Source organism: Phaseolus vulgaris, chromosome 5 (assembly GCF_000499845.2).
Source record: "Phaseolus vulgaris cultivar G19833 chromosome 5, P. vulgaris v2.0, whole genome shotgun sequence".
Lineage (NCBI taxonomy): Eukaryota > Viridiplantae > Streptophyta > Magnoliopsida > Fabales > Fabaceae > Phaseolus > Phaseolus vulgaris.
Genome location: NC_023755.2, coordinates 939,979 through 1,059,760, shown reverse-complemented (window position 1 = coordinate 1,059,760; position 119,782 = coordinate 939,979). Strand labels below are relative to the sequence as shown.

At 30.9% G+C, this 119,782-nt stretch overlaps 15 protein-coding genes across 27 annotated transcripts; 9 read left to right on the top strand and 6 right to left on the bottom strand.

Moving 5' to 3' along the window:
* The first annotated feature begins 5,654 nt into the window (after positions 1-5,654).
* On the top strand, positions 5,655-7,597 carry LOC137834673 (uncharacterized). Its single transcript, XM_068642796.1, has one exon. The coding sequence runs from the start codon at positions 6,403-6,405 to the stop codon at positions 7,333-7,335; it is 933 nt and encodes a 310-aa protein (XP_068498897.1). The 5' UTR covers positions 5,655-6,402; the 3' UTR covers positions 7,336-7,597.
* Positions 7,598-10,862: 3,265 nt separating this feature from the next.
* Positions 10,863-14,303, bottom strand: LOC137836117 (protein ETHYLENE-INSENSITIVE 3-like 1a). The gene is made up of 2 exons (XM_068644976.1): positions 13,918-14,303; positions 10,863-12,156 (listed from the first exon to the last, which is right to left on the bottom strand). The coding sequence occupies exons 1-2, from the start codon at positions 14,301-14,303 to the stop codon at positions 10,863-10,865; spliced, it is 1,680 nt and encodes a 559-aa protein (XP_068501077.1).
* A 6,025-nt stretch (positions 14,304-20,328) lies between these two features.
* LOC137834672 (large ribosomal subunit protein uL3m) lies at positions 20,329-22,882 on the top strand. The gene is made up of 6 exons (XM_068642795.1): positions 20,329-20,484; positions 20,557-20,857; positions 21,364-21,573; positions 21,809-21,907; positions 22,140-22,253; positions 22,493-22,882. The coding sequence occupies exons 2-6, from the start codon at positions 20,564-20,566 to the stop codon at positions 22,664-22,666; spliced, it is 891 nt and encodes a 296-aa protein (XP_068498896.1). The 5' UTR covers positions 20,329-20,484; positions 20,557-20,563; the 3' UTR covers positions 22,667-22,882.
* A 1,585-nt stretch (positions 22,883-24,467) lies between these two features.
* LOC137834671 (probable pectinesterase/pectinesterase inhibitor 46) lies at positions 24,468-27,005 on the top strand. Its single transcript, XM_068642794.1, has 3 exons — positions 24,468-25,126; positions 25,314-25,814; positions 26,200-27,005. The coding sequence occupies exons 1-3, from the start codon at positions 24,592-24,594 to the stop codon at positions 26,874-26,876; spliced, it is 1,713 nt and encodes a 570-aa protein (XP_068498895.1). The 5' UTR covers positions 24,468-24,591; the 3' UTR covers positions 26,877-27,005.
* A 288-nt stretch (positions 27,006-27,293) lies between these two features.
* LOC137834670 (probable pectinesterase/pectinesterase inhibitor 47) lies at positions 27,294-31,801 on the bottom strand. Its single transcript, XM_068642793.1, has 3 exons — positions 31,026-31,801; positions 28,744-29,098; positions 27,294-28,210 (listed from the first exon to the last, which is right to left on the bottom strand). The coding sequence occupies exons 1-3, from the start codon at positions 31,758-31,760 to the stop codon at positions 27,516-27,518; spliced, it is 1,785 nt and encodes a 594-aa protein (XP_068498894.1). The 5' UTR covers positions 31,761-31,801; the 3' UTR covers positions 27,294-27,515.
* A 10,342-nt stretch (positions 31,802-42,143) lies between these two features.
* Positions 42,144-50,279, top strand: LOC137834669 (protein FAR-RED ELONGATED HYPOCOTYL 3). Of its 2 annotated transcripts, none has more exons than XM_068642791.1 (9): positions 42,144-42,384; positions 46,564-48,766; positions 48,875-48,931; positions 49,166-49,237; positions 49,328-49,390; positions 49,476-49,544; positions 49,632-49,676; positions 49,756-49,838; positions 49,942-50,279. In XM_068642791.1, the coding sequence occupies exons 2-8, from the start codon at positions 46,598-46,600 to the stop codon at positions 49,810-49,812; spliced, it is 2,532 nt and encodes an 843-aa protein (XP_068498892.1). In that variant the 5' UTR covers positions 42,144-42,384; positions 46,564-46,597; the 3' UTR covers positions 49,813-49,838; positions 49,942-50,279. The 2 variants fall into 2 exon arrangements, with proteins under 2 accessions (XP_068498892.1, XP_068498893.1); XM_068642792.1 differs by lacking the exon at positions 42,144-42,384 and adding an exon at positions 43,095-43,220.
* Positions 50,280-54,296: 4,017 nt separating this feature from the next.
* On the bottom strand, positions 54,297-56,113 carry LOC137836190 (ABSCISIC ACID-INSENSITIVE 5-like protein 3). The gene is made up of 3 exons (XM_068645042.1): positions 55,383-56,113; positions 55,231-55,302; positions 54,297-54,521 (listed from the first exon to the last, which is right to left on the bottom strand). The coding sequence occupies exons 1-3, from the start codon at positions 56,097-56,099 to the stop codon at positions 54,441-54,443; spliced, it is 870 nt and encodes a 289-aa protein (XP_068501143.1). The 5' UTR covers positions 56,100-56,113; the 3' UTR covers positions 54,297-54,440.
* Positions 56,114-62,914: 6,801 nt separating this feature from the next.
* On the top strand, positions 62,915-69,120 carry LOC137834668 (histone acetyltransferase of the MYST family 1-like). Its single transcript, XM_068642790.1, has 9 exons — positions 62,915-63,217; positions 64,271-64,359; positions 64,859-64,921; positions 65,926-66,135; positions 66,744-66,812; positions 67,326-67,487; positions 68,152-68,245; positions 68,355-68,497; positions 68,575-69,120. Exons 1-9 carry the CDS (start codon positions 62,959-62,961, stop codon positions 68,776-68,778), a joined length of 1,293 nt encoding a protein of 430 aa, XP_068498891.1. The 5' UTR covers positions 62,915-62,958; the 3' UTR covers positions 68,779-69,120.
* Positions 69,121-70,307: 1,187 nt separating this feature from the next.
* On the top strand, positions 70,308-72,188 carry LOC137834667 (large ribosomal subunit protein uL5-like). Its single transcript, XM_068642788.1, has 5 exons — positions 70,308-70,442; positions 70,543-70,650; positions 70,743-70,785; positions 70,869-71,064; positions 71,847-72,188. Exons 1-5 carry the CDS (start codon positions 70,440-70,442, stop codon positions 72,040-72,042), a joined length of 546 nt encoding a protein of 181 aa, XP_068498889.1. The 5' UTR covers positions 70,308-70,439; the 3' UTR covers positions 72,043-72,188.
* Positions 72,189-73,521: 1,333 nt separating this feature from the next.
* LOC137834666 (inactive protein RESTRICTED TEV MOVEMENT 2-like) lies at positions 73,522-75,642 on the top strand. The gene is made up of 2 exons (XM_068642787.1): positions 73,522-73,705; positions 74,522-75,642. The coding sequence occupies exons 1-2, from the start codon at positions 73,570-73,572 to the stop codon at positions 75,517-75,519; spliced, it is 1,134 nt and encodes a 377-aa protein (XP_068498888.1). The 5' UTR covers positions 73,522-73,569; the 3' UTR covers positions 75,520-75,642.
* A 953-nt stretch (positions 75,643-76,595) lies between these two features.
* Positions 76,596-80,440, bottom strand: LOC137834665 (G-type lectin S-receptor-like serine/threonine-protein kinase At4g27290). Of its 2 annotated transcripts, none has more exons than XM_068642785.1 (7): positions 78,997-80,440; positions 78,792-78,923; positions 78,091-78,257; positions 77,775-77,985; positions 77,432-77,669; positions 77,040-77,190; positions 76,596-76,966 (listed from the first exon to the last, which is right to left on the bottom strand). In XM_068642785.1, the coding sequence occupies exons 1-7, from the start codon at positions 80,390-80,392 to the stop codon at positions 76,658-76,660; spliced, it is 2,604 nt and encodes an 867-aa protein (XP_068498886.1). In that variant the 5' UTR covers positions 80,393-80,440; the 3' UTR covers positions 76,596-76,657. The 2 variants fall into 2 exon arrangements, with proteins under 2 accessions (XP_068498886.1, XP_068498887.1); XM_068642786.1 differs by having other exon boundaries at positions 78,792-78,917; positions 78,997-80,439.
* Positions 80,441-84,348: 3,908 nt separating this feature from the next.
* LOC137834664 (phospholipid-transporting ATPase 1-like) lies at positions 84,349-90,510 on the bottom strand. The gene is made up of 7 exons (XM_068642784.1): positions 88,546-90,510; positions 88,110-88,416; positions 86,990-87,692; positions 86,783-86,906; positions 86,430-86,649; positions 85,658-86,116; positions 84,349-84,838 (listed from the first exon to the last, which is right to left on the bottom strand). The coding sequence occupies exons 1-7, from the start codon at positions 90,158-90,160 to the stop codon at positions 84,616-84,618; spliced, it is 3,651 nt and encodes a 1,216-aa protein (XP_068498885.1). The 5' UTR covers positions 90,161-90,510; the 3' UTR covers positions 84,349-84,615.
* A 3,951-nt stretch (positions 90,511-94,461) lies between these two features.
* On the top strand, positions 94,462-99,373 carry LOC137834663 (putative pentatricopeptide repeat-containing protein At3g23330). 11 transcript variants are annotated; one of them, XM_068642778.1, is made up of 6 exons: positions 94,462-94,558; positions 95,861-96,072; positions 96,488-98,029; positions 98,421-98,553; positions 98,939-99,033; positions 99,149-99,373. In XM_068642778.1, coding segments are annotated over exons 2-3 (1,488 nt in total). In that variant the 5' UTR covers positions 94,462-94,558; positions 95,861-96,070; the 3' UTR covers positions 97,974-98,029; positions 98,421-98,553; positions 98,939-99,033; positions 99,149-99,373. The 11 variants fall into 11 exon arrangements, with proteins under 11 accessions (XP_068498879.1, XP_068498878.1, XP_068498877.1 ...); XM_068642777.1 differs by having other exon boundaries at positions 96,488-98,123; XM_068642776.1 differs by having other exon boundaries at positions 96,488-98,123; positions 99,144-99,373.
* A 1,714-nt stretch (positions 99,374-101,087) lies between these two features.
* Positions 101,088-110,306, top strand: LOC137834660 (serrate RNA effector molecule-like). The gene is made up of 12 exons (XM_068642770.1): positions 101,088-101,577; positions 103,321-103,445; positions 104,604-104,655; positions 107,796-107,870; positions 107,957-108,031; positions 108,145-108,192; positions 108,325-108,393; positions 108,479-109,279; positions 109,378-109,423; positions 109,505-109,734; positions 109,822-110,010; positions 110,098-110,306. Exons 1-12 carry the CDS (start codon positions 101,246-101,248, stop codon positions 110,156-110,158), a joined length of 2,103 nt encoding a protein of 700 aa, XP_068498871.1. The 5' UTR covers positions 101,088-101,245; the 3' UTR covers positions 110,159-110,306.
* A 279-nt stretch (positions 110,307-110,585) lies between these two features.
* On the bottom strand, positions 110,586-116,238 carry LOC137834662 (histone acetyltransferase of the MYST family 1). The gene is made up of 9 exons (XM_068642771.1): positions 115,938-116,238; positions 115,167-115,255; positions 114,616-114,678; positions 113,424-113,633; positions 112,732-112,800; positions 112,074-112,235; positions 111,315-111,408; positions 111,063-111,205; positions 110,586-110,985 (listed from the first exon to the last, which is right to left on the bottom strand). Exons 1-9 carry the CDS (start codon positions 116,167-116,169, stop codon positions 110,782-110,784), a joined length of 1,266 nt encoding a protein of 421 aa, XP_068498872.1. The 5' UTR covers positions 116,170-116,238; the 3' UTR covers positions 110,586-110,781.
* Between the last annotated feature and the right edge of the window lie 3,544 nt (positions 116,239-119,782).

Here is a 119,782-nt window from a genome sequence, read left to right as displayed (position 1 = left end):
TAATAGAAATTTAAATCTGCAAATTTCACACAAGTGTCTTTTATTTGTAAAGTTAGGTTAACCTATTGAAAGAATAGAAAAAAAAAATAAACAATTTAAGAATCTAAACCTTAACATATAAATAAATATTGGACCATAATTAGTATTTAGGAACTTAATTAAAATTTCTCATGCTTATACTAATAAAATAATTTAATTAAAATAGATAAATTACTTAATCAAGGAATTAAAAGATTAACTAAAAAGTCAAATATATGTATTTTTCTATAAAACTAAGAGGTTAAACAAATAAGTCAATAAAGAGTCACAATAGATAATCCAAGACTTGATGAGGTAACAATTTTCAAGTGAAAAATATTTTCAAGCATAAATGAAATAATAAGGTCAAATTAGTTAAAAAAAGTTTTCAGTTAACTTATCACTACTAGAAAATATTAAATAAAAACACCAATTTTAGAGGGTAAAAATAGTTGATTGTTATATTGACTAAATTAGATATTATTTTGAAAACTAAAAAAATTATTGATATTTAAGTTAGTTATTATTATTCATAAGTAGTTTTTAAATTGACATCCACCTAGCTATATAGTTTTACCTACTAATTGTTTTGATTCTAAAATTGGTATCTAAAACTTTGGTAGCTATTAGATACAAATTTAAAAATAGAAAGTATTTTAGATACCATTAATTTTTTTAGTCTATAAATTAATATCTAATTTAGTTAATATAACAATTAATTATTTTTACTCTACAAATTTTGTTTTTATTTAATAATTTTCTTGTAGTGTATTAACCTTACCAATCTTACTAAAAGAGAAGAAATTTCTCACTCTCTCCTTAAAACTAAGGATCCTCTCATCTTTTCTCCGTCGTGTTACCACTTAAGATATTATTGTCTCCTCTCATCCTTTACTTTGTGGTTCTTGGGATTTTGAGTTATGTACACGTGTTTATGATTTCTCATAGTAAAGGGAAGTGTTTCAATGTGAGCAATATAGTCTTCCATTGTTTAGGAGTTAAGGTCAATGACAGTTTAAATACACATTCCTCCCTTAATCCATTGAGGTACATTTTAAAGATAAAACTGTGACAGTTCTGGTATGGTCAGAATATAGTCTCATGTCGCTTAAAATTATATGTAAAAGACAGTTTAAATACACATTCCTCCCTTTTATCTATGAAAGTTGAGGAACTGAAACTAATTTTAAGTTTATTTTTTTACATTAAATAATTTTTTTTCATTTAAAAAAGTTTAAAATATTTGAAAAATATCTTATAATTAATATTTTTATTTTTATTATATTAAAACTAGATTTATAATTATAATATATATTATAGTAAATTTAAAATGTTATAGATCCATCTCGGGATTAGTAGTGCAACAACGGGACAACTTCAAGAACATCATACAATTAATTCAATTCCATATAGATCTTGCAATCACAATATAGATTTTGCGTTCTTTCTTATTTATGAGTTTTCATTAGTTTCGGTACTTATTTTTGTTTTTTAATAATATTTTTGTACGTAATGGTAGTAATATTTAACATGAAGTTTATAAAAATTAATAAAAGAAAAGTGTGTAAATGAGACGTGGATAATTCAACTAGATGCTTCGTGTAACTATCTATGTAGCATAGATACGGATACGGACACTGGTACGACACGAATACGGACACGGAAATACGTATAATTTCTAAAATGTAGGATACGGGGACACGGGTCTATATATTATATAATTTTGAATTATATAAATTGAAAATAAATATTTATGTGCAAAAGTATGTTTCAGATTCTTTTGGGAGCATGGAGATATTTTTTATGACTGGTTCAAAAGAATGTTTTTATTTTTATAATCATAATAAAAATTTATACAATAAATTTGAGTTTTTAGAAAGTTATTGTATTTATATCTTTTAAAATTGTGTTAGAACCGTGCTAGAATTTTGAAAAATCCAACAAATATTTTTTTGAATTGAACACTTCACCTATAAATATCTTACGAGTGTCGACACAGAAACGTGTGTCCGACACGAATATGTCATTTAAGAAGAAGTGTCCGAACCTCATAAGTAACTATTAAAGTAAGGGTGAAAAATAATTGAACAAACAAAAGAATCCTTGTATTAGATCACAACCATACAAGAGACTGAAAGGTTGCGTTAGATAATGTAATATCTCTTATATGTATTACTAAGTAATTCTATGATTTTATCTTCAGAAGTGCATTGAAAAAGTCCCACATCGATAGATAGTGATAGTCTATACAACTTTATATACCATCAGACTTCAGTAATAGTTACCACTGGATTATGAGGCGATGTGATTGGGCCCATGCTAATTGCTGGGCTCAGGAAAGTCCCCGGGCCTCCTCTGCAGAAATGCAGGCCCTGTAATGGGTATCTTTGAGTTGGGATTTGCGGCTGAGACACGTGTGGAGCCTATGCAATTCCAACCTGAGAATTTGGCCGATCTTACAGTCATTCACATGGTCAGCTTTGACTAACTGAACGGGGCTTACGTCCTCGTAATCCTCCTTTTTTTATAAAATATATATGTCTTGAGAATTTATAATTTCATGGAAAAACTTATTTTATACTATTCTTTATAAATAAATTAGATTGGTAATTTTTTTTTATAGAAATTTAAATTCTATTTAATGTAAATTTTACACAAGTGGGTTTTATTTGTATATTTAGGTTAACTTGTTGAAAGAATAGAAATAAACAATTTAAGAATCTAAACCTTCACATATAAATAAATATTAAACCATAATTAGTATTTAGGAACTTATTAAACCTTCTCATGCTTATATTAATAAAATAATTTAATTAAAATATATAAATTACTTAATCAAGGAATTAAAAGATTAATTAAAATGTCAAAATATATGTCTTTTTCTATAGATAATCCAAGACTTGACGAGGTCACATTTTTCAAGTGAAAAATATTTTCAAGCATAAATGAAATAATCAAGGTCAAATTAGTTAGAAAAGTTATTAGTTAATTTATCATTACTTCATACTTTTGTATTTTCTTTTTTGTAATAATAATATATTTTTTTTTCATGTGATGGCAGATGATTGTTATTACTTGAGGTGAGTTTAACTAAGATGTCAAATTGCATAATGATGTCTAACAAGCTTTTATATAAAAGAAAAACTTATCATTACTAAAAAATTATTAATAAAAACATTAATTTTAAATGATAAAAATAATTAGTTGTTATATTGACTAAGTTAGATATTATTTTAAAGACTAAAAAAATTATTGGTATCTAAATTAATTTTTATTATTGATAAATAATTTTTAAATTAATATCCAATTAGCTATATAGGTTTTAGCTACCAGTTATTTTGATTCAAAAGTTGATATCTAAAACTTTGGTAGCTAATTAGATACAAATTTAAAAACTATTTATCAATAATAAAAAATAATTTAGATACCAATAATTTGTTCTAGTCTTTAAAATAACATTTAATTTAGTGAATATAGTAATTAGTTATTTTTGTTCTTTAAAATTTGTTTCTATTTAAACTTACCAAACCTACTAAAAGAGAAGAAATTTCTCACTCTCTCCTTATAACTAAGGATCCTCCCCTCTCTTCTACATTGTGTTACCTCTTAAGATATTAATGTCTTCTCTCTTCATGGTAATTGGTTTTCCACTTTATTACTTCTGCTGAAAAATATATTTGTGGTTTTTGGGATTTTGAGTTATCTACATGTGTTTATGATTTCTCATATTAAAGGAGTCTTTCGGTATAATCAATATAGTCCCACATTGTTTAGCTGTTGATATTAATGACATTTTAAATACACCTTTCTTTCTTAATCTTTGAATTATTCTGGTATGTCTAAAATATAATTCCACCCATAATAGTTGAGGGTTAAATTATGCATATGTGTTTTAAACTTCAAAAACTAAAATCAATTTTAAGTTTATTTTTTTATATTAAATAATTTTTTTTCATTTGAAAAATATCTTATAATTAATATTTTTATTTATATTAAAACTAGATTTATAATTATAGTATATATTATAGTAAATTTAAAATGTTATAGATCTATCTCCGTAGTGCAACAACCGGACAACTTCAAGAACATCATGCAATTAATTAAATTCCATATAGATCTTGCAATTACAATATAGATTTTGCAATCGCACTTCAGCACCTTCAAATTCTAAAGTTCTTTCGTATTATAAGTTTTCTTTAGTCCTCTTACTTTTTCTTTTTTCTTTAAATATTTTTTGTTTATCTAATAGTAGTGATGTTTAACATGAAGTATATAAAAAAAACTAAAAGAAAAGTGTGTAAATGAGACGTGGACAATTCAACTAGATACTTCGTGTAGATATTAGAATAAAGGTTAAAAAGAAGAAGAAAAAATTTGACACATGTTTCACCCAACATCTTATTAAATATTAATATTTTAATATTTATAATTTTTTAATTTTAAAAATTATTTTAATATTTTTTATTTTTTTTATATTTTTATTGAAAAGATTTTTATATTTTTAAATTTTTGTTATTATAAATATTAATATTTTGTTGTGAACGTAAAGTGGAGTTGGTGTCAAAATATCATCACTCGAAAGATTGCTTAAATTATTTAATCTCTCTTTAGAAGTGCATTGAAAATGTCCCACATCGATAGAAAGTGTGACTTTAAACATCTTTATATACCATCTGACTACGCTAAGTGTTACCACTGGATTATGAGGCGATGTGATTGGGCCCATGCTAATTGCTGGGCTCAGGAAAGTCCCCGGGCCTTCTCTGCAGCAATGCAGGCCCTGTAATGGGTATCTTAGAGTTGGGATTTGGGGCTGAGACACGTGTGGAGCCTATGCAATTCCCACCTGAGAATTTGGCCGATTCACAGTCATTCACATGGTCAACTTGACTAACCGAACGGGGCTTACGCCCTCGTAATCCTCCTTTTTTTATTAATTAACAATTTTAAAAACTTTACAACAAAACTGAAGCCATCTTAATCATATGATAAATTGTATATTAAATCAAAATTATATTAAAAAGAAAATATTCATTAATGATATTAATTATTTTTTATACAAGATAAATTTTAATGAGCTCAATTCAGATCAAATCATTCGGACATTATTCAATTTAAATCTTTCTTAAAAACAGCTATTGACCAGACGTATTTACCAAGATAAATTAGTATTAAAAACCTCATTTTCTTAAATGTGATCTTGTTGATACTAATCAAGTGTTCTGAGTCTGTAATGATGGGACGAGAAAAGTAATGGTCTGTATCAGTAATGCAGGAATCAGTGATGGCTGAATTGCTCCTCCAAATCATGGTTTGATTAAATTAACTTGTTAATCATCCAATCATATAATATTTTGTATTGAAAATCTCACGTGAATTACGAATAAAAAATACTTTATATATAATTAGATACAAATCTTAGTTTTATAACTATTAATACTAGTTTTGAAAAGATTGAGCCTTTTTAATATGGTTTCGAAATTTAAAGATAAAAATGGAAAAGGGGTTTGGATTTTTGAGTTTGGAAAGGTGATGTTCATGTGTGTGCTAAGCCTAACATTAGAGGCATTGAGTGCAACAAGTGGGGAACATGGCATGTTACAGCCAACACAATCAGTGTTATTGGACCCCATGCACAACAACGATGCTTTAGTTTCATTTCTCAGCACGCTTAAACCCCTCTCCCCAACCCCTTCATTTCTTTTCCCATTTTTCTTATTTCACCATGAACTGTCATCATCATTCCACGCCCAAGAATCATTTCTTCTTACCCTTTTCTTTCTTCTCAATGCCACATTCATACATGGATCTCCAACACCACTTTTCTCCCATTCTTCTTTGCCTTCAATAAATCTCTACATTTTTATTCTCATTCAATTTCACTGTGCCACTTACATCACTTCAACAACACCATGTCTGAGTTCTGTTGAGGGAACATCTCCAAGAACAAGTACTTTTCTGCTTTACCCTTTTCCATTTCCTTCATCTGGTGTCTACTACTGCTACTACCCTTATTATCCTTCTCATCTATTACCACTCCACAATCTTTATTCTTTGGAACTCATTCCACAGGAAAAAAAAAACATGGTCTTTCCTTAGGAGAAAAACAAATATCAGTGCTTTTTACTTTTGGTGTTGTAGCTAGAGAATACCAGCCAAAAGGGGTTCACCTAGACACATTGTTAGTGCTATAATAATCGAGTTTTTCAAAATAATTTCAAGGTTTTAGGATCTGGTCACGACAATTGTGATAGCAGCACCACATTTGTCTGCAATTTCATTGCAATAGCAAAGATTGTGACCAAACTGACCACAATTTCAAGGATTGCAACAGAACAAGGACTGTTGTTACCTTGGGAACAATATTCTAGGATTTTTTCTCTCATGGACTCTGCTTTTGGTCTGTTTTTGATGACATTTTCCTGGGTGTCTTTTACATTTTCGGGATCTGAGGGTCAGAGTGTGAAGTCAGCTCATGTTCTTGACCTCATCATAAGAGATCACACGTTCAAGGTACTATTGGACAAGAACTTGAGGACAGCAATACCACAGTCAGTGGACTTACCTGCAAATCTTTCAGGCATTGGAGTTGATGCTGTGAGGTTTAGGTGTGGAAGTTTGAGAAGGTATGGTGCAGAGTTGAAGGAATTCCATCTTGGTACTGGTGTAACTGTTCATCCATGTATTGAGAGGGTGATGTTGATCAGACAAAACATGGGCCACAATTGGTCTTCTATCTATTATGCTAACTATGATCTATCAGGGTACCAGCTTGTGTCTCCAATTGTGGGGCTTCTGGCCTACAATGCTGATGATGATGCAAACTCAAGCAACCCTTTCCAACTTGGGATTGTGGCTGGAGAAAGAGCAATGACAATTGACTTCACAAACACCACAAAGTTGAGCAAGGAAGATGGGATGAAGCCCTTGTGTGCTAGCTTTGAAGGTGATGGAAGAATGACACTAGCAAAGGGCAACCCTTCAACACCACTTGTTTGTGTTGCAAAGAGGCATGGCCATTTTGGTTTGGTTGTGGAGTCCCCACCAGATGAGTTCAGGAACAGGCCTATAAGTAGGTGGAAAGTGGCTGTTGGGAGTACCATTGGTGCTGCTTTGGGAGCTTTTCTCTTAGGCCTTCTTCTTGTGGCCATGCTAGTTAGGGTGAAGAAGAGATCAAGGATGGTGGAGATGGAGAGAAGGGCCTATGAAGAAGAAGCCCTTCAGGTGTCAATGGTTGGACATGTGAGAGCTCCTACTGCACATGGCACTCGAACCACACCCATAATTGAGCATGACTACAGACCTCACCCTTGTTGAATGGTTTCATATAAATTTTGTAACATCAAGATCACTTTCAATCAATTTCATTCTGTTCACTTTGGTAGCATTGAAATGACATCTAGTACAATTTTACCATTAGCCAACACTATAATTGAATCTCTAGTTCCTACAAGAACCCTTCTGGTATCTATCTTTTCAATTCATAGGAATTTAGCAGAGATATCAGAAGATTCACACAAATTTACATGCACTTATCCTCCCTTCAGTCCATAACTTTGTAAACAGAGAACTTTTTTTATTCCTTCATTCTTCTGATTCACTTTGTATTAGCAGACAAAATTTGGTATATGCCTCCATATGGTGTTGTTATTGAATATCTCACACTACCATTCACATTTTTTTATGTATTTAACAGTTCTATACTAATTCTATCAGAAAACAAGTTGATTTTTTTTATCAACAAAAAATAAATAAAATAAAATGAGACACTTCAGGGTGTCTCAACCCTTATACAGATACTTTAGAGATGTTTCAATTCTTATTCAGAAAATAACCAAGGTCAACTTGCCCACTTGACACACAAACATACTTTAGACCATGCAAACTACCAAACCAATCCTCAATTGAAAGTCAAATCAACAAAAATCATCATCTACCCTATCAGAATCCTTATAACCGGTCTTTAGTCAAAACAATACACACAAACCATCTCCTAACACAACCAAAATTCCACAAACACATTACAAAACACTCAACAATTACATGATAATTAGTTTCTATTCCATTGAGAATTATCCATAACAGTCTGACAGTTTGACTAGAGGAATTAGACTATATGATGCATTGAATTGGAAAATAGCAGTCATAGAAGAAGAAAAACAGTGCTACAGGAGAAATGTTGAAAAGAAGTAAGAGTAAAAAGCTAGTAAAACTTTTTGTCCCTTGCAGTGTGAGAAGTAGTTGTGCATGAGAGTTGGTTGAAGGCAGAGACATGAAGTATTATTATGTTGTTGGAAAAGAAACCAATCTATGAGGCTAGCTTCTCTGGCAGAACAGCATGAAGATTTCTTATACGCGAAGTCTGCGGTGCAGTTTTGACCATTCAACAACAATGACTTTTGGCTACAGTTGATCAAAATATATACTATTTATGAGCTTGTTTGGTGAAGAAAATTTCTTCAACAAGTATGAACCAAACAGTAAAAGAAAAAGTAGATTGATCTAGTGTATCTTTGAAAAGACACAATTTTCAACATCCATAATCAACACTTTATAAAAAACTGTTGTTTTTCTTTTTTATTCACCATTTTTTAAATCTTAAGACTTCATTGTCCTCTTGCAAATTGCTTTGAATCTTATGAGTTAAGAAAAAACTGTGATTGTAGTAAGTTTTGCCTTATATGAGCTTGTGCAATGGATCTTCAAGCTTATTACAAAGAGTGTCAGATGTAATTACTTTGTTGTTACGTGACAACAAACAACGTTTCAAGAAAATTGTTATTCTTTTAATGAAAAACAAGGTTCATTATGGAAGAAATAACATATTTATTTTTGGTATTACAAAGTGGATTTTAAATTTAACTCAACCCCATAAAACCAGCTTATAAGGTTGAGATTTGCACTCATTTATATACAATGAAATGCTCTAATTTTAGTCGATGTGGAGTCTCCAACATTTGGTTTTCGTCCTTATTGAGATGAAAATGGTGAAAAATTAGTGTCACATTATTGAAATTACTCTTTTTTCCAACTTTGACAGCTTCCACTACACATATCTTTGTTTCAAATCTATTTTAATATCATATGTGCACTTCAATTTTTCTCTTCAATTCTTGTTTCTCGTGTTTTAGGTTTTGATATATTAACCATTTTTACACTTTTTTTTTACCCATATAGTAAAACTAATGTAAAAGTGACACATTCTACATAAATTGTGTTCTACATGTAAAAACTCAATTTCTATATACTTATCAACCAATATCCTCACCTTATATATGGATAATATCTACACCAATTTATTAATTATTATAAAATATACAATAACTTATGTAAAATGTTTATATTAAAACAATATATATAAACTAGTTCACTTAAAATGAGATAAAACTTTTTAAAAAATGTAAAAAGCATATCTAGTTTTAAAAAGTCAAATATGTATTATTTTTAATAGTTATACATTTATTATCTTTCTTAATGATTAAGGAGGTTAACTCAAATATAAAATTAAAATAATAGTTTTTATTTATTTATTTTATTACAAAATAGGCTTTTAGTAAGTAATTCAGTATGTTATACATAATTATAATGTATACAATACATATATATTACATAAGCTGTTATAAAAAATAATATATAGTAAATAATCATAAAAAAAATAATATATAAGGCAGACATAAAAATCATCGCAAATACTTTAAAACATCACTGTTTATAATAATTAGAATCATATCAAATTATGTGAGGTCCAAGCATTCATAACTTAAAAAATAAATTAAATGATAAATATTGTCATAGTTCTTGTCGTCAATATTTTAAATTATATCTAATAGATAAAAATAAAAAATATAAGTTATATGAACAAAATAAATTTTAATTTTAAATATATTTATTTGATGTAAAAATTATAATGTGTATATTTTTAATAAAATATATATATTTTTTAAATTTATAAACCTACACACTTTTTTAGTGGAGAAAATATGATATTAAGAATTTACATCCCTTCAAATAAATTTCCTCCTACCCTTGGAAATAGGCAAAAGAGTAATTAAATAACACCCATGCATGCATGCTGATAAAAGAACACACACAAAAATAAGAGTTCATCACATTCATACTTTGAATTAAGCATAATTACATGTTTTTTTTACACTGACCAAGAAAACTCCACTAATAGACACATTAACCTTTGTTCTTCATCCTTAAAACAACCCTATTTCTCTAAAATCCACAAATTCAAAACCTACCATCTCCACACATACTTCTAAATAACAAACCATTTTCAACGGTTCTTCTTTTAACCTCAAACTTTTGTGAAATAGACTCTTAGAGTTTTAGTTTTGACAACTATATTATTAAAAATGCAAAATAATCAACCAGTAAGTAACTGTTTCAGTGATTTGGAGGCATAAGAATAATTATATTTTTAAAGATGGAGTAATTGATCATTCTTAAATTTTCTCTTAACACAATTAAAAGTTTAGTCTTTAATCACATAAAAGTTGTCTTCTATAAGCTTTTCCTTCTCGAATTGGTGTCTATAACTTCTAATGTATATGCATTCGATTAAAAATTTATGAAGAGTTTAGGTTGATTGGATTTTTTTAATTTTTTTTTTATCAGAAGAGCTAGCTCTTGTGGTAGCCCTTGTATGTTAAGTTGGACCACTAGATGACAAGATATTTAAAGCAATTTGCCACACCTTTAATTGCCAAAACTAAGACCATGGGAACCATTTAGCACACATAATTGAAGTTTAACAAGGCCAAAGGAGATATTTACACAAGAGTGAAAGTTAAGAGAAGTAATTAATTTACTATTCTTTTGACCTATTTTCCCTTAAGTTATGGCCAAAGAATATCCTTATCCGGTGTTGTCAACAAAGGAGAGTCCAAAAATTCAGCTTGGGAATTGTTTGCATCCCATGCAATGGGAGGATCTACTATTATCGATGTTGACAAATTCCCATTCAAACTGTGAACATTTTGCACCTGCTGCTCTGTTTTGCTTGCTAAAGAAGGCACATACATGTTGCTGCCAAACATATCCTTCTCCAAACAAAACCTTCCATCAAACAAACCATTCTCCTCAGTCTGAACTCTTTGCACATTCTGGTTTTGGCCTGCAAGAGGAGCAACATTCATGCTACTTCCAACACCTGTGGATTGCTTCTGCTCAACATTCATGTTGTTCATCACACCACACCCCATGTCAGTGAAACTCTGATTTTGATTAGTAACTGATGCACCAATGTTCCTGTCACTTCCAACCACTTGCAGAGGATTTCTGCTTCTGTATTGGCATGTCAGCTGATGATTGTTCCTCGTGTTCCTGTCACTGAACCCAAAGCCACACTCGATGTTATGGCAAGAATAAGCCTGATGAGGAAATGTAATACCTTGAACATCTCCACCCTTTCTCTTTTCAACAGCATGGTCTAGTGGCATGACAGTGCCTCTGTTCATCATTGTAAGCATGTTATTGTTATTGTTATTGCCATTAGCAATTGCAACATTGCTTGTTGGTGGTGGTGGATTGAACTGGCCCACAAAGAAATTTCTTGCTCCAACATTAGCAACATTGTTGGGTTGTGGTTTGTTGTTGAGTCCTCCAAGAAAATTTGTAAATTTTTTATCATAGGCAATTGGTGGTGGTCTTGGTGGGAGGGTATGGTGGAAGAAATGAGGGTATGATCTCCTAGCGAAGGACTCTTCACGCTTCACAATGGCATTCCAAATGGCAGTTTCTTTGGCAGTGAGCTTGTCCTGAAGGGTCCTAGAGTGAAGCACAATGTTTCTGATCTTTGCTATGTCTGGGGATATGTGTTTGATGACTGCAATGAGCACACAGATCTTCCACACCTTCTTGAGGTCATGGGGCTTCTTGTAGGGAGGTGGGCCTGGGTCCATGGAAAAGCCCATCTGGGCCCACCACCATTCCTGCCCAGTGGGCCACCAGGGAGGGGCAGTGCCCTTGTCCAAAGGGTACCTCCTCTGGGGAGGGTCACAGTTCTGCATTAGAGATGACAAGAGTGAGCCAAGAGTTGTGTCTGGGAGATCACTCAGAGTGTATGTTGTTGGTGACTCTCCATCGAATGCATCACCAACCATGTCATCAAACCCACTTTCTTCCTCATACCTGGTACACAGGTTCATCAAACATCAAACATCAATATTATAAACAAATACTAAATATTCCAATGTAATGTTTTTTCTTTCTTTCTTATCAGTACAAAAAAATGAAAACCACTTTAAAAATAATTCAACCCTTATACAAATTATAAAAACCCTCCAAAATATTCTTAAAAAAATACAATCAAAGTCTTACTAATAGTAAGGGACAAATTAAATAATTCATACAAATTATAAAAACCCTCCAAAATATTCTTAAAAAATTACAATCAAAGTCTTACTAATAATAAGGGACAAACTAAAGGTATTGACACCAACAATAAAAATATACTTTTCATATTTTAATAAATTAATATTTTTTTAATTTAAAATATTATTATAAGTGTTTGTCAATGTTTTTTCACTATTCATAGTTTAATGAAACATTTTTCCAAACTAAACATTCCAATGTAGGGTTTTGCATCAACCATTTTTAACCAATGAGAAAAAATAAGTCTAAAAGAGTGTGTTAATACTGGTAGCATTTCAAGAAAAAGATTTATTTGACACCACACACTAAAAACATATACTTCACACCATATTATAATAATATTTAAAATAAAAAATAAATTAAATATGATTAAAATATGATTTTATTGGTTTATAAAATGAATTTATTCTCCTATTTGTGGTGTTAACATATCACCATTCATTCCTAAATTTCTTTAAAGCTATTTTTCCTCAATTATTAATAATTTTAAATCATGAAAAGAGTATGTATTTTTATATGTAAGTTTTGCAGTAATGCAAGGAGTATAAAGACATTTTTAACCATTTTATTTATTATACTGACAATAATATTATGTTAATATTGTAATTTTATATTTGGTTTTATGATGATTTCAGTTCTTATAGTTCATTAAGAACATTGTGGTCACTACCTATTTCACTATATTGTCTTTTCAGAACAAAAAAAAAATTACTTTGCATTTTCAAATTCGCTTTTTTTAATAAGAAAACTTCTGCAAAATAACTTGAATTCGCAATTTTTTTCCTAAGGGTTTTCTTGGAATATTTTAATTAATTTTTAATCCTCCCGTAAATTTTCGTACAAAAAAGTTCTGCAAAATTTACTGTAATTTAAAAAAAAATTATTAATTTCTCAAATTTGATGTGAAATCAATAATTTTTTACACAGGTTTTAACAAAATATGTTTTGTATAATATTTAATATTTCTAACATTTTTTTTTTCACAAACATGTTTACAAAGAAATTTTCTAATTTTTTACTAATAGTAAACACATACAAAAAAATCTTTAAAGTAAAAGTAATAACCTAAAGATAACATGCACAAATAAAAGACATAAAACAATATATTAAAAATGTAGTTAATATTTTTTTTTATAAAATAAAAATAAATATGAACCACTTAAAGGATAATCCAACTCATATACATACCAATTACACTACTCAAAAGAAAAACTCAATCAATCAACAAACAAAAATGCCTAAACATAACACTGCCACCAAACATTCAAACAAAAATTAACAGAAACTTTAAATTGACATCAAACATCAAATACGTAGATGAAGACAACAATCAGAAAAGAAAAATAAACTAAAGTAAATAAGAAGTAATCCAAGACGAAATTTTTAATACTTTTAATTGAGATAAAGAAAAGATTTTAGAATCACTGTTAAACAATTCCAAATTAATTAGATTTTTTTTTTCACTATATAATCATATATTAATGAATAAGATATATGAAAGTGTAAGAAAAGTTTGACCTTTGTATAGCAGCAGGACCATTATGATCAAACTTGACCCTTTCTTTCCACCAAGCTCTGAGGTTATCAGAAGCTCCACTTACTGGTTTTCCCTTCTCAGGAATGATGCCATAGACGAAGCCACGAGCACCACAAATCTCCATCATCTTCACCATGTTCTTCAGCACTGTGTCTTGTGCACGAATCAATGCCTTCTTCTTCATCATCTCCATTGTTTCTCCTTTCTCCTTTTCCCTCTTCTCCTCCTTAAGCTTCCTCAACATCATGCGATCCCTCCACATCCTTCTCTCCAGTTCCTCCACTGTCACCACTTCTTCTTCACTCTCTTCTTCAACGTTTCTCTTTGAAGGGTCATCACAGAAAATAACAGCATCCATAGAATCCATTGCTTGTGGTTCTTCTTGTTTCACTCTTCTGTCAAACAAAATCTCTACAAAATAAAAGCTTATTATGTAGAGGAGATTTGTGTTATGAAAAAGATTAGATCATCTCTAAAGTGGTTCTTATTTTTTTACTTTTTTTACGGATCGATGTATTATGTAACCTATACTAAACATTGGTTGACAAACACCACAACCCAGTTTTCTTAGTTCATTCTATCATTGTAAAATATAATTTAGAAGTTGTAACTGTTTTTTTATCAACAAAAAATAAATAAAATAAAATTAGACATTTAAGAAGTATCTTAACTTTATACAGACACTTTGCTTAATACCTGACTTACAAACATTCTTCAGACTCTATAGACTACTAAACTAGTCCTCAAATAAAAAAAATATAAATCACTTCAAAAGAGCATTACATAAAAACATCCTCTAATACAACAAAAAAAAAAACAATTAAACAATTGACTCTAATGTAATAGTACTTGGTTTGATGAGGTGTGAACATGTATATGATTATGATTGTACTATGTTAGAGTTTGGATAAAGATTTAAGGTAAGAGGGTTTAGGGTTTAGTTAATAGCATTGATCTTTTAATTTTGAAAAATTTGGATAATAAAATTAAAAAAAAAGAGTGAAACTATATATATATATATATATATAGTGTATGATTTAATTATTTGATTTTCGAATTACGAAACTGAAAATTAAAAAAAGTTGGAAGTGGTGCTATATGTAATTTTCAACCACGGATAAATTAGACAACAAAAACTACATTAAAAGTTTAATATTTATGAGCTGTCACTGAAAAAATTTTAATTAACTAATTAAAAATGGTAACAAATCTGATTATGTAGGTAATTGTTGTAAAAATTGATAACATTTATTATATACCAAAATGTTGTTAAAGTTGTTATATAATTTTATTATATGAATCTAGAGTTTGTGTAAACAATGTATTTGTACATAATTAGACACTAAATTCCTTTTATTTCTTTACACATAAAACATATCTGACTTGTTTATATTTTTTTTTAAATGAAGGGAGTAAGAAAATTAAACCTAGACAGAAAGCTCTAAAATATAAATAAATAAAACGATCAATTTTTTGAAAAATCTGAGTATTTTTTTATGGATATTTCAGTTTTAAAGAGTGTTTGTATATATATTTTTTCTTTGAAAAAATAGTATAATTTTCACATATCAAACACAATGCTTTACTTTTCAACAGATTTTTAAACAGTGATTTTAGAGTATATATGCAAAACTTGTAAAATTGGATGTTACAATAAAATAACTGTGTTTTGTGATTAAATACTTCGAAAAAAATGAAAAATAAACAAAAAAGAAACGAAAAATCCAGGGAAAAAAATATAGTAAAATCTCTATATAATTTTGTAGTAAATCAAAGTAAAAATATATAAATGAAAAATGAGTGAAATGAAGCAGAAAATTTATGAATAATTGGCAATAGGAAAACAATTTTGTGATTCTTCTTCCTATTGAATTTGAAATTAATCAAGCAAGGAAAAAAAACACTAAAATATGAAACATGGAATAGATATGCAATAAATTAAGAAAAGTAATGAAAAACATATATAGATTGAATCATACCAAAAGTTCTTGTAGGACAAAGGTTGAAGGTTGAGTTGAAATGGAATCAAGAAAGTGTCACAAAGGAAAGTGACATAAGAGAGAAAGAAAATAAAATACAAAATAGATAAATTTTCACAATAACACTTAATCTTATATAGACAAAGAAAAACAATATATATGGAAACTTAATTTATTTATTTTTAATAAAAAAAATTATGTTAAGTATTATTATACAATTTGACATGGCTAACACCTCAAGTAACGATCATCATCGATAAAAAAATCAGATTATAAAATTAGATTATTTGATATATCAGAGATTATGGAAACTTAAGCTTTAACCATGATTAAAATAAATTGTGTTAATGGTATTGTGCAATTTTCATTATTATAAAAAATTGATGAAAACTTGAGTTTTGATGATGAAAGGCTTCCACAAAACAAATTAAATATGTTTTCTAGCAAATTACTAAGGATATATGAGTAATATTTTGACCATATATAACCAAATTGAAACAAAATATTAACTCTATTAGTTTAAAAAATCAAAAATTAAATAAAGGATTATGTTATTAAAGTCTGAGTCTAGTTGTTTGTTTAAGTTATTTCCGAGAGATTCTTTGTTTTTTTTATGAGTTTAGTTTAATCTTATATTTATTTATTTATTTATTTTATGAGTTTAGTTTAGTCTCATTTATTTATTTATTTTATGTTTTTTTTTTCATGAAATATACTACATGAATTTTATAAAAAAAAATGTTAGAAAAAAAACTTATAACTTTCTTCTTTTCATGTTATCGTTTCATTTACAATAACACAATTCAACTTAATTATTTACATTTTTACAACTAAAGAAATATTGAATATACCTTTTATATTTGTTCAATCAGTAACCATTTTTAAACAACTAACAATCGTTATTTCCTTTTTTTAGTGCCTGCATTCTTAGCATTAATTATTTTATGATGTCAATCTATTTATTAAAATACACAATAAATTAAAACATACTTTAGTTTGCAAATTGAATTAATACATAAGATTGAGAAGATTTGAGTTTCTCAACTTTTTTCAAGTAGATCTGCTGATCAATTTGTTTCTCCTTTTGGGAACTTGTATTTCACACATACCTCTGCAACTAGTAAAATAAAATTAAGAAAAAAATATTCTTTATAAAATAAAATATTCTTAACAACTTTTTCATATTAAGTAATACAATTAAAATATTCTTAAAGTGTTTCATATTTATTTATTTATTTATTAATAAAAAAAATATAACTAATACAATGTTGTATTAGTTATGAATGATGTGTTATGTTTTGGAGATGTTTTAATAGTGTAGGTTTTACTATCTCTATAAGGTTGTGTTTGGATTGAAAAGTGAATGTGTAAGAATTTAAGAACAAAGTGTAAAGAAACTGGGGATGTTTGGATTGAGGTATAATAGAGTGGATTTGTGAGAAAAATTACTGAAGTTGGTAAGCAATGTGATAGTTGTGATGATTTTTTTAATTTTTTTTAAAAGATGTAAAATGTTAGTTTACAAATTTATCTTTTTCAGAAACATATTTGAATAATAACATATGAGGTATTTGTGTGTAGATTTGAGATAAAAACATAAAATTTAATTAAGTTTATTTTTTTAATATTTACAAAAGTTAATGTAACATATAAGGGCATGTGTATTAATTAAAAATATATAAGTGTAAGAAACAAGAAAAAGTATAAAATGAAATTTGATAAAATTGAAAACAAATAATTCTAATTTAGTGAGAACAATAGAAGCGGTGAGATTTGATGTACATTTGGACCTACAAACATTGTGCCCACGTTCATGCATTTACAAAAACTAGGGTAAAATGGGAATAACACCAATGTTGATGTGTCTTTTCGCACCGTTCTCGGTATGGGAGGGGGTGGTTTTCACTATTCACGTTGATCTTCTCCCCTCCCTCACACTTTTGCATACATCCATGGATCCAAATGAGGGATATCAATGTTTATCCGTATCCATAAACAGTATTCCCATTGAAGCAAACAGACTCTAAGGGATGAATGCTCTTTAACAATTGTAACAAATTTTTGTTTTCATCAGATGTAGTTGTCACATGTTTTTTTGTTAATTGTTATAGGAAAATTTGTTAGCTGGAGTTGATTTGTTACTAAGAGAGACACATGTCCATGTTGCTTCTTCTTTTTTTGTATACAGGTTGGAGTATTCCTTAAATGTTTCAATTAATTTATTCACTTTTTATCGATATAAAAACACATCAATGAGACATTTCCTTTTGTTTCATCTCTTTCATTTAAGTAAAAAACATAATCACATAATCTTGTGTGGAAAGGTTTGTGAATTGAAATTGTATGGATCATTTGTGATTATAGGAATAAAGTAGTCCCTAAATAAGGGATGATGAATGTTGATGAGATATTTCATATGACCTAGGTCAAAGCATTGACTTGGATGAAACATAAATTGCCTAGCTTTAGTTATTCTATTTCATATTGGTCCTTGTGTCTTATTCAATGTTTGAGACGTATTATGTAATATCACTTGTGAGGTAGTTGACGATGATTATTCGAATGTGCTTACTTATGTGTGTTTATATATAAAAATGATAAATGGTAATCAATTTTGTCGATTTATATGTTCTGAAAAAGGTAATTGGTATTGTTAGTAAAAAAATAATATTATTATCATAAAACTTTATATAATAAATATTTGTAAATCACAAATATTGTATTCAAACTAATCTTCATAGTATTTAGTTAATTTTTTATCAACAATAAAAAAAATTAATAAATAAAAGTATATTTTCACCTTTATAAAAAAACCTACATAAAAATTTGAACTAATTTAATTGATTTGGTTTGGATTTTTAAGTTGGTTGAATTAATCAAACTGATTAACACTTTTAAAATTTTTTGTCAATTAAAATTAATGAATTAATATTTAAAATTTTAAGAATATATAAATTTAGTTTCTCCTCAATTTTGTGGTGGACGAAGGTTGTCGTAAATGTTAAATTTATGCTCAATGAAAGATTAACTTTAAATATTTCATAAAATTAAAAAATATAGAGACTAAAATAAAATTTATCATGAATATAAGAACTAAAAATATATTTTTGTCAAAATCTCAAAATCAATCCACTGTGTGATAAGATTTGATAAGATTGACTCATATTTGTTTTAAGAATGTGGTGTAGAAAATTCAGCTTTTTCCTTTTATTTTCTTCATTTTTTTTATTACTGATATAATTATTAATTTATTACTATATATACCATTCTTATCATCATAATATGTATTATTAATTAAATACTATTATATAACAATCATTTCCTATCTGCAAGAAGAACCCCACACCCAGTGAATTAGATCATTTTTGGAGGGAAATTAAAAGTGTTGTTTAAAATTAAATAATTTTATAATATAAAAAGTACAAAGATAATATTGATAAATATTTTTTAAGATAATAAAGAAATATAAATTAAAAAAATTATTAAATATTTTTTATAATTTTTTTTTTATTTTCATTTCTTAAAATTCCCACATGTTTTTTTTTACGTTTTATCATTCAAATTTTGTACACATTTTGGAACCATTTTTTAAATTTCTTACATTTTATATATATATATATATATATATATATATATAAACCATTAAACATGTAGTAAAAAGGTTGGGAATTTTATAATATTATTCGCTTGAAAATATAACATGAAATTCAACTGTGACTATTTTCAAAAGCTTATAATTTTCACCCTTTGAAATACTATTTATATAACATATAATAATTAATAACATAAAGTATAATTTTGCATTTGAAATTTCCGAATAAAAACAATAGGAATTTTAAGAAATGTTTTTATGAGTATTAGATGCGAGAGTTTTAAAGTGGATAAAAATTGATAATTATAATTTCAAGTTAAATTATTATTTTTTTAAAGTTATAAATAAAAATTTAAATCCTTTCATTTGTTTTTTTAAATATTATCTTTAAAATTTTAATTTCGCTTTAGTTTTTGACAATTTTTTTTTTCTTTTTTATCGTTCAAGAAAATAATTGGGATGAGGTCCAATTTAGTTAAAGAAAACTTTATTTGGAATATTCTCTTATAATTTTAAGCTCTTAAATCTTAACAGTATAAAAAAATTATTAAATAATAACTAAATTTAGAAACAAAATAATTAATCAATATATTAATTAAATTAAATAATATTTAGAGACTAAATAATTATTCATATTTGAAATGATTTCTATTATTAATAAAATTCAACCTTATTACTGAAATAGTATCTGATATGTTACTTACTGATTCAATACTAACGAGAAGAAAATTGCATAGCGAAAAGGGAAAGGGGTGCAGAAAGTAAATAACTAGGATCTGATAGCAAGGAAAATAGGGGGCCCAATATGGCCCAGTTCTCCTGAACAAATGCACTTCACCAAAACCCTAAACCCCCGAATCTTCTTCTTCTTCTTCTTCTTCTTCCCGTTGCACGTGCGAGCGACCCTTCTTCTTCTTCTTCTTCCCGTTGCACGTGTGAGCGACCCTTCTTCATCTTCGCCATCTTCACCTCACTGGGTAAGCGCAACGCAATTCTTCGCATGCTCATGTTTTCGATTCACTTTGTTTTACGCGGATCCGTTTGTGTAGCTCGGCCATGCTCGCATTTTCGAGAGGCTTCGTTTCTCGTCTGCAACGTTTCGCCGTCGATTCACCCTCGCCGCTCCGATTTCTTTGCTCCGATGCAGCCATTCAGAATCGGATTATCGATCTAAAACCCGGTTTGATGAGCCCTAATTCCAAGCGAACTGGGCTTATAGCGGTAAAGTGTGGAATGAGCGCGCTTTGGGATAAATGGGGTGCTAGAATTCCAATCACCGTGCTGTGGGTGGATGATAACATTGTCTCTCAGGTTAAAACGCCAGAGAAAGAAGGTTTTTGTTCTCTCCAGGTACACCTCTCTTCTCTTCTAGTTACCCTATCTAAAACCTCTATTTTTCTTCTACTGTACTTGTTGGTCGCATAATCTCAAAGAAATAAGAGGAAAATTAATAGCATGTCTAAGTCTGAATTGTTTAGATAGTGTGCATTCTTGGTGGAGTTCAATGAAACGATGTACATGAACAACTGCATTTGAATGCATTTGGAAGGAAAGAAATGAGAATTGAAATAAGCCAATATTCAAGTTGGTGCAGTCATTACTAACAGTTGCACTAGTTTTCATTAACGATCTTTAGATTCTTTTGGGTTTGATTGCAAATAAACAAATTCGATTGAAAATTGGCTCAATTTACTAACTGGTTTAAGAAAATAGGTTTGGGTTGTTAAACTGAACAGTTTGGATATTTTGTGGTGTGGTTCAATTTGGCTGTGCCTTGGTTTTTACAGTGGTGTTACGCTTTTGAGCGTTTGTGTGTATCTAATTATAGACTTTTTCAATGTTTTGTTTCTAGTTAGATTGGTTGTGGACAGAAGAAGGATAAACATTTGACCAAGCCTGAAGTGGGTCATTTCAGAGCGCAAGGAGTTCCACTGAAGCGGAAGCTTAAGGAGTTTCCAGTAACAGAGGATGCACTACTTCCTGTTGGAACATCACTTAATGTTCGCCACTTTGTTCCCGGCCAGTATGTTGATATTGCGGGAATAACCAAAGGAAAAGGTTTTCAGGTGTTTTTCTCCTTCCTTCATGTTAAATATTGCATTTACCTTTTTTAGAAAAAAAACTCAATTACTTTATGTATGTATGGAAGTTTATACATGTATATACTGTATTTCTATACATTATCATGCTGTTTTCCTTTTATTTATATTTTCTGTACGCCTGTGGGGAATCCTTCAGTTTTGTGGATTTAAGTCTCTTCAAATCATGGGTGCCAATTTCAAATATCTTTTTTGTTTCCAGGGTGCGATGAAGCGGCATGGATTTAAGGGAATGCCAGCATCCCATGGTGCTTCATTGTCCCATAGAAGCATTGGTGGTACAGGAAATAGAACTGGAAGGGTAAGTTGTGCTCTTTTAGATTGGTATGTCTGTTTAGTTCCATGCAAGGTTATCAAACTCGAGACGTAGACTTGTGATGTCAGAGCTCCATAAACTCAACTTGTAGACTCAACTCGTAGACTAGGAACCTAAACTCGCGAGCTTGACCATGGTTTCCTTGAATAAGTTCTAATTTGCTTACAATAATATTTGCTCGCTTATTGTTTTAAACATGTTTTCTATTACCCTTCAGGTTTTTAAAGGTAAAAAGATGCCTGGGCGAATGGGTGGAGATCAAAGAACAGTTAAAAATGTATGGGTCTACAAAATTGATCCAGCAAGGAATTTGATGTGGGTGAAAGGCCAGGTAAATCCTTTTTCTATTTCAGATTGGAGCCAAAGGGTAAGAAATATCTGCTCATAACATCAGACTAGGCGTGGATGCTTTAATTTTATTTTTTTTAAGTTCAAATCTGAATCATTTCACATTGCAATACTGCTACAGAAATTTCAATTTGATGTTTTGCCCAAATTACTTAAGCAAATTTTCTGGTTGATTTGCAACTTAGAGATGGCTAATTTTCCTTTGTATGATTTGCACAACAGGTCCCAGGAGCTACAGGGAACTTTGTTTTTATAAAAGATGCTGTGTACGAAAAACCTGACATATCTCTACTTCCTTTCCCAACTTACATTGCCCCAGAAGACGAAGATACTGATAATTTGAAGCCATTGGTTGCTGAGCTTGGGGATGTGGATCCATTTATGGTTACTGATTAAAGATCACTTCTGCATTCATGTTTTCTTTGTAGATGGCAAAATGAGATTTTTAAGGAACCGTCCGAGGATGATTTTTTACTTGTCTTTTACGGCAGCTTTAGGGTCATTTACGACATTGGCCAAATCTAAATTAAGATTGGGTAAATCATGGTTGTCTTGCAATGCTACAAATAAGTGTGGAGATTTGGAATTAATGAGTCATATGATTTATTCTAATTGAATCGTTTCCATTTTTAGGCAATATAATGGACATTGTTCATGCAGCGAACACAACTTTTAACCAATTTTTCTGCTTGTGATAACTTTGAAGGGACTGTCTTTTATTTCATTAATATACAAATAGCTATATTGACTATACACATAGGTTATATGCCAAAATAGCTACTGAAGTCCAAGCAGTCTTATGAGCAAGAAAATGAGTACATTTCTGGATATTGGCAACATTGAAAGAAAGGGGAAGAGTAAGCTATGCAACTGGTCTGGTTATAGCTAATAAAAAAATTCAGAGACATTCAATGTATGCATAATGTTTGCAATGTTCATAAGTGTATTGTAGGCAATCAGCAATTTACAGTTAATTGACAGATGAGATATTACAGAAGTCAGAGATTACCAACCTGATCATGTTAACTAGTTTTGAACGTGAAATCTTACATCTTCTATAGTTTTGAATGATTTTGTTCTGCACACTACACAAAATCAGTAAAGTCTAACTGGAAAATCTTATGTGAAGTTGAGCCCAGTTCAATACTGCACATCAATGGCACTCAAATATTTACTATTACAATCACAACTCTTGTTCTGATAATTAGATATTTATCTTGAAAAGTAAATTGCAGAGAGCATTATGTGTAATAATATTACCTTAACCAAGGTTGGCATGAGAAATTCAACCCAACAATTGTCTGTGCACCCTGTTTTCCGAATATGTTCCGGACTTTTTTCCAGAATAAATTTTTTGTATTACGAACTTTTTTATCTGAAATGAAATTTTGATTTTTGTTTTTGGATTTTTATTTCTAGAATGAAGCAAATTTTTGAAAATTTAAAATTGTGTAGGGTGGAGGTTGAAAATGATTGGGGTGTAGGAAGAATTTGCCAATGGTAAAATAAAACTAAGAACTAATGCAAATAAGAAATAATACTCCAGGTCATGTTTATAAACTTAACTTGCAATCTAGTAGCCACTAAAATTAAATACAACTACAGAGGTCACATTTGTTAATATTGTTTTCTTTACAGATTTGACTATTTTTTCTTTTTGACACTTTGATTCATTGTAAGAATAATCTCCTCTTGTACATGTCTTTTAATTAAGGTTATTGTGTAAGAATAACATAAATATAATAATTTTTTAATTCTGATAAAATAATAGTACAGTTTCTATCTACTCATTTTTCTCTTATTTAATATAATAAATGTACGTGCGAATTATTTTAAATTATTGTAAGAGCTCAGGTATATGTATAATTCTTCAAGGATTGTGTAGGTTTGACTTTGTGTTTTTCTTAGTTGAAGTTTTTCACCAAAATTATTTCAATATTCTATTTTTAAAGTCAATTGTTTCAACATTGGAAAATAAAACCAAAATAATAATAATAATAACAACAACAAAACTAATTAATTAGTTAATCAATAATGTAACACTCTCTAACATGTCATGCACTCCATTTAAAGATGCAGATACAAAATATAAGGTTTTTAGTGCCTTGCACGTATTAATAGTGTGGCGTGCTACTACACTGCTCCTCACACTAATATACTTCACAGATTATGTTAAACAACTCTTGAAAATTCAAACAATTTTGTTTCAACAATAGAGTATATAAGATAGAAGTAGTGTTGGAGAATGTGATTATACTTTTTAAAGATTTCACATAATCTACCTCAACAATATTCTTGAGAGTACAACACAAGTTTTCAGCATGTCATCCTTCAAATCCTATGGGAAAGTTGATGAGCATGAGCAAAGGGTGTTGGAGACAAGGAGGAAAACCAGGAAGAGAATCACAATCATAGGGTTGTCCTCAATAGTTCTAGCAGGTGTTGTTTTTGCTGCTGTATTTTGCATTCTTGGCAGCACCAACTCCTCAGAAGGTGCCAATGATGCTCACACTGTGACAAATTCAGTGAAGGCTGTTTGTGATGTGACATTGTACAAGGACTCGTGCTATAGCAGCCTTGGTTCTGCTGTGGACTCAAGGCAGCTTCAGCCTCAGGAGCTGTTCATGTTGTCAATGAAGGTGGCCTTATCTGAAGTGTCCAAAGCTGCTGATTATCTCAGTGATCATGGAGTTTTCAATGGGGTGGCGAAGGACAACAGGACTAAGGAGGCTTTCAAAAATTGCAGGGAGCTTTTGGATCTTGCGGTTGACCATCTGAATAGCTCTTTGACATCAGGGGAAAAGTTTTCTCTTCTTGAAGTTTTTGATGATCTTGAAACATGGTTAAGTGCTGCAGGTACTATATATTAATTATAAGTATATATATATATATATGCTAGCATAGTCAGATGTTATAGACATGCATCCAAGGATGTTTCTTGGCAAGTAACTACGATGTTTTCACTTGACCAACTTTCTTATTTTGTGTCCCTTTTGCTTGATAACAACAACTGTAGAATTTGTTTTGTTGTGTGTTGAAATAGGTACATACCAGCAGACTTGTATTGAAGGATTTGAAGATGGAAAAGAAGCAATTAAGAAAAGTGTAGTAAGCTATCTTAAAAATTCTACGCAGTTCACCAGTAACAGTCTTGCCATCATTACATGGATCAACAAGGCTGCAACCACACTGAACCTTAGGCGCTTACTGAGTTTACATCATCAGAATGAAGCACCAGAGTGGCTTCCTTCAAACGATAGGAGGCTCCTTCTGACAGAGGATTTGAGGAAGAAAGCTGACATTGTTGTGGCCAAAGATGGCAGTGGGAAATATAAGAAAATTTCTGATGCACTTAAACATGTTCCTAATGAGAGTAACAAGAGGACTGTGATCTATGTGAAGAGAGGGGTTTACTATGAAAATGTGAGGGTTGAGAAGACCAAATGGAATGTAATGATCATTGGTGATGGAATGACTTCTACTATTGTATCTGCTAGCCTTAACTTTGTGGATGGCACACCAACATTTTCAACAGCAACATTTGGTCAGTGAAAATTATACTCATTCCTTTTAGGCTTAAAATCTATTTTCTAAAGTCTATCTTCTAAGACCTTTATAGAAAAGAAAACTAAAATTGACAAAAAAGAACAGAAAAAGGTATTATTCAACTAAGAATTTCATTATAATACACTAACCTTGCAAAGATTTCACACTGTCAATAAGTCCAGATTGCATGCAGAATACTTACTTTTTCATGACTATTTTTGAAGTCCTACCTAAGATGATTTTTCATTGGTTAGTTGTGTAAAGACCTTTACATTATTTGTGCATGAAATTGAATTAGGCTTCAAATTTAATGTGTATCAATTCATAAACACAGTTGGGATAACTAGGAAAAATTTTGTTTGTGATTTGTTGGGTGCAATCAGCTGTATTTGGAAGGAATTTCATAGCTAGGGATATTGGTTTTCGGAACACTGCTGGTCCACAGAAGCATCAAGCAGTAGCACTAATGACAAGTGCTGATCAAGCAGTTTACTATAGGTGCCACATTGATGCATTTCAGGATACTCTCTATGCTCATTCCAACCGCCAATTCTACAGAGAATGCAACATCTATGGCACTGTTGATTTCATTTTTGGAAATTCTGCTGTTGTGATCCAAAACTGCAATATTAGGCCAAAGTTGCCAATGCATGGCCAGCAAATTACAATCACAGCTCAGGGAAAAACTGACCCTAACATGAACACTGGGATCTCCATTCAGAATTGCAGCATTTCACCCTTTGGTAACTTGAGTTCTGTCCAGACATATCTTGGAAGACCCTGGAAGAATTACTCAACCACCGTGTACATGAAATCCAGAATGGAAGGTTTTGTGAACCCCAAAGGCTGGTTACCATGGACAGGGAACTCTGCTCCAAACACTATTTTCTATGCAGAATTTCAGAATGTTGGACCTGGTTCTTCAACAAAGAATAGGGTGAAGTGGAAGGGTTTGAGAACCATTACCAGTGAACAAGCCAGAAAGTTTACCATCAAGGGTTTTCTACATGGAGATAAATGGATTTCTGCAGCAGGTGCCCCATTTAAGTCTGATCTATGACAACAGCCATATTATGCAATTTGCAAAACTCCCTTTGTCAAAATTGTTTGCCCTTTTGGAATATTTTCCCTTTCCCTTGATCTTCATGATTTGTTTTATTAATTTGAAAGTGTATAATGATTCTTTTCATTTGACTTTTTTTTTGTTCATACATAGTTTGCACCAATCTCTGTCCCTTTCTCTCAATTTTGTTTCACTTGGAGACAAGCATGGATTGTAAAAGTGATCTTATGGTGAACAATATTATGAGATTTTTCTTTTCTTTTTAACTAAGTCCAATGATGTGATAGCCTTCCAATCCATGTAGCCAACTTCATGTAGTGGAATAGGACTATCACTGTTGCTGTTGTTGGTGGTGAGTGGAGACAAGCATGCAACTCTACTCACATCTAGAAGTAAAAGAAAGGCACATGGGGATATAAAGAATCATTGTGGACCAACTTTCCTAGTTTCTTTCAAGTACATTATTTCTACAAACTTGTATATATTCTTATTAATACTTGAGAATTTCATAAGAACATCAATGACTCTCTCATCATCCCTTTTGGATGCTCTTCCTTTACAAGGAAGTCATAGAGCTACATTGCATCTAACAAATAATGAAGCAAAATTATCTTTTCAATATAAACATTCAGCTGCCTATATTAACAGTCCTTCAATGTAAGGTATATCTGTGTCAGGAAGCCATGTATTTCCCAAAGTAAAGTTCAGGACTGTGAAGTTCCAAGCTTGAGTAGCATTCAACAGAAAGTAACCAGGCCATTGTACTCTACTGCTAGTGTTAGAACCAGGTCCATAGTTGTTAAACTCACCATAAAAGAGGGTGTCTAACCCAACTGTGCCATTCCACTCTAACCACCCCGCAGGTTGAATAACATTTCCAATATATGACTGCAGGTAGACGGTCCTTGAATACACCTTCCATGGCCGGCCTAAGTAACTTGCTGTAGAATTCAAGTCCATAGCTAAGTCTGGTGCAGCATCAATGGTGCAGTTTTGGATTGAAATGCCAGTGTTCTGATTAGGATCATTTCTTCCTTGTGCTGTCACAGCATTCTTCTGGTTTGGCAATGGTTTTCTGGCATAGATCTTACTGTTTTGGAAGACCACGGCTGCATTGCCGAAAATGAAGTCCACAGTGCCATAGATTTCACATTCCCTGTAGAATTGCCTCAAAGAGTGAACATAGAGAGTGTCTTGATATCCTTCAAAACTGCAACGGTAGAATGTAGAGAGGTCAGCATTGTTCCTCACTGCCACTGCTTGGTGTTTTTCAGGTCCAGCTGTGTTTCTGAATGTAACATCCACTGCTATAAACCTTTCTCCAGAAACAGCTGCATTCAACACAAGCAAATATTCTATTTATTAGTATTAAGTAGTGGACTTTAAGCCTAACTCAAACTCATAAAACCGGCTTTATAACGTGAGATTATATATTACGGCTAATCCGATAACGATGGCCTGATAAACTGAACAAACAATCGCTAGGATAGGTTTGAAATGGTTTTGATACCATATTAAGAAGTGGACTTTAAGTCTAACTCAACCTTATAAAACCGGCTTATAAGGTGAGATTTGCATCCACTTATATACTATGAAATGTCCTAATTTCTAGTCGATATCAACCATTAGGCTAAATTTTAACAAAAGGGCAGTGATTAACGTTAATGGATTTTTCAGCAGAAGATTCCACCGTATAATTGATGCTAAAGCATTCATGATACTAATTCAAAAGCTGATGGTGTTAACTGTCAAGTGAATCTCAGTAAAAGAAAAATTCCTGATGACACTTGACTTGCTATTATATTATGACAAGTAAAAACTGGTCTTTGCAAATGAGAAGAGCTAGAAAGAATAAAGGAGTTACCAAATGTGGAAGAATTGAAAGTTGTCCAACCATCTATGACACTATGGTTCCCTGTGATGATAGTCTTGTTAATACCATCTCCAACAAGCAATATATTCTTCTTTTCTTTGGGAATTACTACATATTCTTCATAGATTCCCTCCCTAACATACACAAGGAAATATCCATCTTCAGGCTTTGTGTTATTGGGTGCAGCAGCAATAGCCTCTCCAATGGAAGTGTAATTGTCTATTCCATGAGAACTCACAAACACAAAATCATGTAATAAAATTCCTTGGCTTCCGCTTTCTTTAAGATTCCTTCCAGCTCTGCTGCAATTGGATAACTTGGTGCAACTATACTTTGTGCGAAGAAGCTGCAACAATATAACATTCACTATTTAGCCTTTCACTTGACACTTTATGCTTTCAATATATATGGTGGAATAACTAATTTTAACCATGCTTGATTAAGTAATGTTGAAGATCCAATAAGTAAGTTTCATAGTATATTATTAGTAGTGCAACATTGCAAATTGATTTTTTAAGATTGAGTTAAAGTTCACTTCTTAATATGATATCTGCATCTGATTTGGTTGCAAGTGATACACAATAATTCAAAATAATCTTATATGTTTATGGTTGTAAAAAGGGCCAGTAAGTATGAAGAAATTTTCTCTTATGAACTGTGGTAACAACTAAGAATCTTTGTTGATGAATTGATCTGCAAAATCTAAACAACTTTGACACTAATATAAGGTATACACAATGAGATGTAGCAAAAAATGCAGATTTCACGTGCATGGAGTGGTGCAAATGGTGGAAACAAGAAAGACTTCACGTGAACGATCATGAAATTGTTAAATTATGTCAAAGCATTCATGTCAAAAACAGAGGAAAACAGAGCCTACTTCTTTGACCTATAGTCAACACATTAAAGCATCATGCATGTGGTTGACTTGACCCATCATTGCTTTTTATCATCAAGCTGTTCATCTTAGAAGTTGAAATTAGCCAAGTCAGGAAATATATATATATATATATATATATATATATGCATGTATCTAATATAATAAAGGATGATTAGATTTGAGAAACCCAAAAATAATAAATAAAATAATTTTTAACATTATGTTAAGATTTGAGTTTAATTCAATAAAAAATGAAGAAATATAAGTTGAGTTTAATTCAATGAGTTAAAAATTACTATATTTTTTAACTAGACAAAAAATAATGTTAAACATAGTTTGAATGTTTGAATAAAGATTAAAAACATTCATAATTGTTTAACTTTCAAGTAATACCAAAAAGTAAAAAAGTAGTAAAGATTTGATTCTGCTAGAAGCAAGCTTTACTGTGTTTGGTTCAGATGATGCAATGAACCAAAAGTTGGCACCAGCCATAGATCATAAATGCTTCTCCTTGCAGATAAAAATAAACCTAACTTGGACAAAACTAATATACACTTACCTATCATGAAAAAAGACAAAAAAACATAGTTTGAAGTTTAGATGTGTCGGTGATACAAATGGTACACAAACAAACCACTTTAAAGTACTTCTGTCTCAAAAATTTACACTCACCTCTATATTGTAATCATCTCCAACAAAATCAGAAAAATCAGTTAAGTGCACTATGATTTACTTGGAAGTGTAACTTTTTTCTCCAACCCAAACTAAGTGGTAACATAAAGTAGAACAAGTTAAGATAAATTTTAATATCACATTAAAAAATGAGTTTAAATTAACTTTATCAAATCCTAGTAAGTTGAGATTTGTCTCACTTCCATAATATACCATGTATTAAAATTTGTATTAAAATTGGACTTGCCTGATTTATAAGTTTATAAGAGTGGTTTATAAAATGAGGTTTACACTCACTTATATACTATTAAATATTATTTTTAGTTATTTTTTTATTTATTGTGTCTATAAATTATACATAATTTAGAGTAATAATTTGAAAATTTTCTCTAAAAATTAAAAAATGGTAACAGTGACGAGTTCAACAAATTCTTATTAAGATAGGTTATAAATGACTCTAACACTTATTAAGAAGTAATATACTATGAAATGTCTTTTATCTCTAGTCAAGATAGGATTTTCAACACCATGAGATCACAAAATTAAAGTTGAGTGTGCAGAAGTATCCATTGGAAGACACAACAACACAGAAATACTTCAAAACTCATATTTTACATTATACTTATTATATTTTATGTTGTTACTGACTTGAGTGTCGGAGTATCTTTTGCGGTGGAACCAAAAAAGAAGAAGAAATATAGTGAAGAGAAAGAAGGATTACCTTGATGAGCTTCTCGAGTGGTTGCCTAACCTTGAAGGTGGGGGTGGGGAGTCCATGTTTGCGGGTCTTGCTTCTTCTGAGATTCTTGTCGAGAGCCTGAGTGACCAACCCAAGTGAGACACTGTACAACTGGGTGGCACCCTTGAGTGGCAGGGCAAGGGCATTGGCAATGCTGCTTTTGGTCACCACCAACCCATCATAGCAGGTGTACTGGTTGGTGGCCACAGCACTCAGATAGCTCTCCATCTTCTGAACCAGCTCAGAGTCTGACTCTGAGGACCCTGCAGATTTCAGCTCCTCTGATATGGAGGCCAAGTACTCCACGTTCAGGTTGTTCAGGTCTCTGCAGTCAGCAAGGGATGCAACTTCTGCATGGTTCAGGGAAGAAGATGCTTGGTGGCGTTGCAGAAAGTCCTCAAACACCTTGGCCAGTTTCTGTGCTTGTTTGAGGCTTTGCTTGATGGAGAACTTGCCATAGCCATAAGGGTCAGAAGGGGATGCACGAATGGCTGTGAGAATGGAACGGCATAGTTTTGGATATAGTGTGGCTTTGCAAGCAGAAGAAGAAGAAGAAGAAGAAGAAGAAGAAGAAGAAGAAGAAGAAGAAGAAGAAGAAGAAGAAGAAGAAGAAGAAGAAGAAGAAGAAGAAGAAGAAGAAGAAGGTGAAGATTGAGCTAAGAGTGATGGAGCTGAGAGAAAGAAGAGAAAGAGAAGGAAAAAAGATGGTGAAGACATTGTAATCTCCAAGGTTTTAATGTTGTTGCTTGTGTCTGCGAATATATGTTTTGGCATGTGATGATGAGCATTTATATAGGCAATGGGGTGAAGGAGAAATGAGAAATTATTGACTGCTTTCAATTGTTATGGGAAATGATAGTTTGAAAATATTGTGAGTTGTATGATTTTATTAATTTAAAAATAAATGGCATTAATAAAAAGTAAATTTGTAATTAAATTATATGAAAAATATTAAAATAATAATTTAAGAGTCATGATGTAGTTGAAGTAGAAATTGAAGTTGTCAATGTATTTTTATTAATTTTTGGACTGATATTTTTAAGATGAGATTTCTTATCTTACTAAATTTAATCTTATTATTATAAAATGGACTTATATATCATACAATTATTATAAAATTTTGTAACTTTAATATAAGTTAGGTATGTTGGTGAAAGAAAACTTATAATTTCACAGCTTAGGGAGTTGTAAGAACGCTCATGTGACACTTTTAACAAAAAAAATATACATATAATGAAAAGTAAATTAATGATTAAAAGAACACTATTGGAAGTTATAGAGTGACTGTAGAAAAAAATTGGATTATTGGTTCAATGTAAAAATAGGAATTGAAATTATAAACTTAATTAATAAATTGTTAAAATTGTTGGATTTTTCATATGAATTGAGAATGTCTCTTTTTTTTTTTCAATTTCTCTATTAGTTGGGTTTAATATATATTCACTATCGTTTATTTTATAAGAGTGAAAGAATCACTACAAGAAAATCATGAAATAAAAACCAATATTTAGAAACTAAAATAATTAGTTGCAATAGTAACTAAATTAGATACCATTTTAGAAACTAAACAAAAAATTGGTTTCTAAATTAGTTTCTATTATTTTCTATTATGGTTAAATAGTTTCTAAATTGGTATCTAATTAGCAACCAAGGTTTTAACTACCAAGTATTTAGTTTCTAAATTTGGTCTCTAAAACCTTGGTTGCTAATTAGATACCAATTTAGAAACTATTTAACAATAATAAAAACTAATTTAGAAACCAATTTTTTGTTTAGTTTCTAAAATGGTCTATAATTTAGTTACTATTGCAACTAATTATTTTGGTCTCTAAAAATTGATTTCTATTTCATGATTTTCTTGTAGTGAATATATGCAAAACATTTTCCAAATGATTAAATTAGTGTTCAAAATTCATTAATTGTGTATTGGTAGGATCAATCCGAGTTTTGCTTTGTGGATCAGGTTTAACACAAATTACCTAATTAATCTTAGTATTAAGTTCAGTAAGCAAATTATACAAATTAGACAACTTTAGACAACGGTTCAACTTGATATTTTAAAATGTACTCTTGCGAGAGTCTCAATCATATATCGGATTTAGGATTTAGAGTTTAGATTTTTTCAGAGATAAAAGATATATTGTTATGGGTTTGAGAAAGGAAACGTAAATGCTCGTGAGGAATTATTAAAGTTAGGAAGAAAGAGTGTCGGTGATGAGAGAAGAAAGGAACGTGCAAGGAAAGTCTTTAAGCTTAATTGCAGACACAGACATTGCATAGGTTGCTACTTCTAACCACATATGAAGGTACTTACATCTTTCTTCCATTTCTTCTGCACTTCCAATTATTACCATTTGGTACAACAACAAATACATTAACCAATTTCTTTACAATCACTTCATACAAAGCACATTGAACTTCATTTTTTATACCTTTTTTTCTTATCAACAAACATCCTTATCAATTTACCAAACAAAGGTATTAAGTAGGTTTAAAAATAATTTACAAGCACTTTTTAAATAAAACTTTTTTTCATAAATTAAAATTAGGTTATTTATTGTCAGAGGATCGAACGTTTCATGTACGAGTCGGTATCTGATAGTGAACGAACAATGCAAGTTTAGGCATATTTATGGTAATTAAATCGTACGAAAATTAGGTTGTGACGTAAGCTTTAATCAAGATCCAATAGTGAAAAGGTTCATCAGATACTGTAAATAGACATTACAATCAAAACAAAAGTACGTTATTATATTTATTGCACCCGAATGTCAAGTATTCACTTGAACGTTAAAGAACCTTTTGTAGAAGTCTTCTTAACTGAAAGTCGAGCTCGAATGACCGAAGAAAAGAGGATGAGAGAGACCAATGAAAGAGATATATTTGTTCAACTGATAGATATTAGTATCTTAACCCTTTTTACCATAACAATTTATAGTATAGTTTGTAAAAAAAAAATCAAATTTTTTTTTTAATTATGCATGAGTTAAGTTAATTTTAATATATGAGGAAATTTGTTAATAATTTCTACTTCAATTTTGTACTTTTTATTATCAAATATTTCTTCATATATTTTCAAAATGTTTATTTTAATAACATTTATGTATAAAACAACATTTGAAAAGATTAGAGAAAGTTTATTTTTAAAGTCAAAGAAACTAAAAAATAAAATTTAAATTTAAGAATTAAAAAAGAAAGCTAGTGAAACTTTGAAGATTTAAAATTTTTGTTTTACTCCCTGTTGTTTTGTTTTTGTTCCAAGCTTCGATGATGAATATAATAATAATAATAATACTATTATTACAACATTAACTTGAAAAACGTGTAGTGAAATATAGAATATTTGAGTTTGATATCTCTCACAAAGATAGAGATTAATTTACTTGCTCCCTTTAATTTAAATTGAGTGATATTCGAGGGTTTTAATATAGTTTAAAAAAAATAACAACTTCAAGACAATATTAATTCTATTTTAAATTGCTTAGTGTTTTAGTATTCATAAAAAATCGTGCTAACTTAGATTTTTTATTTTTAATAAAGCTGTAAAAAAGTTATTTTAACTTTGACATCTAATACATCATGTTATATAAATAGAAACTAAAAAAAAAGAAAGATATTTTAGTAAGACATTTATTTATTTTAATCTATTTGTTGCTAAATAAAATCAATTTCCTCAAAACATTTTTACTTCAATTTATATACAAACATTAGTTGTTGTCCTAAGATGATAATTGTATGTATTAAAGAAAACTTGAATGAAAAATTTAATATTTTATTAAAAATAAAAAGTCTCATTAATGTGATTTTTTTTAATGCTCCTAACTCAAGTAAATTAAATAATATCTCTTATATTTTGTTCAAATTATTTTTACATGATTGGAGATCTCACATCGATTATGATAAATAAGAACATTTTATATTATATGAGTAGGTGCAAATCTCACTTTATAAATCAATTGTATAAGATTAAATTAGGTTTAAAGATCACTTCTTAATATGATATCAGAGTCATTAGAATCTATCTCAACAAGAATTTATTAGACTAATCAGGTCAATAGCTATCTAACCATTATCAAACATGATTTCTTAATATGATATCAGAGTCATTAGAATCTATCTCAACGAGAATTTATTGGACTGATCAGGTCAATAGCTATCTAACCATTATCAAACATGACTTCTTAATATGATATCAGAGTCATTAGAATCTATCTCAACGAGAATTTATTAGACTGATCAGGTCAATCGCTATCTAACCATTATCAAACATGTACGAGTTGACCGTCTCGATCGCTAGGCGTTCACTTCCTAATATACATGTTTTAATTATTTTTGCAATTTTAATATAAAAAGTATGTCAATATAATGTTTTTGAAATGAATAAAAAGTTAGTGTAAAATTTAAAACATATAGGTCAACTTTGCAAATCTCAATTGAACAAGAGATAAGATGGGATTAAATTAAAGGTGATTAATGATTATGTGGATATATACATATATAGGTCCTAGAGAGCAAACAAAATAGAAAGTTGTTATACCATGCGCACTAAAAAGCACTTTTAGAAGTAAAAAAGTGCTTATTAGACAGATAAAAAACTTTATCTATCAATCATTTATAAAGGTTTGAATCAATATGACGTCAGAGATAGTTCAGCTTCTTCCTCAACTTTTCTATTGCAAACTTAAGTGCTTTTTTACTTCATTACTTTTTTATTTCTTCTATTTTAAGGAAGAACTTCTACCTTAACTACATTTATGCATTACCCTAAAGAAAGTATAAAACAAAGATAGAAAATTTCAAAGGCATGTAAAAGAGAATATAAAAAATATTAATATTCAACCATCATTAAATAATAACTAACTTTTTTAAAAAAAAATTATTGTTATATTAACTAAATTAAAAAATTATTGATATGTAAAGAAATTTTTATTATTAATAAAAAATTATAAAAAATTTAAATTGATATTTAATTATTAAAGATATAATCAAACTCTTCTTCTACAGTACAATAATCAACAAAAATATTACAATTCCACCTAGTTAAATACTTATTTTCAAATAGTTCTTATTGTACTAATTAGAATTCAGACAAGTAGCAAGAGTTACAACACTTTCTGGTTCTGTAAAATAAAATAAAAACATAAATTGAAAAAAAAAAAACTTATTTAGTGGTTAAAACCTCTAGAGAATGCAAACCAAACAAAAAAAATTGATTTTAGAAAGATTGAAACTCACAATTATTCTATTCATACTTATATCAGTCTTATCAGGTATATATTACTCTGGTTGATATTGTGTAGAATATGTTTGAACCTCAGTTAGTTAGATATTAACAAATTTATTTTATTTTATTTTTAATAAGAATTAAGACATTCCTAAAATATCTCATTTTATATTATTTATTTTTTTTATAAAAAAAAAAGTCACTCTTATATACATACTTGGTAACACTAATTTTGTTTAACTATTTGTATAAATTTAGAAAGCATTAATTGTAGATTTATTGGCACATGTGTTTGTGTAAAAATGGTTGAATAGTAAGGTAGTGGCATTCCCCATATGCCAGCCCAATTTCCACAAACTCCTAATATGGTCAATGAGACAATCATAAAAACTTTGAAAAAGTCAAAATGTGTGTGTGCTAGTGTCTCTAGGCATAGTACTTCTCTTTTTCCATATGAAAGCAATGTTGCAATATCATACACTAAGAATCTTCTTATGTTCACATTACTACACATATTCACATCATTGCATGCTTAACATCATTTTTATTCACTAAATTTGAAATGCATGCTTTCTTTGTTATGTAAATAGATCATGTTCTTGTTACATGAAATGTCATTTTGAAAATTTTAACTAATATTAACTTAGGGTTAAATATATTTTTCGTCATATAATTTCATATGAAATTAGTTTTCGTCTTTTGTCTAAATTTAATATCTTTGAGTACTTGCAGTAAATGAACTATTGGAATGAGTTTTTGTCAGTTTTTTCTTTACGTGAAACATTCAAATATTTCATGTTGACTCATTGCTGACGTAGATGCTATAATATACATAATACAGTACATGTTGAAAATTCGTTTGTTATGTCAGAAAAACATTAGTAAGGACTCATTTAAATAGTTTTCTTACTGTACGTATTTAAGATATTTAAAGTTTGGACTAGAAAAAAAATCAATTTTGTGTTAAAATATAACGAAAAATATATTTAACTTTTATTTTTTTTTAGTATTTAGAATTTAGAGAGTAAAGTTTAAAAAGAAAGAGACATATTTTTTTTTGTTAAAGTTGCATGGTGCAGTTTGAAAATGAATTGGATTCAGCAAGAAACTAGCTGTAATCCATCTCCCAAAGTCAACGTTCTAATGTTTTTTTGTGATTTGAGTTTTCTGTAAACGACAAATAAATAAACATATATTTGAATTAAACCCATTAAGAATAAGAAAAAAATAGATTATTGAAGTTACTATTGGATTAAGAAATTAAGTTTTAAGTTTAAGTTGTTGTCAACATCGAAGGAATAAAGACATTGGTGTTTGGCATTATACAGAAAAGCACGTTTTGTTGGACGCAAACGACAAAATAAACACTCTTCAAAAACTTTTTCAAATTATTTTATTTTTTCTAAATTTCCAAACGCGCTTTCGCTCTAAGTCATAACTATTTTAGATTATAAGTTAGTTATAATATTATATATAAAAAAAAAAGTTAGTTTATGTATATTTTAAAGTTTTTAGGGTTTTTTTAAATATATATATGAGTATATTTTTTTTATTTTTTATTATCAAAAAATTTGACACACTAAACTGTATAATAATCATCGATCATTCCATAAAAAAAATATTAAAAAAATATATAATGTATATGTTAATAAACTTGTTAATTTAAGTTTTCATTATATAATAAATTTTTATCTAATATTTTTTAAAATTAGTTATTAATAAGTATATATTACCAATGCATATTTTTATTAATATGTGATATAGGTAAAATTTGAATAATATTTATATTATACAATAAATAAATAACTCCCATTAAACATTTTCAAAATCCATTTTTTTAAAGTAAAATAACTCAGAATTAATTTAAGAAAGACAATACGAGATTTGGAACTAATAAGCTATGTAACGCAGACACGGATATGGATACTGACACGACACGGATACGGATACGGAGATACGTATAATCTCTAAAATATAGGATACGAGGACACAGATCTATATAGTGTAAAATTATGAATTATATAAGTTGACAATAAATATTTATGTGCACAAGTATGTTTCAGATTTTTTTGGGACACAGGAAGATGTTTTTCATTACTGATTCAAAAGAATTTGTTCCTTATTTTTATAATCATAATAAAAATTTATAGAATAAATTTGAATTTTTAAAAAATTATTGTATTTATCATTTTTAAAATTGTGTTAGAACCGTGTTAGAATTGTCAGAAATCTAACAAATATATTTTGAATTGAACACTTCGTCGATAAGATAAGTGTTCTACGAGTGTCACTGATACGTGTGTTTGACACGAATACGTCATTTAAGAGAAGTGTCCAAGTCTCATAGCTAATAAGTAATGAACAAAGTTATATAAATAGTTATGACATTCCTTTTTATCTTCAATTTTAAAACAATGAATTTATAAATCTTCTTCTTTATATTTTATTTAATTTTTTATTTTTAGTTAATATAAAACTTAAAGTTTCTAACCAATAATTGATATGTGGAAAGAGAAAAAAAAAAAAGTCTTGAAACATGTCTTTTACATTAGTGGGAGAAATTTAATTGTTTTTTTTAAATAGTTATGTTATTTATTGGTACGAAAAAATCAAGTATGACTTGATGTACTAACCTAAATCACGACATATAACAATTTAAATTAAAAAATAAAGTAAAAAATAGAAAATACTTTCATATTTTTTTTTTTTAATTTACTTCCACCAACATTTTTCATATGTTTTTCTACTAAAAAAAAATATAGGATCCTCAACTTATTTATCTTGATAACTATTTATTAATAATACTTAATTAATATCTATTGCGGCACGTAACTATAAATTGATTTTCGAAAACAGTTATTTAATAAACTGTTATCAATACATTAATCCTTAAAGAATTTAAACCGTGAACGTATTAGATTTAAACAAAAAAATTCTGTAGGATATATGAATATTTTTTTCCATAAAAAAAATAGAAAAAAATAATTCCATTATAAATCAAAGTTAATTTATTTCTCATATAAATTTTCTATTTTTTTAACAAATATATAAATTAACGTTCACTTATTAAAAACTTTAATTTATTTATTTTTAATGAATTTGTTGAAATACACCATATTTGATTTGCATTGACGTGAAAAAACAAGTTAATCGTTATTGTCATAAAGATAATTAGTAACATAACTCAGTGTAATTTGATATATTATATAATATATTTTAAATTTTATAATCTGAAAATATTATGAATTATATCATACACAATATATTCTTTTATTGATTTTAAATTATATAATAATGAAATACATCTCTAGATTACTTAATTTAAATATGAATTATAAATTATGTAATATAAAAATTTGAAATATATTTTCATATCCATAAATGTCTTATAGATTATGTGATGTGGAATACATTTTTGAATTATAAAACTAATATATTTTCAAATTAAATAATTAAAATTTATTTTTTAATCTAAAAATATATTTTAAATTATATAATTTAAAATATATTTATGCATTCTGGAATCTATAAATATAAAGTATGGACATTTAAACTTTTTATCCAACACCCCTCACGAAGGTGCATGAAGAAATCGTGAGGGTTCAAAAAGTAATTAGCTTATAAGGAACTTTGAGAGCTAAACACAGGCCCAATTTAGCATATTGTTTTCGGGTGAAAAAAGGTTGATGAAAAATCTAAGACAATTATTATTTACACACCCTCATTTATTAATAAACCCTTTTTCTTTCTTTCTTTTTTATCAATTATTCTCACTCCCTTTTTTTTATCTATTTTTTTTTTTGTATTTTATTCCATAACGTTAAACATCAATAATAATCTTAAAGGTACTTATAAGTAAATCATGGTTTCGAATAAAAGGTACTAAAATAAAATGGGTATAAAAAATATTAATGTTTCATAGTAATATATTTTGAAATATATTTTTAACTGTATAATCTAAAATATTTATAATACATAATCTATAACATTCAAATTATTATTTAATTTCAAAACATAGTTACCTCTGAATATAGTTATAATTAAGTAATCTGAAATATATTTATTTTTGAATTATGTAATTCAAAATATTTTTAAATTTAAATTGTATAATCTAAAAATATGTACGAGTTATGTATTCTGGAATTACGCCAAGATGTTATATTTTATAATGAAAATTTTCTCCTGATAATATTTTTACAATTTATCAATATATGAAACTCAAAAACATATTACATTTAATGAAATAATAATATTATGAAAATTTAATAAATACAGCAATTAATAAATATTAAATTCATAATACTAAAATTACATTAATGGTTGTTTTTATTATATATAACATAGCACAAACTTGAACAATTTTATCAAATAGATGTTATATTTTATAATGATAATTTTCTTCTAATAATATTTTTACAATTTATCAATATATGAAACTCAAAAACATATTCTATTTAATGAAATAATAATATTATGAAAACTTAATAAATACAGCAATTAATAATTCCTAAATTCATAATACTAAAATTACATTAATGGTTGTTTTTATTATATACAACTTAGGACAAACTTTAACAATTTTATCAAATATTACATTTGTTAAGTTTAACTATACATTAAACATGCATATTATTAAAGCATATGCTTCTTTTACAGCACATTATTCTCAAGAGTTTCTATATATTAAAAATGAGTTCAATGACTAAACATTTAACTAATTAACAGCAAATGCCAGTATAAATTTTGAGATAATTATTATAAAAATTACCAAACTCGGTATAACTTCAAAATTATTTCACAATAATCAATTTATGCTCTAACATAAAAAAAAAATTATACTAACACCTCTCAAAATATTTGTTTGTTTTATACAAAGTTTTTTTTTTATTTATTTCTTACCATTTATAACATACATAATTATAAGAATACACATTGTAATTAAATAAATAACTATTATAAGGAGCGTAATGTTTTTACATATTCTTATATGTTTTTAAAAAAATATAAAATTTGAGATAAAATACCTTCAAGACATAAGTGGATTGGGTCCATCGGACTAACCCATTAACCTATCAGTTCGTATTGGTTCGCTTCGCCTAATGTGTCAATTTGGTGGATTGAAGTGGACTAACTCGTCAATTCGTCATTTTTTTAAAGAGAAATATCGTGCTTTTAGAATTAAAAATGGTGGTGATTAATGTTTTATATATAACTTATTTACATTAATTTATTTATACATCATTTCATTAATTGAAGTATTGTTGATATCTACTTTATTTTGTTACACATTAAACCTTCTTTGATCATAATATTAAAGTTTGATTCAATTTGACTGGTCTTCCCTACATTTTACATTTTTATTACCCAAAAGTGATATCAATAAGTATAATCAAATAAATAGATCAAAAACAAAAATATTACAAAAATAAATAAATTTGAAAAGTGACCGACAGTCACTAACTCACCTATGACAGATCAAATTATCAATTTTAGTCCATATAACCTTAACTGTGTCAGCTTGTCCCACTTCTACCAAACAAGTGACAGATCGGGTCAACATGAACCACTGACCCACCCCTGACAAGACAGTGTAATTTATTTATAAAAAAAATAATAAAATTCTATTTTGTCCTTTCATCCTTATGAACAACTTTTTTTATTTTTAAATAATGCATATTATTTTTTTTAAATTGTTTAATTTATTGGTGTGAGGTGAGCTTAATTTGCACGCGCCTTGTTATTGTGATTGGTGTTTTGAAAGGAACAAAGCTTGAGCGGGAAATAATAGTATATTAATTTTGATAATTATTATTATTAGTAGTAATTATGTATTTTTATTATGGTATGATTAATTAATAATATTAATTAATAGGGTGTGGTAAGTAGAAGGTACGCGACACGTGCTCGGGTCTGGGAGAGTCGGATTGGGAAACGAAGAGAACAGAGTGGCTTCGGAAACCCTAAGCTTCACGCATTTGGGGAACCTCCTTCCTCCACTCGCTCATGCTCCTCGCGTGACCTTCTTCTTCTTCTCTCTCTCTCTTCTCCTCTCTCTCTCCTCTTCACTCTCAACACACATCGATCATCATCAAAACCGTCGTCAATCTCTCCTTTCAGGTACTCTCTCGCCGTGATTTTCTCTCTTTTAATCTTTTCTTCATTCATTCGTTCGTGATCATTAATCAAATACTACGTGCTTATGTATTTGGTGTGTGTGTGCGTGCGCGAGAGAGATAGTATTGTTTGGATTGGAATTGGAAGTTTTGTGTGTTTTGTTGCTAGTTGGTTAGGTGCTTTTATTGTCACGCGAGGTGCCAGTGTTTGTCTCTGTGACTTAGACTTACTGTGTTTGATTTATTGAACTGTGAAATTGAGGAACAGAAATGGCGTTACCTACATGAATGGAGGAGTGAGTTGCAGTGTTAAAATTTCTGGTTTGGCATTTCCAGTTTGTTGACTTGTGTTTTTTCTGTGTTTTTTTTACTTTTGCGGTTTGAGAGATAAATGATACTGTGGTTTTGGAGGTTAGAGTTAAACCCTGCTTGGCTGAATTGTGTTGATGCTGTTGTTCTTTTATTTTCTTGAATGAAGTTGAATTTGAAATGATTTCAGAGTTTTTAGTTATTGCAAGTGGTTTTGGAGCTTTTTGATGTTTTTCTAAAGTATGGTCAGCCATTGGAAAGGATATTCATTATTTGAATTGAATTGTGTGAGCAATGCTTCAATTTTTTGTTGGACGTATACCATTATATTTTATCTTGATGTTTCTTGAGGTTTAGATTAAACCCTCGTGATGTTTCTGAAGTGATTGTTTGCCACTGGACAAGGTTATCAGTTGCTGAATGCGGAAGCCCAAAATTCCGTTGTGGCCTTTGGTGCTGCCATAGCAGTGCTCCCTCCACAAATTGCCTATGGTGTATTTGTCGAAAAACACCATGTTATAGCATTATGGTGTAATGGTTATTTCATAACATTACATTGGAAAGAATAATTTGCAATTTGAATTAAATTTGATACCCTAATCTTTTGGTTGATACCATTATATTAATGTTGATGGTTCTCTAGGTTGTTTTATGAGCCCGATTAACTTCCACCCTGAAATTCAATGGATTGGAGTGGAAAGATTGGAGAGATATGAAGAAAAGCAAAAGGGTAGGAAGAGGATGTGATAGATGTGATGCAAGTGATGTAATGCTAAAGAAAGAGAGAGATAGGAAGAAAATTGGGTGGAAATGAGATGGAAGAGAAAGTAGCTGGTGGATGATTATAGTTTTTCTTGTATTATTGGAGTCACAATTGTGTTTGGAATGATTTTGTATTCGGAGCAAATTATTTGCTTGGATTGAACAGTTGGATTTATATGCTTCTTTCCTTGAGTTTTTTTGCATTTTATTGAAATACTTGGCTGTGGAACTTAAGGGGCATTTTGTCTATCTGTAATACCTTCCTGTTGTCTGTCACTGCTTGTTGTTTTACTTGAATCTGTTCCACTAGGTTTAATCACGATGATAATTGATAACCATGTCTGCTGCAACTTCTATCTACTTGGGAGGTATGCATTATTTTCTCTAGAAATCTTAGAATGAGGAACTTAGGCTATCATTAGTCAATAACTCAAACCCATATTTAATTTTTTGCCCTTATGTTCTTTGATTATCCGTTTCTCACAGGGAGGGGTTCAGAAACTGTGATGATCAAATTCTTTTTTTTAAAGGAAATGATTGCATAGTTACTGTAAGAGAAGATCAGTCAGAAGGGAGGGGGTCATTGATGTGAAGGGTCCAAAAATTCTGGTCAATTTCATGTCAATTTCCTGTACCAAATCCTATAATGTAGATATTAGTTGTTTTCTTCCTTTCTTTTATATGGTAGCCTTCTTGTTTTACTGCTAGTAATATTATAGGAAAATAAAGTGGAGTTATGTTCTACTTTGGGGTTGAGTGTCACTTTGATATACTCCATGGGGGAGTTAAGTGTAAATACAAATTTTCCATTCTATTTTAGCTGGTGTTTTGGTTGTTGTAGGATCCTGATTATGGTTGCTTCATTCTTTTCTGAATGGTCATTTACTATTATGGGAAAAATAATGTGGTTTGTATGGATCATAGTTGTATATGGTCCTTTAATATGAGAAATTTTGTACTTTGAAAATATTATTTTTTAATGGGTTTTAAGCCTAACTCAACATTACCAAACCAACTTGTAAGGTGGGGTTTGCATCCATCTATATACTATAATTTGGCTATATCTCTAGTCGATATGAGATTTCTCATATACTCCCTCACGTCAAGGATTGGACATCTCAAGTGTGGAAAAAGAGGGGATCCCATAGTCGGTGACACGATAGGACTAACAACCCTTGTTAGGATAAGCTCTAGTACCATCTTAGACAGTGGACTTCAAGCTTAATTCAACCTCACAAAATCAGGTTGTAAGGTGAAGTTTGCAATCACTTAATTACTATAATTTGACCATATCTCATGTGAGATTTCCAACAATTTAGAACTTTACGCTTTTGGTGAATGTGACATTGTCCTCCTGCTAGCTTAGAACATTTTATATATTAATCCAACATTTTAAGCTTTGGTACGAGTAAGTAGGGCTAAGCTTCAAGTATCAGCTTGTGAGAGAAACCCCAACGTTTTCAATAATAAATCCTTTGTGTGGTATAAAACTGTCTTCTTTGCCTCTTTGTGGCATTCAGCTTATGAGGTTTTAAAAGGTCTTTTTGGTAAATGAAAACAGTTTGACAAATTTACTCTTCTAAGATGAGCTTTTTATAGTTCATTCTTTCATCCTCTTAAGGATTTCTTGGTCTTCTAAATTGTCTTTTTTCTTCTTCTAATATAGTCATTTTTATCATTAGAAAAGCATAAAACAATGCCCTCCCCCAAAAATTAAATTTGGCTGTTGTGAAACTTAGCCATTGTGAGTTCTAAAAGAGGTTGAAAAATTGTAATGCTAGACTTTGATGACAAAAAATTGTAAGATAACACACTCCATTGAGCGTCTCGTATTATTCGATGTGGGCTTGGGCATCCCATAATAGACAAGTATCTGTCAATAGCAGTAGTGTTATTGGGGATTGATGTGTTGATAACTTTCACTCTACGGCACTTTACCCATTGACTCTTCACTCAACTTAATCATGGTCAACACCCTTTGTAGGTAGCCATTTTCAAAAACATTGACAACCAATTCTGATACAGATTTGATAAGCACCCTAGCACTGGAGGAACCACCCTCAAAATATAGCTATTAAGGGGGGAGAACAAACACTTATCGGACATCTCATTACTTTGATGTGGGACTTAGGTACTCCATAATAATACCCAAGTTCTCATAATATGATCACTGCACACCCACTATAACCCTTTAGTGGCATTCAAACCACTTGTACACACATCTAGGTGACATGGCACTACCCTCTGATCTTCCTAGCCTCACCTCTACTTACACCGTAGAGCAATTGGTGTAATTTGGTTTATCAATTTGGGTGGGATTTAAGAACACTGTATGTCCTTCCTCCATTTTTTTTTCTCCAGGCAAAGGGTTCTATATCAACTAAATGTTGTTTCCAGGTACAATGTACAATGATTTAAGGATTTCCAAAATTGTTTACAGGGAGTGGGTAGCTCTTCTCCTTTCACTTTCCCCCTCCCCATTTTCTTTATTTGGAGAACCTCATATCATCAAATAAGAGTGCTAGAAACACACTCTTTTCAATACATACTCCCCATTGGTTGAAATTGATGTTGGTGCCCTTGGGTTGAGAATGGAACCCACCAAATGAGGGTTGTGGTTGACATAATTAGTGTGATCCACATAAATTTCACACAATGAAAGTGAGTGTGCTCCTAGCATTTCTCATCCTCAATTCAGGTCGCTATTTATTTAGTCTTTGCTTTGTGCCATATAAAATTGTTCAGAGAAAATGTCTTAATTTCTGTGGCAGCCTTCATGTGCTCTTCTCAAGATCCTATGGAGAATTTAGGCCCTCTATAAATTGTTATGCAACTCTCTCCTAAATTGGAGCATTGATTGGTTACTGATTGATGTTTCAAAATCTGTACATATGCTTACTATCTATGACTGTTTTCTGGCTATGATAAGGTTACTGATTTAACTGTCTTGTTCCTTTAACTAGCAGAATTTATTTTCCTTTTAAGTTAAAATTCCTTGTCATGATCTATATTGCTTTCTTTTGTTCCTAGAAAATGCATAATCACATAGGGAGGCATTTAATGGGGTGAACTACTTGATCACTTGACATGCCTTTTCTTTTATAATTTTCAGTACCCTTGAAACCACTGAGCCGAAAGCTCTCATCATGGATATAGATCTCCGGTTACCTTCTGGTGAACATGATAAGGAGGATGAAGAAACAACTACAATTGATAACATGTTGGACAGTGAAGAAAAATTGCATAATGGAGGTATAGATGGCAGAAATATAGTTGAAGCTGGTATTGAGGTACATGCTCTAAATGGTGGAGATTTGAATTCACCCACAGTTGATATTGTAATGTTTAAGGAAGATACAAATCTTGAGCCACTTTCTGGCATGGAATTTGAGTCTCACGGGGAAGCTTATTCTTTTTACCAAGAATATGCTCGGTCAATGGGATTCAACACTGCTATACAAAATAGTCGTCGTTCAAAAACATCAAGAGAATTTATAGATGCGAAATTTGCTTGCTCCAGATATGGAACAAAACGAGAGTATGATAAATCATTTAATCGACCACGTGCTCGACAGAACAAACAAGATTCTGAAAATTCAACTGGTCGAAGATCTTGCTCTAAGACTGATTGTAAAGCAAGCATGCATGTAAAAAGAAGGGCAGATGGAAAATGGGTTATACATAGCTTCGTGAAAGAGCATAATCATGAGCTTTTACCCGCTCAAGCAGTCAGTGAACAAACAAGAAGAATGTATGCTGCAATGGCTAGGCAGTTTGCTGAATACAAAACTGTGGTTGGTCTCAAGAATGAGAAGAATCCATTTGATAAAGGCCGGAATTTGGGCCTGGAGTCAGGGGAGGCTAAAATCATGCTTGATTTTTTCATACAGATGCAAAATATGAATTCTAACTTCTTTTATGCAGTAGATCTTGGTGAAGATCAACGTCTGAGAAATCTTTTATGGATTGATGCTAAAAGTAGGAATGACTATATCAACTTTTGTGATGTAGTGTCATTTGATACCACATATGTTAGAAACAAATATAAAATGCCTCTTGCACTTTTTGTTGGAGTGAACCAGCACTACCAATTTACACTACTTGGATGTGCCTTGATATCAGATGAAAGTGCTGCCACTTTTTCTTGGCTATTTCGGACATGGCTGAAAGGAGTTGGTGGTCAAGTTCCGAAAGTGATCATTACTGACCATGACAAGACATTGAAGTCAGTTATTTCAGACATCTTTCCTAATTCTAGTCATTGTGTTTGCTTATGGCATGTATTAGGGAAGGTATCTGAAAATTTAGCTCCTGTAATTAAAAAGCATGAGAATTTTATGGCAAAATTTGAAAAATGCATTTATAGGTCCCTGACCAGTGATGATTTTGAGAAGAGATGGTGGAAAATTGTTGATAAGTGTGAACTTCGAGAGGATGAATGCATGCAGTCATTGTATGAAGATCGAAAGTTATGGGCACCAACATTCATGAAAGATGTTTTCTTAGGTGGTATGTCTACTGTCCAGCGATCTGAAAGTGTAAATTCCTTCTTTGACAAATATGTGCATAAGAAGACCTCTGTCCAAGATTTTGTCAAACAGTATGAATCAATCTTGCAAGACAGGTATGAAGAGGAAGCAAAAGCAGATTCTGATACTTGGAATAAATTGGCTACCTTAAAAACTCCTTCACCTTTGGAGAAGAGTGTTGCAGGGATTTTCACGCATGCTGTATTCAAGAAAATTCAAGCTGAGGTTGTAGGTGCAGTTGCCTGTCATCCTAAAGCTGACAGGCAGGATGAAACAACCACTGTTCACAGGGTTCATGACATGGAAACAAATAAAGACTTCTTTGTTGTGGTGAATCAAGTGAAGTTCGAGTTGTCTTGTATATGTAGGTTATTTGAATACAGAGGTTATCTTTGTAGACATGCATTGATTGTTCTTCAATATTCTGGACAGTCAGTGTTCCCGTCTCAATATATTTTGAAGCGGTGGACAAAAGATGCAAAGCTTAGGAATATAATTGGAGAGGAATCTGAACACATGCTGAGTAGGGTGCAACGGTACAATGATTTATGTCAGCGATCACTAAAGCTCAGTGAAGAGGGATCATTGTCTCAAGAGAGTTATAGTATTGCATTCCATGCGCTACATGAAGCACACAAAAGTTGTGTGAGTGTTAACAATTCTAGTAAAAGTCCTACAGAAGCTGGTACATCAGGGGCTCATGGTCAGCTTTCCACTGAAGAAGATACACAAAGTAGAAATATGAGTAAGTCAAACAAAAAGAAGAATCCAACTAAAAAGAAAAAGGTTTGTTGTTTATAAGAACTTGAATTCTACACTTTCATGTTTCTGCTTTTTTTTTATCAGCAAAGACTTTCATGTTTCTGCTATCATGACCTCCTATTTGACTTGCAGGTGAACTCTGAAGCGGAAGTGATGACAGTTGGGGCACTAGACAACTTACAACAAATGGTTTGTCCTCCTACAATTAGTTAATCCTTAAATGTGTGTTTGGTCTTATATTCTTGGGGATAGAAAACTTGTAGATGAAATTCAGGATTGATGTCAGGATGTGGGTATTTATGTGAACCAAGAGGGAAAAAGTTATGAAACATTACATGTGAATTTCAACTTATTTATATGAATACATGTGTCTGCTTGCTTGAATTACGCTGCAGTTCAGTTTAAAGGAACCTTCTTTTGTAGGAAAAATTCAGCACAAGAGCTGCAGTAACCCTTGAAGGTTATTATGGCACACAGCAGAGCGTGCAAGGAATGGTATGAATAAGACATACTGAAATTCTAATATTTTATAATATATATTTAATGAGTAAACTTTATACATTTTTTTATTTGATGATGGTGTAGTTGAACTTAATGGGACCAACCCGTGATGATTACTATGGGAATCAACAGACTCTTCAGGGGCTGGTAAGAAATTGGGATAATTGGGATAATCTCTTTGTTAAATATATTTTACAGTAGAATAATATGAAAACTGTGTTTACATGTGTAGGGGCCAATAAGTTCGATACCAACCAGTCACGATGGTTATTATGGTGCACATCAGGGTATTCCTGGTCTGGTATGGTTCTCACTAAAGCCAAGGATAATTTTCTTTCCCTCATAATGTTTGATGAATTCTTATTTCTTATGCGTTCCAAACGTGCAGGCACAACTAGATTTTTTGCGAACTGGTTTCACATATAGCATTCGGGTTAGTATGGTTCTTCAAACCTTTTTAGTTAGTATTTTCTTTCTGAAGAGCACTTCTATAAATTGCTTCATTGTGGCAGGATGATCCTAACGTGAGAGCAACACAGTTGCATGAGGATCCATCAAGACATGCATGATTGTCATCATTATCCTTTGGAACAAGGTAGTTTATATTTTGAGTCACCCCAATATTTTGTTGTGATTAGATGAGTAATTTCATTGAAGACAAATGTTTGAAGTTGTGCTTCAAATTGTTCCTATTATAGGCTGATGAAGCAAGAGCTACTAGATGATTTTCTGGCGTTGAGCATGGGAATACCTCTTGGCCATTTGAGGTTATAGTGGAAAAAACCTCCAAATCCAGTATTTGTAATATAATACTGTTATATTAATAATATAATATAGGATAACTGCAGTTAACATCTATTATAAATATTAATAGATATTGTAAGGCTTTAGCGATCAACCTCATTTGGAGATTGTTGTATTATATACTTATTCTTTAGGCTACTTGAGAAATTGTAATTATCAAATATTTGTTAGGAATGAAGTATTTCGCATGCTTATTTCCTTTAATGCAAATGGTACAATCTTACACTTCTAATTTTTTTTTCTCCTTTTGTCCATATCTTCTGTATGTACAAGTGTCAAATTACAACTTTTTCCCATTGAAACATCTTTGTGCGGATGAATATTGGAAAATAGTATTGGAAAAGATGATATAATAGACTTTTCTCATTCTAATGCATAAAAAGTAAAAGGAACAGTAATATTAGACAGTTTTGGATATGTAAATCTGCAACAGAGATCATATCCTGCAACAAGGAATGTCTTATTTATGATAAAATCTGAAAGTTTTTTTTTTTCTCATTTCGGAGGTGAAAATCCAGAAAAGTTGACAAGGACAATTTAGGTTTTTTTTAAAAAAAAAAGGTGCACGTCACAATTGATTTGGTGCAGGGAGAATTAGTCTTCACTAGGAAACATGCACAAACATGAAAGTGAAGCAAAGAAAATAAGGCCACAATGCACATAAACTAAATGACGCCTTAGATTTTGAGGTTTTTTAGAAAATACTGTAATTTTTGTCTAATTTATAGATTTGGCTATGCTTTTAAAAAATATTATAGTTTCTTAGATAGGTTGTCATTAACAACTTTATTATAAAAATAGTCATGAAAATTTTGATTTTTTTTTTCTTAAAATTGAACGGATTTCAGCTTTTAGAAAATAATTAAAGGAATCACTTTTTTTAATTTTTTACTTTTGTATTTTTTTATTATTTATGTATTTAGAAACTATTTTTTTTATGTAATTGACTCAAAATTTATTATTTTTTTAATTATAATACTGTTATTTTATATTTTTTAAAATTCTATTTAGTTTTTTTATCTCAATATACGGTTATTCTAGAGTTTGTGATTATTCTAGGAGTTTGTGCAATTCAAAAGATTAAATAAAAATTGAAATAAATTGTCATAAATATTTAAAATTATATATTTGTTTAAATAACGTTAAAGCGTAGATGGTAGTTTAAAATATTTAATTGAAAATATTGGATAAATTAATTACTAATATTTATAAATTAAAATTATTTAAATTATTAATTAAATTATGGACTTAACTTAGTACATTTGATTGATTTAATTATTGATATAAAATTATTTGAACTATATATTTATTATTCTGTCATGTAAATTAAATGTGGAAAAAAATTAAAATAAATTATGGTAGAATGTTATTTGTTAAATAAATTCAAATATTACAATATATACATAATCTATTATTTATATGAATAATTACTATAATTATAACTTTTATTTTTATATAGTAAATACTTGTTCGGTTTGTTTAGAATAAATTTATTCATTTTATTGTGAAGGAAAGTTGTACTTAACTCTCCTTTGTTGTTATATTTGGATATTAAGATTGATAATGAAATTTGAAATTGTATATGAAGATTAATAATTCTAATTTAGAAGTGCATAAATTAAATTTCATAAGCTTTAAAAATGGTTTTGAGCTTTAGATAAGGTCAACAAATGTGACAATTTGTAAATGGCAAGAGAAAGAAACAAATGTAAATGTAATACGAGAGTAAAGAAGTTAAAGTGCTTGAGATTTCTTACAAACCAATCCTTTTACTTTAGTGTATAATTCAATGTTCGTCAATCTTGTTGGAGATTTGATAGCTCTTGAGCATTAAACTTAAAATTTTCTCTATCATAACTTTTGGATGTGACATGCTCATTCATTGTTGGTTTTGTTTGAGTAAGATGCTTATTTATTTAGCATACTCATTACATGCTCTTAACATACACTTTGTTTTGATGCATCTCTGAACAAATTATATAGTTTGGTTCTTTCAAATGTTGTTTTGACAATGGTAGCAATGAGTAATACTCTTAGTCCCTTCAAAAAATAATTCATGCACTCTGTAAGATTGATTGTCATTTATTCATATCTTCTACCTTTGCCATAAGCTTGATTTCACTTTTTCAATGACATTTGATCTAACCAAACAACTTGTCTAAACTCTGACTATATAACACTTAATTTAGCTTGAACCATGGGTTGCTTTTTTTTTTAGTATATGTAATAAAAAAGTAAATTATTTTATAAAATGTGGTGAAATTATGTTAAAAAGTTTATGGAGGTGGAAATTTATAAATACCTATGTTAATTACTTGTCTCTTCTACTCTACATTTTTAATGTTTTGTTGAAGTTTAAGTCAATTTGTCTAATGTAAGATACACTTCTAAGTGTCATAAAAGCCACGAGTCATCTAAGGGAACATGTTAACAACAACCACAACCTAACATATGAACAACCTTAGGTTTATATGCCAACAAGACATAAGCGTATTCAACTTCAATACTCCACAACTATTCCAATTCAACATGTCCAACAAGAAGACAAAGCCATTCAACACCTAGTCATGAAGAGGAAACATCACCCATCAAGTGTCCAGTTGAGACAACAACTTCTAGCTAGAGCACCTTTGTAATTCCAAATTTCAACCAAACACATAGATACCCGCCAACCTCAAAATAATTTGATACCTTTACCCATACCTATAATCACAAATCAAGATGAAGTACAAAGTCATCTCACTATACCCATCTATAACTTCATCATATTCCTTCCACTCCACTTGAAACAATCACCTAAAATATGAAATAGAATATCAATCCCAAATCTGTGAGGAAGAGAAAGGGTATAAGAAGACACAACACACTCACACTAGGAGGGGGCTCGAGACCTAGCGTTGTCGTCTTTCTTTTTATGTTTCTACTCTTCTTCTTTGTATTTTTTTTTCATGCCATTCATATGGAACACTGAAATTTTTTGGGTTAATTAATTTGTGATTTCACATTGAATTCTAAGGTTTTTTTGTAATTTAGTTTTGTTCTTCAATTTCTGTAACAGATTGTGCTAGATGATCTAGTCTTTTGAATTCTATTGGAATTATTTTTGAACGTTTATTGATAATTCAATTATGTTATCTAGTTTGAATTCTTATTTAGCTTGCTTTATTTTGAACAATCTCTTGTTTGCTTAATTCAAGAGGTGTGGAGACAAGTGAGGAACTAATGGACGCTTGTTTTGTTAATTAGACTTTGTTGAATATTATTAATGCTTGTTTGGTTAAATTAAACCTTTTTTGAAAATTGGATGGATGATAATCATATGACAACTGATGAAGAATTCAATGATGAATGAACTCGAGAATCTATCAGCTTTCTAATTTATTTTATTCTTATTCCTTTTAACTGCTCAACATCAACAACCCATTTTTATTCACTACTTTTTCTAATTAACATTTTCTATAGACGATATATGAATTATGTTTAATTGAGATTATAATTGAATTCGTTGGAAGATGACTTGGGTTGACTAATTCTATTTATACTTAATTATGTTGACTTTTCATGTAGTAGATGATATACATTGTGTACTAGACAATCCAAAAATATTGCTAAATGGTGTACTTCCACACTTTTTTATTTGATTGAAAATAACATTGATCAGATGCCAAAGCAAAAATAGAAATGCAAATGAAGGAAGGTCACTTGAGATACAACAAACTCAAGATAATAAGTCAAACTAGAAAAAGTTTCACACTCTTAACAAAAACTTATTAGGTTTTCATTTATTCTAAATGTCTTGTTTATATGGCATTTGGTTGAGAGTTATCTAAGTACTTCATTATTCTTCTACACTACAAACAAGGTTGGTTATCCTAAACTTAACCTAATCGAGAGCCAAACAAAGAATTTCAGCTCGAAGTTAAACTAAAACACTTTTAAACTAGGATTTTGTTACATGTTAGGTTATGATTATAAGTCATAATCAACTGTCTAGCCTTGTTGAGTTCTTCCTCCAAATCTTTAGCTTGAGTTCGAGCCATGGCTTCTACTGAAAGTCCCCCTTAAAACTTAGATTATTTCTTTTCTAGCCTTAGACTTCTCTTGGCCCTATTGAGTAAGGTCATTTTATTGATTATTTTTATGATTTATATATGATATAAACTCAACTACTTTGGAAAGGCTATATAATGAAGGACATAAAACTATAATGTTTCTCAAAAGTTTTTACTACTGAGATTTCACTGAGGTATTATAATTAGGAAGCCTAATGACAAGAAAAATGGTTCCTTGTATGAAAATGTATCAAAATAGCTAACATTACTAAAATAGAGTAACTAAAAGAAGCATCCATTAATGCTCATATCTACAAATTTGTCCTTACAGGTACAAAATGTCAAAATGAAGCTGATGCACTTCGATGAATACGATATCTTGGTTTTTGAGGTGGCACACTTGATAATATGTTCTCTACCTCCTGAAAATCAAAGAGAAAAAAATACTAAATCAATCCAACAAAGAATGACAAAATGATAGATGACTAAAATATAAATGACAAGATTGTGATAATTCTTCTAAGTTCATTGATTAATGTAATAATACTTGTCTTTGATCTTTACTAAAAAAACAAACTTAATAACCTTCTTCCTTGTTGCCAAAGGAATATTTTTTTTTATAGTTTTATCAAGATACAAATACTCATTGAAACAATATATACTATTTAGAAAGTTATTAAAATTGGAAAAAAAGTGGAAAGAAAACAACTTGATGAATAGAGAAAGAAACTTACCAAAGTCATAAAATCACAATATAATTTCTTTCTAAACATGATCAAGACTAAGAATAACAAACTAAAGGAAAAAAAACCTCATCCATTATCTGATTTCTTCATCTTCACCATTAACAACATCAACATAACAATTTTGAAAATAATAATGACATCCAACATCAAATAAGAGTTTTATTCAATATTTAAAATATTGACCATTGTAGTTTAATCAGAAGAGGTGACTGTAAAAATTGTTTCGAAAGGATTTTTTGTTCCAACTAAGATTATCCAAATTTATTTGGTAAATGTTTTAACTCAATAAAAAAGAGACAATACACTCAATATACTACAAGTTATATTCATCACTTTGGATTAATATAAGTAAAAAAAAAAATGAACTTTGAAGCAGAAATCAAACCTTTTGCCTCCTCAGCTTTTCATTTTCTTCTTCTAGACGCAATACTTTATGCTCTAATTCAATTGTGTAAGCCTGCTTATTATTATTATGACTTAGGTTAGAAAATTTCACTAAAATACTATAACATAGCATTAGAAAAAGAGAACACTCACTTGTTTCCTTGCTCTAGAACGTGCAGCAGATTCTCGATTCTTGATCATCCTTTTTTGTCTCCTATCAAAGGTCTTGTCTACAATATCTTCTGATGTGCCTCGTTTTCGACCATGTCTCCTAGTATTTGTCAAGCTTCCCATAACATGTGAAGACAATGCCACCTCACCATCTGATGTAACATTACCTTGTGTGTGTAATGATTGTGTTATGTTCTGACTAGTCATATAAATTCCCATTAAACCTTGTTGTGAAAGTTGGTATTGTGCTTGTGGATACTGCATCCAAGGACCATGTTGAGGAAATTGTGGTGTCACCACATTTGGATCAACAACTGCAGTAGAAGATGGTTCAACAACAACTCCTGCTTTCACCAAGAAATCCTCCAATGTCATCTCTCCCAATGTAGGTTGTGTTTCTTGACACTTATTCTGCTTACTGTCTTTGCTTCCTTGTATGTCTCTCCAAACCTCATCAACAGTTTTCTTACTTAGAGAACTAGTTAAGGAAAAACTAGCCACAATAGTAGATTGGTTTGCTTCAGCAGTGTTCACAATTTTTAGAAGCTCATCAATGTTCATGCTACTCAGTGGTTTTCCTGTGTCACCTAATTGATTCTGAACTTCATTGAGTGTGAGACCATACAAGGAATTTTTTCGCACCAAAGAGTGGTGTAGTGAATGTTTTTCATTATTATCACCACCACCTTGAGACCCCATAATTTGGATCTCAAAAACCAATTGTCAAAGTTAATATTTCACTCCTAATTTAACAACTTTCACCATTAGAAGGGTAAGGGCAACAAATACAAATCTTCAATCATGAGCACCATATAAACTTAACCTGACAAACACAAAATATAAAATCACCATCTTTATGTTGATCAACTTAAAAGTTCATATTTTATCATACAAATATCAAAATTCCCTAAAGAATAAAAAATCTTGATCTAAATGCTCTTCAATTCCTTTAAAAATCTAGCATATATGTTTGAATTGATTGACTATAAACTTTCAATCTTCATAACATATGGAATAAAAAAATAACACTTTTGTCAGTTTTGCTTTTTCTTCATTGGAAAGAAGTTGAAATTGTTTTGCAGAACATACATTCAAACAATGCTTCAAACCATGTGTTGTGTTGAGACATCAATCTATTCAAACATCAATATGAAAATTTAATGTAGTAGTAGATTTTTACATTTTGTAAGATTTTTCCATGAAATTTTACGTAGTTCACTTAAAAGTTTACGAAAGATTTATTTCTTATAGATCTTTGTGAAACGTATTAAGAATAAAAATTTCTATTGTGAGTAAACATCAAAAAACAATGAGATCATACATCAAATGATAAAAGATTTTTGTTTTATCACTGTTGTAACAATTGGTTTTTAATTTGGGGACAAAATAACAAAATCCACACGGATGAAAAGATTGAGCAGTAATGTTGTTTCATCCCAATGATTCTGAAATTTAAAGGGTTCAAACCAATTCAAGAAGAATAAAACCCATAATTTAACAATATTTTCAATAAAAAAAATGAAAACATTGATATGATATCAAAATGACAACTATTATCAAAGAATACGATGAAATTAGGATCACAACCTCAATTTTTAATACAATCCAAATTATACATCTTCTTTGTTAATGTTGAATCAAACCACATTTTCAAACCTCACCCCTTACATAAACACTTAGAAATTTAATCAAAATTCTCACATAAGAAAAACAAAAACATATTGTGTTTCTCTCCCTATTCCTATAAACATAAAAGAAGCATTAAGAGCATTGATTCTTTAAATCCATGTTCAAATACATATACTTCAAATAAATTCCCATTGAAACCCTAAACCCCACATTCAAAATGATAAAGGCCCTTTGAAAAATCCACTCCAAAACCCTCTACACTCATCTTCTTAAAATAAAAAGTGAAAAATAAATAAGAATAAAATAGGCAAGGAAAGATTAAACAAGAAACAAAAAAGGGTTATAGAATTAAAAACAAAAACATACAAAGAAGAATGATTTGCATGCAACCAATTCAATGGCAGAATGAGATCAAACCCAACCCAATTCATTTATCAGTGACAAGTTCCAATTTTAACATCACAGGAGAAGAAAACCATTGAAGGGTGTTGAGAAAAAGGAAGAAAAATAAAAAAGTAGAATGAAAAGTTTACCTTCTGCATAAGAGAGATCTGATGAATGGAGAAGGAAATGAATTTGAGATTTGAGAGTTTCTGAAAAACACAAAGCTCAACAATGCAATGTGTGTTGTGAGTGTATCTATACATTTATATTTATATATAACATTGTTGATGTTCTAATGTGGTCGGAAAAAGACAATGACAATAGCAGTTAAATGTGAGTGAAGATTTTTCTTCTGTTCACACTTTACGTAAAACAATGTTCTGTTTCATTATTACTTGTTTGTCTGGCACAAAATTGCATGCATCTACCTTCCTCTAATAAACCATGAACTTTGATTATTTATCTTTAGAAAAAACATATTAATATATTTGTATTAATTATATGTGTATTAGTTATTAGTATATTATTAATGTTAATAAATATGCATGTATTTTTAAACTAAGAAAACAAAACTTAGAGATTATTTAATAAAAATATTTATTATATTAAAACTCGTTTTTATGCAATAAAAAATATTATATAGTTTTAAACTTGTTCATATTAATATAAAGAAAAAGTCATAAATTTAGTAAATTAAATATCTTTTTTCTATTTTCTTAAAATGAATTGAAATTATAAAGTTGTGTGGTTTTATATTCTATTTTTTTTTCTCATATTCCTTCAATCAGTGAGCACATTCTACCCTTAAGACCTTCAATTATATTTGATCTCTTAAATTGTTTTTTCTCAATTGATAGTGATAATTTTTTTTTCTCAATTAACATCGGTTAATATTGTTTTCATTTTATGTTAACCTAACTATTTAGGCTAACATATATTGGTTAATAACAAATTCTTACACTTATAACAAAATATTCATAATAATGTAAATAAAAAATAATTCCTATTAACATCAATAAAAATTTAAGTCCACATAAATAAAAAAGTAGTCCTTCAAACATTTGTCAGAAAATTCTAACTAATGTTAATCGAGAAATAATCTCAACTTAGGTTGTAAAAAAAAACTCTAATTCGCATTGATTACAAAACATAACTCACATTAAAAATAACGTTGGTTGAGATAAATTGAAACAAAATGTTTAATATAAATCAAAACCGTCATTAATATTGACTTGAAAACTTTGATTAATATTGATTGGAAAATAACTATGACTTAATTTAATTTTGGAAAGTGTCTAGATTGCGGTAGTAAGTGATATTTAGAAACATAAGAATAAACACATTTTTAAAGGTAGAGTGATTAATCATAATGAATTTTTCTCTATGACTCAATTAAAGGTTGATCCTCGGTAAGCTCTAAAGTCTCTTTTGCTTGTTTTTCCTTTTTTGTCAGGTGTCTGAATCCTCTGATTTGTATGTATTCGATCAAATATAAGTGATTTATTTAGGTTGGTCATACTGTGTTCTAGTAGAGGCAAGCTTCTAGAAGGAAGAATTGTTCGTTTCTGTGCGATTTTGTACATTAATTGGATCACCCTTAAAGTGATTCTTAATTATTTATTTTTATTGTTGATAAAAAAAATTATAACTTAATATCACCAATAAAATAACTTTGATGGTATCAACCGTAAAATAAACCACCTTGATCGATATTTATTAAAAAATAGTATTAAGATGATAAGAAACAAGTCTCAACCAAACCAACAATGTATTGATTTTAGTAAAGTTAAAGACACATAGACGGAAAATTAAGTTGATAAGGAAATAGAGAAGAAAAAACATAAATTTAAGAATATGAAAAATTTCAAATTCTTACTTATAGGTAAATTTTAAAATTTTCTAATTTTAAGTAATTTAATTACTGATAAAAATTTAAAATTTCAACTAATTTCAATTTTATGTAAGAATGAATTACCCTCTTATAATTTTTTTTTTTAAATAGACTATTAAAGTTCTATATCTTACGTGAAACCATTTTATTAAAATTGTCTAATTTTTTAAATAAATATATTATTTTGACCCAAAAAAAAAGTAATTAATTTGAAGGTAAATTAAAAAATTATAATTAATGCTTCACTGCAAGATAAAATTATCAATCAATTTGGATTTTTTTTATATATATTAAAACTACAATTATTAGATGACTTATGAAGTATGGTTTTCTTCAATAAATTTTAATAAATAGAAAATGGAGTTTTAGAAGAAAAAATTGTATTAGTAGCCTTATCCTTGATATTAACATTATATTTGTATTAGTTGATTTATTATTTAAAAAAAATAAAAATGAGATCAATTAATAACAAAGTGGAAAGAATAAATTGACAGCCAATTTTTCCAAAACAGTCAAATAACAACTAACTTTTAATAATAAAATGTTAATAGAAGAAATTTAATTAAAATATATAAATAAAGTTATTGAATAAAGAGTAATGAAAATAATTATAGGATGGACAAAAAATATTAAATAAAAACTAATTTTAGAGATTAATATGACTAAATTTTATATTTTAAAGATGGTAACCAAGAAAATGATTATAGTAGTACTTATGTGACTTGTTTTATTGACAAAAGAAAACATTTAGTTGATACCATATATTGTAAATAATGTGGGGTAGGTCGTGAGGATTGATTCACAATAAAAAAAAATGCAGAGCGGACTCCCTATTTTAGTCTATGGATCGGTTTAGGCTCATCCGACATAATCTATAACTCATGTGAGCTAAGAATGAGACAGGACAAATCAAATGAGTCCATAAACCCGCATAATAATAAAAAACGGTATTGTTTCTACACTCCATCAGTTTCAGAAATGGAATTCCAAAAGCCAAAATAGTTGTTTTAGATTTTGGAATGTAAAATAGTAGTTTTGGAAATGATATTTTGATTTTTTTTTCTCTCCTAAATTTTCATTTCTAGAATTGACTTTTATGTTATGGAAATTAAATTTTGAAAATTGATGAGGTGCAGGAAGAAACATTATAATAAAAAAAATACAAATCACATTTTGCGGGCGAATGTTGGATAGTAAGTCCTAGTAGCCACCCAAGTTTCATTAACACAATCTACTGAATTGTCTAATCGGTAAACGAAATTTCAGAAATCGTGAATGAGAACATAAAATAGGGTAGAAAAGAGTACAAAATAAACATAACATAAATTTACGTGGTTTGATTATAATATGTCTACCTCCATGACAAAGTTCATATTGATAATTTTTTAAAATTGTAACTCTCAACTCTTACATTATAATAACTGTCAAATTCAAGTTCCTAAGTGATAAGTGTCTAATTTCAGTAATATTTCATATTAAAATATAGGCACTTATGAGGATTTATTGCTAATTTACATATAAAATAATCCCTAATTTATGAATTTATACCTTTTTACATTTTTTATGATCTTTATTTGAATAAGAGTATTTTATTCCCAAATTTGGTGTTAATTGCAGATTTCTAAGGAAGATTGGAGATTTGGATTAAATATGAATGATTTGAGCTAAAAAGATAAAGATAGAAGGTCCCAGAATGGAAAAAGATGCAAAGAAAGATTGGGCTTTTTTTATGTTTTATCATTTAGCCCATTAGCGCGACATAGGAAACAACCTAACCCTAGAAAACTAGGATAAATAGAGGGCTAGAGGCTCAACCTTAGTGTGGCAGATTGAGAGGAAAACACCATATAGTGAATTTGTAACCCAATTGGGAGAATGGAAGGTGATAGAAGTATGCGTGGCTAATTCTACCCTTTGGGATTGGGAGTAATCTGCTCAAAACTCTTATGTATTGAGGTGATATTTTATATATTAATATTCAGTTCTTGATTGATTATTGGTATTGTTGTTTTATTTTTAATTTTCCGTGACAAATTGAGAATCTTAAATCTGACCGGGAGGTATTTTTAGGGTTCAGACCTAAACAACAATACTTAACATATTTGAGTGCTAGGAATAGACTTAAAATGTTAATTGCTATTAAACGTCTGAGCTTCGTTCTAAGTTGTTCTTATAATTATGCGAGGGATCGATAGTTAGGGGACATTCTTAAGGATTTTATATGCGAGGAATCGATATAAATGATTTTTATACGGGCATCAATTTCAATCAAAGAACTTAATATTGACATGCTAATCAAAATACTTGAGGGTGAGAGAGATGAAACTAATCCTTATTTTTCCAATTGAAACAACTAATTTTTTGTTTGTTTTCTTATTGATCAGTGCCAACACAATTAATTCAAAACTCTTTTAATTGTTCTGTTTTTATATTTAGCGATTATTGTACTCGATAATTCACTGTTCTTTGTGGGATCGATATCCGTCCTTAGGGACAATTATTACTTTTGACAAACGCGGTGCACTTGCCGTAAAAAGTCATCACTAAGTACAAGACAAAAAATAACTGCCTTACAACTTTTCACTAGTGAGTGTTTCTTATACAAACCAAACCACATGTACAAAACAATTCAATTCCAAAATAACACGAGACGCCAACAATTATAAGAAAATTAAATAGATGGATAGATAATCTAATAAAAGTGATTTTTCACCAATGCAAATATCCATCAAACAATCTCGAACCCCTTTAGAATCAAATACCCTAAACCCTAAATCTTAAATCCTAAATGTTGGAGATCTCACATCGACTAGAGATTAAGACATTTCATCCTATATAAGTGGGTGCAACCCTCACCCTATGAACCGGTTTTATGAGGTTGAGTTAGGCTTAAAGCCCACTTTTTAACATGGTATTAGAGCCATTTCGAACCTATCCTAACAAGTATTTGTTAGGTTTATCAAGTCACTCGCTATCGGACAATCCATAACATATATCTCCACGTACGAGTTGGTAGCCTCGGCGTGAGGGGGTGTGTTGGAGATCCCATATCGACTAGATATTAAAACATTTAATCTTGAGTTAGACTTAAAGTCCACTTCTTAACACTAAACTTAGATTTTATCTAAAACAATTTTCACATATATTCGATTTGGAAGAGCTTATTTATAACTTATTTTAACTTTTTTTATATAACATGAATACTTTTTTTATATAACTTTTTTTAGAAGAGGTTGTGTACACTTTATTTGAACTTATTTTTCTCATGGCTACATGATATGCATAGGTGATGCAAACATTTCCTACCAAATATCAAATTCTTCCACCAAATAATTTTTATGAAAGATTATAGAAGCTTGATAATTTTTTTCTATTGACTTCACAATTTATGTATTTGTCATTATTTATGATTTCACATATAGTTGCGTATTAACTCAATATTTCATATGTTGTTGTTAAGAGGACAAAATATTTATTTTTATAATTTTTTCTATATTAATTCTTTTAGAACTTTAATATAAATTTCAATATTATTTTACTTTTTTTTCTTATTTATTTTCACTCTACTTAATTTACTTAATATTATGGAGCTATTTTTATGAAATGCACAAAAAAGCCTTTTTGTTTATTTGACATTGGCAATTTTTCTCTTTCATGGGTTCGCTCGAAACCCCAACCGGTTCCGGTCCTTCCGCCGGCAACGGCAAATCCACCTCCGTCGACGCCGCGGAGGCGCCGCCGGAGCCCGACATGTCGAAGCGGCGGAGATCATCGGTGCTCCCCCTGGAAGTCGGCACTCGTGTCATGTGCCGGTGGAGGGACAGCAAGTACCATCCCGTTAAGGTCATCGAACGCCGCAAGGTTTCCAACGCTATCCCCGGCGACTACGAGTATTACGTCCATTACACCGAGTGTAGGACACTTTGTCCTTCGATCTTTGTTCTTTATCTCAATTTTGATGAATAGAGTGAACGGTTATGGTTTCGGTTTCGAGGGTTGATTGCTTGGTTGGGCTGTGTGTTGATTTAGGGTTTTTATGGATTCAATTTGATTTGATTTCGCGTTTTTTTGTTAACGATGACTGTATTGTCGTGGCTTTGATTGTAATTGATGTCTTATTACTAACACGGTTCATTGCGAGTGATGTAAATACTGGTGAAGCTTTCACTGAACCTGGGTTGTTATGAAGTATTATTTATGAATTTGTTAGCGGCGAGAGTTAGGATTATTTGTTATTTGAGGTTTTTGTTTTACAGAACGAACAGTTGCAAGTTGATGAGAAAGGAATCATTTGTGTGTGTGTGTGTGGTTTTTTTCACAATCAGGGGTGAGCAGGTAAGCCATAACTGGTTTTTGGGAAACGAAGTGTGATCAAATTAGGATGTTAATAGCTCTGCTATAGTAGCGTAGTGTTGTGGAGCGGGCCCACCAACTGTAGGGTTTCCCGTAGCGGAGTGGTTTGGTGTAGTTGCTGTAGTAGACTAAATAGCGGGCTGAATGGTGGCAGAAGCGCCACTATGTGTTGATTCCTAAAACATGCTATGAAGAGAGGCATTGGGACATTTTGGTTCATAATTTTGGACTTTCAATTTCAATTATACAAATGAAATCTACAACTGTAATAGCAGTGAAAATGGTAAAAGAAGGAAATTAAATTTTGAAGAAGATGATTGATAATTGAGGGTTCCTATCTAGGAAACTTGTATTTAACTTTGGTTGGTACTTGTTTGTTTTGTTTAGGACACCTATGGATTGTCATTAATCTTGATTGATTTTTATCATTCTTGAGAATTGAAGATACGTGCTATATAAAGTTTCAAAATAGCAGCTATCCTATAATAGTGTTTTTTGGGGCTGGTTGCTATATGCTGCTACCTGAAATTTAAAACAACGCTAGGCAGGGATGATGATATGATGGTCACTGCTTAGTCTTATTGTAATTTTATTTTACTTTTTTCTTTGGCAGTCAATAGAAGGCTTGACGAGTGGGTTAAGCTTGATCAGCTAGATCTTGATTCAGTGGAGGCGGTTGTCGATGAGAAAGTGGAGGAGAAGGTAATGAATATTTACTCCAATCTGTATAGGAAGCATTTGTTAGACCTCGTCAATTTATTTTTTTGAAGAAGGTTATGGGGATTTCCTGAGGAAAAAGTGATAATGTAGTGGAGAAATCTGTTTATTGTATACAAATACAAACACAAATTCATCTTTTCCTACTTGATGGGATTAGTAACAAGGAACAAATGATGCCATTGAATTATATTTAAATTCATGGTTTTACAATATTTGAAACAGACATTTTCTTTTCTGTGGATCTCCTTTTGTTGGGACCTGGTGGTAGCAGAAGAATAGATCTGGTATCATCATAACAAGTTGTAGTCATGTTTATTTTGGTTTCTGGAATTTAATATACATTTGTTGTCACTTGTACTGGCCATTCTTCAATTTAATATCTTGAATGGTGTTTGCTTTCTTGGTTATGTCCACCTCTTATTTCAAAATTTGGTCTCTTGTGACTGAATTCATTTAAAAACTTGCAAATATGGTTTTTTAGGGGGCGTCTGGCTTGAAGATGACACGCCATCAAAAGAGGAAGATTGACGAGACACATGTAGAGGTAGAGTTATTACTTTTTCAGTTAGAATTTCAAAATAAGCTGTTAGACACAAATACACACCACAAAACGCATGTTATACTTTTTCTCCTTTTCATGCATATGCTTCAACAGTAAGTAGGTGCTATTTTGGCATAAAATAAATTGAATGCTTTAAGTTGTTAATTTTTCACTGGCACAACTCTTTGTTCATACTGTTCTTATTGAATATCTTATCAATATTTGAGTGTTATTCAAAATGATGTATAACAGTGTGTTTGGATTAGCTGTAAAAAGTATATTAAATATACAATTAATTATTGTTATGATTGATTATATAGAATCAGTTTTTTTGAGGATATGTAAGGTGAACAATGATTTTAGATTCTATTTTGTTTGGATTGTATAAAAGAATGACTTTTTCTGTAGTAACATTACAATAAGGGTATTGAATTGTTTGGTTGTATTGTATTTGAGATTATAAATTCTTGGGGATAAAGTGAAAAAACAGAAATTAGCTGCCTAGAAAATAAGCTGGTATAGGTTTTTAATCATAAGCTCCAATTCTTTTTCTTTTCTTTTTTTTACTTATTTTGAAAAAGCTATTTCCTTTGTAAAAAAATTGAACATCATAAGCTCAATTTCTAACAACTTTCAAACATGTATATGATGTATGGGTATTGGATAATGGATCTAAGTTTACTAATTTTTTTTCATGAAAAAGCCTGTTTGTCAAAAAAATTTAGAGCTGCCCCTAAATTGCAAACACTCTTAGACACCTCGTGCATAGGTGCTTCAAAAACACTATCCTTGTTTGCATGAGTAGCTTTAACAGTAAGATTGAAGTTGCATGAAACATGTAATCGTGAATTTGTGATATTATTATGTTGGAGCTGGATGTTGATCATTGCTTTTTTGTGCGTTTTAGTTGAAACCAGTATATTCTGCTGGCTGGTCAGTTTGTTCCAGCTTCAACTCTCAATTTGTTATTTGTATTTTAAATTTATATACATGTTATTAAATTATAGGGACATGAGGAACTTGATGCTGCCAGTTTGCGAGAACACGAGGAATTTACAAAAGTGAAAAATATAGCTACTATTGAACTTGGAAGATATGAGATTGAGACATGGTACTTCTCCCCATTCCCACCAGAATACAATGACTGTTTGAGGCTGTACTTTTGTGAGTTTTGCCTCAATTTCATGAAGCGCAAAGAACAGCTTCAGAGGCATATGGTGAGCTGTGACTTAAAAGTCCTTTCACTTTATATTTCTTTGTTTTGTGTATGCGGTCTTTTTTATTTGAGGGAAGAATAAATACTAGCAGATAGCTATTTATAAACAAACTAAGGCATTGAACTTATCTATGGGGAAAGTTTGTTCTCCAAAAAAATCATGTTACCACTCTTTATTGCAGTAATTGTACAAAAACAGCTTAGTTTTTAGTTCTGATATATCTGCACCTATTATACTTATTCTTCATTGAAGTTCTATTTGTTGTAGCTTTCTATGGGATTCCAACCAATCTGTGGTTTTGTAGTGTTTGCCATTTGAAATTTACTCATACTCAGGATTGTGTTTTAATCATTTAGTCATCTTTAAAATTTACTTCTTCTTTCTACTTATTTGAAAAGAAACCTTTTTTTATTGAAATTAATGTTTTTAGTTTCTTTACCACTTGAAGATTGATAAAAGAGTATTATATGAAAGTCTATAAAAAGCATCTGTTTATTCTTCGCTCTCCCTAGGACCCCCAAAAAGTTGAAAAAAATGTCAGTTTTATATTCCCAATGCAGATCACTTAAGCACCATTTTCTGTGCTAACTGGCTTCATGTTCATGCAGAGGAAATGCGATCTGAAGCATCCCCCTGGTGATGAGATATACAGAAGTGGCACACTTTCAATGTTTGAGGTACATTTTTAACACCAATGTTCTCAATATCAAATTCCTCCTTTTTTGTCATCAGTACCCCCTTCCATTATGTTCAATTTTTTGAGTTCAAAATTAATTTTTTTTGTCACTTATCTTTGAGTCATTGTACAATGAATATTCACAATTTGTTTATGAAAATTCATACCCTCCTTTGATTCTGGTAGAGTTCTTTTTTAAGAGGTCGGTTGCCCAAATTCCTGAAGCTCCCTAGCATTACCTGATGGGCACCAGCTCTCCAATAATTTTATTTAATTCCTCATCTCATTAAAAGAAAATGGGCGATTGTTTTTAAATAGTTAAATGATATGTATTTCAAATTAAAAATCTCAAATATTGGAATTTATTTTTATTTAAAAAATGAGTTGTTTTTATTTTGCTGGCAGTTGCAAGTTGAAATAGTTATCTACACATTTTTTATTATTAGTCCTTCATTGTTATTGAAGTTTGAATTTTTTTGATTATTTTAATTATTATTTTTATATCTGGGAACAGGTTGATGGAAAGAAGAACAAGGTTTATGGGCAGAATCTTTGTTATCTGGCGAAGTTATTTCTTGATCACAAGACCCTCTATTATGATGTTGATCTGTTTCTGTTCTATGTTTTGTGTGAATGTGATGATCGAGGTTGTCACATGGTTGGCTATTTCTCCAAGGTAAAATTTTACAATGCTGTCATTATTTTGCTCTTAATAAGATATTTCAGAATTTTATATTTTACTGCTAATAGCCCGTTTAAATTTTGTCTCGTAACTAAAGGGCCTACACAAACGCCCTTTCAAGTTGCAGGCCAATCATATTTCAGGCAGTTCTATGGGTTAAATACGTTTTTATTCTTGCAAATAGAGTGATATTTGCTTTTAGTCAGTGTTTTAAAACTATGACCATTGATTGTCTCTGTTAGGGCACTGGTTCATTGGTCGAACTAGTGAGTCACGGTTGAACTCCAGGAATTGAGTTTATATTTACACCTGTACATATCTTTTACAAACTTGCCTTGTGGTGCAGTGGTTCGTCCTTTGTCATTTCCACGATGTGTTTCGAGCTTGATCCTTTTGATTTTAACCTTTTACTTGGTTATACGAATTTCATTTGAAGTTCCTTCAATGTAGTAGTCTCTTTGAAACTGATAATGGTTTTCATGGCTGCAACCAGTGGTTCTCCTGCTTGCTGATTTACTCAGTTGTGCATTGTGAAAATTGTGAAAAAAAGAACTTGGTTCTAATTTAATATATTTAATCTTCAAATATTTTATTTGTTTATTATTTTCTTCACGTTATGGTTAATCTTGTTGATATTGTTTACTTTTTTCTTTTGTAGGAAAAACATTCTGAGGAATCTTACAATTTGGCATGTATCCTCACCCTTCCACCTTACCAAAGGAAAGGCTATGGCAAATTTCTAATTGCTTTCTGTAAGCTCCGTTTTTTCTATGAAAAAAAGGCCTCTTTTTATTTACCAGTGCCTGGAGTATATGTGATAAAGTGTGACTGAAATTGGTTGAAATTTGAATGATTGAATAGCATATGAACTGTCGAAGAAAGAGGGGAAAGTTGGGACACCTGAAAGACCCCTTTCAGACCTTGGACTGCTAAGCTACAGAGGATATTGGACAAGGGTTCTCTTGGACATTCTGAAGAAGCACAAGGGGAACATTTCTATCAAGGTGAACATTTCTACCTTATTGTGAATGTTTGTAGGGGAATGAGAGTGGTAATGAGTTATGTTTGGTTTTTTGAACAGGAACTGAGTGATATGACTGCCATAAAAGCTGAAGATATATTAACGACACTGCAGAGTCTAGAATTGATTCAATACAGGAAAGGTCAACATGTGATATGCGCTGATCCCAAAGTGTTGGATCGCCATCTTAAAGCTGCTGGGAGGGGAGGCTTGGATGTTGATGTTTCCAAATTGATCTGGACTCCTTACAAAGAACAAAGTTAACTTCATCCATCCAAACATCTATCTAACTTGTACCTTTTTGTATAGTCACAATCAGAATCGCAATAGCTGTAGCTGTAATGTAACTGTAGTAGCCTAGGTACCTCTATTTCATATCTTCCATGATGTTATCCTCTAGGGTTAGTGATTGCATGATGTTTTAGGTGTGAGCTTAGACACTTGTACAAAATCCTCTGCTTGCTATATCTGCAGCTGTCACTGTAATGTTTCTAAATTAGGTTACACTTCGGACCAAAACGGATCAATGCAGACACCCTTCAGCTGAATCAAATTGTATTCAATTAAGTTCAATAATTCAGCTTTCTCAATTTATGTTTAATGAAATTCGATTCTATATCTAAGTTGTGTTTTGATCACAAAAATTTACGAATTTTAATTATTTTGATTTCAATTTCTTTTATTTTAGAGACTGTTGTTTTGATTAATCAGTTAAAGTTTATTAAATTTTAAACTTTCTATTTTATAAGAATAATTTAGTGATTTTTACTCAAAGTAACCTTTTTTTTAAATATTAAAAAGTAAAACCTTTATGAAGCTCTAAAATAAATATTAGTCAATTAAAGAATTCAATGTTAAGGTAAAGTGAACTTGTTTAAATGACGTTGAAACTCCTTTTAATATAAGCATACCCTTCTTTTCTTGTATCTTAAATAAAATGTTACCAACTTTCTTTCATTTTTAAATAAACATTTATTTCTCTTATGTTTCTAATAGGTAAATTTATTTTCTATATTTCTAAATAAGTTGATACTATTTTTTTATTTAAAAATAAGATCTTTAATAAAATTTATACATGACAGTTGTGAAAAATAAATTTAAAAATATAAAATTTAAAGTTTGTTCTTATCTTTTGTAAAGTTTTATTATAACATATTCACTTTATGATGAAGATGAGAATTTTGTGCTCGATTATTACATGTATAAATTAAGTAAATCTAATTTAGTATTTTTTAGCTATTTATTTATTGTATATGGAAAAAATTTCATAAACATTACTTATAAAGACAATTTATTATTGAGTGTAACTTTTATGATATATTTAATATATAATAATTAAATCAATAAACCTTTTTTTTAAATCTTTATTATTTTGGTATTTAAAACTTATTTTTTAATTTTTACAATGTTTTATAAATTAGTTTTAATTAACATCAATTTTTAATAAAATAAGAGAGGTCACTTTATTAAAATAGAAGAAGGTCAGTGTGATCATTAAAAACATAAAGTAAATGAATGTTTATTCAAAAATTAATTTTATTAAAAATAAAAGAAATTAGTACCTACTTTAAAATTATAGATAGAGAGAGCTCTTTATCATAATCGGAAAGAAAATAAGTGTAATTTTTGCTTAATATTCTAAATGTTTAATAGTTTTAAAATGACATTTTTTGTTAATAGGGACACAAAAGAAAAGAGAGAAGGGAGAGAAAGATGAAACAATTTGGTATTTGATGGGCTTTATTGTCTTAATATGGCACGCCATTGGGCCTTTGGGCCTCAACTGCAAAACGGGCTGAACGAGTCCATGAAAGAAAAACCCTAGTCACCTTCCTCCTATTCCTTCGCATATTAGTCTCATTCCTTCACTCTGCCGCTGCAAAAGCACCACTCTCTGCGCCGGATTCCACACCATTTCCTCACAAATGGTAAACTCAATAGCTCTTCTCTTTTCTTCCATTGCAATTCTTTCTTCCTATCTTCTCAAACCAATTCAACAACTCTCTCATTTGCCTATCGTTTTCGCAGGCCGCCGAAAAGAAACTGTCGAATCCTATGCGCGAAATCAAAGTGCAGAAACTCGTCCTCAACATCTCCGTCGGCGAGAGCGGTGATCGTCTCACTCGCGCAGCCAAGGCACCGATTCTTCATTTTATTTTTATTATAATTTTTCGCCATTTTTTAATTTTATCATCTTCTCTTATCCTCTCGTGTCTTCACTCTCTTAGGTGCTCGAGCAACTCAGTGGCCAAACCCCTGTTTTCTCCAAAGGTATCATCGTTGTTCTTATTTTTGCAATTGTTGAATGTCTCGTTTTTAGATTTTTTGACGAATTGGTTGATTGGCCATTGCAGCGAGGTACACTGTGCGTTCCTTTGGAATTAGAAGAAACGAGAAGATCGCGTGCTATGTGACTGTGAGAGGTGACAAGGCGATGCAGCTTTTGGAAAGTGGCTTGAAGGTGAAGGAGTACGAGCTGCTAAGGAGAAACTTCAGTGACACTGGCTGCTTCGGTTTCGGCATTCAGGAGCACATTGATTTGGGAATCAAGTAATTTTCTCACTGTGAATGATATAACTGCTTGCTCGTAATATTCAAACACCAATTCAGTTTTGAGTTCATGTAGTGTGTTGGAAGTAATTTCTTGCAATTCAAATTGTTGAATCTTTTTTCTTATATGAGCTCATCGTATGCAAAACTGAAATAGGGAGAGGAAGAGAAATATAGAACATTACGAAGTTAGGAATTATAGAACAAAAGAAATAGGATAGAAGAGTTGGTTTGTTTAGATGAATAACAATGGGAATTAGGAAGAACTTAAGAAAGAAGTGGGGGAATTTCTGAATTTTTTATTTGAAAGAAGGAAAAGAGAGGTGGAACAGAAAAATTAAGTTTATCACAATGAATTTTTTTGTATCCTTATATTTTTTGCAGTTAATTAGAATGCAAGTAGTGTAAAATATCATTCAATCAGGCATTGTTATATATGGCTAATTTTTTAATTCTATGATAGTTATTTTGAAAGTTGTACTTAAAAGATGTTTTTTGGTTAATTGTCAGCATAGAAATCTTTACCATTATTTCTTTTCTATTTCTTTTGATATGGATCTTACGATGAGTAACTTAGTTGGAACTTTTCTCTTTTACCATGCTGAATGTCTGATTCATGTAGTTGACTTCAGAATCCATTATTTCCCTTCAAGTGAAAACTTGATACTTCCCTTTCTGTGCAACACATGTTCGTAGCATTATCTTGTATTGAAATTTTGATATTTGCCTTTATATTTCTGAGGAAACAGTTAATGTTTATGACATTTGTGTGCATGAACCAGGTATGATCCTTCTACTGGTATTTATGGAATGGATTTCTTTGTTGTTCTGGAGCGCCCTGGGTATCGTGTGGGACGCCGTCGTCGTTGCAAGTCTCGTGTTGGAATCCAGCACCGTGTGACAAAGGAGGATTCCATGAAGTGGTTCCAAGTTAAATACGAAGGTGTCATCCTAAACAAGTCCCAGGCAATTGTTTAGTTTTATATCAGACCCTTCTGTTGTTCATTACCGTTTCTTGTTTCTTTTCTTCCATTATTAGTACCGGATGTTATTTTTACAGGTCTCTCTAGCTGTTTGACATTTTTTTTAATATTATTAAATTTTGACATCCTTATTTATCATAACATGTATTTCTGCCATTTATCTACTTAACATCAGGGTCAAATTGAATTGTATGTGTAATATTTTAATGTTTTAGCTTCATTTCATCATATGCCATTTTAGTTTGAAACTCCCTGTAACTGTTTGGCAGTGGAATCTTCACACTTAGCTGCTGCTATTCACTTTCAGATGAAATATTAGGACCACCAAAATTTTATTTTTCCTTCATATTTGTTATATCTTACTAGCTTCGCTTCGAAATATGAATTTTTTTTCTTTTGGTCACTTTATCTTCTGTTACACATTATACAATCAAAATATTTTCCCTCAGAATCTTGTTCTAAACAAATTAAAACAATATTTACAATCATCTAATCACAGACAATATGCACTAAATTTATTGTCTCTTGTTAAAGTGATTTATGTTAAACTGATTTATGATTAAATGATAGTGTAAAAGTTCTTACACTAATAGTGACATCTAATATGTGAATTTCATTTATTTTTTTAAAACCTTTTTATTTTGGTTCTCTAATATTGTAAATTAGTATATTTTTTATTGTGATACTTGTTTTGTAGAGAAAAAAATTCAAGTAATTACTTAAAATAACGAACACTAATGTTATGTTTTAATGTAGCTCGTAAAATAAATTTTATTTGTTCATCTTGAAATAAATATTCAAGACAAATGCAACAACTTCAAATTTTTTGAAGGTAAAAATTAAAGAAGCTTTTTTGAAAGGGAATTAAAAATTAAAATTCTAATGTTCTAAGAACTAAAACGTTTTTTCCAATTTATTGAAAATCTAAAAAAACATGTTATAAGGATAAAAATTGAGAGTTTCTTATTTTTGAAGGAATTAAAATATGTTTGAGCCTAAATTATAATTGGAAATGGTTTACTGAATAAAAAGAAGGAAACATATAATTAAGAAAAATAGAAGACAAAAATGGGGCTAAGAATAAAACCTTGTTTTGGAGTACTTTGAAGGTATAGTTTAGGTAGAAAACTTGACATGAAAGAAAGAAGGAAAAGAAGCATATAGAGGAGAAAGAAAGATAAAAAGACGTAGGTGTTTTCTTCATGTGAACAAGCCACAGAAGTTGGCAGAATTGGGTTAAAAAACCTAAAATCATAAGCAAAAGACTTATGATTTTTGATATTCTGACATTGTTCTGTAAGTGTAGATGAAAAACAAAGAACAATTGCTTTATTTGGCAAAGAAGTTATGCTTGAACTTCCCTAACCAGGGAAGAGAGGGAAAATCCAACCCTAATACATTAACAAACCAAAGTTCAGAAAAGGAATAGTCTCTTGAACAAGAAAACCAAGTCTACATCTATATAAGTCCAATTCCATAACCTACACATGCAGAACCCTATCTAAAACATTAAACCTAAGTCATGGCTTCTGGAAGAACACCAAGATCAAGATCAACAAGACCACAAGCTTCCATTCGTCCTCTGTATGAAACCTTTGAGCCCAAGTCAGAGATGAAGGAAGATAAAGCTGCATATTTTCTTCACATTCATCTTCCTGGTTAGTACATTTATGAATATTAATTAATTATATCTGCCTTTCTTCAAACCTGTTATTTTTGTTATTGTTTGTATCTATATATTAACAAAATTGCCTCTGATCTGAGTGTAAATAAGTAGTTGCGTTATGTATTTCATCTAATCTCATTATTTAAAAAAACATAATTTTCTAATTATTTTAAAAAGAAAATTCTATCCATTTTTAAAAAATTAGTGTTTTTTTTAAAAAAAACAACAAATATACTTGCTTCTTATAACAGTCATTATATAACTAAATTGTTTTCTATCACAAAAAAAAATATTATTAAATAAAAATCAATTTTAGAGATCAACAATAATTAGTTGTTATATTGATAAAATTGGATATTATTTTAGAGACTAAAAAAATTAATAATATTTAAATTAGTTTCTATTATTGATAAATAATTTTTAAATTGATATCAAAGTTTTAGATATAATAATTAGTAATTAATTAAATACTAATTTATAAATTATTTATCAATAATGAAAACTAATTTAGATATCAATAATTTTTGTCACTCAAATAGTATCTAATTTAATCAATATATAAATTAATAATTTTTTATCTTTAAAATTATTTTTTATTTATTTAATGATTTTTTTAGTAATGTATCTTATCAACAAATAATGGAATTTACTGAGATAATTATAAACATAGAAGATTTTTCCAAATTAAAGTGACATGATAAGCAATCATATTCCAACAAAATTCTCACATAATTAAAGTGACATGCATGCAATTTTGAAGATTCGTACGTGAAATTAATGCATCATTATGTTCTGCATTGTTCTACAGGTTTCGTAAAGGAGAAGATAAAGATAAATTTTGTGAGATCTTCTCGAGTGGTGAGGGTTTCTGGAGAACGATCATTGGGAGGCAATAGAATAAGCAATTTCGAGCAAACATACTCTGTTCCACAAGATTGCGAAGTGGAGAAACTTCAGGGCAAGTATGAACTTGGAACTCTCGTTGTTACAATGCCAAAGAACCCTAATATTTCACCCAAATTGCAATCCAAAACACCACACAAAATTCCTCCATCTCCACTTGTTAGTTCTTCTGAAAAACCTGTGCTTGATCAACCAAAGCTTAAAGAAGTAGTCATGCCTCCAAAATCTCCAATCCCAATAATGGAACAGGGAGAAAAACATGTTGGAGACATGTCACCAAGGCCTAGAAGTGTTCAAGAGGAACCCATGCTGAAATCCTCACCACTTTTTGCTTCAACCCCACTAAAGGAAACAGGGAAATCTCAAAAGGGTCATGAGGAAATTGAGCCAAAACCCACATCAACAATCATGGGTCATGACAGAAAAACAGAACAACATGAGAAGGAGGAGGAAAATAAACAGAATGACATTGCAACATATATAGAAAAAGTGAAGAAGAGAATACATGAAAAGGAAGATAAAGTTGATTGGAATAACCTTGACCAGAGAATAAAGTCAGGTCAGAGATACATCAATCACAATGAGGTTTGGAAAGGAGCAGAGATATTGAAGACAAGACCAAAAGAAGGTGCAGGTTCCATTGCTGCAACAGAGAAGGTAAAAGAAAGCACTGAGAGTAACATTGAGAAAGGAAAGAGAAAAGAGGATGATGAGATGTTCACAATAGGGAAAGGAATGAGAGAAGTGGTTGCTTCAGCTGCAGAGGTAGTCACCAAGATTGGAGAAGGAAAGTTGAATGAAGAAGAAAAGCCTTTGGTTGCAAACATGGGTGCTGCCATTCTTGTGATCATGGCCTTGGGAGCTTATGTGACCTACAAGATCACCTCTTCTACCAAAGCATGAAACTGGTTTGTGCTCATAAAGAGTGCCTTAATCCTTTCCAACATTTTCTTTGGAATCTTGAAAAGTGTAATTGAAATGGTGCTATAATGGTGAATATATGAGAATGATATGTGATTTCACACCTTTTAGTTTATTTGTTTTAAGAAAAATGACTACATTTATTTGGACATTGGGAAAGAAGAATATAAAAAGTAATTTTTAACGTTAAAAAAATCCTTCAAAAGGATTAGATAGAGATCATTTTAAGAAAATGATTGTTACATTTGACGTGATGTACGAAAAGTATCCTTAATCAAGGTAAAACATTTAATCAATAGATACTAACAAATGGAAAATAATTCTTTTCAATTTCATCGATGTTTACGCATAACTCTCCTATTAATATAAAAATAATTATTTGTTATATTGAGTAAATTAAATATTATTTTAAATATTAAAAAATTATTAGTATTTAAATTAATTTTTATTATTGATAAATATTTTTTAAATTGATATCTAATTAACTTTTAAAATTTTAGTTATCAATTATTTAAATTTTAAAGTTAGTAACTAAAACCTTGATAGTTAATTAGATTAAAAACTATTTATCAATAATTGTTTGTTATTTGCACATGATTAATATACAATCTAGTCCTAGAATCAACTGTATAGTTAAGACTACCATTGTAAAAAAACTTGCAATTATTGCAAACAAAAATTGATATAGTTTTGTCCTTAAGGGAGTTTTTCTTTGTGAGCGAAGAAACAATTTAGATTAAATAACCATTAAATAACCAATGTCAGGTGTTCTACTTAGGAGCTAAAAGTATTAAATGAGGTTATTAATTAGGATCCTATGAATTGAGGTTATTTTTTTGTTGTGTTAAGATGATTTTCTCTTGTTGTTCATGTATGAAATATGTTGTTGTTTAGTTGTCTACATCCAACATCTTATCTATATGTACTCTATCGTTTATAATATTCTTTTTGCCTATTAAAAAAAACAGAGAGTCTATTATTGAATGAAAAAGTCTTATAACTTAACTATTGGAATAAACATTTTGTTCTCCTGAGACTTATAAAATCAATATACCTCATTAGGATAAGAGTCAAACATATATTGGCATTAGGTTCATACATAGTGTAAGAAATAAAAACATTATCTAGCATCCAATAGTGAAATAGACATTTCATTAACTGAAACAAATATTTCTTTTCCAGTAGAAGATTCTACTTCACTAGGAATCGCTTTTCCAATAAAAAAACCAGGCTCCTTTGGTTGAGCTAAAATGGTTTCATTGGTCAACATAACAACCACAGATGCCATGTTTGGTCTATCATTTGGATGAAGTTGTAGACATAAAAGACCAACTTGAATGCAACGTAAGACTTCAGATACAACACATGACTCTTCTAAACAAATATCAATCAATTTTGTTGGATCATCATCTTTCCACAATCTCCATGCCTGTCACAATTCAAATCTAATTGTTAAATACATTTCATTAAATTAAATGCATATAATTGATTTTTTTACCCACATGTCCAATGAGATTATAAGTATCGCTTGTACTTGTAACTCCTCTATTTTTCTTTCCACTCACAATCTCCAACAATAATACGCCAAAGCTGAATACATCAGATTTTATGGAGAATAAACCATCAATGGCGTATTCTGGTGCCATATAATCACTGAAAAAAGAATCACAAAAAATTAAGTTGAAGTTATTTTTTTTTATATAGAGTAGTGATAATTTGACACCCAATACTCCAAATTACATCTATCTTATGCCTATTATTTTACAAAAATACCCCCATCACATAAGAAATCTAACACTTAAAGAATGTGTAATTTAGAACAAAGGAAAAATGGGGTGTCAAAAAATCATTTTTCTTTTTTTATAATAGTTACAGTGTAGGAAAATATACTTACTATGTTCCAACCACTCTATTTGTATTCCCTTCAATTTGATCATCTCCACAAAGTCTTGCTAAACCAAAATCTGAAATTTTTGGATTCATATCATCATCTAGCAAAATATTACTTGCTTTTAGATCTCTGTGTATGATCCTTAGTCTAGAATCTTGATGCAGATAAAGAAGTCCATGAGCAATTGCACATATGATGTTGAAGCGCTTAGACCAGTCTAGAAGTTTAGATTGTGTTGAATCTGTTGATGATATCATTTGATTGATTAGTATTTCCTTTTCAAAATAACATGTAAAGTAAATCAAACTTTTGCAATATAATTAGCAAACTTCATAAAGATACCAACCAAAAAGAAATGAATCTAGGCTTTTGTTCGGCATATATTCATATAGTAACATTTTCTCTTCTTCTTGAACACAACAACCAAGGACCTTAACAAGATTTCGATGTTGAAGTTTTGCACACAATATAACTTCATTCTTGAATTCTTTCACTCCTTGTGTTGAACTCCTTGAGAGTCTTTTGATGGCAACATCTCTTCCATCTTGGAGTGTACCCTGAATTTTATAATTAATTAATATATATATATATATATAATTTGTTGATTAATTAATAAAAGAGTTTGTCTTAATCACTATAATTAACAAGCATTCCATGAGTACCTTATATACTGGTCCAAAACCACCTTCTCCAAGTTTGTTGTCTTCAGAGAAGCCATTGGTGGCATTAAATATTAAAGCAAGATCAAAGAAAGGAAGCTCAAAATCTTGGTTTTCTTCCTCATCTTTCTTTTCAGTTGATACCATGTTCTTTGCATCACTTTCTTTTCCTATATACATATAGAAACAAAATCATTAAAAAAAAAGAAAAAAAGTCAAAAGCTTTGATTAAGAGTTTTATTATTTGGGACCTATTTTGAATAAGTTTTTCACACAAAAAATAGAAGAAGAAAAAACGAAGACAAATAAAATTGACTTTTTTTCTAATTTAAAACTAGTTTATTCATACATTAAAAATAAAAGTTTGGAGAACTTAATTAATATGAAAGAAATTTTAAAAGTTAGTAAAGGTAAGCTAGGAAAAAGTCAATTTTAATTTTTTCTTCTCAACAAGTTTTTTTAGGAAAAAAAATAGAAAGAACGAAGTAAAGTTTTTTTTCTAAAAAGTTAAAATAAACTTATAAACATATTCATTCACTAATAGTTAAATGAAATAAACTGCACATCTTTTCAAAAGGAAAACAGAGTTCAATACTTTCTCCTTCAATTTCATGGTGTCAAATAATAATTTAGTGAAAAAAAGAGATAAACTTTTACATCTATTTTCATGTGGCACACATAGTTTAGGTTAATAAGAAACTTACCTTTATGCTTTCTTTTTCCCATATAAATATATAAGAAGACAACAAGTAGCAAAATAGTGATGACAGACACAAGTGGGATCGTAATTACTAAAGCCTTTTTTTTTCTTGTATCTTCTTCATCTGAACCTGCATCTGTCAAATTTCATGCATATGATATGATAAAGCAGATACAATAATTCTAAAACTTAGAACAAATCATAGTTACCTGAAATAGCCATTCGAATATATAGATCTTGTTGGCTTGCTTGAACCAATTTCAAATCAATAAGATCACCAAACCAAATGGAACAACCACTGCCACCTTCCCTTATGTCCAAGTTTGAATAAGCCATGCAAGAACAGTTTTTCAAGCATTTGATCCTACAATCTTCAAGTGCCATATTTCCATAAGTCCAAGAACTTCTCGTGTCGGGAACTTTCATTGAAGCAAATCTACGAAAACCATCTTCATTTTTCACCCCACAACTCCAAGGTTCTCTATGCACACATCCTTGTGTCCACTCAAACGTGTTCCAATTCTGGGGAGATTTGGGTTCAAACCCTTCTAAACACTGGCAAATGGGTGTCTCATTAACCATGCAATTTCCATTTGGGCCACATGGGTTATAGGGATCACATTCATCTCTAGGAACAGACTCATAAACCCTCCAAGTTTTGTTTTCAGGAATCCATGTGATGCGTTTGCGATGAACAAGAGTTTGGTTCAAGTAAGTTATTGAGATCACAGACTTGTTCCTAAGCGTGTATGAGTAATAAACCTGGTTTGAATCATTGACAAATTTGGTGTCAACAATTGGAGTGATTCTCAACACAGGTTGGCCACTGAACCCTGCTCCATTCCAAGGTCCACTCCTATGATACTCATCTGAACCTTTCCTCAGAACCAATTCAGGGTTACTACTAAGGAGCATACCCCAAGTTAAGTTCCCTGAAGATGGATCATCCCAGCTCTTCCATGCACTTAGCTTCCTTTCAATACCCTTTTTAAGGTCCCACCCAAGCTTCATTCCTGGCAAGAGAGTATCACAAGGGTGGTCAAAGCTTTGCCACAAAAAACTCTCTTCATTGCTGTTGTTCTTGTTGCCTTCTTTAAGCACCAAGTTTGCAGTGTCCAAGAGCTGCACCAAAGGGTGAGTTGTGAGTGAGGTGATGTTTGTTGACCAAATAGTTTGATTGTTGCTGTCGAGAAGCACCATGTTTCCATCATTGGCGATGGTTAACATGTTGGATTTGATGTTGCTGCTGTTCCCTTTGATTGGACTGTCACGGTTGGCAACCCAAACAATGGTTTTGACTGGGATGATTTTGTACCATATCCCTATGTAGCGGTTTGTGGAGCTACCTGGACTGAAGAACCCTAACTCAAAGGTTCCATCATTGGAAACTAAGGTGCTGCCATCATCATGAAGTGGCTGAGATTGAGTGATGGAGTCTAATGCTGTGGAAGATTGAGAGAAGAAGATTAGTAGTAGGTTGGAAATGGTGATGGCAAGCATGAATGGATGAGTGAATGCCATTTTTGTGTTGATTGGAAGTGCATAGAGTAAGCAGAGATGATGAAGTATGTGAAAGGTGGATTGAGGAGAAGATGTGGTGGTCATTGGAAGTTTCCATGCATGGCGGTCAATGGACGGCACCAGATCTGAGTGGTAGTAAATGATTTGTCTGTGAACAGGAAATTGATGAAACAAATGGCTTATCAAGAACAATTCCAAGCAATCTTTGTTGATCAAGTCAAATATTAGGTCAAATCACAAAAATAATCTGTTTTTTTTTTTTATAAAAGTAGTGTTTTTTTTAAAAAATTACCATTTTAGATAAAAAAAAATTATATGAAAAGATGGGTAAGTCGTATTCACCAATTTAGAGTAAAATTTTTCAAGTGAATCATAATTTTTTTACTCAGTCTATTAAGAAGTGGACTTTATGTCTTATTCAGTCTCCTACATACTTCCTGACATCGAGAATAAAAACTCGTGCGTGAGACAACAACATATTATAATGGTCTGATAATGGTTTAATAACGAATGACTTGATAAGTCCACCAAACACTCGTTAGGATAGGTTCTGATACCATATTAAAAAGTGGACTTTAAGCCTATCTCAACCTTATAAAACTGATTTATAAGATGAGATTTGCACCCATTTATATACAATGAAATGTTCTCATCTATAATCGATCGGAGATTTTCAACAAAATCATAATTTCCATAAAATAAGAACACTACTTTGTGCAGAAACCAATAACAACATGTTCAGTTGTTTTTCAAACATCGTTGTACAATTATGATACGTTGATTATCGTATACGATTAGTTAAAAATTCAAGAATGTAATTTGCTATATGTGTGTTTTTTCAAATGATATAATCAAACATTAAATGCACACATTTCTCTCAATTCAAGACTTTAGTTTATGATGTTTGATATTAACCCATTCCATTGAAGCAAATCCATTAGTTTAATTTTTTTTTCTTCTAAATTTGGTGACGTTTAGTTGGAATTCATTGCATTGATTTGTCTACTGGTGCATTCTTCTCATTTGTTTCTCTTCAATGTCGATTTTTTTTGTTAGTAAATGTCTATTATATATGAAAAATGAGAATCACATTCATTTTAATAAACACTGTTTAGAATGAAATTCGTAGTTAACTCGTTTTCAACAACAAATTATTTAATATATAATACAAGAAAAAATAGTTTTAGTGATATGAACATTCATCACTATAACTTATAAATATGTCACTATTAATATCGTGTGACAATAATTAAATTGTTACTAGTGTTCTTGTCACTATTATATTTTAAATGTCACTAAAACTAAATTCTATTGTAATAATAATACTTATCACTAACAATTTAATGTAATAGTGACAACAATAAAATATTAATGTATAAGACAATAGTAACAAATTAAATTGTCACTATATTTTTTGTAATAGTGACAATAACAAGTTATCACAAATGTTCAAGAAAAAAAAATAAATTAGTTGTCAGTATTATTAATTTATAATTAATAATTAATATAAATTTAATGTCATAGGGAAGGAAGATAATATTATTGTAATATAAATAATTACTTTTAATCTTTAAAATTGATTTTTTTTAATGATTTTATTATTGTAATGGTTCTTGATGTATTACTTGTTGTTGGTTTGGGATATCAGAACACGGTGTTGTTGCAATTATATTGATGCCCATAAAAATTACATTTCCGACATGACTTTTGCTTCGGATGAAATGAAACTGCTGACAACAAGGGAGCAAATTTATAATGTTTTAACTTGGATGCAATGACAGTTATATTTTTATTGATAATCATTGCATTGTATACTTATATCTGTTAATTCTAACTTGGATTCTAACTGTTTTTTTTTGTGTGCTCTAAGTGTTTTCTATGCCTAACTTTTGCTGCCTCTGCAACTGCAACTCCCACAATTAGATAAAGGATGCTTTGCAACTGCAACTTGCATAAAGGATAGTTGAGTAATTTGATGTTTAGCTTCTTTTAAATGAATTAGTTTAATATAAATATGAATATATATTATTTTAAAATATATATGGTGTAATAATTTTTTTATCATAAATCATAACTTTATTTAATTATAGTGTGTTTTGTAATAACTAAAATATTTTTTGATGAGTTTTATATAGGGCAAATCCAATGGATATTGGGTGTTAATTAAAATATAAATTTTAAATAAATACATTAAATTTTTTAATATATTATAGATATGAATTGTATTAATCGAATCCAGCAATTTTTAGTTTTTTTTAATATTTAATTATATTTTTAGTTTTTTTTAAATTAAAAGATTATTAGTATTTAAACTAATTTTTATTATTAATAAAAAATTATAAATTAATATCTAATATTAATTTATAAACCTGTGTTTATTATTCTAATATTAATCACTAAATGGGCATTAATGAATAAGATGAATGAATTAATAAGTAATATGTATTTCTTATATCAATATAATTATTTGGTATTAATATAAAATTGTGTTAATCACATACTATACTACTCATAATGTTAGGTGGTAGAAGAATAACATAGGGTTTGAGAAAATTGGACTATTAATTGTCACCTACTCTTTTTATATATACACTTCCTAAAAGTAATAAGGGTTTTCAAATCGCCGGGAATAGTAGGGGTTTTAAAAGCGTCGGGAATAGCGGGAGTTTCAAAACTGTCAAGAATAGTGAGGGTTCTAACACCGTCAGGAATAACGGGGGTTTCAAAACTGTCAGGAATAGTAGGGGTTTCAAAACCGCCGAAAAGTGATTATTTTCCAGGGGTTCGTAGAAATCACCGGTAATCACTTCTGGATCTTATAGGAGAAGAACAAACCGCGGGTAACGCACTTAACGGGGTTAAAACCGCCGATAACGCCAAATATAACCCGTTAAAATTAATTTTTTTATAGTGTATACACGAAGAGGAGTTAGATAAAAACTAACTATTATCAATTCTCTAGATGGATAAAAAAAACAATAACTCATTGTTTATTGCATGTTGTTCTTTAATATTTTTTCTACAAACTCTTTGCTCTTAATATTTATCTTCATTCACTCTCAATTTAAAGTGGCAAATTTACATAATAAAAATTAAAATAAATTTCTAATGAGGAAGTCACTACTGAATTGAGTATACAAAAGAATGTGTCAATGTGTTGAATCAAGAAAATGTGTTGAATCAACAAAAGAATGTTGTTATTTTCTAAAACAAATCAACAAAATAAAAATAATCAAATAATAAAGAAAATTTTAAACATGATATTGATTAAGGGTTGTTTATGAATTTCATCCCTTTTATCACCAGTCAATATTGTCTTCTTGTGCCTATGGTGTGTGGGGATGTCATGGAAGCAAGGAATCCCCGTAACCTGAATCCAGTTAGTTCCATGAAAGAACTTGGAAGGTGAAAATCAATGTGCGGCTTTTAAATTGAGATTCCAAATCCCAGACCAACTCACACGCTTGGATTTGTTTGAACCAGGGTCAGTATTGTGATACTCGGCATAAAAGCAAGTCTCCATACCGGAAAGGCCTACTAATCCTTGCCATGGCAAATACTTATCAACATGAATCAAGTCATCAATGTAAGTGTCCATGATAATGGTCCTAGAGTAATTCTTCCATGGACGAGCTAGGTAAGCTTTATTCTCAAATCTTACTGAGTAAAACTTAGGGTCAAACACAATGGACCCCCTTGGATTACTATTCCAGATGGTTGTTGTTTCTCTTTTCTATCTTTCGCGCCCCATCCGATTAGGGCTTAGGAAGCCATTCAATGTTAATTCTTTTTTGTCTGATTTTTTTTTAGTCAAAGTGTATTCATACTACAAGACTTGCGTAGATTGTGATATAAAGAAAAAGAAATTTGACGGACAATAAAGTGAAATTTGGGAGATCAAATGATGTTTGATATACCACTTTTTCTTCATCAAACAAACAATAAACAACATGATCCAAATACTCTAATTACTCTTTGTGATTTTCCAATTTGAACCAAAACAGAAAATAAACTGAGGGAGGGATAAATTCAACATCATCAAGCAGGTAAGGAATTCAACCTTTCATGCAAATATTAATATAGGTAACATGTAAATTATTTCCTTTTCTGCAATTTACAACATGCTAAATTTTATGATACAAAAGAATGAAGATTCCACAAACCTCTGAAGTGATAACAAAACCTCTGTCCTTAGGACGGATAGCAACCAATGAAATCCGGCAACAGACAGAAATACTCTAAAGTAGACTAAAGAATATGCAGCTTTACAAAAAAATTTAAAGAAAAAAAACAAAAGATCACTTCTCTTATCTTGTTGGAATGTTTGAGATAGGAAGCATCTCTATGGATTCCCTTTCAACAACAACTCTCTCATACTCAATCCTCTCAGCTTCTCTACAAATCTGAATATCATTGGGAAAATAATACTGATACACAAATTTTACAACCAGACGTGGAAGCAATGCTGCTATTATGATTCCAAGCAACAATAACCAGAACAATCCAGTTCCTGCAACATTAAAGAAGGCCCTGCATAGTTAAGGAGATGCAAGGGTTAGTCTCTGCATACAGAAGCTGAAACAATGTAGGATTGCAAAGGTTTTCAAATCTAACATGCACATGGTGGCAACATGGAATATCTTATGAACTGGACATGGTTTTCTCCATGATTAGTTTGTCCCATTAGTTGAGGTCGGTTACATGGATCAATTGTCATTTAGAAACCAAATACAAAGCTTTGCATTTAGATCAAGATATGTTAAAATGGTTTCTCATCAAGCTTTCTCATTCCTACTTAATGTTGAAATCCTAATAATCACTAGTTATAAACATTTTATATAAAAAAAGTCACTTCCAACCCAAAATCTTAAGAAAGTATGTGGATTTTTTTCTTATATATTACTCTTGAGTTACATTCGAGGAAAACCTCATACTTGGAATCCTAACACTTTCTTTGGTCTTTATCAAATTCGGAAGTTTAAAAAGCAAAATAAATATCAAGCATGTTTAGTCAGGAAGACTAAGACATAAATATGCTGTGAGTAAATGATTTAGAAGCATGAATTGTTGTTTCCACTCACAGGACTAACAATTAGAATGCAATATGTATCTTATTATGTTTAGCACTAGACGTTGGTGGTAAATATATGTATATTCCTTGGGAAGGTATGCAGGCAAATCTAGGAAGAACAACAGTTATTAATAATATATTAAGCAAAATTGCAGAAGAAGCATAATAGTTGCATCTGAAGTGTTCCAAACAGAAAAATATGGATAACCTTTCTATGAATGCCAGGATATTAGTTTTATGGTATAAAATTAAGAAAGGAAGCAAAAGATAATGCATACCAGTAGCCAGGAAGATTGGGGAAAGCATCAATGATCATGACACTAATGAAAGTTGCTGCAATAGAACCCCAAATGGCAACATGGGTCACCCAATACCACCTTACAACGTCCATGGCCAAGTGCAAATTCACCAAAATTACAACCCCAAAAGTCCAAAGGTCTCCAATGCTAGCCACATCAACTGTGCTACTCCAATATGCAAAGAGGGGTGCCCAGAAGATGACCATGCTTTGCCACAAAGTATCTAACATTGTCAAGGCAAACAATTTCTTGTTGTAGGCCTCATGTCTCTGTCCTGCCCCATAAAGTTGAGGGTACTTTAGGAGAGTCCTTTTACCGAGATCCTTGTCTAGAATAGCAACAACTATAGTTGGCAATGAACTGTAGATTATTGAGTATAAGGTCGTGCTCCATTCATTTATAGCAGTTGTCAAAGTGAAGGCAGTGTAGAGCACATACCTACAAACACACATAACAAATTTACTAACATGTTCAAATCTGGAGGAATACTTCTACCAGCCAAAAGGACAAAAATTCAATTGTTATCATACTTTAGGAGAAAATTGAAGAAGACAAAAGTCAACATAGAAACCATGTTCTTCTCTCTTTTCCAATTACAGTGTTGGTTCATATTTGAATGAATACAGGGTTCAAAGCACCATCACCCAATAACAACTTTTGAAGGTGAAGTTGGTGGGATAATATGGAGTTGTATGAGTATGATCAAACCAGTTACACACATATTTATACACATTATTGAATTATAACTTACCAAAATAAGACCAGAACAAGGACAGCATTTCTGTAAAAATTGTATAGTATCATGTAACCAAGCCGTTGGTAATTCCAGTGCCCATGTATCAATAAGAGAGGAACCAAAAACTTAAACTGCCCCATTGCAAAATCAGATGCCATTACAGCTTGCCGACCCTCTTGTCCACTGATGCCAACTCCAACATCAGCCATTTGGATCATTGAGACATCATTAGCACCTGCAGTGTAACAGATGCATAATGAATTTATTACACAACTCAATAAAAATCAAACTGGTAAAATACCACTAAATGTTTTCTAACGTTATCAAACTTTAAAAAGGGGAATGACAAGTTCTAACAAATGAATTACCATCTCCAATGGCTAGAGTCATGTCTGATGTCCTCTTCTTCACAAGGGCAACAATGCCAGCCTTTTGCAGTGGAGCAACTCGGCAACATAGAACAACAGAACATCTACTTGCAAGTTGAAATAGCTGAATAAACAGAAGTAGACAAAATCAGCATGAAGTAAAGTAGATTGAAAACATCATCCAAGATTGAATGGGACTAAACTAACCTGTTCTTCAAGTTCACTGTCAAGAATATGCACAAGGCTGGTACCATCAATTATCAAGGCTATTTGAGTAGCCTCTGAACTGCCTCCAGCATTGTTGGCAACCCCAGATGTAGACATGAGCTTTGTAGACATGACAAGGGCATCTTGCAAACTTTTTCTGCATGCTTCTCTGTTGTTTCTGTTGATTATAATCTGATTCATTTTGCTTGTTAGGAGCTTTGAGGAGTAGCCAATGGATATGGCAGTTTCTTGTTTGTCTCCAGTCAGAACCCACACTTTAATCCCAGCAATCCTTAGAGACTCAATGGATTCAGGTACACCTTGTTGCAGTTTATCTTCAATGGCAGATGCTCCTAATATGATGAGACTGTTCTCTACAATGCTAGAAACCTTGCGGAGCATCGCTGCCCTGCCAAACACAGCAGTGCTTGCCATCTCGAAGGATGTATGCCATTGCTCAAATTCTGAAGCATTCAAGTCTCTCATCCCAATAACAAGTGTCCTCAAACCTATGGAAGAGTAAGAGTGAAGATGTGCTTCCGTGTCTCTAACTATGTCCATGCTAAAGGACTTGTCTATCACATTAAGCATGGATGTGTCTGCTCCTTTGACAAACACTTTCACAGAATTGTCAGGGTACCCCAATATAACTGACATCCTCTTTCTGTCACTATCAAACTCATGCATACCCAAGACATTGAACCTGCAATGCTCATAATAGGAAGATTCATCAGAAAAAGAAAAAGGGTAATCAGATTAAAGAGGGTTTCGTCTCATGTTTATTACCTAACCATCATGATAAGTAAACTTAAAGTCACCAAAATAAAAAGATAAGTAGAATTTTTATGTGTTTTCCTGTATCATAACATAAATACTGCAAAGACAGAACATAAACTGCATACAGCATACTCTCCAATCAAGACTTCTTAACAACTAAAACGACATGAAAATCCAACAAAAATATTTAGACATGATTTCCTATCTGCTTAAACAACACCAATATAGAACTATGAATGAACTACAAATTGTTTCATCATTTCCATTGTAAAAAATATGAAGTTTGTCAGTAACCATTTGTGGAGAAAGAGAGAAAAAATTGTAAAAGAAAAATTCAACTTACTTTTGTCTTTGTCCATGAATATCGATGACTATATGGCCGGAGGTTCGTTCTATTAGCATAAAACCATAGGCTGCAGCAGCATAAGCTAATGCTTGTTCATCTGGTGATTCTCCTTGGTAATCTATCAGTTTGACATCAGGGTCAGGCGAGTCAACAACAAGAGGTACAATAGTGTTGCAGGTTGCCAGTGCTACAAAGAAATCATGAATCCGTTTTCCCTCCAAATTGAGAAATCCACTTCTTGCTAGCTGCAAAAGCTCTGGATTAACTTTCACCTTCATCTTTGGTCTGAAGACCTTTCTATCCACTGAGCACATAATAACACACAAAAAACATTTTGTATTACTAGCTATTTCACCAGTATGCAAAACCATGATGCATTAAAGGCAATACTAAAAAAGTGTGTACTAGAATAGATGAGTAAAATAAATCTCACCTTTCACAGAATGTTCAACTCGATCACCCTCCATGCTGTTCTCTGTAGCACTGTAATCAACCCCCCAGATGCTTGCACATTGAAACTCCATCTTGTTCTGAGTTAGTGTGCCCGTTTTGTCCGAGAAAACATACTTAATCTGCCCCAAATCTTCATTAATGTTCAAAGCCCTGCACTGAAACCTTGACTTTGTTTCCTCATCATACATTCCATTGTCTCGGATCATGAAGAAGGCCTGACCAACCCTCACAAGCTCCATGGAAATGTACAAGGAAATGGGAATCATGACCTGAAAAACTATAACTGACATGAGAAATGTGAAGAGAATTTCCAACCCCCATCCATAGTACTCGTAGCTTTCCACTTTCCCCTCTTCTGAAAAGTCTAGTTTCCTATAATATGGCAATATATCCAACTCATCCTTGTGGCGCTTCAACCACACAGCAGCACAAACTGAGGTGATTGTGCACAATACCACGAGGAAGAAAGAGAGCCAAATGATCTCAAAATTCATGCGTGTCTCCAATCTGCTCCTCTTAGAAGGAGCTCCTGAGCTATTCAGCATAGCCTTGGTCTCACTTCCACAATACGCAGCAACACCAATGGCCCATTTAGTATTCTTGAGTTCACATCCACGAAGCACAATGTTGGAGGATCCAAGTGACAACTTCTTGCCATCAACTTCCATGTTAGCCAGAAATCCATATATGTTCCTATTGGGTTTTTCACACTTAATCACCCCACCTAACCCCTCCTTACCATGAGTCTCTTGCTTTGCATACCTTGTCTTCAAATTGGATTCCCCATCTAGATTAATAGTCTGAACATATGCAACCCCAGTTGGATCACTAGTCGAGAGCAACACAATATCACAAGGGATGGGTTCATTTGCCTTGATCCTTATCACCTCACCAACTCTTACATCCCTCCACCTCTTCTCCACAAAGTTCCCATCAACCAAAACTGATACCAACCTATTGTTTTCAACTTTATCACTCCCGTGCCTTCTCCAATCCTCATACGCATCCTTCACAGCTGTTACAAACAGAACAAAGGACAGGGGCAAGATGGAAACAGCTCTTCCGAAAACTGCAAGCTGAGGAAGCTGATTGAGAATGGCAATTATGAGAAAGTACACGTAAGCAATCCTGTGAAACTGTTCAAAAAGGTTCCTTGGAATGAAACTTAGGAGGGAGTATTTGCTTGTGCGGATAGAGTTTCCAGAAAACACAAAGCTCTCATTCGTTTTCAAAGGGTCGTTTATGTACACTAACCTCGCATCCTCATCTCTGAGTTCCTTCTGAGACAAGCTTAGTCCTTCAGAATCTGCACCCTTTGAGCCATACCTAACGGGTGTAGATTTGGACACTGAACGGCTCAAACTCACTTCATGGATAGAGTTGTTGCTCTTGCTCCCAGAAGAGCGATTGGACATGGAACTTCTGCGTGATGATGAGTTGACAAGAGTGTTCTCAAAAGGGTGGAACACGTTGCTGGAACTTGAATTTGATGTTGGAAGTTCAGAAATATCAACAGAGGGAGGGTGGTGTTGTTGGTAGTTATCTGCTGTTGTTGTTGACGGTGTCGTGATCACAGGTGGTCTCTTAGAACCCATGATTCATGAGTCAGCGACAATGAAAACATGTGAAGGCTTGGAGAAACAACAAAACTGCAACAACGTTGGAAAATTTAAGGAACTAACTGACTAATAATGTTGTGGTTGTGCAACAACTATGTATATAAAATATATGTGTATGTTTATCTGCAGCAGTTGAACATGAACACAGTTTGAGAAGGGTGGTTGAAAAGAGAGAAAAGGGTATATAAGAAAGAGGGTGTTGGGGAGGGAGAGGTTTAAGGTCAAAGGCATTGTAGAGGAAGATGAAGAAGAAGAAACTTTGATTCTTTGAAAGAAAATTGCGACCAAAAAATAATTTTGAAGAATAAGTCGTAATGGGTGGCGACAGCATGTTCCTCTAGAAACACGTAATAATAACCTTTGTTAATTACATTCTGTTACTTCTAAAGTAGATGATTAGAGTTAATTAAGAAAGTTAATTAAGAAAGTTAATTAATTTCTTTGCATTAGTAGAAAGACTAAATAGCTATTGTAGTCTCATTCACACCACCTTTTCTCTCTGTTATATCTAGAAACAATTTATTAATGAGCTTAATAAAAAATCTATGGAAAATTACATAATTTATATGTGAAAATAAATTTTTGTTCTTTAAAAAAAAATATTTCTGGATTACATATTTCAGATATATTCTTGAATTTCGAATTATGAAATTTGAAATGTATTTTTTCAAAATTTATAAAAAGTTTTTAGATTATCTAATTTAAAATGTATTTTTTTTAAAAAATACTTTCAAATTTTACCAATTTGATAAGAATTCTAAATTATAAATTAGTTTATGGTTTAAATAATCTGAAATATAACTTAAAAAAAACACGTTACAAATTACATAATTCAGAATATAAATTTATAAAATAAATTAATTAATCCATAGTATTTTACTGATTAAAAAAAATTGAATTACGTAATTAAAAAAGTATACAAATATATTAATTAATTATATGAGATTACACAATCCAAAAATATAAAAAAAACATTTTCCTAACTAAACTTTCAAAATTTATTTTTTTAAAAAAATATTTTTAGAATTATAAAACTTATGGAAGATGAAATAGTCTTTCATGCATGATTAATATTTATTAGGTATCCTTGTTAACTCAATTAAAAATTTGCTTGAAAGAATTGATGTTGTTTTAAAGTTTTAAAGAACACATAATTGAAAAGTAATTCTTTAGAGAAAGAGGAAGAGAGAGAGAGAAATTGAAGATAATAAACGTTTCTTTGGTATCTTTGACTTGTACTAATTAATAATTAATAATTAATAATTAATAATTAATAATAATATAATTGCATTGTGTTTATCTATGGAAATGGTAGAAAAAGTATTGAGAAAGAAGAATGAAGAGATATGTATAAGGGTCAATTACCAATTTAAATATGTTCAATTTTGGCATAAATGTTATTATTTTTTGGTGAATGATGTTCTAGAAAGTCAACTAAAAGTATTTTTTTTTATTATTAATATTACTATTCATTGTTTAGGGGTGTCACAATTTGACTGAAAAATAGCCTTTGACGTAAGCTTATTTTATATTTTACATTCAGAATCCTATTAATTAACCTTTCCTCATATTTTTATTTATTAAGATATTAAGATATAGATTATTAAAATTTTAAATATGAATTTTTATAAAAGTTCAACAAACATATACAAATCATAAAAGTTTATATTAGTTTGTTCGTAATAAAAGAAATTTATTTATACTTTATTGATACTAAATTTTCCATGATAAGAACTCAATATTATTAAGGATTTTTTATTTGTTTTTTTATAATCCATAACTATAATAAATAAATATAAATTCTACGTATCTAATTAGTTATTTGCTATCAAATTTAGAATCCATAATTGATAGTTAAAGCTTGATAACTAATTAAATATTAATTTAAATTTTTTTATTTATTAATAATAAAAAACAATTTAAAAATTAATAATTCTTTTAAGTCTCTTAAATAGTAATTATAGTAACTAATTATTTTTAATCTCTAAAATTGATTTCTAGATTTTATTTTAGTGTAATATGGATTAATATTTTTTTATATACATTAAAATAGCATACATATTATTTATCGAAATAAATTTGCTAAAAATAATCGTATTTTTAATAAATATATCACTTTTAAGTGTTATAAACATGGATAACATTTATTAGAATAAACTAATAATCAAAATAATGTTTCATCAAAAAAATAAATTAAGTTTTCAAGACTTAATTCACTGCAATCCTGGTACATAAAAATAAGAAACTAATTGATTTATTACATTATTAGAAGAGTTAAAAAGTCAAAAGTAGCATTTTTTATATAAAGAAAAACAGATAGGAAGAGACACATAGTGACAGTAATAATGATAATAACAATTATTATTATTTTATTTGCAGCAGCCTGCTTGTCACAATCAAATTAGAATTGTTACTTAATTTTTTAATAATTTGGATTAATTGTATTTTAGATTAATGCTTTCAGAAACGACAAGAACAAGGCTGCTTCCTAATTATTAAGGAGGAATATCCCTATAATTTTTTGTTTTTTAATTTTTTAATCTTAATTGTACCAAATTTTTGTTTAGTTCCCAACATAATTTTTTAATAAATTTTGTTTCAGACTGTCAATAATTAAAAATAATTATTTTACAACTATTTTTTAAAATAAAATATTATATTATAATAAAATAATAATGTATTTAAGTGTCAAATGAATGTATTATTATCATCCTAAATACGAGCTTTTTTACTCGGTCAGGTTAAAATAATATTGATGGTGCTGTTAGGAGTTTTCCTGGTCTTACTATTTGTGATGGTATTTTCTGTAGGGGTATAAGAGAGTTTATTAGTAGTTTCTCTGTAAATATTCATACTGCTGAGTTTTATAGAGTTATACACGTCAATAAAGAAACTAAAAAAATTGGTTTTACTAGTTTATGTCTTGAATGTGATTTTGCCTTGTATTGTCATCATCTTACTATTTTCTATTTAATAATTGTTTTGTAGTATATATATATACTAAATTAATTTAATGAATTTTTAATAATTTTAAAATTTATAAAATTTGTAGGTTTTGTATACTCAATAATTAATAATTAACTTCTATATTTTATATTGGAACACTATATTAATAATTAAACTACCTTAAACAATATTTTTTTTTCTTTTTTTACTTCAAGCACATAAATCTCAAAATCTCTCTCATTGTTAAGATACCAATATATTGGAATTTTCAAAAAGAAGTTACTATATCTAAATAGAAAAATAAAAATTTTATTTATCAGCAAAATGCATGTGATGATTTATGACAGCCAAACAAACCCTTTGTTTTTACGGCTTTGACTCTTCAGTCTTTTTGGTTTACTTATTTCTAACCATTCATTTTTTTAAATGGAACTAAATATTCCTAAGTAGTTTAAACTAATGAGAAAAAATTAAATATGTTTTTGATCTTCTAAATTGTTTTTTTTCTTCTAATTTTTAATTAAAACTTTTTTATTTTTAATCTTTATAAAATGTTGGTTTTAGTTTGAGATAAAGTAAATGTGAGAAATTTGTCATGTAAGTTTTAATAAGTGATATATAATTTTAAAATTTATAATTTTTTTTTATAAAAGTGGAGTGGATAACACAAAAAAATAAAAAAAATCATTCCTCAATAAATATGTAGTAATCAAGGATAAAAAAACTAAACACAAAATGATCATATTTAGAACAAATTTATGAAAATGTGTACTCATTACAATAAAATATTTCAACAGTGAAATATTTTAATAGTTTTTGAAAGAAAATTAGATCAAATTCAGAAATAATGAGTTTGCCAATATAAACATTTTTGTCATGTTTTCCATTCATTAAATATTATCTATTAGAAAATATAGTCTGCGTCATAAAAAAAAGTCTTAAATATTTTATTCAACACTTTTTAAAAATTATACGTAACTTTAGTTTTCACGAAAAGAAGTATTAAAAATCATAAGTTTAACATTAAACTACCATTTTATATCAATATTGGCATAATTAATTAACTAACAATTATATATTTAACTTAAGCATAAATATTTGAAACAAACCTTTTTGGTTATATTTTGAATTGTCAATTTTAATTTAGTAAATACAAGAATACAGATTTTGACAAAGGATTTGCTTCAGAAATGCGAACAGTGTTTCAATTTTTTTTATTAATTGTTAGTATAACGATATTTAGTTATTAATTACAAGAAATAAATTTATATATGAATTTTTACGTGATTATTAGAAATAATAAATTTTAAATATAAAGCAATTTGAATAGTATTATGAATTTTTGCTCTGAACCTTTCCAAATCACTGTCTTGCTCAATTCGAAATCCCTCTCTCCTCAATCTCTCAAATTTTCTCCAGCACTTCTAGGTAACCGTTTTCCCTCTGTTCCTCCATTAATGTCTTGCATATTTTGGTTGTTGGGTTTCTGCAAAGGTTTCTACTTTGCATGTGACCACCTCTGCATTACCCTCAATCCCTTTCTTTAATGTTTTGGTGAATTTTACATATTCTAGTTTGTGAATTTACCCTATTCTATTGCTTGAAGTGTTTGATATTCTAGAATAGGTGCCTGTGGGAAGGAAGCAAAAGGGCTGGTTTGAGAGGTTATCTTTAAAAATTTGATCTTGTTCTCTGTGTGAAGTAATTAGTTCTCTTGAATAGGTGCCCAATAGGGGCAAGTGCAGAGTAAGGTAGTTGTCTTGAGGGACTATCAATGGAGCTATTAGTTTTTTGAAGTAGTCAAGTGGGGTTATAAAGAGGGGTGTTTGCAAGTGAGTAACTGGACTGGTAGCAATCTGTGGTTTGGAATCCAGTTATATGTAGTTGTCTGAGGAATGTGAGTAAGAGGCGTGTGGTTGCTTTCGAAGGGAGGAAAACAAGTATCTGAGCAAAACATGTGGCAAAAATTAAGTAACAGATCCATATTGATGTAGTGAAAGTGGCAGGAAAGTTGGATATGCAATGCAAATGTTTCAGAGATGTTGCTGCATTTATTGTCAGATATCATCAGAGTTCGAAAAAGTACAACTAGTCAGACATTTTTGGTACCAGACTCATATACCCACAATGTGGAAATGGCAGGGAGAGTTAATCATGAATTTGCAACTGTTGGAGGGGTGCTTGCATTGTTATGGTGTACTGTCATGTGAGGGGGATTTGGGCTTAAAGCACAACTAAATTATGTGTTTATGTCTTGGTTGGAATATGATTTTTGGGATTGTTGTCAATACTGCCTTAAGTTGTTTATGTCCTGTTGTTGCAATTTAGCATCCTTATATGATATGGTCATCCTTAGACGTAGGTAGGTGATGTTTTGCTACTGCTCTTTTCTTTGTTTGATACTATGGTACTACTTGTAACGTATAATTGAGTGTCTTATTTGCTGAAAAAAAAACACTACCATCTTATTGCTAACTTAGTAAAACCTTAGTAATCCCATTTCATGCAGTAACCAGGTCTATAAGTTCTAACCATTGGTGATGGTTAGCAAGGCTTTAGGAGAAGAATCAGCATGGTAGGTGATAGTAACATATCCAAGTAAAAAGACCTTTGGAAATATTATAATGTGTTTGAACTCAATTAGTTTTATAGCATACCTTTCTTGCTCTTTTGGCTAAGATTAAGTATAGTATTTGTTCTTATGAGTTTAATATTTGACTACTGAATCAGCTCCGAACAGGTACATAAACTCAACCAGGGAGATGAAGCAGGCTATTCAATTTAGAAATTGAGAAAGGCCTAAACCAAGTTTAAGAAGCACCACAGTTGCCTAGCAGCTGGACTACCTCTTATCAGCACCTTAACCACACCATAGCAGCAATTATGCAGACAGCAGTTGTGCTTGCTTCCCAGCTACACCTTCCTCTCAGTTAGATTGTTATGTATGACAAGATAATTCCGTTTTCCTAACAATTACTTTAGAAGTTAGATTTAATGTGATTTCTTATTAGTTAAAATTCATACTAGATGGAAAATTAAAGTATGTTTTCTTCTTATTAAATGGTACCAAAGCTTTTAGTGTCACTATTAATTTATTCTTCTTCCTTTGCTTTGTGAAACAACCTTTGTGTTTGTCTCGATGAGTTACCTTGAACATAAATTTTGTACTAGTGTTTTCTTTTTTTCATGTTTTCATAAAAGAAACTGAAAAAACTAGCCATATTATTAAGAAGGAAAACTAGCCCAAACTGACCTTTGACTATAGGGTACTCTTGATAATAATATTGGATTATTATTTTGATATGATTTCTATAATTCAATCATTTAAACCTCGAATTGAACCTTATTGGAAACCAGGAAAGCATTGTCATTCCTGCTTCGAAGTTGCACAGCACATTCTGCAGCTTTGCAATGCCATGCACAAAGCTTCATCCAAGGTTTGCTTCCCAACAGCATTATCCAAACTGACCTCTTGTTGCTGTACTCTAAACTGGGCCTTCTCCATGAAGCTCGCAAGGTGTTTGATAAAATGCTCGACAGAAAGAACATGTACTCATGGAATGTCATGATTGCCTCCTATGCCCAGAATTGCATGTATGCCGATGCCTTGGTGGTTTTTCGCGAGTTCAAGTTCTGTGGCCTTAGGCCGGATCACTATACCCTGCCCCCATTGTTCAAGGCTTCTGTAGGAGTGGATGATTCTTCCATTGGTAGTACGTGTCATGGTTTGGTTATAAGGCTTGGGTATGAAGGATACGTTGTTGTGGCAAATTCTGTGCTTGAGTTTTATGTTAAGTATGGGGCTGTGTCTCAGGCTTGTTGTGTGTTTTCCAACATGTTATGTACGGATTCTGTGACGTGGAATTTGATGATCTTGGGGTTTGGAAGGGCCGGTTTGTGTTCAAATGCAATGCATTGTTTTAGGGAGATGCTAAGCTTGGGTGGGATGAGGGTGGATTTCATGACTCTTCCTAGCGTTTTGAATGCATGTGGAAAGGAAGGAGACTTGTTGAAGGTGAGAGAAGTCCATGGGCATGTAGTGAGAAGCTTTGGTTTTGATGTGGATGCTGCCATCGGGAATGCATTGATTGATGTGTATGGCAAGTGTGGATGCTTGAAAGATTCAGAAAAGGTTTTTAGGACAATGCACTTCCTGAATTTAGTCACGTGGACCACCATGATCTCTTGTTATGGGGCACATGGAAAGGGGGAGGAATCTCTTTTGCTATTTAAGAAAATGGTAGATGAAGGTTTTAGGCCAAACCCTGTCACCCTCACAGCAATCTTGACCAGTTGTAGCCGTTCAGGTCTGATAGATCAAGGCAAGCAGATTTTCAGCTCAATTTGTTCAGATTATGGATTTGAGCCTACTGTTGAGCATTATGCTTGTATGGTGGATCTTCTGAGCCGCCGTGGGTATCTTTTTGAAGCACTTGAGTTGTTACAAAGTGTTAAATCATCAGAAACAGGAAGCATGTGGGGTGCCCTTCTTGCTGGTTGTGTAATGCATAAAAATGTTGAAGTTGGAGAAATTGCAGCTCATCGACTATTCCAATTAGAACCAAATAATGCTAGCAACTACATAGCTTTGAGTGGTATCTATCAATCTCTTGGTATGGTAGATAGCTTGTCAATTATTAAAGCAAAAATGAGGGACTTAGGTTTGGTTAAAATTCCTGCTTGTAGCTGGATCAATATTGCTGGAAGAATCCACATTCGATCAAGCGGACCTGTCTCATCCACTAGCTCAGATGATTTGCAAAATACTAATTATTTGACTAATGATCAGGGAGTAGAAAATCTTCTACATGATCATGATGATACCTTGATCAAGGGTTTCTAATAGTGGAGCATTAGAGTCGGTTCACCTAATTATGGCCAGGAGGGCTCAGTACAAGAGTAATGCTCCATAACCATTGCATTCTTGTCTTAAAATAGTGAAAGAAACAAAAAATATATGATGGTCTACTTTGAGTACTGATTTAATACTTATGTAAGTGTGATAGTGTCAATTACTTAGTGATCGATTATTTGAAACTTGGGACTCAAATCAATTGATTATATCTGTTGTATTTTGACATGGTTCTCTGAAGTATTTTCCCCGTTGAATTATATAGTTTCATCCTTTATTTTTACAATCATCCAGAACCTTGTAACAAGAATTCCTGCCAAAATTTATAATAATTAATTGGTTCTGGGTTAACTGTTTATAGAAGAAATTTTCTTTAAGTCGGTTAGTCATAACTTTTTTACTTTTGTGATTATATCAGTAATAATTGTTGTATATCAGGAAGAAGATTTGGATTCAAGAAGAAAGTTTCAATAAAGGAGATGATGGGGGTTGATCCACCCACCCAAATTGTGCTTTACGATTTCCTCACAATTCAACAACGTAGGGCCGAAGCATATTCCAAGCTCAAAAGGTTAATTAATTACTTACAGAGCTTTTTGGTTTCCGTCAAAATTAAATGTCATATCAGTTTTTTCTTAGAGTTATTTGAATCCATGGATCTGTGGAAGTAACTTATAGTGATATTTTAGGGTTCATAATTTGAGCTATAGGGAAAATCTTTATTATCAATTTATATAATTTATAATTTTATAATATATAGATTCGTGTCTCCATGTCGTATCAGTGTCGTGTGTGAGTATCTGTGCTTCATAGATTTGGTAGCTAGAATGAGTTTTGATAAATTGACAATGTTACTTTTCCATGACAAGTTTAATAGTTAGAGTTTGTCATTATAGTGTTTACTGAGGTTAATTGCATTGGAATTTTACACTTTGTTTCAATGTCTAACTTGTCAGGGGGTTTTCTGACTACATGGCTGAATGGAGGGGAATTGGCTTATAAGCAGCTTTGCAGTGAAATGACAATAGAGTTCATTGATTGCTTGAAAAAAGTGTGACCAAGATCCCCACATTATTAGTTTTTCTTGACTTAACAAAAAAATGGGGTTTTGTTTAATTTTACTGCATTTGTTTAACCTTTCTTTTTCTTTTTCTGATATAGCATAGGTCCTTGAAATGGAGGCATTGTTTAGGAGCTGTGATTACTGCCGAATCGATCTAGCACAGCTCCTTAGAACAGCTGTTCAAGATCAAGAAAAGCAGAATCTGTTTCTGGCATATGTAACTGGTTAATTTTATGAATAGAATAGTTCCTTTATTGAAACTGAATTCAGTGTTTGTAATTGTTTTTGTTGTTTTAAAAATCTATCTTCTTGTACTTTGTTTTTTTTATGTCTTGTCTCTTTCTGGAATTGATTATTAGACTAAAACTAATATCAAAGTCAAAAATAATTATCTAGGTTAAAAACTTTCTGGTTCAGACATTCCAAAGGACTTTAATGGTTTTTCTCTCCAAACGCTGCAATTCCATTTGGTATTTCCTAAAATGGGAATAAAAAAATTGATTCTAGAATGGGACCAGTTGTATCTGTGGACTTTAGTATGACATGTATGTTTTGTCCAATCTTAGGATAATTGTTTTGTCAATTTAAAGAAATATCAAATGAAATTATAGTATTTTTGAAGAAAAAAAACACTTTAATTAGGATGTATGAAGAAGATTAACTTTTTCAATCTACAAACATATTCAACATTTTTCAAATTTTCTAATAATCTTGTTACTTCTTCCCCCCAGTGCTTTGTTTGTTAATGTTAAATGTGGAAGAGATGAGAGGAAAAAAAATTAGGGTGACAATGCGGTTTGGTCTACTCCACATTTAGCTTGTAAAATACGTGCGGACCGAATATGTCTGTTTTAGGTAAGGAGCGTGTGTTCATTTCACTGACCTATTTCACATAAGAGGTAATTTGCAGGCCTGCGACCCAGCTTGCATAAGAAAAATATTTCTTTTTTAAATTAAAATTTTATTAATTATAAAAAATATATTTATGTTACTAAAAAATTAAAATTTCATTCATGTTTCAGTTCATTTAATTAAGAAGATAAAAACATATAAAAAAATTCAATATGAAGATTGTTAGAGGAATTGATTCAAAATAATTAAAGTTTTGTTAATCTATTTTTTTATATGTAAATGTATCAGACAATTTTATCAAAGTTTTGATACAAAATATTATAATAACTTTTTTTTATATTTTTTTATTAACAAAACTTTAAATATAAGATTTTACTTAAAATTAAATATTTTTAATATTAATTTTTTTACATGATTAAGATATGTTAATTTATCTTATTCTATTTTAATGTAATATTTGTTGGAATATCATGGTATATTTATCCATGAAGTCTTTCACACCTATTTATTAGTGTATTTTTTTTTAAATCTAAGGAGAGTAACCATGTTAAAAATAAAGAAGATATGATAAAAAAATTATCTTTATTTAATCCACTAATATAAAAGGGGATTTTTCTCAATAACGATTTCTAAGTATATATATATATATATATATATATATATATATATATATATATATATATATTTATTTTTTTTATTTTTATTTTCCTTTTTTCTTTTACCCTTATATTAATATTTATTTTAGTTATTCTGTTATTTTGTAATTAATAGAGTAGTAGTCAGTTTACTTTTGCGAGTATTTATAATTGACATGTTCAAATATATCTATTAGAGATTTTTATTAAAATAATTTTATCTCTTAATTATTAAAATAAATAACTTATAATAATTTTATTAAAAATTTAATTATACTTAAATCGTGTTATAACTTTTGTTCAAATACAATAGCGCCATATGACATTTTAATAATCTTTTAAAATTTTAATATATTTATAATGTTTCTATAACTATTATAAAAAATAGTGTTTTCACTTCTTCATTGTGGAGTATATATTAAACATTTGATACGATTAAATTTCACAATATTCTTAATTTATCTTATTCTTGTTTAATCAAACATTATTATATTTCAATTTCTGAAAAATAACCTTTGAAAAAAATATAAACCCTAATTAATTACTAAATGGTTTGATTTGTATGTGAACCACAAATTGAGTGCATATTGAGATTGTTGAGGCAAGAAGAAGTAAAAAGTTAAATCCAGAGAACACACTCACCTCAATCTCATTCACATCTTCATTCAATTCGGATTAGGTTTTACTCTCAATCGATTCCTCATCTCTCTGCCATGGCCGAAGTCATCAACATGCCTCCCGAATCCCTCGATCAATCTCCCTCTGCTTCAGCTCCTCCTCCTCCCCCTCCGCCACCCACTTCTGCCGCCGAAGAAGATCCTCCTCCGCCGCGCCGCCGGGACCGCCGTGAAGATCGGGAATTAGACCGCCATCCCAACCGTAGCCGCGATTACTACGACCGCGACAGGGACTTCAAGCGCCGCCGCAGCCCTAGCCCCGGCTACCGCGACCGCCGCTACTCTCCCCAGCCGCCATCGCGCCGCTCGCCTCCCTCGTACAAGCGGTCTCGGAGGGGCAGCCCCCGTGGTTATGGACCTGAGGACAGGTGATACCAGCTTTTGCCCTAATTTTGAAGTAGATGGAGTTTTGGTTTTTAATATTTAGGTCCTTTTTTTTGTATGAAGAAGATTTAATTGATAATGACATTGTTTGGGTTGAGCACATGTTAAGTCCAGCTGCAAACTGGCAACACTAAAATAGCACTGGAATTAGGTCATGTATGTTAGTGTAGTTTATTTTAATTTAGGATTTTGATGTAAAATGTTGTTTTTCTTTTGCGTTGTGGTGGAAACTGTTGGTTGAATTGATTGTTTATGTTGCTGACAAAGTAGAAACCCTCATGGATGGGGAGTTTATATGTTTTTTCTTCAATTACATTTAGTTGGATGGAAAATGAACTCTCTAATTCTCAAGGGAGTTCACCTGGAGTTTTAGTGTATGATTGGGAATTTGGTGTTTAATGGGCACAGGGCTCATGGGGATTTTTTTTTTTCGCTTTGAATTTGTCTCTTTGAATTTCTTTTTTTTTTTCTTTATTGTTGTCTGTTTGTTTCGCTTCTGCTTGTAGTTTTTTTTTATCGATTCGTTTTATGAATCCAAAGAAATAAAATATGAGAATTTGGATGTTAAACTGTTTTGACAGCATATATTTTGGAAACGTTTGTACAAATTATTTTTCTACCGTGGATTGCTATTATAAGAAGGAAAAGAGCACCAGCTCTTGTTGTCAAGGGCTTAGACATATGGCAAATTGTCATATTTATTTGCATTTTATTTGTTAGGGTCGAGGTGGGAAATATTTCGCTTGGCTTGATGTTTGGGGTTTTCCTGTTATGATATCCTTCTGTTTTTCTTTTTGATATCAATCTCACTCTATTTAGAAGCCCACAAGATCCACTAGTTAGAAGAGTAAATAATATGACCTTAGTTATGTGAAAAAGAGAAGAGAGAGACTAAAAAGAACGTTGGGAGATCTCAGGGTAAATATATTTCTGAACCTTTGGTTTTTTAACTATGGTGAATGACAGCATATGATCTTTCTAACCGATCTCACGTAATGGGATAAGGCTTTGCTGCTGCTGTTGTATCGATCACACCATGTTTATTTTCTAAACTGATGTGATGTCTCTATCATACACTTGTTGAATTTTGATCTTCTTACCCGAGAAAGTTCTAATCCTTTGATGTTTGCTATCATTTTTGACTTTCAACCAAATTGCAGTATTCTTAACTATATACTGTTTTAATTATAAATCCTATACTTATCTTGTCCTATACTTATCTTGTATTCTGGAAAATAAAAAGGCCTAGAAAGAATCTTGGAATTATTCAAATTGTGCTTTAGTGGTTCTGTTTTCTTTTTTACTTATTGCAATTGCAAAGACAAAATATTAGCTACATGTATTTATGGAACTGTGTTATTTCAAATTTATCTATTTTCTGATTTCTTTCAAATTTCACCTATTGTAGCATGACTACTCAAAGATGAATGGTTTTATGTTGACTAGATGTGTTGATATATTCATGCTATCCTGTGATTATATAAATTGTTTATGTTTATAGGACACAATATACTCAGAGATGACTGGTTACGTGTTAACTGAGTAAAGTGATTTCATACTGTCATGAAATTATTCAAATTGTTTATAGGAAATACATTAGAAGTATTTTCTCTTACATTTGAATTTATTGCTTTACTTCTTTTCACCCTAGGCCATGTGTCACATTTTATGCTGATAGTTTCTTTATTAATTTACTTAATTAATTGAATTGAATGTGATTAAAGCAGATTTGGCTATGAGTATTTTGGTGGCTATGAACGGGGAGTGGGTGGAAGAACTGGTTATGCAGATGAGAAGTCTTATGGCAGGCTTGCACATCGATCTGTTGGGGGATATCATAATGGGATGTCTGGTACGTTAATAATTGTTAATTGCCTTGGGTTTTCCTTACGTAGTATAGATGCCATTTATAACTTTAATTCCAATTTTATTCTCTAATTGAGCTAAGTTAAACACATGACTTCCCACTTTGCATACTGAAAATATGTACACATAATAAAATAGTTTTTTTTCACTCTCTTCAATTTCATTTGTTTCTATGTTGCATGTGATGGGAGTTAAATAGATAATATCATGCTTCGTGTAAATTTACTGATAGTCAACTAACTGGATTTGTTTATGTTGCTGTGTGGTAAAGTTGTAACATTTACCGTCCTTTTTACAATTTGTGACAAATTATTGATAGTATTTTGAGAATTAATTCCATGGATTAATAAATTAATAACTTCTTTACATGTATAAATTCAATTATGCTTTGTTCTTGGTGAGAATTCGCGACCGCACTCCTTTTGACCTTAACATTTGTTGAAATATAAAATTAGACATTTCAGTTTTATCTCGATTTAGGAATAACATGGGTATGAGTCAATATATGTAACCAATCTCTTTCACAATTACAATGTCCTTTGAAATTTTGTACATTCATCGTGTTTCAAAAATTGTACTAAGAATCTCTTGTTTGCCTTAGTGGGATAATGCTATTGTTTCTGTTACTTTTGTTATATTAAAAAGTTATTAATTGGGAATATCTTGTTTATTTCCCCCCTCATGCCATTCAATTTTTTCTTTCTAACTAAGCATTTTCCTTTAGCATGTGATTGTGTTATTCAATGACTTCATTATGACTTTTCAGTTGTCAAGCAAAGAAAATAGAACTTGGATTTTTTAAGAAGTTTTTCTTGTTATTTTGTTAGCTTAAAGGGTACCCTTTTTCTTGTATGCCCTACTAAAATGAACCTATTTTTGACACGATAATTTTTTACACCTTTTCTTCTTATCCTCCTTTTTTTTTTTGGAGGGTGTGTGTGTGTCTTGCTTGGTGTCCTTGTTTGGTATATATTCATATTTCATGTTTACCTTTTTCCTTTCTAAATTTTGTTTATTTTTCTTTTTAAAGGTTTGTTGTAGATCGACACTTTTATGCTATAAAGTACATACATTCCTCTGTTTTTTCCCCAGATGAAGTCAGCTTACTGTCAGTATGTTCCTGTATTGTGCATTCATTTTGCAGATGTTGATATTAACCGTGGTTATGCAGATTTGTCAAGTGGAGGTGCACAAAGGTCAGTTTTTTTTTCTTCTTTAATTTAAACCATGATTGAATAATTATACCTGTCTTGTTTCATCTATTGTGCTACATCTGCAAGAAATTCTGTCAGGGGGATGGTAGTTGAGAAAGGAAATATGGTGAAGGAGTCAATATACTCTTAGAACATTGCAGGATTGAAACATAAGCTTTATAGGTTATTGAGAGTTTTTCATATCATCTGAGATGAAATGTTTACTTTAAATTGATATATAAGGCCAACACAACACCAGATCTCTGCTACTATTTGTGGAGCAATTTGGGAGATGCGATTATTAAAGGAATGAGGTGTGTTACAAGGATCTGTATATTATGCACCTCAGTTCTCCTTTGTCCATAAATAGACATCTGAAATGCAGATTCAAATGCACCCTGCAAAGACTGAAGTACTGTGAGTGAAATGGCATTCAATACAAAGATACCTTTTGCCAAAGGAAAGTTTAGGGAGAAGCTATTCTGTCATGGCAAGTAAATTTCTGGAAAGTAACAGGGAGAATTGTTGTCTGAGAACACTAAGGGTCTCTTTGGGAGAAGTGGTAAAGAGGGGAAAGCTTACAATAAGTAGGTTTCCCTCCCTTTTTCCTTTTCCACTTCTTTCAAACAGGCCCTGAGTCTTCTTCGATAGTTGGGGCTTTATCACATTGCCTGTGTTCTTTGGTGAAGATTGTTTTCTGCCGGACTCTTGCTTATATTTTCATTATGAACTTAATAAGCAAAACTAATTCAGACAAATAATCAGTCCAGACAGGATAATGGTTAAAAGAAAATCAGTGAGTAAAAAGTCAAAGAGGGTAGCCAATCCATAGTAAGAAAACAAAATGCCTTCATTGATTATATTTTCTGGAAGTTTTGATCACACACACACATGGATAGATATATAGAGGAATCAAATTATACTACTATAAATTACAATTTACATCAACTTTCAAAATCAATAACTTCATATAAAAATGTGATTTTTATTATTCCAACCATTGATTATAACTGTATATTAGCTTAATTGTATCAATTTTTGTCAAAGTTGAATAATTATTAGAATATAGTAAAAAAAAATTCTATTTTTATGTTTTAAAAGTTTATATTACATTTTTTTGGAAGATATCAATTGAATATTAATTGTGGATTAATATATAAGATATTGTAGATATTATTTATTTGATAAGAACATTAATATAATGATAAATGTTTTAGATAAAGTTATTGAATAGTCTAATAATTGATGTAACTTGTAGTGATGTAATTTGATTCTACAGCCCTATTTATGAAATCTTGAAATGTAGTTCTAATTCTCTTTTTGAATACCTTTATTAAAATACTTGTGTGTATAGTACAGTGGTACTCCTTCCTGCTGTATTCTACCAAGAGCTTTACAATTAAAGAAAGGTTTAATTTACTCCTTTGATTCCTATAGAAACTACACACTTATTCCTTTAGTTCCTATACTTAAAAACATCCCTTTTTAGTCTCTACACATGTCATTTTTAATCCCTTTTAGTCCTTACTATAGGGATTTAAATTATGTGTAGGGACTAAAAGAGAAAAAATTGCATGTTCCTAAACCAGATAAAAAAATGGTATGCATAGGGGATGATTTTAAGTATAGGAACATGGTTATCAGTATAACACAATTTGCCATATGATGAAAATAAGTGTGATTTGATATGATGTGTGCAATTGACGATAGAAATTGATGAACAAATAAATTTTGCATATATTCTATTTGGCTTTTGCATTCTAGAGAAGACAAATAACCTAACTCTCCATCTCCCAACCCTAAATGACATTATGTTGTGTTTTTTTTTTCTCTAGCAACTTTTGTGTTTCAGTTGCAAGATGAAACATATTTCAACTTTGGACCTTCAGCTTTAACTTTTAAGTTCGACCTGATATTTAAGTATTGTCTGTCTAGTATCAACAGAAAATATTTACTTGATGAGATGATTTTTTTATTTTAATTATTGTTTAATATCTTTTGACCATAAATAAAATCTATTATAAAACATAGTAAAATCTGTTTTAGTTTTTCAAACAATAAATTTAATAGTTGAATATTCATTATAAGTTTTAATAAATAATAATTTTGCATATGCTGTGTTTATTATAGATATCGAATCTTGCTATTCAATTCGTGATCCGGGTGTGTTTTATATATACCATGTACAAGAATGCTTGAAGGGGATATTTTTCTAAATATTGAGATCAAATTAGTAATTAATCTTAAAAAATTATGGCAGTTTGTCAAACAAGTTTGTGACAATCTTAATTTCTGAACCACTCATTGTACTTTAATTTCTTGCATTTAGTTCATATCCAACAATATTCTTCAAGATTTTGTAAATTGCAAACTAATTCTAATTCACATAATCATTACTTTTTGGTTTTATTTATACTCAATGCTGTTTCATTGATTTGCAGTTGTTTACTACTACCTATATCAAGGCATCTGTGTCCCTAGATAGGACATACCGAAATTGTCATAAATTATGCTCTTATTTCATCAGTTGATCTTTATTTCTGCATCTTTTTTGGAATTCCCATTCAGTTTTGCTTTAATTTTTTTTTTCCTTTGGATCTGTAGTAATGTGTTTGTTAGCAAATCATCATCTCATTCTTTGGAGTAAATCAGGTGGTTAAAAAAAGTTCGATGTTGTTCTATGCTTCAACTTTGTAGGAAGAATTTCTAATGAGATAGATGTTCTGCTAGCATTTGGTTCGTATCTCATGCCTGCAAACAATAGCAGCAATGTTGCTTTCACATCCCACCCCATTTCCATGCTTGAGATGTCTAGTCCTTGGTGTGCGGGGTTGTGTTGGAGATCCTGCAGTTTTGAGCTTTTATGCTTGAGATCGTGCTGTTTGTGCTTCAACTTTTGCAAAATCTATATACTCCAGTGTATCTCACAGTATTGAGGTTTTATCAGTAAATAGAAAAAGTAACATATTAAATTTATTATTTATTTAAATTCTTTTTCTTGAAGGATAATTATAGCAGTTTCTACTTGAAGTGTTGATTATGATACGATTCATGGGATGTGTGTTGCCCTTATCTTTGTCTATTTGAGAATATTTGTTGCAGGGGAAGTCTGCTAACAGTTTAGATGCTTTCAATTATTTCAGAGAGGGGTTGATGTCCTATAAACAATTCATTCAGGAGCTTGAAGATGACGTACTGCCAGCTGAAGCTGAGCGTAGGTAAGTGTTGGAAAATAATATCCTTTTCATTGGACGTAATTATTGAATGCTTGTTGACTAGTTATATGCTTAATTTATTTTTCTAGGTATCAAGAATACAAATCAGAGTATATTTCTACCCAAAAACGTGCTTATTTTAATGCTCATAAGGATGAGGAGTGGTATGGATTTTCTTTGTCCACTGTTAACATTTTATTTTGATTATTGGGTTATCATCCTGCTTCAGTGACATGCAATCTTCTGATGTTTCCTTTTTTTGATTCCTTTTGTGTAGGTTAAAAGATAAATATCATCCAACAAATTTACTTACAGTAATTGAAAGGTGAGTGAAGCACCCTCTTTATGTTGATGGATCATATAATAGAATTTTTAATTGGGTAGTTACTATATTAGATGGTAAATTAATATTTGGAAATACTTTTTTATTAATCCTCTCTGCCACATCATCTTTTAGGAGGAATGAAAATGCTCGACGGCTTGCAAAGGATTTTTTGCTTGATTTGCAGAGTGGAACATTAGACCTGTATGTTCTTGCTTTTTCTCACAATCTGTTTTTGACTGCTCTTCCTCAAATATTGTTTGTCTCATGATAATTTTGAAAAATGCAGAAATCCTGGTTTGAGTTCCTCTTCATCGAGTAAATCAGGGCAAGCCAGTGAACCTAATTCAGAGGAAGAAACAGATGGTGGCATTAAGCGAAGAAGACATGGTAGGGGACCTAATAAAGATAATGATTTCTCAGCTGCACCAAAGGCTCACCCTATCAGCTCTGAGCCTAGACGGATACAAACAGATATTGTAAAAGCTCAGGCTGTTGTTCGTAAGCTCGACACGGAGAAGGGTATTGAAGATAATATTTTATGTACCAGTGACCACAACAGGAGTGATGATAAGTCTCACAGTGGGTCTGTGGGCCCCATAATAATTATCCGAGGCTTAACATCTGTGAAGGGCTTAGAGGGTGTTGAGCTATTGGACACACTTATTACATATCTTTGGCGCATTCATGGTATTGATTACTATGGAATGATTGAGGTTAATGAGGCCAAGGGTTTTAGACATGTGAGACCAGAAGGAGCAGGGCATGAGGAAACAAGTAAATCAGGTTCGGAATGGGAGAAGAAACTTGATCAATTTTGGCAGGGGAGGTTGAATGGTCAGGATCCATTGGAATTGATGAGTGCGAAGGAGAAGATAGATGCTGCTGCAGCTGATGTGTTGGATCCATATGTTAGAAAAATTAGGGATGAGAAATATGGGTGGAAGTATGGTTGTGGAGCTAAGGGCTGCACAAAGCTTTTTCATGCGGCTGAATTTGTATACAAACATTTGAAGCTAAAGCATCCTGAGCTTGTGATGGAACTCACATCAAAATTGCGTGAGGATCTTTATTTTCAAAATTACATGAAGTAAGTATTAATTAAGGGTTCTTTTACTTGGTGCGTAGCATTGCTATTTCTGGTGTTGGTGGACACACACACTTATAGCCCCCTTTCTCCCATTGTAGTGATCCTGATGCTCCTGGTGGAACACCTGTGATGCAGCAACCTCAGGTAGAGTCCAGTAGTTACACTTGTATGCCTCAGAAAATATTACATTTTGAAATGCTGAGTTTGGTTTTGTTGTGTTTGTAGAAGGACAGGGGTCTAAAGAGAAGATTAGGAGGTTTGGAAGGGCGATTGAAGGATGATCGTGGTAACAGGAATGAGAAAATGAATGGAGATAGGGATAGGGACAGGGATAGGGGTGATAGATCCCTATCCCCATCCAATGAGGAAGCAATGTATGAAGCATATGGAGTACCTCCATTTACCTCGGATATGCCCCCTCCTCCACCACTTTTGATGCCTGTACCTGGTGCTGGGTTGGTTTCCCTTTCTTCTCATTCCAATCCAATGCACTTTATTTATTCCCTTCATATCTTTATTTCCCTTGAATTCTTTTTCTACAGGCCTTTGGGACCCTTTGTCCCTGCTCCACCAGAAGTTGCAATGCAGATGTTAAGGGAGCAAGGAGGAGGAGGTGCATCTTACGATCCCTCAGGAAGGAAGATGCGATCTGGTCCTCATATGGGTGGTGGACCAGGGCCTATTATTGCTGTCCCTCCATCCTTTAGACCAGATCCTCGACAGATGAGAAGGTAGCTCACAAGAATCCCAAATCATGTCTTTTTTTATTTTTTATTGTATCAAAGATTTAGTAATTGATTCTCTAAATGCTGGTGCAGCTACGAAGATCTGGATGCCCCAGAAGACGAAGTAACTGTGATAGACTATCGGAGCTTGTAGGAGTTGCTTCAATTCATAATTTTAATGAGATAGTGAGCTTAGGTTTCATATTTATTTTGCGCATTTGTTTGAGAATCTAATTTTCTAATGTGCTCAAATTTGAAAGGATAATTTCAAAATAATAGTACCCGATTTGTTATTTACTGCATCATGGAGTCAACAGTTACTTATTAAATCAAAAGTTCCACTCTAATTTATCTAAACTATATAATATATTCTTTAATGAGTTGGGCTAGCTAAATCATGTTTAGGAATAGGCTTTTTTTTCGGACTTACAAATTTTAAAAATTATGCTTGTCCTTTATTTTTTTAAAGTATCATTCTGGGTTGCGTATTTTAGAACTCTAGAAATGTTTCATCCAAAATTTAATAATTGAAAAAATAAGGGTTCTACTGAAGTATTATGCGAATTATCAAAAGATACAAATTTAACAGAAAAAGTAGTAACTCACATAGTTGAATTATCAAAAATAGATATTTGGCAGCGACATTGCTGATTGGAGGAAGAAAGAAATAATAGAACTAGCTAGGCTATTACAGTTACATTACAGCTACAGCTATTGTGATTCTGATTGTGACTATACAAAAAGGTACAAGTTAGATAGATGTTTGGATGGATGAAGTTAACTTTGTTCTTTGTAAGGAGTCCAGATCAATTTGGAAACATCAACATCCAAGCCTCCCCTCCCAGCAGCTTTAAGATGGCGATCCAACACTTTGGGATCAGCGCATATCACATGTTGACCTTTCCTGTATTGAATCAATTCTAGACTCTGCAGTGTCGTTAATATATCTTCAGCTTTTATGGCAGTCATATCACTCAGTTCCTGTTCAAAAAACCAAACATAACTCATTACCACTCTCATTCCCCTACAAACATTCACAATAAGGTAGAAATGTTCACCTTGATAGAAATGTTCCCCTTGTGCTTCTTCAGAATGTCCAAGAGAACCCTTGTCCAATATCCTCTGTAGCTTAGCAGTCCAAGGTCTGAAAGGGGTCTTTCAGGTGTCCCAACTTTCCCCTCTTTCTTCGACAGTTCATATGCTATTCAATCATTCAAATTTCAACCAATTTCAGTCACACTTTATCACATATACTCCAGGCACTGGTAAATAAAAAGAGGCCTTTTTTTCATAGAAAAAACGGAGCTTACAGAAAGCAATTAGAAATTTGCCATAGCCTTTCCTTTGGTAAGGTGGAAGGGTGAGGATACATGCCAAATTGTAAGATTCCTCAGAATGTTTTTCCTACAAAAGAAAAAAGTAAACAATATCAACAAGATTAACCATAACGTGAAGAAAATAATAAACAAATAAAATATTTGAAGATTAAATATATTAAATTAGAACCAAGTTCTTTTTTTCACAATTTTCACAATGCACAACTGAGTAAATCAGCAAGCAGGAGAACCACTGGTTGCAGCCATGAAAACCATTATCAGTTTCAAAGAGACTACTACATTGAAGGAACTTCAAATGAAATTCGTTTAACCAAGTAAAAGGTTAAAATCAAAAGGATCAAGCTCGAAACACATCGTGGAAATGACAAAGGACGAACCACTGCACCACAAGGCAAGTTTGTAAAAGATATGTACAGGTGTAAATATAAACTCAATTCCTGGAGTTCAACCCGTGACTCACTAGTTCGACCAATGAACCAGTGCCCTAACAGAGACAATCAATGGTCATAGTTTTAAAACACTGACTAAAAGCAAATATCACTCTAATTGCAAGAATAAAAACGTATTTAACCCATAGAACTGCCTGAAATATGATTGGCCTGCAACTTGAAAGGGCGTTTGTGTAGGCCCTTTAGTTACGAGACAAAATTTAAACGGGCTATTAGCAGTAAAATATAAAATTCTGAAATATCTTATTAAGAGCAAAATAATGACAGCATTGTAAAATTTTACCTTGGAGAAATAGCCAACCATGTGACAACCTCGATCATCACATTCACACAAAACATAGAACAGAAACAGATCTACATCATAATAGAGGGTCTTGTGATCAAGAAATAACTTCGCCAGATAACAAAGATTCTGCCCATAAACCTTGTTCTTCTTTCCATCAACCTGTTTCCAGATATAAAAAATAATTAAAAATAATCAAAAAATTCAAACTTACATAACAATCAAGGACTAATAATAAATAAAAAAATGTGTAGATAACCATTGCAACTTGCAACTGCCAGCAAAATAAAGCAACTGTCATTTTTTAAATCAAAATAATTTCCAATACACATCACTTAACTATATAAAAAAAATCGCCTATTTTATTTTGATGAGAGATAAAGAATTAAAAAAATTATTGGAGAGCTGGTGCACATCAGGTAATAGTAGGGAGCAGCAGAAATTTGGGCAACCGATATCTTAAAAAAGAACTCTACTAGAATCAAAGGAGGATATGAATTTTCATAAACAAATTGTCAGTATCATTGTACAATGACTAAAAGATAAGTGACAAAAAAAAAGTTAATTTTGAACTAAAAAAATTGAACATAATGGAAGGGGGTACTGATGACAAAAAAGGAGGAATTTGATATTGAGAACATTAGTGTTAAAAATGTACCTCAAACATTGACAGTGTGCCACTTCTGTATATCTCATCACCAGGGGGATGCTTCAGATCGCATTTCCTCTGCATGAACATGAAGCCAGTTAGCACAGAAAATGGTGCTTAAGTGATCTGCATTGGGAATACAAAACTGACATTTTTTTCAACTTTTTGGGGGTCCTAGGGAGAGCGAAGAATAAACAGATGCTTTTTATAGACTTTCATATAATACTCTTTTATCAATCTTCAAGTGGTAAAGAAACTAAAAACATTCATTTCAATAAAAAAAAAGGTTTCTTTTCAAATAAGTAGAAAGAAGAAGTAAATTTTAAAGATGACTAAATGATTAAAACACAATCCTGAGTATGAGTAAATTTCAAATGGCAAACACTACAAAACCACAGATTGGTTGGAATCCCATAGAAAGCTACAACAAATAGAACTTCAATGAAGAATAAGTATAATGGCAGATATATGATCACTAAAAACTAAGCTGTATTTGTACAATTACTGCAATAAAGAGTGGTAACAAGATTTTTTTGGAGAACAAACTTTCCCCATAGATAAGTTCAGTGCCTTAGTTTGTTTATAAATGGCTATCTGCTATAAATGGCTATCTGCTAGTATTCATTATTCCCTCAAATAAAAAAGACTCCATACACAAAACAAAGAAATATAAAGTGAAAGGACTTTCAGTCACAGCTCACCATATGCCTCTGAAGCTGTTCTTTGCGCTTCATGAAATTGAGGCAAAACTCACAAAAGTACAGCCTCAAACAGTCATTGTATTCTGGTGGGAATGGGGAGAAGTACCATGTCTCAATCTCATATCTTCCAAGTTCAATGGTAGCTATATTTTTCACTTTTGTAAATTCTTCGTGTTCTCGCAAACTAGCAGCATCAAGCTCCTCATGTCCCTATAATTTAATAATACATACATAAATTTAAAATACAAATAACAAATTGAGAGTTGAAGCAGGAACTAACTGACCAGACAGTAGAATATACTGGTTTCAACTTCATGCACAAGAAAGCAATGATCAACATCCAGCTCCAACATAATAATATCACAAATTCACGATTACATGTTATATGCAACTTCAATCTTACTGTTAAAGCTACTCATGCAAACAAGGATAGTGTTTTCGAAGCACCTATGCATGAGGTGTCTAAGAGTGTTTACAACTTAGGGGCAGCTCTAAATTTTTTTTGACAAACAGGCTTTTTCATGAAAAAAAACTAGTATAACTTAGATCCATTATCCAATACCCATATATCATAGACATGTTTGAAAGTTGTTAGAAATTGAGCTTATGATGTTCAATTTTTTTACAAAGGAAATAGCTTTTTCAAAATAAGTAAAAAAAAAAAGAATTGGAGCTTATGATTAAAAACCTATAACAGTTTATTTTCTAGGCAACTAATTTCTGTTTTCTCATTTTATACCCAAGAACTCAAATACAACCAAACAATTCAATACCCTTTTCTGTAATGTTACTACAGAAAAAGTCATTCTTTTATACAATCCAAACAAAATAGAATTTAAAATCATTGTTCACCTTACATATCATCAAAAAAACTGATTCTATATAATCAATCATAACAATAATTAATTGTATACTTATATTTTTTACAGCTAATCCAAACACACTGCTATACATCATTTTGAAGTAACACTAAAAAATTGATAAGATATTCAATCAGAACAGTATGACAAAGAGTTGTACCAGTGCAAATATAACAACTTATAGCATTCAATTTATTTTATGCCAAAATAGCACCTACACACTGTTGAAGCATATGCGTGAAAAGGAGTAACAGTATAGCATGCGTTTAGTGGTGTGTATTTGTGTCTAACAGCTTATGTTGAAGTTCTAACTGAAAAAGTAATAACTCTACCTCTACATGTGTCTCATCAATCTTCCTCTTTTGGTGGCGTGTCATCTTCAAGCCAGACGCACCCTAAAAAATTATATTTGCAAGTTTTTAAATGAGTTCAGTCACAAGAGACCAAATTTTGAAATAAGAGGTAGACGTAACCAAGAAAGTAAACACCATTCAAGATATTAAATTGAAGAATGGCCAGTACAAGTGACAACAAATGTATATTAAATTCCAGAAACCAAAATGAACACGACTACAACTCGTTATGATACGAGATCTATTCTTCTGTTACCACCAGGTCCCACCAAAAGGAGATTCCATAGAAAAGAAAATGTCTTTCAAATTTTATAAAACCATGGATTTAAATATAATTCAATGGCATCCTTTGTTCCATGTAACCAATCCCATCTAGTAGGAAAATATGAATTTGTGTTTGTATACAATAAACAGATGTCTCCACTACATTATCACTTTTTCCTCAGGAAATCCCCAAAACCTTCTTCAAAAAATAAATTGACGAGGTCTAACAAATGCTTCCTAAACAGGTTGGAGTAAATATTCATTACCTTCTCCTCCACTTTCTCATCAACAACCGCCTCCACTGAATCAAGATCAAGCTGATCAAGCTTAACCCACTCGTCAAGCCTTCTATTGACTGCCAAAGAAAAAAGTAAAAAAAAATTACAATTAGACTAAGCAGTGACCATCTTATCATCATCCCTGCCTAGCGGTGTTTTAAATTTCAGGTAGCGGCATATAGCAACCAGCCCCAAAAAACACTATAATAGGATAGCTGCTAGTTTGAAACTTTACATATAGCACGTATCTTCAATTCTCGAGAATGATAAAAATCAATCAAGATTAATGACATTACTAATTAATAATAAAAATCCATAGGTGTCCTAAACAAAACAAACAAGCAAGTACCAACCAAAGTCAAATACAAGTTGTCAATTATCAATCATCATCTTCTAAATTCAATTTCCTTCTTTTACCATTTTCACTACTATTACAGTTGTAGATTTCATTTGTATAACTGAGATCTCCCAAAATTATGAACCAAAATGTCCTAATGCCCCTCTGTCATGGCATGTTTTAGCAAATCAACACGTAATGCCACTACTCAGCCCGCTATTTAGTCTGCTACAGCAACTACACTAAACCACTCCACTACTATAATTCTGGCCAAGCTTCACTAGTACTCGCAGTGAACCTTATTCGTAATAAGACACCAATTACAACCAAACAAACCCAAAATCAACCCCCGAAATCGAAACCCTAACCGTTCATTCTATTCAATCAAATCGAGAAACAGAACGAAGGACTGAGGGTCTTACACTCGGTGTAATGGACGTAATACTCGTAATCGGCGCCGGGAACCTTCCGGCGTTCGATGACCTTCACGGGATGGTACTTGCTGTCCCTCCACCGGCACATGACGCGCGTGCCGACCTCCAGGGGGAGCACCGACGATCTCCGCCGCTTCGACGTGTTGGACTCCGGTGGCGCCTCCGCGCTGTCGAAGGACGGAGATTTTCCGTTGCCGTTTGGCATTTCGATGGAACCCATGGAAGTGAAGATGAGCTGAAAAGCGCAGGAAGAGATGCTGAAAGATGAACTCAAAAAACTGTACCAACACACTCTAGATTTTAAGCTCTCTCTCATTATATATAATGCTAATATATCTTAAATTAAAATAAATTATTATAATAAATTATTGTAAAAAGATAAAAATTTTGTATGTTTTTTCTTACAAGGTTTCAAATATTGTTTTAAATTACGAACACAAATATATGTTTAGTTTCTAAAATGTTAAAAATGTGATATACCAATATATATTATATAAATGAGAATAAAGATTTATATTTGAGTTTTTTTTAAGAAAAAGATGCATGTTTCTAGATACTAATTCAAAAGTTATTTTTATTTTTATAATAAAAATTTATATAATAAATTTAAGTTTTCAAAAAATTAATATAATAAATTTAAGTTTTTAAAAAATTAATGTACTTTTTTTTTAAATTGTGTTAGAACCGTGTTAAAATTATCTAAAATCTAATAAATATTTTTTGAAGTAAACATTTCATTAATGGATGTCTTACACGTATAGTAGTATAGTACTATGGAGCGTCGCTGACACAAACACACCATTTAACAGACATTCTAAGCTTCATTGAAATAATAATAAAACATACTTTTATTATTATTATTATTATTATTTTCATTGTTATGACTATAATTATTATCATGATTTCGTTGATATTATATGTGCAAGTGGTAGTTGATATTAGTATTGTCACCAACATAAAAATATACTTTCAACAATTTTAACACAACTGAAAATTTGTTAATTAAATATTTAAAAATGGTTATAAATTTTAAATATTTGTAAACTTATAATATCAACTATCACTTTAATGCTATAGATAATAGTCCATGGAATCATAATAATAATTACAACGAACTAAAGTTATATTATTGATAAATTTAATTTTTTTTAACTTGGTTGAAATCTTTTATCATATAAAGCATGAGTTCTTTAATTATATATTTATAATTATTGTAATTATCTAAATTTAAGAGAAATAATTAGGAATAGTTACAACAGGTAATATAAATTTACATATTACACAATAGACTTTAATGTTGGTGAAAGGAAATTTTATATTCTTAATTATCCGAATTAAATATATAATTATATATTAAGTCATATTTACTAATAATATTTGTGAAATATTTTAAAGTATCTAAGATAATCAAACTATAATAATGTGACTATAAGAAACACACAATTGTTGGAGAGTTCAGTCACATAGTCATATTGTGTGATGGAAGGGAATAGAAGAACATGGAGACCGTCTATTAGTATTAAGACTAGTTAGACCATCTAGGGTGATAATTAAGACTAGTTAAACTATTAAGACATTGTTGTAATTATATATATTGTTTTTTGTTGTTGTTTTAGAACTTAAGTTCTATATATAGAGACATATAAATAGTATATTGATAATCTTGGTTTTCAATAAAATTTTTGAAAAATTGTTCCGAAATAGTTTTTTTCCTGAAATTATATGTAACAATCTCAACTGAAATTGGGAAAAAATGCAACAAATTTCAGGTCAAATGGATGATATTCACCTAGAAAACAAATCAAACAGTTTCACACATAAACGAACATTTCTTTGAGACCTGGCAGTGATGAATAAAAAAATTATTGCAAATCCTGTGGGACGAATTTGGGGCACAAATCTCAGCCAAAACTCAATAGACACAATGAGGAATGTCTGGTAAAAATTTCAGACCAAAATACCCAAGGAATAAGACGTAGTAAGTCCCAGACCAATAGTGAACAAAACTAGTTTTTCAAAAACAAAACGTCCTGGCTTTTCTTCCCCGTATCTTCTTTTTGTGATTTATTTATGGACATGCCTCCTTACCTGGGTGCAAACAACATATGAAAGTACTTGTGTGATTTTTTTCAACGCAATACGGACCCATAATAAAATTGCAGAAAGTAGGGCGAAAATTCACAAGTTTCGGTAGAGGATAACCTTGGTTTGAATAAAATTTCAGAAAAATTCGCCCAAAATAGTTTTTTCCTGAAATTCCACGCAAGAATCTCGACTGAATTTGGGACAAAACGCGACAAATTTCAGGTAAAACGAATGAGTATTCACCTAGGAAAGAAATCAAACAGTTTCACACACAAAGGAACCTTCCTTTCAGCCCTGACAGTGATGAATAAAAAATTCATTACAAATCCTGTTGGACGAATTTGGGGCTCAAACCTTAGCCAAAACTCAATAGACACAACGACAAATGTCTGGTAAAAATTTCATACCAAAATACCCAAGGAGTAAGGCGTAGTAAGTCCCAGACAGAGAGTCAACAAAACTGGTTTTCCGAAAACAAAAAGTCCTGGCTTTTCTTCCTCGTATCTTCTTTTTGTGATTTGTTTATGGACGTGCCTCCTTACCTGGGTGGAAAAAACATATGAAAGTACTTGTGTAAATTTTTTCAATGCAATCCGGACCTAGAATAAAATTGCAGAAAGTAGGGCGAAATTTCACAAATTTCGGTAGGGGATATAACCTTGGTTTTGAAGAAAATTTCTGAAAATTTCTTCCGAAATAATTTTTTTTTGAAATTCCACGTAAGAATCTCGACTGAATTTGGGACAAAACACGACAAATTTCAGGTCAAATGGATGAGTATTCACCTAGAAAACATATTAAACAGTTTCACACACAAAGGAACCATCATTTCAGACCTAGCAGTGATGAATAAAACATTTATTGCAAATCCTGTGGAATGAATTTGGGGCACAAATCTCAGCCAAAAATCAATAGACACAATGAAGAATGTCTGGTAAATATTTCATACCAAAATACTCAAGGAGTAAGGCGTAGTAATTCTCAGACCGAGAGTGAACAAAACTGGTTTTTCGAAAACAAAACGTCATGACTTTTCCTCCCGTATCTTTTTTTTTGTTATTATTTTATGGAAGTGCCTCCTTACCTGGGTGCAAACAACATCGGAAATTACTTGTGTGAATTTTTTCATGCAATACGGACCCATAATAAAATTGCAGAAATTAGGGCGAAATTTCCCAAGTTTCGATAGAGGAACCTTGATTTTCAATAAAATTTCTAAAAAATTCTCCAAATTTTTTTTTCCAGAAATTCCACATATGAATATCGACTGAATTTGGGATAAAACGCAAATTTTTTTATGTCAAACGGATGAGTATTCACCTAGGAAAGAAATCAAAGAGTTTCACACACAAATGAACCTTCCTATTAGCCCTAACAGTGATGAATACAATTTTTATTCCAAATCCTGTTGCACGAATTTGGGGCTCAAATCTCAGCCACAAATTAATAGACACAATGACGAATGTTTGGTAATAATTTTAAACCAAAATACCCAAGGAGTAAGGCGTAGTAAGTCCCAGACCGAGAGTGAACAAAACTGGTTTTCCGAAAACAAAAGTCTTGGCTTTCGTCCTCGTATCTTCTTTTTGTTATTATTTTATGGACGTGCCTCCTTACCTGGGTGCAAACAACATATGAAATTACTTGTGTGAATTTTTCAACGCAATACAGACCCAGAATAAAATTGCAGAAAGTAGGGCAAAATTTCACAAGTTTCGGTAGAGGATAGCCTTGGTTTTCAATAAATT

Bases quoted from the DNA above. Each gene is read 5' to 3' on its own strand.
- LOC137834671 (XM_068642794.1), top strand. From the start codon at position 24,592: ATGTCATCCTTCAAATCCTATGGGAAAGTTGATGAGCATGAGCAAAGG. The intron at 25,127-25,313 runs GTACTATATATT...GTGTTGAAATAG, and splicing joins AACATGGTTAAGTGCTGCAG to GTACATACCAGCAGACTTGT. The intron at 25,815-26,199 runs GTCAGTGAAAAT...GGGTGCAATCAG, and splicing joins ATTTTCAACAGCAACATTTG to CTGTATTTGGAAGGAATTTC.
- LOC137834665 (XM_068642785.1), bottom strand. From the start codon at position 80,392: ATGACCACCACATCTTCTCCTCAATCCACCTTTCACATACTTCATCAT. The intron at 77,986-78,090 runs GTACTCATGGAA...TATAAAATTCAG, and splicing joins GTTTTGGACCAGTATATAAG to GGTACACTCCAAGATGGAAG. The intron at 76,967-77,039 runs GTGGGTAAAAAA...GAATTGTGACAG, and splicing joins CTTATAATCTCATTGGACAT to GCATGGAGATTGTGGAAAGA.
- LOC137834672 (XM_068642795.1), top strand. From the start codon at position 20,564: ATGCTCGCATTTTCGAGAGGCTTCGTTTCTCGTCTGCAACGTTTCGCC. The intron at 20,858-21,363 runs GTACACCTCTCT...GTTTCTAGTTAG, and splicing joins AAGGTTTTTGTTCTCTCCAG to ATTGGTTGTGGACAGAAGAA. The intron at 21,574-21,808 runs GTGTTTTTCTCC...TTTTGTTTCCAG, and splicing joins CCAAAGGAAAAGGTTTTCAG to GGTGCGATGAAGCGGCATGG.
- LOC137836117 (XM_068644976.1), bottom strand. From the start codon at position 14,303: ATGGATTCTATGGATGCTGTTATTTTCTGTGATGACCCTTCAAAGAGA. The intron at 12,157-13,917 runs GTCAAACTTTTC...CCTGTGTACCAG, and splicing joins GGTCCTGCTGCTATACAAAG to GTATGAGGAAGAAAGTGGGT.
- LOC137834667 (XM_068642788.1), top strand. The intron at 70,651-70,742 runs GCACCGATTCTT...TCACTCTCTTAG, and splicing joins GTCTCACTCGCGCAGCCAAG to GTGCTCGAGCAACTCAGTGG. The intron at 71,065-71,846 runs GTAATTTTCTCA...TGCATGAACCAG, and splicing joins CACATTGATTTGGGAATCAA to GTATGATCCTTCTACTGGTA.
- LOC137834668 (XM_068642790.1), top strand. From the start codon at position 62,959: ATGGGTTCGCTCGAAACCCCAACCGGTTCCGGTCCTTCCGCCGGCAAC. The intron at 64,360-64,858 runs GTAATGAATATT...ATGGTTTTTTAG, and splicing joins ATGAGAAAGTGGAGGAGAAG to GGGGCGTCTGGCTTGAAGAT. The intron at 68,246-68,354 runs GTAAGCTCCGTT...ATGATTGAATAG, and splicing joins CAAATTTCTAATTGCTTTCT to CATATGAACTGTCGAAGAAA.
- LOC137834673 (XM_068642796.1), top strand. From the start codon at position 6,403: ATGGACTCTGCTTTTGGTCTGTTTTTGATGACATTTTCCTGGGTGTCT.
- LOC137834664 (XM_068642784.1), bottom strand. From the start codon at position 90,160: ATGGGTTCTAAGAGACCACCTGTGATCACGACACCGTCAACAACAACA. The intron at 87,693-88,109 runs GTAAGTTGAATT...TGAGCATTGCAG, and splicing joins ATTCATGGACAAAGACAAAA to GTTCAATGTCTTGGGTATGC. The intron at 86,650-86,782 runs GTAATTCATTTG...GTTACACTGCAG, and splicing joins GACTCTAGCCATTGGAGATG to GTGCTAATGATGTCTCAATG.
- LOC137834669 (XM_068642792.1), top strand. The intron at 48,767-48,874 runs GTTTGTTGTTTA...TTTGACTTGCAG, and splicing joins ATCCAACTAAAAAGAAAAAG to GTGAACTCTGAAGCGGAAGT. The intron at 49,545-49,631 runs GTATGGTTCTCA...CCAAACGTGCAG, and splicing joins ATCAGGGTATTCCTGGTCTG to GCACAACTAGATTTTTTGCG.
- LOC137836190 (XM_068645042.1), bottom strand. From the start codon at position 56,099: ATGGGGTCTCAAGGTGGTGGTGATAATAATGAAAAACATTCACTACAC. The intron at 55,303-55,382 runs GTGAGTGTTCTC...AATAATAAGCAG, and splicing joins GTTCTAGAGCAAGGAAACAA to GCTTACACAATTGAATTAGA. The intron at 54,522-55,230 runs GTTTGATTTCTG...TTTGATTTTCAG, and splicing joins AAAAGCTGAGGAGGCAAAAG to GAGGTAGAGAACATATTATC.
- LOC137834660 (XM_068642770.1), top strand. From the start codon at position 101,246: ATGGCCGAAGTCATCAACATGCCTCCCGAATCCCTCGATCAATCTCCC. The intron at 108,193-108,324 runs GTGAGTGAAGCA...ATCATCTTTTAG, and splicing joins TTACTTACAGTAATTGAAAG to GAGGAATGAAAATGCTCGAC. The intron at 109,280-109,377 runs GTAAGTATTAAT...CTCCCATTGTAG, and splicing joins TATTTTCAAAATTACATGAA to TGATCCTGATGCTCCTGGTG.
- LOC137834662 (XM_068642771.1), bottom strand. From the start codon at position 116,169: ATGGGTTCCATCGAAATGCCAAACGGCAACGGAAAATCTCCGTCCTTC. The intron at 112,236-112,731 runs GTACATTTTTAA...ATCTGGAAACAG, and splicing joins GCACACTGTCAATGTTTGAG to GTTGATGGAAAGAAGAACAA. The intron at 111,206-111,314 runs GTAAGCTCCGTT...ATGATTGAATAG, and splicing joins CAAATTTCTAATTGCTTTCT to CATATGAACTGTCGAAGAAA.
- LOC137834670 (XM_068642793.1), bottom strand. From the start codon at position 31,760: ATGTCTTCACCATCTTTTTTCCTTCTCTTTCTCTTCTTTCTCTCAGCT. The intron at 29,099-31,025 runs GTAATCCTTCTT...ATATTGTTGCAG, and splicing joins CACTCGAGAAGCTCATCAAG to CTTCTTCGCACAAAGTATAG. The intron at 28,211-28,743 runs GTAACTCCTTTA...TGTTGAATGCAG, and splicing joins TTTCAATTCTTCCACATTTG to CTGTTTCTGGAGAAAGGTTT.
- LOC137834666 (XM_068642787.1), top strand. From the start codon at position 73,570: ATGGCTTCTGGAAGAACACCAAGATCAAGATCAACAAGACCACAAGCT. The intron at 73,706-74,521 runs GTTAGTACATTT...ATTGTTCTACAG, and splicing joins TCTTCACATTCATCTTCCTG to GTTTCGTAAAGGAGAAGATA.